The 121,896-nt window shown below is 32.0% G+C and overlaps 15 protein-coding genes across 34 annotated transcripts; 8 read left to right on the top strand and 7 right to left on the bottom strand.

Annotated features, from left to right (window-relative positions):
- The first annotated feature begins 3,127 nt into the window (after positions 1 to 3,127).
- LOC145955186 (uncharacterized) lies at positions 3,128 to 4,375 on the top strand. Its single transcript, XM_083069893.1, has one exon. It carries the CDS (start codon positions 3,128 to 3,130, stop codon positions 4,373 to 4,375), a length of 1,248 nt encoding a protein of 415 aa, XP_082926019.1.
- Positions 4,376 to 16,798: 12,423 nt separating this feature from the next.
- LOC109803168 (21 kDa protein) lies at positions 16,799 to 17,719 on the bottom strand. The gene has a single exon (XM_020364621.3). The coding sequence runs from the start codon at positions 17,691 to 17,693 to the stop codon at positions 17,067 to 17,069; it is 627 nt and encodes a 208-aa protein (XP_020220210.1). The 5' UTR covers positions 17,694 to 17,719; the 3' UTR covers positions 16,799 to 17,066.
- Positions 17,720 to 24,784: 7,065 nt separating this feature from the next.
- Positions 24,785 to 30,769, bottom strand: LOC109804520 (RNA-binding CRS1 / YhbY (CRM) domain protein). Of its 14 annotated transcripts, none has more exons than XR_014431785.1 (8): positions 30,612 to 30,769; positions 29,923 to 30,113; positions 29,747 to 29,822; positions 28,687 to 29,134; positions 27,724 to 28,125; positions 26,607 to 26,751; positions 26,188 to 26,279; positions 24,785 to 25,182 (listed from the first exon to the last, which is right to left on the bottom strand). XR_014431785.1 is itself a non-coding variant. In XM_083068992.1 (8 exons), exons 3-7 carry the CDS (start codon positions 29,803 to 29,805, stop codon positions 26,226 to 26,228), a joined length of 1,098 nt encoding a protein of 365 aa, XP_082925118.1. In that variant the 5' UTR covers positions 29,806 to 29,822; positions 29,923 to 30,113; positions 30,612 to 30,769; the 3' UTR covers positions 24,785 to 25,182; positions 26,188 to 26,225. The 14 variants fall into 14 exon arrangements, 13 of the variants coding, with proteins under 13 accessions (XP_082925118.1, XP_082925125.1, XP_082925128.1 ...); XM_083068992.1 differs by having other exon boundaries at positions 26,617 to 26,751; XM_083068999.1 differs by having other exon boundaries at positions 26,617 to 26,751; positions 29,774 to 29,822.
- Positions 30,770 to 34,575: 3,806 nt separating this feature from the next.
- Positions 34,576 to 39,289, top strand: LOC109804466 (endoglucanase 8). Its single transcript, XM_020366296.3, has 7 exons — positions 34,576 to 34,877; positions 34,962 to 35,375; positions 35,678 to 35,770; positions 35,920 to 36,081; positions 38,009 to 38,120; positions 38,334 to 38,497; positions 38,729 to 39,289. The coding sequence occupies exons 1-7, from the start codon at positions 34,680 to 34,682 to the stop codon at positions 39,053 to 39,055; spliced, it is 1,470 nt and encodes a 489-aa protein (XP_020221885.2). The 5' UTR covers positions 34,576 to 34,679; the 3' UTR covers positions 39,056 to 39,289.
- A 3,156-nt stretch (positions 39,290 to 42,445) lies between these two features.
- Positions 42,446 to 43,530, bottom strand: LOC109804587 (cell number regulator 10). The gene is made up of 4 exons (XM_020366441.3): positions 43,296 to 43,530; positions 43,106 to 43,177; positions 42,788 to 43,000; positions 42,446 to 42,707 (listed from the first exon to the last, which is right to left on the bottom strand). The coding sequence occupies exons 1-4, from the start codon at positions 43,360 to 43,362 to the stop codon at positions 42,631 to 42,633; spliced, it is 429 nt and encodes a 142-aa protein (XP_020222030.1). The 5' UTR covers positions 43,363 to 43,530; the 3' UTR covers positions 42,446 to 42,630.
- A 10,975-nt stretch (positions 43,531 to 54,505) lies between these two features.
- LOC109804268 (protein PLANT CADMIUM RESISTANCE 2) lies at positions 54,506 to 55,696 on the top strand. 3 transcript variants are annotated; one of them, XM_020366067.3, is made up of 4 exons: positions 54,511 to 54,734; positions 54,804 to 54,875; positions 54,963 to 55,175; positions 55,414 to 55,696. In XM_020366067.3, exons 1-4 carry the CDS (start codon positions 54,542 to 54,544, stop codon positions 55,506 to 55,508), a joined length of 573 nt encoding a protein of 190 aa, XP_020221656.1. In that variant the 5' UTR covers positions 54,511 to 54,541; the 3' UTR covers positions 55,509 to 55,696. The 3 variants fall into 3 exon arrangements, with proteins under 3 accessions (XP_082925117.1, XP_029128434.1, XP_020221656.1); XM_083068991.1 differs by having other exon boundaries at positions 54,506 to 54,875; positions 55,394 to 55,696; XM_029272601.2 differs by having other exon boundaries at positions 54,510 to 54,875.
- A 3,737-nt stretch (positions 55,697 to 59,433) lies between these two features.
- On the top strand, positions 59,434 to 63,349 carry LOC109804527 (cell number regulator 2). The gene is made up of 4 exons (XM_020366374.3): positions 59,434 to 59,786; positions 59,865 to 59,936; positions 60,040 to 60,252; positions 60,344 to 63,349. Exons 1-4 carry the CDS (start codon positions 59,705 to 59,707, stop codon positions 60,415 to 60,417), a joined length of 441 nt encoding a protein of 146 aa, XP_020221963.1. The 5' UTR covers positions 59,434 to 59,704; the 3' UTR covers positions 60,418 to 63,349.
- A 2,377-nt stretch (positions 63,350 to 65,726) lies between these two features.
- LOC109804541 (cell number regulator 10) lies at positions 65,727 to 67,461 on the top strand. The gene is made up of 4 exons (XM_020366391.3): positions 65,727 to 66,189; positions 66,264 to 66,335; positions 66,422 to 66,634; positions 67,142 to 67,461. Exons 1-4 carry the CDS (start codon positions 66,036 to 66,038, stop codon positions 67,219 to 67,221), a joined length of 519 nt encoding a protein of 172 aa, XP_020221980.1. The 5' UTR covers positions 65,727 to 66,035; the 3' UTR covers positions 67,222 to 67,461.
- A 1,746-nt stretch (positions 67,462 to 69,207) lies between these two features.
- LOC109804120 (NADH dehydrogenase [ubiquinone] iron-sulfur protein 8, mitochondrial) lies at positions 69,208 to 73,804 on the bottom strand. Its single transcript, XM_020365896.3, has 9 exons — positions 73,648 to 73,804; positions 72,676 to 72,771; positions 72,238 to 72,316; positions 71,651 to 71,704; positions 71,475 to 71,566; positions 71,285 to 71,398; positions 70,185 to 70,252; positions 69,998 to 70,109; positions 69,208 to 69,826 (listed from the first exon to the last, which is right to left on the bottom strand). The coding sequence occupies exons 2-9, from the start codon at positions 72,727 to 72,729 to the stop codon at positions 69,731 to 69,733; spliced, it is 669 nt and encodes a 222-aa protein (XP_020221485.1). The 5' UTR covers positions 72,730 to 72,771; positions 73,648 to 73,804; the 3' UTR covers positions 69,208 to 69,730.
- Positions 73,805 to 75,565: 1,761 nt separating this feature from the next.
- LOC109804257 (putative calcium-transporting ATPase 13, plasma membrane-type) lies at positions 75,566 to 78,868 on the top strand. The gene is made up of 2 exons (XM_020366050.3): positions 75,566 to 75,669; positions 75,855 to 78,868. The coding sequence occupies exons 1-2, from the start codon at positions 75,647 to 75,649 to the stop codon at positions 78,811 to 78,813; spliced, it is 2,982 nt and encodes a 993-aa protein (XP_020221639.2). The 5' UTR covers positions 75,566 to 75,646; the 3' UTR covers positions 78,814 to 78,868.
- A 2,361-nt stretch (positions 78,869 to 81,229) lies between these two features.
- On the top strand, positions 81,230 to 83,348 carry LOC109804426 (Dynein light chain type 1 family protein). The gene is made up of 2 exons (XM_020366250.3): positions 81,230 to 81,761; positions 82,921 to 83,348. Exons 1-2 carry the CDS (start codon positions 81,519 to 81,521, stop codon positions 83,077 to 83,079), a joined length of 402 nt encoding a protein of 133 aa, XP_020221839.1. The 5' UTR covers positions 81,230 to 81,518; the 3' UTR covers positions 83,080 to 83,348.
- An 803-nt stretch (positions 83,349 to 84,151) lies between these two features.
- Positions 84,152 to 85,956, top strand: MEE11 (RNI-like superfamily protein). Its single transcript, XM_020365063.3, has 2 exons — positions 84,152 to 84,791; positions 85,237 to 85,956. Exons 1-2 carry the CDS (start codon positions 84,444 to 84,446, stop codon positions 85,840 to 85,842), a joined length of 954 nt encoding a protein of 317 aa, XP_020220652.1. The 5' UTR covers positions 84,152 to 84,443; the 3' UTR covers positions 85,843 to 85,956.
- A 172-nt stretch (positions 85,957 to 86,128) lies between these two features.
- On the bottom strand, positions 86,129 to 91,759 carry LOC109803469 (O-Glycosyl hydrolases family 17 protein). Of its 5 annotated transcripts, none has more exons than XM_083068986.1 (4): positions 91,448 to 91,758; positions 87,626 to 88,879; positions 86,752 to 86,779; positions 86,129 to 86,641 (listed from the first exon to the last, which is right to left on the bottom strand). In XM_083068986.1, exons 1-4 carry the CDS (start codon positions 91,500 to 91,502, stop codon positions 86,422 to 86,424), a joined length of 1,557 nt encoding a protein of 518 aa, XP_082925112.1. In that variant the 5' UTR covers positions 91,503 to 91,758; the 3' UTR covers positions 86,129 to 86,421. The 5 variants fall into 5 exon arrangements, with proteins under 5 accessions (XP_082925112.1, XP_020220649.2, XP_082925114.1 ...); XM_020365060.3 differs by having other exon boundaries at positions 86,129 to 86,575; positions 91,448 to 91,757; XM_083068988.1 differs by lacking the exon at positions 91,448 to 91,758 and adding an exon at positions 90,236 to 90,442.
- Positions 91,760 to 99,864: 8,105 nt separating this feature from the next.
- LOC109804573 (protein TIFY 6B) lies at positions 99,865 to 103,873 on the bottom strand. Its single transcript, XM_020366427.3, has 7 exons — positions 103,580 to 103,873; positions 102,761 to 102,942; positions 102,039 to 102,322; positions 101,870 to 101,954; positions 101,400 to 101,712; positions 101,189 to 101,246; positions 99,865 to 100,235 (listed from the first exon to the last, which is right to left on the bottom strand). Exons 1-7 carry the CDS (start codon positions 103,668 to 103,670, stop codon positions 100,124 to 100,126), a joined length of 1,125 nt encoding a protein of 374 aa, XP_020222016.1. The 5' UTR covers positions 103,671 to 103,873; the 3' UTR covers positions 99,865 to 100,123.
- Positions 103,874 to 115,605: 11,732 nt separating this feature from the next.
- PUX2 (plant UBX domain-containing protein 2) lies at positions 115,606 to 120,047 on the bottom strand. Its single transcript, XM_020366017.3, has 3 exons — positions 118,937 to 120,047; positions 116,832 to 117,110; positions 115,606 to 116,059 (listed from the first exon to the last, which is right to left on the bottom strand). Exons 1-3 carry the CDS (start codon positions 119,801 to 119,803, stop codon positions 115,820 to 115,822), a joined length of 1,386 nt encoding a protein of 461 aa, XP_020221606.1. The 5' UTR covers positions 119,804 to 120,047; the 3' UTR covers positions 115,606 to 115,819.
- Between the last annotated feature and the right edge of the window lie 1,849 nt (positions 120,048 to 121,896).

Below are 121,896 nucleotides of genomic sequence, written 5' to 3'. Positions count from 1 at the left end.
AAACCTAATTCAATTAAATTATATCTATAAAGAAAAAGGATAATTGCTTTCCCATAAAATAATAATAATAACAATAATCACGTACGGGCACTACAAAATTTTCTGGGGCGAATCGCACTGCATAATTTATATTGTATTGTAAAATTACTTTGAGGTATATAATAATAACATTAAACATAATAATTTTTTTAAGTGGTCACCATCGAATTCGAATTTTGTCCATGCAATTGTATTATAATTATGTAGAGAAAATTTTATCATCCTCGATAGTTCCACCTGATTTGAGTTTTTTTTCTTTCTTTTTTGCACAGTACCTGATTTGAGTCTGAATAAGACACCCCAAATTTTTTATAAAAAAAATCATAAAAGAGAACAGGTTTATCGTGTAGTTGGACCAAGAAATATTGAAAGTAAAAGTGATAACTTGCATATCATTTTAGCAGAAATAGTTGTTTTAATTGTTTTTGAGAATATACTCGTACAGAGATACAGGACTAGCCAATATTTGGAAGATTTATTGAACTTATATCTCCGATTGATGTTTTAATCTTCCATACACACTAATTTTTATTTTTATTTTTGCAATACACACCAATTTGAAGATTGAACTCTTTATACCTAAAAATATAGTTTTTTGTTAACTATATTTCATTATATCGGTCTAGTTTTAATTTTTAAAATATATAATGAGAAAAATTAAAGACTAATCAATATACTAGGAAAAAAATTTTGAGCATTAACGAAAACAGTAAATGCCAATTTTTAAAATATATAAACATTAAATTAAGGCCTATTTAGTTTAAAGGAAAAGAGAGAGAAAGAGATGAAAGAAGGTAAATTAAAATTTTTGTTTAATTAAGAGAAAAAGAGAGTCATCCTCTCCTAAAAATTGAATCAAACAAAAATATATATAAGAACTCCTCTCCTCCTCTTCATTTTCTCAAACCAAGCATTATGTATGTAAGGTGAAAACTCAACAAAAAATCAATGTTAAGTACTCGAGGTGAAATATTAATAACATTATTAATCAAATCGTAATAATTGTTATAATGAGTTATCTTGAGAAAAAAGTAATTTTATTAAATTTTTTAAATAGGTCTTGTACGGGTAGGGGCGTTCGGCCACTTCTGGTCGGCCGCCGAATGGCAGTATTTGGTGGCCGAACAGCAATCGGCCACCAGGACCGAACTATCATTACTCATTTCTCTTAACCCGTGATTAGGGGTTAATCAGATGATTAAGGTGTATTACCTGATACGGTAAATACGTTGCAGGGCCCATGGGGTCCAGGGCCCATAAATGTCAGTATAAATAGCTCAGGTCAAAAGGTAACGTCACTGTTCATTAATTATCCTAGATATCTGTGCTTGTCCTGACTTGAGCGTTGGAGTGCCTTTTGCAGGTACCAACCCCTCTATTCACATCGGATTGGAGCACTCGTTCGGCCTTCAGATTACGAGAAGATCATTGGTGTACCCCCTTTGTAGGTACATTTGGCGCCCACCGTGGGGCCGAACGAAGGCAATTGGAAGTTTAACTAAGTGTAATGGCGATAACTAGGAGAACAAACACTCAGGACCATCAAAATGAGGAACATGTTGAGGTTGTTGATGAAACAGATCTTTCCGAAACGGTTCGATTGTTGAAACAGGAAATGGAGTTGATGAAACAGCAGCGAGAGAGAGATGCAAGAGAGCTTTCGGCCTTAAGAGCCGAAAACGAGGTGTTGAAAAGTCAAGACACTTCGTGGAAACCTACTCATGTCACCAACACACAAACTCAGGGATCGTATCAATCCCATGCAGTCCACACCTCAGCTCCACATGCCTCGGCAGTGGCACCTGGAAAACCCCTCTCGGCCTTACCCACCGTCGGCCGTCCTGCAGACTTGACAACTATTGGATCGCACCGACACCCCTTCACTCCTACCATCATGCAACTTCCGTTGATGGATAACTGGAAATCCTTGTCTATTGATAAATATGATGGTACCACTGATCCTGACGAACATCTTGATGTTTTCTTGACACAGGTGACATTGAGCACAACTGACGATGCTGCCTTATGTTGGATTTTTCCCACGTCACTTAAAGGAAGGGCATTGAGTTGGTTTACTCGGCTCCCTCCCAATTCCATCGATTCCTTCAGCACTTTGTCATCTCAGTTCACCATTCAATTCGCAACGAGTCGCCCTCATAGTCTGACGTCCCTATCTCTAGTCGGCCTTCGCCAAGACAAGAAGGAATCTCTTCGGACCTTTATGGATCGGTTCAACAAAGCAACTTTGGAGATTAGAGACCTTAACCCAGCCGTCGCACTGCATCATCTCACAACAGCCTTAAAACCGGGGCCGTTTGTCAATAATATTTGTAAAAAGCCACCTTCGGACATGAATGATCTAAGAAGACGGGCTGACAAATACAAGTAGATGGAAGAGTTGGCAGAGTATCGTAATCAGGCCCGAGCTGAATCATCGAGCAAGATAGAAAAGCAGGCAGAACAATCATACAGGGGGCGAGGCAAGGAGATATCTCTTCGGGATCGGCCTAATCGGGGTCCGAAGTACACTCAATACACTCCACTCAATACCAGCCGTGTTGCGGTGCTTGAACAAGCTCTCGTTTCAGAAGTGTTGACAATTCCAAAAAGAGCATCCACTCCGCCACGAGCGGATACTAGTAAATCTTGTCGGTATCATCGCAATCGTGGAAAATCCACTGACGAATGTGCTGCCCTTAAAGACAAAATAGAAGATTTGATTAAGCAAGGCAAATTGCATAACTGTGTGGATCGGTCAGGGTCGTCTCAAACTCGCTCATATCAACCTAGATATCAGGATCGGCGCAGGCAGGACCATTCTGATAGAGCCTCACGAGAAAGAAGCAGGTCACGTGAAAGAAGCAGGTCGCGTGAAAGAAAAGATACTTCGGCACCATCACATAGGAGGGTGATTAATACCATTGCAGGAGGGTTTGCTGGTGGAGGCTCAACTTCTTCGGCTCAAAAGAGGCATCTTAGAGCAATTCGGTCGGTCAACACTGTTTATAGATAGTCTTCTCGGAAGTTACCAGCAATAACCTTCACTGATGCTGATTTCAAAGGCATTGATCCCGAGCAAGACGACCCGATGGTTATTAGTGTGGAAATTCATAATTGCCTTGTCAAGAAAACATTGATCGATCAAGGCAGTTCGGCTGATATATTATATTGGAATACATTTAAACAGTTGGGTATTTCTGAAAAAGAATTGCTCTCTTATGATGATCCATTGGTCGGTTTTGCAGGAGAAAGAGTAAGTACCAGGGGTTATATTAAACTCTTCACGCGCTTTGGTTTTGATGAGCAGGAAAGCAGAGAAATTCAAGTGAAGTATATTGTGGTTGATGCTAGCACTTCGTATAATATCCTCCTCGGCAGGCCATCCTTGAATGCATTAGGAGCTATCGTCTCAACACCACACCTAGCGATGAAGTTTCCATCTGATAAAGGGAAAATCATCACAATTCACGCCGATCAGAAGGCTGCTAGGGAGTGTTACTACGCTAGTTTGCGACTCGCGCCATTGGGAGAAAAAAGGTCGAAGTCAAAAAGGGTTAACGCCTCAGCACTAGTGGAGGAGCCGGTTTGGGATCTTGATCCAAGAATGAACAACGAAGAGCGGGTAGAACCGGTTGAATTAAAAGTGCAATTTCAGATCGGTGTGCATCCTGTTCAGGTTAGATACATCGGCGCCGACATGTCTGAAGAAGATCGTTCCGCCCTGTGCGAGGTTATATTGAAAAATAAAGATCTTTTTGCGTGGACACCTTCTGACATGCCTGGTGTGGACCCTAAGGTTATGTGTCATAAGTTGTCAGTTTGCACTGAAGCAAGAGCAATTGCACAACGTAAAAGAAAAATGGGGACGGAAAGGAAGCTTGCAGTTGAAACGGAGATAGCCAAGTTGCTTGATGCTAGGTTCATTCGGGAGGTTCATTATACCACTTGGTTAGCCAATGTAGTGATGGTGAAAAAACCGAATGGAAAGTGGAGAATGTGTACTGATTATACTAACCTCAATAAAGCATGTCCGAAAGATGCATACCCACTCCCGAACATAGATCGGTTAGTCGATGGTGCCTCCAGCCATGGAATTTTAACTTTTCTTGACGCTTATTCGGGATATAACCAAATCCCCATGCATTCTCGAGATGAGGAGAAGACGGCTTTCATAACTGACTCGGCCAATTATTGTTATCAGGTAATGCCTTTTGGGTTGAAAAATGCGGGGGCAACGTATCAAAGATTGATGAACAAAGTTTTTCAACACCAAATAGGTAGGAATATGGAGGTGTATGTGGATGATATGGTCGTTAAATCCAGAGACCTTGATTGACACATAGTGGACTTATCGGAGGTATTCCAACAGTTGCGCAAGTATGACATGAGGCTTAACCCGGAAAAGTGCGTGTTTGGAGTAGCAGGGGGAAAATTCCTCGGCTTCATGCTGTCGGCAAGGGGCATTGAAGCTAATCCTGATAAGTGCGTGGCAATCATCAACATGGTAAACCCTCAGAGCCTCAAACAAGTTCAGCAGTTGGCAGGTCGACTCACAGCGTTGTCACGATTCCTTCCATGTTTGGCCGAGATAACGAAGCCTATTGTGAGATTGCTGAGAAAAACGAAAAAATTTGAATGGTCTATTGAGTGTGAAGAGGCTTTTCGGACTTTAAAGGAGCGTCTCGGCTCACCTCCCATACTCTCCAAACCCGATCATGAGCTACCAATTGTGGTTTACCTATGCATATCAAACGATGCAATCAGTGCCGTTCTAATTCAAGAAAGGGATAGACAACAACCCATCTACTTCATCAGTCGCATATTACAAGAGGCTGAGACAAGATACCAGCTTTTGGAAAAGGTGGCACTGGGACTGATCCACACCGCTCGGCGCCTCAGGCAGTATTTTCAGAGTCATCGTGTCATTGTTCGAACTGACTGCCCGATAGCTAAGGTGTTGCGTAAACCTGAATTAGCTGGAAGGATGATGGCCTGGTCTATTGAGTTATCGGAGTTCGATGTTGGTTTTGAACCACGGGGGCCGATCAAATCCCAGTACTTGGTGGATTTTGTTAATGAGTTGCAGCCAAAAGGTTACTTTGTGAATGATGTGTGGACATTGCATGTGGATGGTTCCTCAAACAACCAGGGTAGTGGAGCTGGTATAATCTTAGAAGGACCATCAGGACTGATTCTTGAGCAATCATTACGGTTCGTGTTCAAAGCTTCAAATAATCAAGCCGAATACGAAGCGTTGTTGGCAGGGTTAAGGCTGGCACGAGAAATCGGGGTTAGCCGAGTGGAGTGCTGGACCGATTCAAAAGTTGTAGCCGAACAGGTGAATGATAATTTCCAAGTAAAAGATGCAAACTTGTTGAAATATTATCATTTGTTTCAGAGAATTCGTGATACATTTGACGAAGTTCAAGTGAAGCATACGCCAAGAGCGCACAATGAAAGGGCGGATCAATTGGCTCGGTTAGCAAGCAGTACCCGAAAATCGGGACAGTTGCGAACCACGCTTCACTTAGACCTTGAAGCTCCAAGTGTGGCAACTGAATGTTTGGCAGTAGAGAAATCCACTCGAACATGGATTACTGATATGGTAGATCATCTTGAACATGGTAAAGTGCCGTCTGACCCAGTGGCTGCTAGAAAGCTCCGAAAGCAGGTTACTAGATATACCATGGTTGGAGGAGAGCTATACAGAAGGGGATTCTCGGTCCCCTTGTTAAAATGTGTTGATACAGAGCAGGCTGAATACATTTTGAGAGAAATGCATGAGGGGATATGCGGTTTTCACTCGGGAGGACGAACCTTGGCCACCAAGGTGCTTCGGGCAGGATACTATTGGCCTACTCTCGGGGATGATTGTGCAAAGTTTGTTAAGCATTGCACATCTTGTCAGCGACATGGTAACCTTATTCATGCTTCAGCGGAAGAACTTCATTGTATTAGTTCACCCTGGCCGTTTGCAATGTGGGGTATGGATATTCTTGGACCTTTCTCGATCGCCAAGGGTCAGTGCAAATTTTTGCTAGTTGCTGTAGATTACTTCACAAAATGGGTCGAGGCCGAACCGCTTGCCAAGATCACAGCTACTAATGTTCAAAAGTTTTTATGGAAGAACATTGTTACTCGTTTCGGTATTCCATATGCACTCATAACCGATAACGGTTTGCAATTCACTAATCAAAAACTCAATCGGTTTATTCAAGATCTTGGCATAAAACACAGATTTACGTCTGTAGAACATCCGCAATCCAACGGGCAAGCCGAAGCGGCTAACAAGGTGATCCTCACTGAATTAAAAAAGCGACTGGGAGCCGCCAAGGGAGCTTGGGCTGAGGAGTTGTTAGAAGTCCTTTGGGCTTATCAGTGCACGCCTCAGTCCACAACTAAAGAGACACCTTTTCGGCTAACATATGGCACCGACGCCATGATTCCTGTCGAAGTTGGGGAACCATCCTTTCGGCGACAACATTTTGATGAGACTACTAATGATGCATCACTCCGACCCGAAGTCGATATGAGTGACGAAGTTCGCAACAAGGCCCAGATAATAGCTGAAGCTTGCAAACAGCGAATGATCAGGCGATTCAATTCTAATCTCACTAAGAGAAGTTTCAAGGAGGGCGACTTGGTATGGAGAGTGCAAGGAACGGCAAGACGCAATTCAAAAGAAGGCAAGTTGGCTGCTAATTGGGATGGCCCATTTCGGGTCCGACACAATTTAGAAAACGGGGCATACAAATTGGAAGAACTTTCGGGCAAGATCATTCCCAGAACATGGAATGCTTCTCATCTGAAAACATATTATAGCTAGTATACATTGTAAAAAGACTTTGTGTAAACAGCAGGTGTACTCTTTTCCTTGATCGGTCTTTTCTCCCCTTGTAAAAAAGTGAAAAGGGGTTTTGGCCGATAAGGTTTTTAACGAGGCACCCAGTAATAAAATTTCATCAGTTCTTCCATTCTATTGTTAGTTTATCAATTCTTAACGGCTGAAAAATCTTGCAGCAGGCTTCCCTCCCGAGTTGTTCAACTCAGCCAAGGACGTGCCTTGAAAAATCTCGCAACAGGCTTCCCTCCCGAGTTGTTCAACTCAGCCAAGGACGTGCCTTGAAAAATCTCGCAACAGGCTTCCCTCCCGAGTTGTTCAACTCGGCGAAGGACGTGCCTTGAAAAATCTCGCAACAGGCTTCCCTCCCGAGTTGTTCAACTCGGCCAAGGACGTGCCTTGAAAAATCTCGCAGCAGGCTTCCCTCCCGAGTTGTTCAACTCGGCCAAGGACGTGCCTTGAAAAATCTCGCAACAGGCTTCTCTCCCGAGTTGTTCAACTCGGCCAAGGACGTGCCTTGAAAAATCTCGCAACAGGCTTCCCTCCCGAGTTGTTGAACTCGGCCAAGGACGTGCCTTGAAAAATCTCGCAGCAGGCTTCCCTCCCGAGTTGTTCAACTCGGCCAAGGACGTGCCTTGAAAAATCTCGCAGCAGGCTTCCCTCCCGAGTTGTTCAACTCGGCCAAGGACGTGCCTTGAAAATATTGCAGCAGGCTTCCCTCCCGAGAATCCATTCGGTATTGTTAAGAAAGCATCACAAATCCGAATGACTCTTTTCGGCTTTGCCAAAAAGCATCACAAATCCGAATGACTCTTTTCGGCTTTGCCAAAAAGCATCACAAATCCGAATGACTCTTTTCGGCTTTGCCAAAAAGCATCACAAATCTGAATGACTCTTTTCGGCTTTGCCAGAAAGCATCACAACTCCGAAAGAATCCATTCGGCATTACTCAAAAAAGCAAGCAATTACGAAAGACCCGTTCGGCATGGCTCAAAAAGCAAGCAATTCCGAAAGACCCTTCGACATTGCTCAAAAAGCAAGCAATCCCGAACGAATCCTTTCGGACTTGCTCAATAAGCAAGCATTTCCGAATGAACCCATTCGGTCTTGCCAAGAAAACAACGCAATTCCGAGTGACTCCACTCGGTCTTGCCAAGAAAACAACGCAATTCCGAGTGACTCCACTCGGTCTTGCCAAGAAAACAACGCAATTCCGAGTGACTTCACTCGGTCTTGCCAAGAAAACAACGCAATTCCGAATGACTTCACTCGGTCTTGCCAAGAAAACAACGCAATTCCGTGTGACTCCACTCGGTCTTGCTCAAAAAACAACGCAATTCCGAGTGACTCCACTCGGTCTTGCCAAGAAAACAATGCAATTCCGAGTGACTCCACTCGGTCTTGCCAAGAAAACAACGCAATTCTGAGTGACTTCACTCGGTCTTGCCAAGAAAACAACGCAATTCCGAGTGACTCCACTCGGTCTTGCTCAAAAAACAACGCAATTCCGAGTGACTCCACACGGTCTTGCCAAAAAATAAATAAAAAAAAATAAAAAATAAATAAAAAAAAATGCAATTCCGAGTGACTCCACTCGGTCTTGCCAAGACAGTAACGCAATGCCGAGCCATTCCACTCGGCCTCGCTCAAAAAGTTACGCAATCCTGAATACCTCCACTCGGTTTTATTTTAGCTTACAAATGGTTTCATTTCTACAAGTCAATGATATTACGAAAGTCTTACATGCAAGTTTGACCAATACTTTGAATGAGGCAATATTATAGGCAAGAGGCAATTTCATTTCATTTGCAAAAAGGAAGAGGCTCTATCGGCCTCCGATCTACACTTCAAATAAAAGTTTATACGCAACCTAGCAAAAACTACGCTACTCTTGGGGGTGGATCAGATTGAACGGCAGTTTCGGGATTTCCCTCGGCATCATTCTCGTTCTCGGGATTCTCCTCGTCGAGGGTGTTCTCAGAAGTTTCAACATCATTTTCCGGCTGGGGGGCAGCAGTCGGTTCAGTAGCATCTGGATCGGCTCCCTGAGGCATATCGGCAAAAGACATCAGTGACCCTTGATAAAAATCTTGGGTCATATCAAACTCGAAGCCCTCTTCAAATTGGCCGAAATGCTTAGCCTGTCGAACCGCGTGCTGAAACCCGGCTTCATGTTGAGCAACAATCTTCTCCTTAGCCTGCTCCTTAAGACGGTTATACGCGGCTTGAGCTTCATCCAGTCGGCGATGCTCCTCATTAGCTTCCTTTTGAAGGTCAAGGCGAAGAGTGTCATTGTCTCGCCGAACAGCATCCAACTCGGCCGACAATTCTCGATTTTTGGCCGTTATTCCTTCATTCACTGCAATCGCCTCGGCCGCAGTCTTCTCGGCTTCCTCTAGACTTTGCTTTAAGAGCGTCACCTCGTCGATAGGCTCCATAGCTAGGTGATGAGCTAGTGCCAAGGAGCGAGTTTGTACCTCGCAGAAAAGTCTACATTTGGCCCTCACATCCAAGGTAGCCAAGAACTCCTGCCCAAGCGGAGACACCATGTCGGGCCGAATCACTGCCTCGGCCGAAGCGTCATCGCTTAGAAAAGCCCGAGACATTAATTGGGGAGGCACCACAATCACGGTCCGATTAGGCGAAGCTTCGGGAACTGATTTCGCCTTCTTGGCTTGCTCTTGCCTTTCGCCAGAATTCTTTCTTTTTGAACGGCCCCGATCAGCATCTTTTCCCTTCTTGGTCTTCTTTTTCTTGCGTTCAGGAGAGGGGGGAGTTCGATCATCATCATTGGGTCGAGGGGTGCGTGCAGCCGCCGACGTGCCTACCCCCCCGGATTGCCGAACTTGCTTCACCCGAGCAGCAAGTAGGTGGCGTATATCCAGCTCATCGGCACCACTGGTAACCATGATTCCTGCAAGAAGGGTTGAGTAAAAATCAATAGGAATTAAGTTTACGAGTGTAGTAGGACAAATAGCATACCTATCAGGTCGTTCCACCAACGGGAAGACTCAACCAAGTTAATTAAAGACCTGGTCGGCAAGCGCCGAGGAAGACGAAGTAACAACTTCAAGTCCTCCCGCTCTTCGGTCGTCAGCATTTTCTTCGGCACTACATCGTACGGCCGAGGGGCTCGAGTCCAGTACAGAGGAAACAAGGGCTTATCGTCCTTGTTAAAGAAAAAGCGTCGTCCATTAGGCCTGATGGTCACTCGGAAAAATCCAGCCTTGAAATTTTTGTACGACGAAGTAAAGCTATCCAACAGTAGTCGATCGCCTATTCGGCTTAAGGAATGCCACTTCGCCAATATAGAAGGCCGGGACGAGTAGAAATATAGAAAGAGGAGCGGAGAAGGCTTAATGTTGACACACTTACACAAATGTTTGAAACCTTCCAATTGCGCCCAGCTGTTCGGGTGCAATTGGGTAGGGGCAACATTCAGCACCCTCAACACCCCCATAGTAAATTCATCAAACGGCAGCTTGACTTTGAGATCCCGAATGAGGCAGTCGTACATATAAAACGATTCCATCTTCGCACCACTTTGATCAAGGCAAACCATATCCGGGTTCGGAAAGGCATTATTCCGGCATGACCGAACCCCAATCGGATAGGGTTCCTCGGCGGCGCCAAAATTCAAGCATTTGGTGTAATCCAACAAATTGGTAATCATGCCCGTGTCTCGGTAATGTGAGTAATAGGAGGTCACCTCCCCGTTTACCCATTCATAACCTGACACTTCGGACGGACCGTACCACTGCCGATTTGACACGCGCTTTGTCTTTTGTTGGACCTCTTCGCTCCCACTAGTAGAAGTCTCTCCTGATGAAGAAAGACTTTCATCCGGCCTTTCAGCATCGGTAGGGGACCGAACCATGCTAGAACGACTTGAGGTGTTAGACGAAGACCCCTCGGACGCAGACGACCGAGAGCTGCTGACCGAAGAGCTCGATGAAGTATTAGACATGACGATAAAAACTTACCAATTTCTTTTCAAAACCACAATCGCTCTTCGGATCGGCTTCTCAAACCTTCGGCTACCACAATTCGGATGAGAGCAATACGTGCGAATGGCCCAACCACTCAACCTATTTATAAGCTCAAAAAGAGGCGGGAAATTTCAAGATTTAAGAGAAGATGTAACCGTTCGATCTCCGAGATCTAACGGTTACGATTATGCAACCGTTCACTTTACCCTGGCAACCGTCCTTGCTCTACCCTTGAAGAAAGCCTCACCTTCCTTCAAGGCTGGGGGGCAGTGTACGGGTAGGGGCGTTCGGCCACTTCTGGTCGGCCGCCGAATGGCAGTATTTGGTGGCCGAACGGCAATCGGCCACCAGGACCGAACTATCATTACTCATTGCTCTTAACCCGTGATTAGGGGTTAATCAGATGATTAAGGTGTATTACCTGATACGGTAAATACGTTGCAGGGCCCATGGGGTCCAGGGCCCATAAATGTCAGTATAAATAGCTCAGGTCAAAAGGTAACGTCACTGTTCATTAATTATCCTAGATATCTGTGCTTGTCCTGACTTGAGCGTTGGAGTGCCTTTTGCAGGTACCAACCCCTCTATTCACATCGGATTGGAGCACTCATTCGGCCTTCAGATTACGAGAAGATCATTGGTGTACCCCTTTGTAGGTACAGGTCTCAATCCGACTACAGTGCAGAAATAAACAACTAGTTAATTCGTATTGGCGTATCTTTCTAAAGTAAATTTTAATTGGATAAAACAACTATAGGTGGGTTACGTGAGTCGTTAATACTATAAAGTGGAGCTCTATTTTCGTAATCTAAATGTCTTCAGTGCCCTTGTTTGAGTTTAAAATGAGATATATGAATATGAAGGTGACGTAGATGTAGATGAACTCTGATTATCTTTTCCCAAGAAATAACTTATTGTTTTGCACGTAATCTCGTTACTTGCTATCTATGATCATATAAAGTTAGAGTCAATACTGGATATTTATTAGTGGATTCTCATCAAACAAAAAGCTAGGTCTAAAGGCGACCAATCTCATTTATATATATTCATGCAATCTGTTTTTATCTTGGAAAACATTTCGGGATAATAGAATTTGTTGAGCATAGGGAGTTACCATACATATACACATGTCTCTATATTAGTGAGATATTATCCGTTTTGGGTCCAAGCCCTCACGGTTTTACTTTTAGACATCACCAAAAAGGTCTATCAATCAATGGAGACAACTGTGTGTATATAAACTCATGTTCATCCTCTTGTTTGAATGGTGTGGGATTTTGCTTGCATCCCAACGATCCTCAGCGGAAACTACGAGTATTATCCGATGGTGGCCCGCACAGAGCTCACTCATGCTCTAAGTGTTTGTATCGTCGTTCCATCATGACCTTCCTCATGATAGCGATACACGCCTCCTAAGGAATCCCCAAACTTGGATCTACCTGTCAGCCATCATACTCGTTCAGCCAGTTACCTGATCATCGACTCTGATACTACTTGTTGAGCACCGAGGTTATCACACATATACACATATCTTCACATTGGTAAGATATTATCCGTTTTTTGGTCAAACCCTCACACACACATATACACATATCTTCACATTGGTAAGATATTATCCGTTTTTTGGTCAAGCCCCTCACAATTTTGCTTTTGGACATCAATAAAAGGACTCTCACAGTTTTACTTTTAGACATCACCCAAAAGGTCTCTCAACCAATGGAGACAATTGTGTGTATATAAACTCATGTCTATCCTCTTGTTTGAATGATGTGAGACTTTGCTTGCATCCCAACAAAATTTTATTTTAAAGTTCATGTTTAATATGAATATAAAAAATAAAAATGTGTACTATGGTATTCATTTTATTATGTTTAATGGAACAGATTTAGTATAAGTGGATTGAAAAGGAGACAAAATTGTAATTTGTATAAAATTAGAAATCATAATCGAAAGGAAAAGAGAAATGTTCGTGCATGGGAACATAATCAAGAATATCAAACATGTTCAATGGAAAACCAATTGATAAAGATCGTTGTGGACCCTCTGGATCAGGGCATTTAAATTTGCGTACTGAATCATGTTATTCCATTATATGATTGAAGAATATTATATCCCTATATTGGATGAAGATGATAATTCGTGTGGTTGCAATTCTTCATCGCCATATTTCAGTACAGTAACTTGCAACTTGTTGGCAAAACTCACCTAGTACTGATAAATATACTAAAGTGCTCGGTTCAAACAAAAGAAGAACAGAAAGAAAAAAAAAGGAAAACAAAATAACATGGAGAGATTTTTTGAGCCTTTGAGGTATTCTTTGTGATTGTTTTTTAAAATTTGTTTGTTTCTTAGGCATATTTAAAGGTTTATGTCCGTAAATGTTCTTATTTTAAAAATTACACCCTTGAATAAATTATTAAAAGAAAATAAAACTAGAAAATCAAAAACATCTCTAAACTATTACTGTTTTTGGATTTTTAAAATACTTGTGTTGATGTTGTAAAAAAAAATTACTTGTGTTAGAAAATATTTTTCAAAACCTAATAAATTTTATATGAGAAATATTGTTTGTTAAATAGTATGAAACTGTTTTAGTAAATAAGTTTTAACACAAAAAAAAAAAGGAGCAGAAATTCAAGCGGGTTCTTCTAACTCTTCACTTTTTCGCATCTCTCTAAATTTTCAAATCGAATAAGGAAAGTAATTAAAATGTCTCCTTTTTTTTTCTTCATTATTTTGAACTGAACAAAATGATTTTAAAAAATAACTTTTTCTTCCTTTCAATATTTTCGAATCAAACAAAAAAAATTGATTAAAACCTTCTTTTTCACTTATCAAACATCATATTAGAATATATCTTGATAGAGGTGACAAATTGGATTGATGAGAAATAAAAACACAAAAATAACTTAATCGAATCAAATTTTTCCATATTGCATATTTGTTGACATAGCTTGGCCCATTAAATGGGCTAATTGAGTTAAAAATAAGCTTAGTTTTTATCAAGCCTAAATTTATATAAATTTTACAAGAAAAATAAAAATAATAAATTTATTAGATCAAATAAGTTTATTATTTTTTAACTAATATTTTATGAGTCTAGTATGGTTCATTAGATTAGTCAATTTTTCTTAATTTTTTTAACCTAACCTTACTTATAAACTATTAGGTCAGATTTAATTTGCTATCTCTATGTTTGAATAATGAAGTTATAATTTATAGCATAGAATTTTAACAATAAATTTTGAAATTAAATTCCATTTCAAATTATAGGCCTTGTTTTTGAGTTGTATAAATACTTTGACATAAAATTATAATTTTAAAATTATTTATATTTTTATTGTGTAAATATATGATTTTAAATTTTTAAATGATTATGATAGTGTAATGGTAAAAATAATGTAAACAACATTAAAAATGATAATAATTATGTCAATGAGGTGGTTGAGGTGATGGTAGTAGTTACAATAATGATAATGAAACGTTTTTATTACAATTTTGGGTTTCCTTTGTTTAGTTCATGAATATTTTTTGTCCCCCTAATTTTAATTATTTGATTTTGGTTCACAAATTTAAAAAATTGGGTAATTTTAATCTTACTATTAGTTCACCATCCAATATGTATTGCATAAACATTTAATGTAGCATTAATTTTTTGTTTTTGAAAAATTAAATTATATTTAATACTTTATATTAAATAATTTATGAATTATGATAATAAATATTAAATATTTTATATTAAATAATTTGAATTACAAAAGAATAAAAAAAAATAATGTCATATAGCACTAATTGTTCAATTTAGGAAAATTCTACTAAATACAATTGCAATTTCGTTCCTCACATATTTTAAAAATTAGATGACAAACTCAATTATAAAACTAAAATTATTTTTCAAATGTATGAATCAAAATCAATTAATTAAAATCAGGGGATCAAAATTGTTCCCTCACTAAACTAAGTGATTAAAGTTTAATTAAACCTAACAAAAACAATAATAGTAAAAAAAATTTGAAAGGAAATAATAGTAAAATAGTTGGTTAGCAACATATATAGTAGGTATATAAGATTTAAACTAAGTTAATTTTGTGAATCCTTAGAGTTATCATACATTTCACGATTCTAATTATTCTATAAAGATCACCTTCAATTAAACTGTAAAAAAATAAAAACTTGAAACTTTAATTCCATACTCTTAGACAGTATGTTTGTAGCATGTGACAAATTCCATATGAATTGATTTCACAGTTAGTATGATTTGAACGTGAACTATACATGTGATGATGTGATCGTCCCCGTGATGCCTGTCTCTTAATATAATAAATTAATAATATTCAATAGGTACCCCACTTCCGTTCACACGCCATTAAAACATTTTTAACATGTAAAGGAAGCCCCACTTCTAACTGTGTTTCATAAAACCCTTTTCAAATTAATAAATGTATAATCACATATTCACGTACCTCTGCCAAGAAAACCACCATAATTTTTAACATAACTAAAATCATTTTAATCTTCATTTTTTGTAAACTATTATATTAATTATTATATAAAAAATTAACATTTTATCAAATCTAAAATTTAAAAATAATTCATAACACCAATTGAATTGATATTTTTTTATTATTTATTTTTTATTTAATTTTTAATGTTAATAGATAAAACCTTATTTTGGTATTTACATTTATTTTTTACTCTTATATTTTTTCACTAATTTATTTATTTTTTTTTTTAATTTTTGAACTAATTTATGTAACCATTTTATTATTTAAAATTAATTACATATTTTTTAATTTCAAGATTTTTATTTTTTTTCTTAATATTTTTTAATAACAAGACACAAAATGCGTCATTTCACTCATTTGAATAATGTAAATTGCATATAAGACACCTTACTTTTCAAGATCGCTTAACCTCTATTAACTCTAGTTAAACTCCAAACCCTTAGTTAATTTATTCGTTAAAGTAAACAATGATTGTCATCAAGGTACAATAGGACATGAATTACTCACATGACTTGTCCTAATTTAAATAAATAAATATATATATATATATATATATATATATATATATATTGAATACTTATTATATTTTTTATTTCTTTCATATATACTTGTTAATTTTAATTTGATTTAAAAATAAGCTCAAAAAAAATTCTTTATCGATCATCTCTAATCACTTTATTTAATCTTTATCTATATATTTTTTAACTACTTATTTCTCTTAATATATTACTTTCATTTCATTTTTAATTTTAAATTTAACACTTACAAAATCCTCAATTGTTATAAATAACATTTTTTTTTAAAATAAATTTTTAGATTTTACTATTTATTGATAACCTGGCCTGCATCAAACATGTCGCATATTATCACTCGTGATATATATTATATAAATATAACATTATCATTAAATGGTGACAGAAATTATATAAAATTAATGAAACAAAATCTAAAATTAATTTATATGTACTCAACAAAATTAATCTTCTTTATTGATAAAAAATTGATTTAATTTTAAAATTAAAATAATTTATATGTATTATCGATAAAATATTTAAATATTTTTATATGTACATTCAACTTTGTCACATTATAAACTATTAAAATCAAGCTCACGATAAGAGTTGAAAAATTAGAAGTCCAGTACTAGTACGTATTTATAAAAAAACATACTATCACATTATGTTGTACTAATAAATAAAATATTAATGAATGTGTGCACAAAAATATTTATACCACACAATACAATAAATTAATAAAATATGTTACTATTATTTGCTGAATTAGTTATGAAGAGATAGAAGGAGGAGGGGCATAGGTAGTCCATACTCTATTGCTACTCCACCAACCATATATTATTGCAAGCAAAAGCAAGTGAAAGAATCTAAGTGAGTTACCAACAAATTAATAATCTAAAAAGAAAAAAGTAGGGAGAAAAAATCCTGAAAAATTTACAAGTATTGTTTTAACAAGAGAGAAAAGAAACATTAATTGATAAAACACAGTTAGAAAGCTAAAAAAGAAAAATATTTGCTGAAAGCATGAATAAGAAGAATTAATAAACACTAGACAGGAAACATTTATCTACAATATAATCTGCTCCATCCCGTCACGTGAAGTGATGCGATGCGTGACAGACAGCAACTTCTTTCTTTACATTGAAGACAACTCACGAGTTAACAGAAGCTAACGAAATCAAGGCATTCCTTTGTTGGCGTAGGAATTGACGAGCGCCAAGGCATTGCTCGTCAACTTCTTAACACTGCTCACGCGATCGCATACATCCGTTTTCACGGGACAGTCCGCAACGTCCTGGAATCCCTCCGTACACGTCTCCTCGTCGGTCAGGGCTGCGCTCATCCACGTCTGCACGTTGCTCATCTGGAAGAGGAACGAGGCGCCGCCGCTGCCGGCGGCTCCAATCTGCCGCATCTGCTTCAGAGACCCGCGGATTTCGTCGGCGGCGTCGCCGAGGTTGGAGAAGCAGTCGCGGAGGGCGAGGGCGGCGCGCGCGGTGGCGGCGTAGTCGGCGTCGCGCGTGAGGTTGGAGAGGTGGGAGGCGGCGCGGTGGACCTTGGCGAGGCTGACGGCGATGGCGACGCGCGCCAGCTGGGCGGGGTTTTGCTGCACCGCATTGGCGTAGCGGGAGAGGGAGGTGTAGCAGACGTCTGGGTAGAGCGTGGTGTTGCAGCTGGTGCGGATGAAGTCGGCGTCGGCGTCGGCGTCGTAGGCGGGGGCCGGGGCCTGGTCTTGGGCGGCGGAGAATGCGGCTGCGAAGAGGAAGAGGGAGAGGAGGAGGTAGTGAAAGCGTTGGGTTGTCATTGTTTGTTCTGTTATGGTTTTGTGTTGATGAGTGAGAAAGTGAAGGGGTTTTGTAGGCAACACCTTCGTGTGAAATTACTTTCTGCATTCAGTACCTGTTCCCCAAATAACAAGAATGCCATTCATTCTATTTTTTATTTTTTCTCAAATGCAACCCACTCCTTTAATTATAACTCATTTTTTAAATATATATACATTTCATGTTATTACTCCCATGCATGTTTTTGAGTTTAATCAATAAGATATGATCTGTCTACTCCTCTCACATTAATTATAGGTGATAATTTTTTAAATATTATCCTCAACTTTCGTTTATGTCCAAAATTTATATATATATATATATATATATATATATATATATATATATATATTACATTAAAATAAAATAAAATTACAACAAGTTATTTAAGTTTGATCATATTTTTTTCACAGATTATTGAGTTTTTTTATACGTCATTTTTAATTATTTTTCTCCAATACAGAATTTGAGGATGATCTTATCAATCTTGCATGTGTTTTCGTTAAAACTATTTTACTATCTTCATTGATTTGGAAAAAAATAAAGGTTCATTACAACACACATATTCATTCATTGTGATAACGTTCAAATAGGTTTATTCTTCCTTAATTTCATATTAAATTCTAGGCTTTTATCTTTGTTACATTTCAATATTTATTTCAATTTTTGTGTATAGTAAGAAGAATCTCCTTTTGACTTCATGTGTAATGATAACAAATATAAAAGAATTCCAAAGTTACATATTCCTCAATTCAAAGGTAACAAACATGGAAGTCAATAATTTAGTATGATAATAATAAGAAGAAAATTTGGGACGAATCAAGATGGGGTTTAAAATCGAGTATAAAGCAATAAGAATGAACTCACCTATTTTTAATATTTTTGCAATTATTAAGACATCATTGAACGCACGTGTTGTAATGAACCTTTGTCCTTCTTAAATAGGTGAAGATAATGAAGGTTATAATCATCTCTCTTGTGTGTATATATATAGTGTGTGTATATATATAATATAATGATACATTTTTTTTATAAGTTATTTACTTAAAAATAATATATATATATATATATATATATATATATATATATAAGAGATCTATTTACTCTAAGAGTAGATCAAGTAAACTTGTCCTACTCAATAATTCATGTTTTACATCATGTTTCAACAATTCAACTGTTGAATTAAAAGTTCTTAATGCATAAATTAAATCTGTAATTTTTTTTAAAAAATTGAAAACTGTTTAATACTTAGTTTCATTAATTTATATTGACGAATAATTATAAAAATATTTTATACATTAATTTGATTCATAAAATGGAGTGTTAAATAATTTTCAAATTTAAAAAAAAATTCAAACATGATTTATATATTAAAAACTTTTAATTCAACAATTAAATCGTTAAAATTTGATGTAAAACATAAATTATTTAAAGAAGTAAGTAAAAGTAAACTTACTTTTAAAATAAGTGGATCCCTGCTTATATATACAATTTGCACATAAATCCTTAATAGTTGAGAATAATAGTTACAAAATTACCTTCTATAATTGATATGACAGATCGGTGGACAGGTGGATACATTCAATTAGTCCAACTCATAAGGGCTATCAAAACATGCATGAAAGTAATAGTCATATTTCATTCTATCACATTTAAATTTTATAGATAAATAAATATTGTGGAAAATAATGTTACTTTTTCGTCTATCCCTCTTTGGATGCACTGAATTGTTAATTGAATGAGAAGAAAGGTACTATTTGAGGTAGGAATGATTTCACCGGCATGTTTAGCATTTAAAGAGGTTCATTCATGGTACTAACTGTAAATTGTGATGCTTGGGAAAGTTTGAGGAAAAAAACAAGTTGTTCAAATGGATTTCTGTTTAGTACGATTGCTCAAATGATTGATTAAGAAAGAAAGTTTGAAAATAATTTGAAATGTTTATCACTATTTTTTGTTTGTTGTGAAAAAAGTTATGGTTGAAAAGTAGTTATGTTGGAGAGTTTTTTCGGCTGTAAGGATATCTGAATTCACGCGACAAATCAAGGCCAAAATTTTCTTTTAGTTCCATAATTACAGTGATAACAAGTGCTCCATATATTGAATCAATTTTAAATTTTTACTAAAATATACATTAAGTAAATATGTTTTAAGCTATTTATTTTTTCTGTTTTCAAATTTAAGTAAATCTGATCTCTTATTATTTTTTATGTACTTTCAAATTTATGAAGTTTTTTTTTCCCTAAAATTCTTATTTCCAAACTTTAAAAATTATTTCATAGTATAATATATCATAAGCTTCCAAAAAATAAAAGGACTGAAAAAAATAATTAAGAAAATATATGAATATTGATATGTGGATGAAAGTAATAATAGGAAAATAACATGGATATGTTTTGAGGTTGAAGAGTTTCCTTGTTTAGGAAAGCGTGCAAAAGGAAACTAGTCTTCCTTAATACACAATGCATAGATGAAACTGGGCAGGTGTTTATTATATACGTATGTGATCTCCTAATATTTCGGGGATATGTTGCCATGTAATACGTTCCTTACGTCAACAAAGTCATACTTGAAGTTTATTTTATTTCCAAAATGATAATTATAACCCTATAATTTATACTATTAAGTCAATAAAGCCAAAGAAAAATTATTACAAACATTACACCTTATATCTCTCGATAAATTTCATCCTCTGCGATGAAGGCCCAATTTAAAAAAATGAAGGATTATGTTCTCTCATTTTGTTTGGGAAGACTGAAGAAACAAAATAATGGCAGGCATGTGTATGTAATAATAATAATAATAAAAAAAAAGAATTAGGGAAAGGAAATGGGCGTTGTTTGGTGTGGGACTACTTACATGATAATAATAGTAATAATAATAATATAATAAAATAAATAGATAAATAGTGTTTTACGGAAGGAAGGACGAAAGCACTACAGTTATGGTTATTTAAAATTAAATAAAGAAATTGTATTAAATGGCAATAGTTTTTGTTTGAAATAAAAAATTATTTAAAAGGAGTTATGGTTATTAAATGACAATAATGAAGAAGACAGCAAGTGTGATTTCTCATGCGTTGCACGAGCATGCCCAGTGGCCACTTCAGTTTTGCGGCTAATGCACAATCTTACAAATCAACCGTCATTTTCAGTCTCTGACAAAATCAACGGCTTTTATCGTAATAAACATTCTTCTTATTAAATCACCAGATACCCCTTCTTCATCATACACTACAACATTAACACGTACCAAATATATAAAGTTTTATTTTTTAAAAACAACAAACACTCGATTTGAGATTGAGACTTGTGAATGTAAAAAAAAAAAATATATAAGTTCCAAAAAGGTTTATCTAGTTGAACTTAAATAAAAGTTAATAGAAGTTGTGGTTGGAATGGTTAAAAAAATGGAGTGGCATTTGTGGTTGTACATTATTATTATTGTGCGATGGCATCCACTACAATAGTGTGAATTGGCTATAACCTAATAAAGCAGGCAAGACTTGGCACTTTTTCTATAGGTCGGTTGAGACTGTAGGGGTGTTAGTTAGGAAATTGGGGGTATGGGTACCAATATTGTTTCTCACACTTGGCCACTATGCCTCAAGCGTGAAACTTTTGCGCCACCTTTTTAGTGGCTACCCTTCCCTTCCACACACGGTCAATCATTATGGGACTTAACCTTCCCCACAATGCAAGGGACTCAGGGACCTAAACCAATTGCATTTTCAACTTCATCTTAAGCATCGCATAAACCATTCAATAATAACTTGAGTATTCAAAATAGAAAAGTAAAAATCACATGGACCCAATTGGTAAAGCTTGAGATAAAATGCTGTATGTATGTTTGCCTTTGGCTTGCTTCTTTTTCAAACCTGTCTAGGGAGAGTGTAAAAAAGGGAACATAGAAAGAAATAAAGTATGATTACTATTCCCACCATTCAAGCAACTATTTGCTCCAACACAAGAAATAATAATGTAACATTAACATTTCGGAAAAGCTACCACACTGGTGGTGGTGTGTGTTCACTAATAACATGTTAATTACCTCTAATTTCAACTTTGACCTTTAAGGGGTCAAGCAAAAAAAAAGAAGGTCGTAATTTTGATTTGAAATTGTGTGGATAGGTAGGTGAATCCGTTTGACAAGGACGTCTTTATTACCAGATCGATAACGGATTCAACGGCGTAACTCACTCTTCTTTTCATCCACAAAGTAAAAGAGGTACCAAATCTTTTACTATACTAGTCTCTACACATTTATTCCAATACTTGGAACACTAATGATGAAGCTAGTGTTTGGATTCGCATCCAACATTCATTACTAACATATGCTTAATTTTGTCTCATAATTAATTAACAATATCATTATTGATCTTATGACATTCGGTTAAGTATGATTCATGACTGACCATTAAAAGTTTCATAAGATTATCAAAATATTATATCTAGACATGTATATAAGTAAAAAGTGGTTAAAGTCTGTCTTTACATCGAAATAGAAACAAATTTTAATTATGTCAGTTTTATTTAATATTTTTAATTAAAAAATATATTTTTAAGACAATAAATGAGAATATTATCTATAATAAATGTGATTGAAAATATTTTAAAAAATGTAATGTGTATTTTATATGAAATCATAAAAATTAAATGTGTTTATCTAACATTTTTAATTTGTATAATTTTTTTATTTATATATAAGTTCAGAGAAAATATAATAGTAATTAATTTTGTATTACAAATTGTTAATTATATAGATAAATAGACAAACATATAGATAAGTGTCATTGAAAATAGAAAATGATTGTAGTTTAAAATTAATCTTAATTGTGTCTTTTTTAACATTAACATAATAACGTCATTGTCATGTTATTTACTGGTATAAGATAATCAAATTTCGATTTAAAGTAATGTAAAGTGCTTTCATAAAATATAATTTTGAAAAAATTAAGAGCCTAATTCTTATAATTTAAAAATATGTTCTAAGTTCTTGCGTGGGATAGAATTTTAATTTTAGGCCTTAAAAAATTATTTTGTTGATTTTGGTTCTTATAATTTTGTTTCTAAAATAATTCATATGATTATTTAGTAATGACATTGTACTTACACAAGGCTATTTCTATAACTTTCCTAATTCAAGTTTCCTTTTTAATCATCTTCATCCTATCCGAATTGTATTCTTCTTGAGGGGAAATAGAGAAGTATATACAAAAACATTTAAATGCTTAAATTAATCTTTAATCTCAAACAATTTTAGACAATTAATACTATAATAAATATTAATCACTTACATTCTCTCTTCTACTTATCATGCTAACTTTATTGGATTTGGACCCACATAACATGCCTATTAAGGAATCTTTATGCCTCTATTATAGTCTTCTTCTTTCATAAATTTACTTAGTCCTTGATAAGGGTCGAGAATTTGTTAATTTTATCTTTTATTCTGCATCTCTGATATAGATATGCTTCTAACACGTAAGTTAATTTGAAAGATAAATGATTTAAAAGAAAATATACAAACTAAACAAAAATTGGTTATATAATATTTTTTTATTTTATCTCTTAATTAAACAAAATAGTTAAACGAGTTAAGCGGGATTATTAAATTTTTTAGAGAAAAACCAACACAATAATAGCAACTCAATAAACAATGAAAATAAAATCCCTCTGCTTACAAGAATGTGTAGTATATGCCAACAAAATAGAGCAAAAACAAAAGTCACACAAAACACAATAGACAAATTCTATACGTAAAAAATCCCTTAATATAAAGTAAAAATTACAAATCATTCAAATTAAAAAGATAACTCTACTATGAGCAAAAAGGATGCAAATGAGTCTTCAACAAATGCACTAAATATCGTTTCCAATCAAATAAAACAATATAAACATCAAAACTTACAAATGAGAAATAAATAGATAAAATCACTCGATCAAAATTGTTTCAAATAATTCCTCTCTCATCCCAAACCTTCATTCACCAATCCAACCATTGAAAATCAAGAATTAAATTGCCTAACTTGTTGTCCAAAAATTAATGGAATTAAATGGTGAACAAATATCTGATCGCGATTAAACAATGTCTTCTTAGTAAATATGCAGGATAACTTTATTCCTCCTATACTCTCTAATTCTTGCTCAAAATAATGAACCTCCCTTGTCCTAATCTTACCCCTTTTTACTTGGACAAGTGAGACTACATAGGCCAATAGACTTACACATTAGGACCTTTTCTCAACATAACAAGGAGTTCAAAACCCAACATAATTATATATATATATATATATATATATATATATATATATAATATTAATGAAACTAAATTTATAAAACTATCGATAATTTTAGATACGGTAGTATAATCTATGTGGAGTATAATACCCTGGCTTATCCACTTTCCCCTTCGCCATATTTTGATGATATAGATCTGCCACCTCCTGTTTAGTTTTCACTTATGTAACTTTCATAATTAATGAAAGATATCTATTAAGAAAAATTAATAATTTAAGTACCAAACTAACTTTTCAGATTTATAGATAATTCTTGTTGTCATTATCTGCAAATTCTACGTAATCAAGAAAAATAGATATACATATAGTGTGTCTGGATCCGCGTTCAAAAATCACGTTAACGCAGAAGTAAGAAATTTTATTTCTTATTTTCACGTTTTTGACGTAAATTAAGTGTGGCGGAGGTGAAACCAAACACGCCAATAATATAATTCTATGAGGATAGAAAGGAATCAATAATAGGCGATTGAGATAAGATGGGAATTGGGAACTGAAATCTTGGTCTGAATACCCGCCGGGCACTGTAAAGGGGAGACAAGGTGAGAGACCTTTTCGTGTGGATCTCTAAAGCTTTGGGATGAATTATCCACATCTACACACCAACGTCATTGTCAAAACAGCAAGACCCCGGACCAATAAGACTCCGTGAATGAAGGATAATTACAAAACTTCGCTGTTAATTATCTTGGGTTGAGTGTGAACCCTAGTAGGTCTAGCTTGGATTAAATTATTTTCAATGGACCAACAAAAGAGCAAGAGACATGGAAGACCCTCTTATGATAAGTCACCCTAACAATGTGCATTGAGAAACTGTTATGATCTGTACTTGCATAAAGACAAATAGCTTGCCATAAACATTTGGTATGGGGAGCCTTATCATTAAAGCTAATGACCATTGGAATATTATATTTATATTGATAGTAACATCCACCGTACTAACCTAAATGAAACCACACTTGCAAAATCTTGTTATGAAATATATTACAGAGCAAGTCGTGTTGAACTTTGTTACGGTGCATCCGGGGAATGGGTTTGAGCAACCCTGCTTCAATCATTGGCATCTCCAATAAAGGCAAAACCTTGGAGTAGAATCTCTGTGATGCTTGACATTCCATCCCAGATGGGGTAACTGGTGATATTGTTACAGTAGTAGAGCAGAAACTCGCACTCATCTGTTCAGAATTCAGAATTCAGACCAGATATGAGGCAGCAAAAGTAAGCAACAGATAAGCACAGCTATATATGTATAATGATGTGAAATCTATAAAAAATCTCAACACAAACAAAAGCAAATGCTGCTGTTGGTTTTACTCTTTTCTTTAGAGAACAAGATATGGTGAAAAAGAAAGGGGGAAAAAAAGACATCAACTATTAGGTTCAGGTGAGAAAAGCAAAAAATCTAACAATGAGACCCCACTATGATAGCCACTAACCAAACACAGAATTCAATAATGTATTAGGGGAAAATGAGCAAATATTACTCGTTGTGGTGGGTCAGAGATGCAGCAAACTAATGAGGAAATAAACCGATGATATAAATGATAACTAACAGACAACAGTCATTAATTTAAAACGAAATCTTATCATGTGACGTGAAATGTAAATACAAAACATAACAAGGACTGTGCAACCTTTTCCTTTTGTGACATTAAGATTTCACTCCTAATATATTGACTTCACATCTCATGCAGAAGTTATGCTGGCCTTAATGCACTTCAAAATAATAAAAGTTATGAAACACCGATACTTCAATTTGTTTAATGAATCCAATAGATAAAGTATCAAAGCCTTTAAAAAAATATATGAAAATGATATTGATATTGTTGGATATTTCATCAATACTCCTCACTAATGCATATCGATGAAGTATCCAAACCTTTAAAATTTTTAAAATCCAATACTTACATGAATAGAAGAAATAATTTCATGAAATGGAATGAGAATGATAGTATTATTCCTATTTGTAAATAATAGGAAGTAAATTATGATAACAATGATTTATAATTTTTTTAGTAATGTACAAGAAGTATATTTTTAATTTGGATTTGCAAAATTACAATTATATACTTACTATGTTTTATGAATATTGATACATATTTAGACATATATCTCACATGTATTGTATTCAATACACATATAGCATCTATGCATCATAGGATAAAGGTGTCATATCTTACATTTCCTCAATAGCAAACAAGATCAGGTTGTCTGAGCCTCATGTATGTGACATTTTGGGTCCAGCAAAGATAGAGTCACGCTTCTCCATTCCCTGACAAAATAACCACAACATTACAATGTGTCTGATCAAAAGGGCCGTTGGAGCAATATGGTGTTTTAAACACGTATTGCTTAGTCATTTTCCATTTATTCTCATCATTTTGCTTTTAAATTATACTTTCCTATTGCAAGCAAACTGTTATATAAGCCCTAGCGGATGTTCTTTTCCGCTCTTTCAAAACATCACTTGAATCACAAGTTATTATAAATGTTATCATATATTCCAAAGGACAGAAAGGCAAGAAAATGAATTTACTTGTGACATTTTTGTTGCTTAATCAAGCATCATATAAACAAAAACACTCGAAGATTAATATACCAAAACTAACATCTTTAGTAGTATCCTCTTTCACTTTTTTAAACTTTGCAAGGTGCTGATGATAATCTTCAAGCTCTTTCTCCAACTTTTCAATGAACTGACTAGTATGCTCAAGGGACTGCTCATACCTATATTTCTCCAAGGCCTGGAAAATTTTCACAATAACATAGAAACCATTAGTCCACATGCTTTATGCTAAAAGAATACAACCCAATGCTTTCTCAATACAATATATTCATCATGGAAAACGTGCAGTTTTTAACTTATCCAGTCCATTCCTTCCATTTCTAAATAAAAGAGGATCAATATCTCAACCGAATACAAAAACTATAGCTTCAATTCACTATGTGCATGAGGCATGTAAGAGAGCAGGGCACCCCGACATTCCTCTTAGCTTCAATATCTCAAGGCATAATTGATAATTCCAAAGTAGTCTGCAAACTTTCACATGTAACTTACCATATTTGTCAAATGCAATGAAAATTAATAAAATGAGCATTATGAGAAACTGCTGATTTATATTAAAAAAAGCTATAAAAGTTACAAATCATTACTATCAACCTAGTTTAAGTTCATCAAGAAAAGATGATAGCAATAATAACTTGAATTTTATCTTTAATTTGAATGGTTTTGATCCTCGAATTATCTCAACATTCTTATATTACAAAATATACATAACACTGTCATGCACTCATGTTCGACAACACAATTCTGTAGATTATTTCTCCCCTTTTAATTGTCCAATAGGAGGGAGAAACAAGGGATAGTTACCTTCAAAATGGCATCTACATAACAGATTAGGATAATTTATTTTATTGTAGGGAATAGGGATGATTGTGTACCTTATTTCTAGGGACCTAACATCTTATCTTGTTAGGAACCTCGTACTATTCTCAGGAATTTTATCTTTTAACTGAAGAGAATTTATTGTTCTCGTATGATTAGGATTAGGACTCTATTATTAGTATAAGGACTATTGGATTAGTGTCTTGTATCACATCATAATACAAATATCATATTATTCTGAGTCTCTAGCCTATAATTTCAATGAAAACACCAATAATATATTTATTACAAAATACATTTGGTCAATGAATAACTAATGCAAAGGAATTACCTTTGCTTTTGATAATGTATTTGGAGGTGACATTACTTCCGGTTGCACATAGTTCTTTCCACGGTAAAAAATGATTATATTGTTGGGCTTGATGTCAATCACAATGCCTTTGCTCAGTCTAGCGAGCTCTTCAGCATATTCATGAACTTGCCCTGGTTTGCAAGGCTTGCAGATAACCTTTACTGTTTCATGATTTTTCCAGTGAAGATGCATATTAAGAACTACCCCACCAAACACTCCTCGTCTCCCAACTGGAACATAATGTTTCTTTTTCTCACCCGTGCGCTTCAGGTAATGCCTCTCCTCCTCGGTTAGAATTTCAGGATCAGATGTTTCTGGAGGGGGTTTTGGTACATCAAATTTTCTTAGTTTCTCAATCAACCAGGTTTCCTTTCGCTTGGCCTGTAGAAATATAAGTTAAAACAGAAGACCCCGGGCTAGAAAAGGAAAAAATGAGCAGCAAAGGAACAATGCCTCTTTCCAGCCTATCTGAGGCACTAAATTATGTGTGTTCGTGAGGTGAAGATACCACAGACAAGTTAAAACAGAAAGATATCTATGATCCAAGCTGATATATACCATGATTTTAAACTAACAAGCTCGGTAACTGACTTTTTTTATTCAAAGTAGTAATGTCTTGATGAAAAATATAACCACTGAAACTTCCCAAATACAAAATACAACTTCACAGAGGCATTTCAAATTTCAAATTCAAATCCATATGTAGTAACATACTAACATTCTGGTTATTTCAATGCCCATACAGCAAAGAAAAGGGGAAGCACATTAATTTAGTAAATACCAGAACAATGCCCAAACCATTATTAGAAAACTGAAGCATGTCCAAAAACATAGATGATAAAAGCATAAAAGTAAGTTATCAACAATAATGAAGAAGCAAGGTACATCAGCTACTGGAAACAAGGCTTTAAACTAAAAATTACGGTTGCAATGAAATCCAACCTTTTCAAGCTTATATCTAATTCTAACTTCTGGATTTGGGGAATTCATCTTTTTCTTGGCCTTCAAACGATAGAACCTGAGCTCATTCAATTTAGCCTTTCTAGACATCTTAATTTTTTTGTTCTTGGGGCTCTTCTTTGCTGAGTTAATATCACCAGGTTCATCCAGAGAGAACCGTATGACACCATTCTCAGCCTTCAGCTGAACTGATTCATTACTTATGTATCTGGAATGGAGCCAGCTTTCAAAGATGTTTGATTTCTGCATTAAAAGAAAACCTGATGGAGAAGATAAGGAGGGAACTTCTGAAAGTTGCGCTGGTGTTCTGTAAGTTCTTTGATGTATGCACTTGTGGGCAGTAAAAGACCGGAAATATGAAGTCGCTGTAGGGGATGATGCAATGGTCGGAACATGTTCAACCAGACAGCATAACCAGAATAAGCCGTCTCTGCACAGTGAGAATGTAACTTTGTATTCAAGAGTCGAGCACTAAAAAGTGCAGGAGCTATGACAAATATTGTTCCCAACAATCTCCAAAAAATGAAAATAAGTTAATCAAAATAAATTGCATGGTAGAAAAGGACTGTTTTGCTATTTTGTTGTTGACGTCTAGGAAGGAGACTTCCTAATCTTCATTGAGAATAATGGAGATGCAAACTTCTTTTACTGTTTGATAAGACGCAAACTCATCTTCTAATACTATTTAGAAAGACTATAGCCCTGCCAAGTGTTATGAACAGCTAAAGGCAATGTGTGAAACTGTGAGGATTAGGATAAGTATGCATTTTGTCTTATGATCTACTTTACATATCTATCTTTAAATTTTGGATTAAGAAGTTGAGAAGATATGTGCTGATTCAGGAGCAGCCCTAAATATTTCAAGCCCAAATAATTGCAAGCTAACATAAGAAGCAAATGTTGTTCTTTTCCCCTTTCCACTCACAATGCAAGATAAAACCAACGAAAAAATGGCAATAATTAGTGAATAAATGAACTGGCACAAACAGCAAAAAAGATAATTAATCACGTTCAAGAAATGCTCTAAGTGAGAAATATGAACCTATTGCTTGTGGAGGAAAATCCACACCTTGTTCCTCTGACTAAAGCTGCAGAAAACATAAAAGACCAAAATCCAGCTGAAAATTCATAAAAGGAAAAAAGGTAAGAACAAGAAAATTCAAAAGATAGAGAATGTGGCGAATTAAAGAGTGCATAAGCCTCCAGATGTCAAATTACCACCGTTACCAAATAGCAGCCCACAGCAAAATATTTTCGCCCAAATTTGAGCAGATTTGCAAGGAAGTGACAAGCTTGTCGTCCTCGTCTGCTCATCACAAGTGACAACACAGTGTAAAACTCGATCCTCAACTATTCACACTTTCAACACTAGCTTCATCTAATGGTAACCTTAGGGCAGTTGTGCCTACCTTCGAAGAGTAAAAAAAGTGAATATTATTCAATATTCATGAACAATGAATGCATATAAAATCCACATATATTCATACCCAGATACACGGCTGGGAATTCAAACCAGATCATAATCAGAAGCATACACCGCATCCCTCAAAGATGGACAAATGCTAAGAAACCAATGACTTCGAAATTGAAACTAGCCACTAGTGGAGTAGCTCTTTCTCCACACAAAAAAAAAAAAAAAAGACTGACATGAACATTAGAGGCAGTTGAACATGTTGAAGTCAGAGAAACAACAAGAAATACAATTAAAGCATGATCACTAGTTTATATCAATGAGTTATTGTAATTGAAATGAATTAAAGACAAAGGGAACAAAATTATTTGGTTCAGGAAATACTTCGAACAGATTGTACTCGCCATGCAATCCTATTTTAAATACCCAAAAACATAAACGCCATTTAAGATGCGGTCACAGAAGCAAGAAAATAATATTCATGAATGTAAATTACCGGTTGATCTTCACTCAAATCAGCAACTATCTGCTTCCAATTGGTCCAAAACGGTAAAACAAACCTCGATTTTATATTTAGTGAGTCATGCGAATTCGCTCACTTCAACATCTGGTGGGAAAAAGGAAAATCACGTTTGAAAAAAGCGTTCTGTGGAAAAATATATCAGTTTGAGAAGTTTTTGTTTTTTTTTAAATAATTATAAAATGTCACTTTATTTACTTTATTTCTTGATTTCAGAAATTTATACACAAAATGTGAAAATAAAAAGTAAAGTAAAATGATACTTTTGTAATAATTTACAATTAAAACAAATAATAAAGATAAATATTTCTCAAATAAAATTTGCCTTACTCATTAATAATTTAATAACAAATTACACTTAATGAGATTTTTTACAACAAACATGTTTCGTTAGCGGTATATTTGATTCACGATAAATCTAATTTAATTCAGGGTTGTGAGAAGGAATAATAAGTAATTTTTGCTAATTTTAACCATTTGAACATGATTTTATCATTTAATTCACGTTTTAGATGTGTTTTCAAACATGTACTTAATTTTAAGTGAATAATATTTTTTTAACATATAATTCTTTAATTTTTATTAAATAAAAATATTTGTGCATAAAAAGCATTATTATAATTCTTTAACACCCTCAGTTTAATCATTTAAAACAGAATAGAGAATACAACACAACTCTCAAGTCTCAACGCACTTAAGAAGCATCACCATCCACACACCAGTAACAAAATGAGGTCCCTAACCCCACACACCAGTAACAATGTTCTTTAAGCATACCGATGGTGATAAGATTCGATTCTTTGATCGTGAATATAGAAAAAAAATTATTAAAAGGAATAAAATTCATTTCAGTGATCTTTATTTTCAAAGAGAATTAAAAAAAATTGTACCAAACTCGTTAATAAAAAAATGGTCTAGTTTTACTATAAATGTTTTTGCTAGTACTTTCACACCATGTAGTGTGTCTATAAACTCTTTAGACTCAAAATAACTTGAATCCATCAATTTATTTACATCTACTTTATGTATTGAAATGTATGTAATTTTTATTTGAAGCGGAAATCCAAAAAAATAGTTTTGTTGGTGATGCCTTTATAGTTTAACTATACACATATCCCAAGTTTATAACAATGGACCCAAACCCCACACATGTCTTTAGGAATTACAAATAATAAAAATATGAGTCAGAACAAAATTTTGTCAATGAAATCGGATTGAAATTGAACGAGTATTTATCGGTTTGATTGGTCTTTTATTTGTTATGATCTGCGAGTTGCAGTGATAGCATAAGAACTTAACTTCAAGATTAAGACATTTAGAGGGCTAATTAGATTGAGATTTAAAATTATTTTAAGAATTTTTTATTATAAAAATTGTGATATTTAATTAAAATAATTAATATTTTGTTAAAATTATATTGAAATATGTTAACATTTAATTAAGATAATCAATATTTTTTTAGGAATACATTAAAATTCGGTGATATTACTTTTTTTACTTTAAAACAATCTATTGAAATTTAATAATATAAAATTTTCAATAAATTATTTTAATTAATAAATTTTATAAGATTTTTTTTTAATAAAATTTATATATAATTCATTCAATTAGCAAATTTATTAAAATCATTGAAATTTTGCATAATTTATTTTGTTTATTTCTCTTCTTTTTATTTCATTATCTTTTTAGTTTTTCTCTTTTTATTTTTTCTTGTTCATTCTCTTTTTGTTTCTCATCTTCTCTCTTTTCATATTTTTTCTATCTTATATTTTTTTTTCATCTCTCATTTGATTTTTTTATCTATGAATAATTTTTGTTTAGATTTTTACTTATCAATATTAATGTATAATTTATTAATATTTATTTTTAAATTATTAAATATTATATATTGTTAAAAAATTTAAATTATTAAAATTTAACAAATATTTATTTTTACTAAAATATAATATTGAAATGTCAATTTTTAAATATATTAAAAAAATATTTTGACAATTCTATCGTTAATAGATATCATAAATTTAATTTAAATAAGAAAATATAAATGCATAAAGAGATGAATGTAAATAAATATTAGAACATAAAATTTAAAATTCGAGTACTCAATATATTTCATTTACTTGATATTTTCATTTCATCCAAGTGACAAACTTACAAGAAGATAGAAAGCAAAATCTATTGATTGAATGGCTCCTCCCCCGAGCTAGTTTGTTATTCCCCGTTCTAAAATCTAATCTCGAATAACCAAAATTAATCACCCAACTATATGTAACTATCTAATTGATCTTCTAACTTTTAATATGTATAATACTCTCCTTGTTAAGAACCAACATTAACTTGTGTCCAAGTGGCAGATTACAAATTCTTTTCGGTAGGATAATATAATCTATAATATTTTTACATAATAAATGCTATAAACTTCTAAAAAAAATACATTCTCTCAAAAAGATAAAAAGAAATCCAAAATACCTATAGGAGCGACATTTTTTTTTATGGAAGCAAATTATTATTTTTTATTTATTAAATATATACAGGTAAAAAAAATGTAGGGGCAATTGTCCTCATTCACATACACGTGGCTTGTGTCAATATTATTGAAATCAATACAGGTTTAATTTAAATTATGTTTTGGGCAAGTTTATGTGAGTGAAAGGAAGAAGGATAGAGTTTAATCGAAATAAATGGGCATAAATTATAATGTCTTTTTTTTTTCCCTTCCATTCTCTCCGGTCTTCATTGTGGTAGGAAGAATTTTTTTGAGTAAAAATTATGTTTAAAATCTTCCTTAAAATTGAACTTTCTTGCTAAATAAAATAGGATTTATTATTTTTTTTTCTTCACTTTCTTCCCCCGTCTTTCATTTTTTCTCTTTGTTCTTAAGAACCAAACAAAGTGTAAATATGTATATCTATTCTCAATATTGTTAATTCTCAAGAATACAAAATTTTGTACTTGACTTAAATTTTTGTTTTAATGGTTAAATACTTAAATGTAGACATCTTACATACTCATAAAAAAATGAAAATTACTTTTTACAATACTTATCTATTTGATGTGTTTTTTAAGGTATAATATTTATATTTAGAAATCAATTCTAAAGAATATTAGAGCTAAAATTATTATTCTCATAAACATGTTTTTGTTGACATGTGTTTAGTAATTAAAAAATATTTAATAAAAAAATTGAAAAATAGAAGTAGAGAATGAATAACCTAATTTGTAATCACATAGTATTAGAAATAAAACTTTTTATTTTAAATTTATACTTATAAAAGCACTAGAAATATTAGGGAGACATGAATAAACTTAGACAACATAATACCTATACTGATATTGTAGTAGGTAATTATTATACTAAACCCTAAAGTAATGAGTAAAAAACTGGTAAATCTAGGAGCAATGACCCTTGGCAGTCGTGACAGATAATATCGATGGCATCAAAACTAGCGTAGTAGTATTTGTTTTTGGTATTTGGTATGAATATATGTTTCATTTTTTATGTTATTAACTTATCCCAACCCGTGCAAACCGCAAACTGCAAACTGCAAACACAGGTAAGGTAATCCAACCACGCGACATAAATTCACATGCCCATCCATCCCAGTGAGTCAAACCATCTGACGCTTCACAATCATTCTCCCACTCCCATCATAAGCTGCGCCTACATCATACACACATGTTCTCTATCACACTGCACCCACTTTCCTCTACTCCACGTGTTCCGCACCAATTGGCGGTGCCCATCACGTGTCCGCATTATTCCCCATTCCCAAAAACCCACCCGACCCGATCCCGGTCAAGGCCCGTTTTTATTCAGTCAAGCCCGCTTCGCATCGGGCTCCGAAAACCAAACCAGCGTCCTCTCTCCACGTGGCGAACGCGTACTGGAGAACCCACTGGAATCCAAAGATGCTTTCTCGTTTATATAACAACCTCGACGGTTTCCACTTCGCTGCTCACACTTCACACTTCACACTTCACACTTCACATTTCAGTTTCACACTTCTCACACCTCGCAGGGCCAGAGTGGGGAATAAAATAATAATAATGGCGCCAAACGCTCTCTACTCTGTCCTTGCCCTGATCCTCCTTCTCCTCCGCCCTACCGCCGCCGGCCACGACTACCGCGACGCCCTCCGCAAAAGCATTCTCTTCTTCGAAGGCCAGCGCTCCGGAAAACTCCCCGCCGACCAGCGCCTCCACTGGCGCCGCGACTCCGCATTGCACGACGGCGCCACTGCCGGAGTAAGTACACTACGAGTTTTTTTTTATTTATTTTATTTCTCAATGTAGATAGAACACTAGAGGTACATTGTGTTGGTTGTTCAGGTGGACTTGAGTGGCGGGTACTACGACGCCGGGGACAACATTAAGTTTGGGTTCCCGATGGCGTTCACAACGACGATGCTTTCGTGGAGTGTGATCGACTTCGAGAGGAGCATGGGGCCGGAGCTGGGGAATGCGCTGAAGGCGGTGCGGTGGGGGACGGATTATTTGATGAAGGCGACGGCGAAGATTGGGTCCGGCGTGGTGTTCGTGCAGGTTGGCGACCCTTTCTCTGACCATAACTGCTGGGAGAGACCCGAGGACATGGACACGCTGCGCACCGTTTTCAAGATCGATGGGTCCCACCCTGGCTCTGACGTGGCAGGTGAAACCGCCGCTGCACTTGCCGCTGCCTCCATCGTCTTCAGATCACGTGACCCCTCATACTCTTCCATGCTCCTCAATCGTGCCGTTGCGGTGCGTCACTATCACATTCACCTCCTCCCTTTCTTTTTTCTTTTTTCTTTTTTTTTTATAATTAAAAATAAAAACAGTTACAAAGGTTGAAAAGTTAAAAGACGGAACTGTGGTAAGTTTGAAAAGCGAAACTCCACTCCACACTCCACACTCCACATTCCACACTCCACACTCCACACTCTACACTCACGAGAGACATGAAATAAAAGCACTTTACCGGGAATTGAATTTCTTCTTTTCTTTTCTTTATGTTCCGTTAAAATATCGCGAGAAAATGACCGTTGGTTTGGGTGAGGGTGCAGGTGTTCCAGTTTGCTGACAAACATCGTGGTGCATACAGTAACAGCCTGCGGCGTGCAGTGTGCCCATTTTACTGTGATAACAATGGTTACCAGGTAGGATAGGTATTATGTATGTGATGTGAGGCTATGGCTATGAGTTAGAAAGCAAAATCTCGAATATTGGCTGTTGGATTCGATTACTTTTTGAGATTAATATTAATCGGTTAAAAAGTAACTTTATGGGATGGTGATGTTATTGTTAGGACGAGCTGCTGTGGGCTGCTGCGTGGTTGCACAAGGCCTCACGTAGGCGACAGTACAGAGAATACATTGTGAGGAACGAGGTGGTGTTGAGAGCTGGGGACACCATTAATGAGTTTGGTTGGGATAACAAGCATGCAGGAATTAATGTCCTCATTTCCAAGGTACTATACTTCTACATAACATTAACACTGCTATACTATACTATAGGACTACCCATTTTATCATGCTTACTTTTTAAATTCATTCCAATTTTGGTTGATTAATTAATTACCTAGCGTGTATTTTTTATTTTTTTTATTTATAAATACTATGATTGTTGAATTGAAGTTTTCCGTTATATTTTATTATTGCCATGTTTGTGTCATTGTGTGTGCGCTCATATCCAAATTGGTTTGTCTTTTTATGGGTTGTTTTTGTTCGTCTTGTCTTGCGTCCCCCGTTGAGCATGTGGGGGCGCAGTGTGACACTGCTCATTCATTCAATCTAGATGCAGAATATAGAGATAAAGTTTTTGCATCACGTGGTCTGTGGAATGTGATTTACTTTTGTCTACTTCGGACACTCGTAACTCATTCCTATTGGCCCATTCCCAATCTCCACTTATCATATTATTAATCATCCATCATCACAAGCCCAACAGGGAATTTCAGATGATCAATACCATTATTTCCCCGCACTAACTTCACAAATGGTCAAGCTATTATATGAGTTAGATTTAACTAATCTAATTTATTTATTTATTTTATTTTACAACACGCATTCCTTTCATTTTAAAATTATATTCTCTTTTAAAGTTATTGTCAGTAACTAATGCACACCTTGATGTAGTTAGTTGATGTGATTTTGCATTAATTATCTGTATAATTTTAAGTGATGAATATGATTTGGGAAAAAATTCCCAGAACTTAAGTTTCTAAAATGAGAATAGTTGTCAAATAAAAGAAAAATATGAATAAAAGTTTGTAGTTTTAGAGAATGGAGAAGTATTTTACGGTTTTAAAATAGAAAGGAACATAATACTGTCTAGGGAAGTACAGAGTAGATGCTATACTATTTTTACATAGACTGATCATCCTGTTTCTTTCTTTCTTACTTAAAATGTTTCTTAAAAATGTAGTATTAAGTATAAAAGTGTGATATAATCCATCTTAAAGTATAAAAACTTGTAACAAACTTATGCGTTTTATAAGAAGCATTAGTGATTTCTAATAAGGTATAATTTTTTTTAAAATGGAATAAAATATTTTAAATTTGACTTTCTCTTATTGTGTCATATTAGGAATCTATGACATTGTGAATAAGGTTGTGTGCATATGTATGGTACAACTAGATAGGGAATGTGAGTACAGACTGGATTTAAAATAAGCTTTATCTCTTTATTTAAGAATATTTAAAAAAAAAAAAAAAAAAGTCAAGATAGGAATGAGAAAGGGGTTGTTGATGATTGCACATGATATGAATTACTTGTTTAAGTTTAATGTGGGCACCAGTTTTTGTTATTTCTTGAGGAGGGGACATTCCCTAATAATTGGAACTTGGATGCAAATCATGGCACTGGATTTTTTATGACATTGATATACAAGGGGGCAAATTTGTCTTTAAAATAAACGGGATTAGATTTTAGAATTAGGGTGGTGTAGGATGTCTTGTCTCTGCAATGAGAACCAAATTGGATGGCCAGAATCATTGCCCACCATATCGTAAACATTTGGAACCAAAAGTCTACCTCTTTAATTATTTTCATCCTTTTAGATCTGGCAAATGGATGGGTCCCAGCACTGCTCCATGCATGTGCACCATACCATTATTTTCTGCACAATTGCTTTACTTTCCCGCATCCATCGACTCTGTGACTTCTTATTTTAGCTCTCATCGCTATCATATTTCTCCCATTCTTTTCTTGTAACTGACCATTCTGGTACATAATTTTTTATTAACCTATCCGCAGGCTGCTATCACTGTTTTGTGACCGTGAACGCACATTGTACACTGGGTTTTGCCATTGTACATCATATATGTATATATATACTCACACTAATGCATAACTTAAAAATAATTATACTAACACTAAAATTTTATTTTTTTCAGGAGGTGTTAATGGGAAGAGCAAACTATTTTGCATCGTTCAAACAAAACGCCGATGGATTTATTTGTTCGACGTTGCCTGGAATTTCACACCCTCAAGTTCAATATTCCCCAGGTAAATATTCCCTTACCTTTTGACTTTTTTGTTTTAATTTTGAGAAAAGTGATGCTGGCGTGATTATACTAACATTGGTTATGATTAATGAGACCCATCCAAAGCCATTAATTATGTAAGGAAAAAGCCTTTGATTGTGTGCATTGGTATTATTACAGTAACTGTTTTATCCTTTTGTAACTCAACCTTCTCTTTTGTTGGTTAATCCAAAAGGTGGGCTTATCTTCAAGGCTGGTGGAAGTAACATGCAGCACGTAACGTCCCTATCTTTCCTGCTCCTAGCTTATTCTAACTACCTAAGCCACGCCAATAAGGTCGTGCCATGTGGCGGCACTACTGCCACCCCTGCTTTGCTCAAACGCCTTGCTAAACGCCAGGTGAGAATAGCATTTTTTTAAAGTAACCATAGTCCATCACCGTCGATTAAGGCCCACTTTCTAGTTTTCTACATCTGACAAAATTAACGGCTAGATTTTGTCCTTTTTGATATTTGAGTAAATTGACGTCATCACGTGATATGCTCAAAACAGCACTGGTACTATGGTTTGCATTTTGCAAGGGTAATGTTACTTATAATAATGTGACTGCACGTGGCTTCCATTTACTAGGTCGACTACATTCTTGGCGATAACCCATTGGGAATGTCGTACATGGTTGGATATGGCGCACGCTACCCGCTGAGGATACACCACCGGGCCAGCTCGCTTCCCTCAGTGGCGGCCCACCCGGCCCGCATTGGCTGTAAAGCTGGTTCTCGCTATTTCTTTAGCCCAAACCCCAACCCGAATGTGTTGGTTGGGGCCGTCGTGGGTGGGCCCTCCAATAACACAGATTCCTTCCCTGATTCCAGGCCTTTCTTTCAGCAATCTGAGCCCACTACATATATAAATGCCCCGCTCGTGGGCCTTCTCGCTTTCTTTTCAGCCCACTATTAACTTTGCAAATGTATCTATGATTTCCATTTCCATGTGGTGCGCAAAATGGTCACCCTACATTGCTCCTAAGGGAAAAAAAATCAAAATTGAGAAAAATGGAGAAGAGTGTCAGTAATAGTATTATGGTTTGTGGTGGTTTTCTTTTCGCAAGTGAAGTGATAGTGCAATTTGTATACAATAGGATTTTATGTAATGGGGCAATTCTATTAAATGGAAAGTTTATGGTCTACAGAAGATGGATTATTTCGATTTTTCACCACCAAAATGCATTAAGAATTCACGTCGTAATTTTACAATTAACAATTAAATCCTTAAACTATATGGGAATTAATAATTATTAAAAAATCAGTATCTTGAGTATATATGATTACGAAGTAAAACATAAAAACGGACTTAGTTGATCTTATAAAAGAAAATTAGCTAAATTCTAGTATTATTATAATTTCTAAATACTGATGGAAAAATGCAAAAACTAAAAATAAAAATTGGGGACTAAAAGGAGAACTATATATTAACATCAACGTTTGAAACCATACAATTTAACTAGTGTCAGTTGGAAAATATTTTAAGCATGTCCGTGGAGGTGCTTATTCTCTCATACACACGTGTGTCTATATATATATATATAAATAAAATTGGTTGAAGTAATTTTTTTTTTATATTCTATATTAGCACTACCACTAGACATGAGATGTACTTTTTATCAAATAATAAAAAGTTAATAGTAATTATTTTTTATAGAATGTAAGAACGTGTGATTATTTTTCTGTTAAATAGAGAGATGAATTCCTTAAATTATAAAAATAAAATTAAGTAATTTGTAATATTTTGGGTGAACCATAGTATCTCCTAATGGAAATTCAACAAATATTTTTCTATATATAAACATCAAAAATCAAATTTCTTATCACATGTTTGAAGGAGAAAATTATTTGTCAATCGTGTTACACATTGTAATACTAAAACCTATTTATTATTTTATCGAAAAGTACTTATTTATTATTATTGTTGTTGTTAAGCAGCGTGACTTTTTGGTTTTAAGATTTGAAGCCCATTTAGTATTTTGGGCCTACGACTTACAGCTGACCGCTGTATCCTGGTTTGCCTTTCCTGCAAGACACAGCCACCTTTTTTAATAATATTTCTTTTTTATTAAAAAGTTCAAAATGAATTGTTAAAAGAATTATTCCAAAATAAAGTAAATGAATGGAAGCACGCATGTTTTTTTTTTTTTTTTTTTTTTTTGTGTTTTTTAGCTGGTTGTTTTATTGCATACTTTACTTTATCTTTTAGGAGAATTATTTAAGCCTAGGCTTTCTAAAGTAGCATTTGTCTGTTTTAAGCTAAATTCAAATTTCTTAAAATAGAACCTTATCATGTATTTTTAGGAAATTTCTTAAAAGAAATAAAAGTGGAAGATTTTGATGCGTAAGTGTTATAAACACATCCCAATGTGATTTCAAACGCACTTCTATGGTAAATTTTAATAAAAAGTTATTTACATACTAATTTATTTACAGATAACTTTAGGACATTTATTGGTAAGATTGACTTGAATAAGCTAAGTTTATTATTTTCTCTCTCTTTAACTTTGCTTGTTTGATCTCTTAAATGGTTGTTTTTTGTTTGTGAACATGAAATTAATTTGTTGTTACATAAATACCATGTTAAAATTTAATTAATTATAGTTAATGAACTTATACTTGTTTATTTTAAAAAAAATTTAACTTTAAGTTTATAAAATGTCATTATGTTAGCGATGTTTAATTTTAAAAGTTAAATTATTCTATTGAGCTCTTATAATATCAAATTCGTATTTTTTTTAATTTAATGATTTTAATTTTAATTTTAAAAAATATGCAATTTTTATTCATTCTTTTAATTTTCATTCTTTGATCATTAAAATTATAATGTTAGTTATGATTTAACACTACATATATGGCAATGATTAATATTTAATAATACTGAAAGTAAATTTTACTTTTAATTCTTATTTTTATTTTATATAAATGGTAAAATAATATAAAAATTGAAAGTGTAATTATGTTAGAATATTATCGAAAATCTCAAACTTGCAATTTTATAATTTAGTGTTGACTTTTTTATTTACATGCTTTCTTGATTTGTAAATATTTTTGTTTCATTATTTCACTTTTTCTTATTTTGACCGTAAATATTTTGATTTCATTTTTAAATTTATTTTATTTTATATATTATACTTTTAATTTTTTATCTTATTTATTAGATTTATTTTTATTTTTTAAAGTGATCATTTTGATCATTTATTTCTTAAAATTTGAGTCAATTTAATCTTTTCGAAATAATAATTATTTCTTATTTTGAGACATAATTTTGATTTTTTTTTATTTCATTCAAGATTTAAATCTTATCTCATTAGATCTATTTATGTGAAAACTGTTAAAAACAATTGAAGTTCAAATAAAAAAGTGTAATAAACATGATAAAAATTATAGAAAAATAAATTCAAAAAAATAATTAAAAAATAAAAAAATCTAATTTCATACAATTTTTTAATTGCTCGTAAGATATATTTTTACAAAAATTTTCACTATATTTAATTATAACCTTTTTGATTTGAACACCAATTAAATTTTATAGTATTTATATAGGTAATATGTTATAATTAATTTTCACATCTTGAATTAGTCATAAATTGATTCAAAATAATGTTGTAAAATTTTTAAAAATATTATTATCTTAAAAAGATCAAATAAATCTAAATATAAAAAATAAAAATTGAAATGAATATTATTTTGACATATAAAGAATTAAAATGAATATGAAATATAAGGTAAAGAAAAAAGAATATAATTTAGCATTTTTTTTTTGAGAAATTTTAGATTCTTACCTTATTTGCCTTAGCTTATTATTTTAATTTTTGAAGGACAAGTTTTGATGTGCTTTGATTTTGAATTTGATGCAACATTACTATATAGTGAAATTTAATTAATTTATTATTTTTATAATTTTGTTTATATAAGTAGTCCTTAAACTTTTTTTTCTGCTTTTATATATATATCATTAGTTGGGCCAATTTTTATATGAATAAAATGATATTTTTAATTGCGACTTTATGTTTAAAATGAAGATTGAATCTTGATTCTTGGTCAAAAAGTACGTATCAAACTTATTAATCTGACGAATTTTAGTTGTTAGAACTTTTATTATCCGTGTTAGTTTTTATAATTTAAAGAAATTAGAATTTTTACTTATGAGCATGCTTTTTTAATAAAAAAAAAATATTTTTAAAAAATTTAAAAATACTCTCTTAATTATAAGCATGAATATTGATATTTATAAGATGGGAGTAGATTTAAAAAATTTGTCAATCAAAGAAAATTCATTAATGAAGTAAAAGGCATAAAGTGAGAAATAAAGGTGTGTTTGGTAATTGCCATAGTTTGTAGAGAAAAGAAGATCGAGCACATTGCACTTTTATTTATTTCATTGTTTGACATAATTGAGCAGCATATACAGATACCCAATACAATATCACCAAAAAAAGAAGATAGGAAGTAGAGTTTATTTAGCATGTTGATGGCTTAAATGCTTAATCAACGGTTCATGATTCCTACCCCTGCCGGAGCCTCCATCACACCGGGGGTACCCAATTCCACATTCTTATGCCAACCTATATATATGTATAATCCAGATCATGATTTGTGGATTCATAAAAGTATATACAGAATATGAATGTGAATCAGTAGTTACCAGAAGAGACATGGAATCCACGAGCTTGAAGCTCACGATACTCTTGGCAAATGGACAAGGAGACGCAGCAACAACTGACGACACAATCACAACATTGGTTCCCTTCAATCCCATACAACCTCCTTATTTTCGTACGATAAAGACACGCGTAGATCGACGCAACATTTGTGAAACCACCAAGGAGGCAGAAAAGGATCCCATGTACACAACAAGCTGCCATATATATATATATATATATGCATTATTCCTTAAATATTCATTCTCAATAATCAATAATCAATAATCAATAATCTAATAACTATATATATATGCACTTACTCGTTGTTCCTTTATCAACGATCTCAGCTATCCTTCCGAACGAAATGCATGGGCACCACAACGTCAGGCAAACTGATATATCATCCATCAACAAAATTCAATTAATTACATGCATGCATGTTCATGTATATGCATGGAAATAAACAATTAACTATATAATTATAATATAATAAGACATAAGTATATATACAAGCGCCATATTCATCAGCACAGCAGTTGCACAACCCACTCGACCATTCATGTCCATCACCACCCATCTTAGGACTTACCACTTACCACTCTCTCATATCATTTCTCTGCCTCAATCCATCTTTATTTATAAACCAACAGTAACGCGCTTACTATCAAACTTATTTTCTTCTTATTCACTAATGCTTATTACTTTCTCTATCCTTCTAATTACTAAATACCCTATACATTCTATATTTTTCTTTCACTAATTAGGATACCATTAAACATTTCTCATCTTCTCATACTCGTTTACTATGCAATTCATTTATGACAATATCCAACATTCTTTTCTATTCCATCTATCTTTTCAAACATAAATATTTAATGTTTTTCTATTTGTAAGTAATTAGCCAAATTATCGTATGAAAATGGTAAAAGTGTTGAAGGTGGGATTTGAATCTAGAGCCCTTTCTTTTGCACTTCACATCAAGTCATTTAATTAACTTGTTTAGTTTATACGTATATTTTGTTAATTGCACGTTTTATCCTCTAGGTGTATGTTTATTAATGTTGCAACTGAAGTCCTCACTTGTGCTTTATTTTAGGGAAAATATTGAAAAAATATATATATGTATAAAATATAAAATCAAGGATAGTTCTAAGAACCAATTACGCGTAGAAAAATATTAGCAGTCTACAATATTTATTAATAACGATACTTTCAATTAGTTATGCAAAACTATATACAACTTGGTAAATACTTATTTTTTTTAATAATTTTTTTGATTTTTTGATTATTATTTTTAGTATTTTTAAAGATAAGAAAATATTTATTATTTTTATTTTACTTTAAAGTAAAGCGACTTTTAAATTGAAATTTTAAAAAATATTTTTTGAAAGGATTTTTATCTTTATCTTTATGGTAAAAAATCCTTGAAAATATATTTTTATTTATGAAAAAGGAAAATGTTTATAAATCAAAGGGTTTCTTTTACTTTTGTTTTTTAATTTAAAAGACCATATCATTATACAAAGTTTAAGTTAACAAATGACTAATAGTAAATTTTATATTATCAATTAATCAGTGAACCTTACAGCATTTATTGATTGTTACATATTTTGATAAGTGTTATTCTTTTTTTTTTTAACTAAAATTTTTAAAAACTTTTTATTTTAATCTACAATTACAAAAACTTCATTTTGATAACAACTCACTATTCCTAAACATTTATAAAATCAAATGACATAGACAAATCAAAATTTAGCCATTCTATAAAAGAAAAAAGGTATAAATAAAATTGAAATCAATTGAAACTTGAAATATTACAATTAAAATACCTATAAAATAAAAATGAAAGCCCAAGGTTTATTTTTGAACATCCATTTTTATTTTTTCAAACAAATAAACCATCACAAAAAAATATAATACTGCTCATATGATAATAAAAAGTAAAATGGAAAAAAAAAACCGGCAAATGAAAAAAAAGTCTAATCTAGAATACTATGAAGAAAAAGAAACAAAAAAGAAAAAAGAAATCCAATATAATAAATACCTTAATAAAATGAAAAGTATGAAAAAATTGAAAATGATTCTAATCTAATAAACTAGGAAAATCTAATCTATTCTAATATTATTTGTTTTAAAAAAAAACTAGGATAAAAGTATTAATAAATAATCAATAAATCTAATATATATACCATATGCCTGACGCATGGTTGTTCTAAGCAAATATAGATGAAGCAAATCGATAAGGTTAAATTAATATATAGGTTCTTACTCTTTTTGTCAAATTTTTTAATTAGGTATATATAATTAAAAATATTTTTATAAAGTTTACAAAAATTTTAATTAAGTCTTACTCACTAATATAATTTTATTGGTGTATGATGATCAGATATCGTGGCACGACAATTACTTCTTAATATGATAATTAATTATATTATTTTTATTTATTTTAAATATTTATATTAAATTCCTAATTTTAACATGTTAATTACACTAAAATTTAGAATTCATTCTATATTTAAATTTAAACTATATATCAGTTTTTAAACTGTTGATATATATTTTTTAAATTACACTTTTAATATTCTATTTTTGTTAATTTTTAATTTTATTCTCTCTATTTTAAAATAAAAATATTTAATTTTTTTTATTTTAAAAATATAAAATTTTAATCTAATATTTTTAAATTTTAACGCTATTTGATAATTTGTTATTATTTAAATAATGTGATATTTAATAATATGATATATGAATATAAATTTTTTAAAAGTGTATCTATTATAAAGAGTAATTATTATTTATTTTATTAATAAATCTTATTTGTATGTGTTATTTTTTTTTATCTCATTAAATGTCACAGCACATCACTTAATTGTAAATAAATATTAAAACTTAATAATTAAATTTTTTTAACTTGATGAGAAAATCAAAATTTTAAAATTTTAAAATTAAAAAATAAATATTTTTATTTTAAAATGGAGGGACAAAAATTAGCTATTTAAAAATAAAAAGATCAAAAATATAATTTAATTTTTTTAAAAATTTATATATATATATATATATATATTAAAACTAAGAAAAAATTAAAGCTATAATTTTTTATCTGTATAATTTAATATTTGAATTTAACGCAATACACACAATAAATATCTATTTTTATAATTAAAATCTTAATAAATAAATTTTTAAACATATTAAGTATCACCTATTTATGCAACATTAAATGCGCAGTTGAGTTTATCAAGTATTTTAGTTCAATTAAAACGTTAAGTTCGAGTATTTAAAAATATAATCGACTTCCATTCAATATATTATTAAACTTAAAATAATTTTTAAAATAATTTTTAAAAATTAATAAAAATATTTTTAATAAAAAATAAAATATCTTAAAAATAGATCATAAAAAAATAATTATATTTATAGAATACTTAGAAATGAGGTTTGAAAGAAGGAAAAAAATATCTTTTAAGTTATGAAAGTTTTAAAAACAATTATATAATTACTAATATATATATTTTAAAAGGAAAGTAAGGTGATGTCTCTGATAGCCCACTTTTACAAGTGGTGCATCAATAATCACCATAGATATAATATAAAAAATATTGAATGGTTGAGATTATCATTTAATGAGTAATAGTGTATTATACATCTTCACACACAAGATCAAAATTTCCGAATTTTTTACTGAAATTATTTTTTTTTAAATTACAAAAAAAAACGTGTTACGATGCACTGACGCAACTGCTTTTCACTTTTGGAACGGGCCGTTCTGAAATCAGAACGGGACGGGCCGTTCCGTATGAAAAAATAACACATGAATATTGGATCAGAACGACCAGTTCTAGATGAAAAACAAACACATGACGAATGGATCAGAACGGCCCGTTCCGAAATCAGAACGGCCCGTTCCAAATTCAAAAATAACACATGACTAATTAAACCAGAACGGGCCGTTCTGAATTCGGAACGGGCCGTTCTAACTACAAATTTGTCATACGAATTTTTTTAAGCAAAATAATTTTTTTTTCATTCTACTAAATTACATCTAAACCCTAAACCCTAAACCCAAAAAGTCTTATACTAAGGCCCATAATATAAGACCAAACAATATAAACTCCTATACTACAAAAAATATGAGAAAGGTGGTCATCCATGTAAGGCCCGAGTAAAGAAAATCCTAGGCCCACCAAACTCATTGTGCTCACTAAGCTCAGAAACAATCAAAAGCCTAAAGGCCCATGAAGTCCAAAACTAGGCCCAATAAACTTAAAACCCAAAAAGTCTTATACTAAGGCCCATAATACAAGACCAAACAATATAAATTTCTATACTACCAAATACTCCCTCTGTTTTTTTTTATAGTCGTTTAAGGTTTTGCACGGGATTTAAGGAAATCATTGATATTTTAGTTTTCAAAAATGTTTATTACTTACTTTCTAATTTTACCCTTTGTAACGACCCGGCTGGTCACTACACACACACCACTGCACACCCTAAAGTGTACTGACCCGGCTGGTCACTACACACACCACTGTACACCGGAAACGCCAGACAGAAGGACAAGTATATAGATATAGGGTCTAGAATATAAATATATACAAAGTCTCTATCCGACTAGAGTTAGAGTGTACAACACAAAGTACAATCAATGCTACTATCCCAAATAGCTACATAACAAAATAGTCACAAAAATGATCAGCTCTACTGGTCCGCCGAAGACTCATCCTTAGATGCCCACCTATCCCTGCTCTGCTCCCATACATAGTATGATCATCGCAGTCCAACATCATGGAGACAACAAAAGGGTAAGCTAGTGTAATTATCAACATACAAATATATATATATATATATATATATATATATATATATATCAATATAAATAAACAGCAGATACAATTATCAGCACAATTATATAGCTTATACCACTCAACAATATCAGCACCGCAATGCGACAATATCAGCACTGCCTTAGCGGTTAGAATCAACACCACATATGTGGCTAACAACAGCACCGACTTAGCGACTATAATATCCCCCAACTCAGCACAACCCAGCACAGCACAGCACAACACTTCAACACATCAATCAACTTAACGAAATTCATTTAAAGTACCACATTATTTAGCCATAACAGCACACATCTTCAGCATACAACTCATCGATCTTACAACATAATCAGCAATCAGCACACAATGCGTCGTCACACATATTAACTCGGAGATCTCCTACAGCAACTCAGCCATTATGGCGTACAACAACTCAGCCATTATGGCCTACAGCAACTCAGCCATTTTGGCCTACAGCAACTCCGCCATTTTGGCCTACAGCAACTCAGCCATTATGGCCTACAGCAACTCAGCCATTATGGCCTACAACAACTCATATCAACATTCAACACAACACAACGTTTGCAACTCAACATATCAACTTTCAACACAACTCAACTGTACAACTCAACATCAACTTTCAACACAACTCAACTGTACAACTCAACATCAACTTTCAACACAACTCAACTGTACAACTCAACATCAATCAACCAACATCATCCATTAGTCATCACATTATATTCGTCTACAACTCAACTAAGCATAAAACAACATTAACCAACATATATAAATTTCTCATCTCTGCGCCCGGCGCACTCATGGTCGCGCCCAGCGCGGTACAACCAGAGAGCACCAGGGGCTAGCGCGCCCAGCGCAGGTATGCCTGCGCCTGGCGGGGCTCAGCCAGAGAGCCCAAGGCTCACACGCGCCCAGCGCATGCCAGGCAGAGACTCCCAGGAGTCTTGCGCGCCCGGCATGCCCATACCCGCACCCAGCACGGGGAAGGCAGAGACCTCCCCTTGGTCTCGCGCCCAGCGCAATTCAAATTGCGCCCAGCGCCCACAGGGCAGAGACTCCCAAGGAGTCTCACGCCCAGCGCGACAAGGTAATCAAATTTCCTACAACTCTCATGAATACACCAAGTCTTAATTCATTCATCTACCTTGTTAAATATTCTAAAATCCAAGGCTACAACTTTTATGAAGACTATAAAGTCAAATTCTGAAACACAAATGCGCGCCCAGCGCATTAAGTGCACGCCCGGCGCAATTCTCAACCAGAGACCTGTAAATTCTATTGCGCCCAGCGCTGTCCTCATCGCGCCCAGCGCGATTCACCCAGAAACTTCCCATTTCAAGTCGCGCCCAGCGCGAAGAACTGCGCCCGACGCGAATTCAAACGGGAACTCTCCCCAGTTCGAAAAATTTCGTCAAACCTGCACAAATCAACTTCCCAGGCACATGCAATCGGTTCAAATTATCACATTTCCATCCAAGAACCCAAAAATACTACCTTTTTCAACATGCAACAACAAATCAAGGATTTCACCAAATTTTCTCAAAAACCCCAAAACCCCCAAAAACAAGTTCTCATTCAACACAACCACGAATCAACCATCAATAAGCATCTAGTGAGTTTCTAGAACTCATCCACAGCCAAAAACAGCGACAAAAGAAAGGAATTTACTAGCTTCCCTTACCTCGGTTCAACGGCTCCGAGCTTCGGGAAGGAAGACGACAATGAAGGAGGAGGAGAAGTAAAGGGGAGAATGAAAGACTTGAGAAGGCTCCGCACAGCTTCAGAAACAATCACCTACTCCGCACCTATGAATCAATTCGGCCACCACCAAGAAAGGATCAACAAGAGATAGTGAGAAAAGAAAGAGTAAGTGAGTTTAGTGAGAGTTGAGAAGGAGAAGAAGAGAAGGAAGGCACGGGTCTCACACCCTTTATTTTTTTTTTTTGCATTTTTTAGACTGTTGAACTACTCCATTAAATAGTTGTCCCTTTTTTTGTTTTTTTATAGTATTTTGTTGGGAACATATTGCTCTTATAAATGCACATTAACTTTATATGAGTAGTTGGAGAAAAATTAGGTAGACATTAAAAATAAATACACACATTGTTCAGGAAACATGTATTAATTATCAAGGGTAAAAATGGAAGAAAAAAATTAATAACTCATTGATTTTAGTAATATGACAATGAAAAAAAAATAACAAACTCTGACAAAACGACTATGAAAAAAAAATAGAGGGAGTATATGAGAAAGATGGTCATCCATGTAAAACCTAAGTAAAGAGAACCCTAGGCCCACCAAACCCATTAGGCTCACTAAGCTTTGAAGCAATCAAAAGCCTAAAGGCTCATGAAGCCCAAAACTAGGCCCAATAAACTTAAAACCAGAAAATTCTTATTCTAAGGCCCATAATACAAGACCAAACAATATAAACTACTATACTATCAAAAATATGAGAAAGGTGGTCATCCATGTAAATCCCAAGTTAAGAGAACCCTAGGCCCACCAAACCCATTGTACTCACTAAGCTCATAAGCAATCAAAAGCCCAAAGGCCCATGAAGTCCAAAACTAGGCCCAATAAGCTTAAAACCCAAAAAGTCTTATATTAAGACCTATAATACAAGACCAAACAATATAAACTCCTATAATACCAAAAATATGAGAAACGTGGTCATCCATGTAAAGCCCAAGTAAAGAGAACCCTAGGCCCACCAAACCCATTGGGCTCACTGAGCTCTGAAGCAATCAAAAGCTCAAAGGCCCATGAAGCCCAAAACTAGGCCCAATAAGCTTAAAACCCAAAAAGTCTTATACTAAGGCCCATAATATAAGACCAAACAATATAAACTCCTATACTACCAAATATATGAGAAAGGTGGTCATCTATGTAAATCCCAAGTAAAGAGAACCTTAGGTCCACCAAACCCATTGGGCTCACTAAGCTTAGAAGCAATCAAAAGTCCAAAGGCCCATGAAGCCCAAAATTAGACTCAATAAGCTTAAAACCCAAAAAGTCTTATACTAAGGTTCATAATACAAGACCAAACAATATAAACTCCTATACTACCAAATATGTGAGAAAGGTGGTAATCCATGTAAAGCCCAAGTAAAAAGAACCCTAGGCCCACCAAACCCACTGGGCTCACTAAGCTTAGAAGCAATCAAAAGTCCAAAGGCCCATGAAGCCCAAAACTAGGCCCAATAAGCTTAAAACCCAAAAAGTCTTATACTAAGACCTATAATACAAGACCAAACAATATAAACTCCTATACTACCAAATATATGAGAAAGGTGGTCATCCATGTAAAGCCCAAGTAAAAAAGAACCCTAGGCCCACCAAACCCATTGGGCTCACTAAGCTCAGAAGTAATCAAAAGCCCAAAGGCCCATGAAGCCTAAAACTAGGCCCAATAAGCTTAAAACCAAAAAGTCTTATACTAAGGCCCATAATACAAGACCAAACAATATAAACTCCTATACTACCAAATATATGAGAAAGGTGGTCATCTATGTAAAGCTCAAGTAAAAAGAACCCTAGGCCCACCAAATCCATTGGGCTCACTAAGCTCATAAGCAATCAAAAGGCCAAAGGCCCATGAAGCCCAAAACTAGGCCCAATAAGCTTAAAACCTAAAAAGTCTTATACTAAGCCCATAATACAAGACTAAACAATATAAACTCCTATACTACCAAATATATGAGAAAGGTGGTCATCCATGTAAAACCCAAGTAAAGAGAACCATAGGCCCACCAAACCCATTGGGTTTACTAAGCTCAGAAGCAATCAAAAGCCCAAAGGCCCATGAAGCCTAAAACTATGCCCAATAAGCTTAAAACCAAAAAAGTCTTATACTAAGGCCCATAATACAAGACCAAACAATATAAACTCCTATACTACCAAATATATGAGAAAGATAGACATCCATGTAAAGCCCAAGTAAAGAAAACCCTAGGCCCACCAAACCCATTAGGCTTACTAAGCTTTGAAGCAATAAAAAACCTAAAGGCCCGTGAAGCCCAAAACTAGGTCCAATAAACTTAAAACCCAAAAAGTCTTATACTAAGGTCCATAATACAAGACCAAATAATATAAACTCCTATACTACCAAAATATGAAAAAGGTGGTCATCCATGTTAAGCCTAAGTAAAGAGAACCCTAGGCCAACCAAACCCATTGGGCTCACTAAGCTCAGAAGCAGTCAAAAGTCCGAAGGCCCATGAAGTCCAAAACTAGGCCCAATAAGCTTAAAACCCAAAAAGTCTTATACTAAGGCCCATAATACAAGACCAAACAATATAAACTCCTATACTACCAAATATATGAGAAAGATGGTCATCCATATAAAGCCCAAGTAAAGAGAACCCTAGGCCCACCAAACCCATGGGGCTCACTAAGCTTAGAAGCAGTCAAAAGCCCAAAGGCCCATGAAGTCCAAAACTAGGCTGAATAAGCTTAAAACCCAAAAATTCTTATACTAAGGCCCATAATACAAGACCAAACAATATAAACTCCCATACTACCAAATATATGATAAAGGTGGTCATGCATGTCAAGCCTAAGTAAAGAGAACCCTAGGCCCACCAAACCCATTGGGCTCACTGAGCTCAGAAGCAATCAAAAGCCCAAAGGCCCATGAAGCCCAAAACTAGGCCCAATAAGCTTATAACCCAAAAAGTTTGATACTAAAGCCCACAATACAAGACCAAACAATATAAACTTCTATACTATCAAAAATATGAGAAAGGTGGTCATCCATGTAAAGCCCAAGTAAAGAGAACCCTAGACCCACTAAACCCATTGGGCTCACTAAGCTCAGAAGCTATCAAAAGTCCAAAGGCCCATGAAGCCCAAAGGCCCATGAAGCCCAAAGGCCCAATAATATTTGTTAACATAATTTTTTAAGAGGAAAATGTCGAGATGTAAAACTAAAACTAACAAATTTTTGCAATGATTTAAATGAGAGAATATTATATTTATAGTAGAAAATTTTGTTTGGTGTTATTTTATAATTAAAATTAGAAATTTACGCATATAATTAATATAAACCTCTAATTCTAATAAAAAACATTATAAATTGAAATACTACTTAAATTTTAAATGTAATTTAGTAGAATGAAAAAAAAATATTATTTTGCTTAAAAAAATGTTTGTATGACAGATATGTAGTTAGAACGGGCCGTTCCGAATTCAGAACGACCTGTTCTGGTTTAACTTGTTATTTGGTATTTTTGAAACTGGAACGGGCCGTTCTGGTTTATTCTTTCTGTGTTATTTTTTCATCTGGAACGGCCCGTGCCAAATATAGAACGGCCCGTTCTGATTCAACTTCTCATGTCTTTTTTTGAATATGGAACGGGCCGTTCTGGTCCATTTGTATGTGTTATTTTTTTCATCGAGAACGACCTGTTCTGATTTTAGAACGGCCCGTTCTAAAGGTGAACATTGACGTGCGACAGTTCGAATTTTTGGTTAATTTTTTTAAAAAAAATTAATTCAATAAAAAATTCAAAAATTTAGAACTTGTGTGATAGGGTGTATTGTAACCATTAGGCTTAGATACATCCAATAATAATTTTTCATGGTGCATTTATACACCACTTGTCAAAGTGGTCCTTTAGAGAATTTACCGGAAAGTAAAGGAAGGAGTTTATTGGGTTTGAAGTTGGGCCTCGAGAGTGATTTTATTGTTTGAATGAGTCAAACGTTGACTGGCGTATGAAAGATATTTTTGGTTTGGGCGTAACGAAGGGACTGTGTCACTATCTGCGTCACTCAAAATTTATCATCAAACCCTAACTTTTCATTCTTCCTCAATTTCCTTCTTCTTTCCCTATTTCCATTTCTTTACAATCTTTTTTCTCAATTTAATTCCGCATACTTTATTTTAATCCTCCTCCATATCTTCCACAATTTACTCTCCTCATAAGATACAATTCACACAAAACTTCACCAATCACACTTTACATCATTATATTAATTACACAAAGTCATAAACGAACCCTTTTCATGTTTCAAAAAAAATAATTTATATTTTACATGCTAACTAACTTTCTCTTTAATTCCTTATTTTCAAATTGCCAATAACATCTAATGTAATTTACCCTCTGTCAAAATTATTACATCAAATGGCCATGTTTCTAGCTATTATTCATGCGCTATTTTTTTTTTAAAAATAAGTGACACGTGCCATTAACTAAATAATTTGGATACAGGAATTTCATGACATTTACGTTAAATTAACAGAGAGTAAAAATAAAATAAAAGATTGTTGAAATGAATAAATTTTGAGAAATAATTGTTGTTATTATTTTATTTTTTTTACACAAACCAAAATGTTAATATGTGACTAGATTTGAGCGGTTATTTTTTGACTTGAATTTTTGAAACCAATGAATTCCAAGCTGCATCTTTTTTGGATCCGTTGTTGACTAATCATAACATTGATATAGTCAAGTGAGGGTTCTCAGATTGATGAGAGATTTAGTGGAGGGGTTGATATTTGGATTTGCATAAAAGATTTTATCAGTTGAAGTGAGACTGAGCGAGATAGTGAAGACATGGGACGAAGTAGAGCAATAATAGAGAAGAAGAAGCAGTGAAGAGAAGAAGCAAGGTTTGTTTGGTGGTTTGTGATGTACCAAGTCAAGCACACTAAACATAGCCTTCATAACTTAAATTTGGTTTTTTCTTTCTTTGAATTGGGTCATGTGGTACCTTTCCACCCTCCTTTTCACTGCTTACTTTTAATTAAACATTGTGCAAGAGGCGTACAAAAATAATTTAATTTAATTTATTATTTAATATGGGTGGCCCCATCCTGGTTGTACGCGCTTATCCAAAAGATCCATTGACTTGCATCTGATATATGGTTGACGCTCCCCACAAATTATTCATTCATCCAACATCAACATGTATCAACAAGCTCCTTCAGATCCACCCAAGTCACTCGCCACCGGTTTTCCGGTCACCTACAACAGCACTACCACAACCTACTCCTCCTCCACCACCGACACTTCCTATGCTCCACCGCCACCTCCCCAACCTAAACCTATTGTTCAATGGTCCACCGGTCTCTGTGACTGCTGTTCCGATCGTGCAAACTGTAAGACGTACTATTGTTCAATCATGCTCATGCTCATGCTCATGCTCATGCCCATGCCCATCTTTTCAGGTTGCATTACTTGCTGGTGCCCATGTGTTACCTTTGGCCGAGTTACGGAAATTGTTGACAAGGGATCCACATGTAACAATTTCATTTTCCCACTTTTCATTATTACTTATATACTTAACTCATATATGAATATGATGAGAAGCTGAATTGCATTTGCAGCATGTGGTGCTAGTGGGGCTCTGTATACGCTCATTTGCTGTGTCATTGGCTGTGCTTGCCTATACTCTTGCTTCTACCGCTCCAAGATGAGACGACAGTATGGTTTGAAAGGAAATGCTTGTACAGATTGCTTGCTTCATTGCTGCTGCGAGTACTGTGTTCTCTGTCAAGAATATCGTGAGCTTCAGAACCGTGGATTTGACATGATTATTGGTATCATATCAACCTTCTTTTCTTCAACCTACACATCACAACATCCTTTCTCTTTTTATTACCCTCTCTTCCTTTCTTCCTTAATTAATACTACCTACTAACATACCATAAGTAGTTCATATGATTATTTTTAATTATTTTTTATCATCTTTAATGTCTTCATAGGATTTTAATTAATTAACAATTACTACTTCCTTTCCTTGTTTAATTTAATTTAGTTTGAACTTGGTATCGTTAGGGTGGCATGGAAATGTTGAGCAACGAAGTCGGGGAGTAGCCATGACTGCTGCAGCCACAGCAGCTCCTTCAGTCGAACAGGGCATGACCCGTTGAAGTCATCCAGGATTCATATATGTTTAATGTATCAAACTCTTACATACAATTCTGCAACTACCACAATCTACTATGCTTGTATTAGACCTTAAGGATAATAATGTCTCAACAATCAGACATTAATTCCTCTTCTTTTTTTTTCCTTTTCATTTTAAATTTGTTATAAAGATATCATCAACATTTTATAATTCTGCTTAATCCTTTCTAAGTACCGCCATCTAAAATGAAACAAATTTATAATTAAACTAATCAAACTAGCTTATAGAATTGCTTGCTAACACACAGTACAAGTTGTTTCTTTATTTTGTGGGAAAATTCCCACAAGATATAATAGAAGACAATTACAATGTTTTTGACTATTCAGATTTTTATTCTAATTATCACTCATTTTATTCACATGTACTGTAACAAAATTTCTATATATAACATTTTAAAATCAATTACGATTACTATTTTTAGTGAGAAAATATAATTTGTTTCTAAAGTAAGCATCAATCCTCACTATGAAACTGAAAGTTCAATCATGTTCTAAACATGTGTAGCGGAAATAAAAAGATCTACTTTATGCTAAAATCACACATGATAATTAATAGGATATTTATGAAAGCAAATAAAGTTTACCCAGTTGAAGTCTGAAATTTAAAAAATTTCTTTCAAAACTATGAAGGTCTCACGTGTATCCACACCGAGATTAATCTTTGTTTGTCAACCTCTTGACTGAGCAACTTTTCAGCATAGGATATAAGAGAGAAAAAGAACTAATTTTCTTATGGTTTTTCTGTGTTTGTTTCTCCACAATGGAGTTGTATATTTATAAGTATGTAAACATATCTATTCACTTAGCAACAACTTCCATATCCCATCTTCTAAAAAATAGGAATTATCAAATATCTAAAAGAAATTAGTTTTTATCTTTTCTTATCAAAACCACTTTTGACTAGGTCAAAATTCAAATTGAATCTTTCAATTTAAAATTGAAAAACTGACGTGCTTTTCTATCTTAATAGAAACAAATACTATTTATATTTTGATGCTAGTAAAAAAAATAATATTTTATTTATAAGAAAAATAATTATTTGATAAAATCAAATTCTTTAATTTAATTATCAAATAATAAATTTTCTTGAGCAAAGATTAGAACACTCGTTTAGTGTGTGACCCTGTAGGTTCAAAACTAAACCGGTAGTAAATTAACTACATTAATTTACTAATCAAGGTTGGCGTCTAGCAACACTCCTTAACGTCCGGATAGTATGAAATAATATTTTCAAGAACCTTTAGAAGATTAACATAAAATTTCCTTCCATCATTTTACAGCTCTAAATTAACTTTAGAATATGGTTTAATTATCAAATTCTAATCAGTTAACATATAATGAAAAATACAAGAAAAACCCCTTTTTCTTTATTATTTCAATTGCCTTGGCCAAGGTCTTTATTTTCATTATAAAGTTCAAACTCATTACCAAGAGTCGATGAATCCCTTCTTGATTAATCATTTAATTCTACAAGAATTTAATTACACCCAATAATCATTCAACTAACACCTTTAGGTATTAGGTGTCCGAAATCAAAGTATAATAAATATTTGTTAATTATTATGATAATCTCAAGTCTAAGGAAATTATATATTTCTTCTTAAAAATTTCCTATTGACAAAATTTTAAGGTAATACATAACCATTAGGAATTCTCCTTTATAGAGTCTGTTCAATAGTCATATCCCTATATGCACTATTTATATGAGTAATTTAATAAATGAGATCTATTAGTCTCTATCCAATAAAGACTATTACACATATATTGATCTATGTGGATTAATGATGTCCTATCCTCAATAATCCTACGATCAAGAACAATTTAGATTAAAATTAAAAAGGACTTATTTTTCTCATTATTATAATCTCTATTATAAAAAAAGAAGTCTTTAATTTTAATCAAGGACTTTGTCATATTAATTATTTCTCATAATCAATAAACATAAAAATAAAGTACAATCTTATTAATGCATATAAGATAAATTGGATCTTGGGCATACATCTTATTCCCAACAGAAACACCGTAAGTTTTTAGGGTATCCAATAATCTTATGAAACTTAATTATCGTGGAACAACAACCGATGATGTATGACTAAAATCAACAATAAAATTCTAAACAAAAATATACTAGTTATAAACAAGGAAAATGTTTTGTTGGAAATAAGAACACTTGTGTCATAATTGTTATTGTTGTATAAGGAGTCCTTTAAGAAAAATCACCATTGATTTAAATTTAAAGCAACATCAATTTCTTGTCTTGTACATCCTCTGGATCTATTCTAATGAATTGGTTTGACATGTGCTTTTTTGTCAATTACACATTTTGGAGCGTACGAGAGTTGTGATAGTTTACAAATCTTAAAATTTAATAAACTTGAAATAGTATTAAAAAGGAACATACAAATATTTTTTTTATCAAAATAATTACTGAACTATGATTGTTCATTGCATTCCTAGATACACAAGAATAAAAGACAACTCCTTTTTAGTTTGAAAGATAAAAAATAATATTAACCCTCATTTTTCATAATGATAGGAAAATTTAGTCTTCATCAAAATTTTCATTTTAAATAAACAAAATAAATCTTTATTATTATTATTATTATTATTTTAAATAGTTCAATTCCAATCACTTTAAAGATTTTTAATAGAATTATAAATAAAAAGTCAAATTCCAAGTCAAGTACTAACTAATATAAATGAAGAGAGATAATAACTATATCATCTTTATATAGCAATTTTTTTTTAAAGATGAGATAAATATTTTAAAAAAATTATTAATTATTTATTCAATTAATTAGAGAGAGTCATCATCGTGAAGTGTTAATATATTTCCTATTCATAAATAAATTTTAAATCCAAAATATAATTTTATAGACATTTTTATTGTAAGAGTTTTTTTTCTTTCTAAATAAATGTTGATATCAACTCTATTTTTTAATATATGTTTTTCATCTCGTAGTGACCGAATTGGGACAAGGAAAAAGCAGAGCATATAATACGTTTGCATTCTTTTGCCGTATTAAAAAGTAAATAAAACAGAACACAAAAATTAAAATAAACATTTTATTTCCATCAATGTCTCGGTGGAATAAGCTGTTGCACGTTAAACATTCGTATCAACAAGGTTGAACATAATAATAGATAACTGATAACTAGTAATGTAATGCACATGATGGAATTTTATTTATTTAATAAAATTTATAAAATCAAATATTATATATAGTTATATTATAATTAAAGCTTATAATGAATGAATATTTTTAATTATATATATTATATTTTTATTTCATGATAAATAATTTATATTATGATACAAAATTATTTTTAACTATTAATATTTTTTAAAAAGTGTTAAAATTTAATTTAGAAATAAAACAGAGAATAATAATTTAAAATGAGATAAAAAAATATTATAAAATGTTATTTTTAAAGAAAAATGATTAAAAATTTTCTAGTTCAAAACACTATAAATTAAAATGAATTTAAAATTGAAATATATTGTTTTCACCAGTAAATCAAAAAGATATATTGTTAAAGGTGAGAAATTAAAAAAAAAAAAGTTTAAAATGTTATTGTTGAAAAATGGCACCCAAAAATAGTCTCCAACGAAATAACTATTCATATATTGGGGGAATTAGGTGACTTAACAATAGTTTAAAGTACATATAAAAAAATGTATTATTCTCAAAATATTTGCATAATGGTTTTTATTATAACCTTTTGTTTTATTTTATTTTTTTCATTTCTTACACCGCTTATTGCTTTACATTATTCTTTCTTTTCTATTTTTTTTTCAGGACAAATGAGAGCATATATTATAATGCGTTGGCATTCTGTTGAGGTGTTGCCGTATTAAAAAGAAAATAAAACAGAGCACAAAGTTTTAATTCCAGCTTGTGTCGGTCTAATATGCTATCGTTAAACCAATCATACCAATATGCATGGTTGAACATACATTGAAGGCAATTTCTCATACCAGAGTTTTATTATGAAAGATAACCTCATTTAGGTTATATCTACGGGTGAAAAGGATTGATGACACACAAAAAACCATTTGTTGCTCAAATTCTACGCTTATAAATTGTTGGACCATCCTATCCTATCCAATTAATCCATAACCCCTTACTAAGTTGTGTGCTTCTTTTGTGATATAGTTATGTCTGCACCAAAGCCCAAAGCCCAGGCCCAGGTTGATTGGTCCACTGGCCTCTGTGATTGCTTCTCCAACTTCGGAAACTGTAAGCTAGGCAGCCCCCCATTTTCACACAATAATGTTGATTATTGTTTACATAGATATATCATGCATTTTGTTTCAGGTTGCTTGACATTGTGGTGTCCATGTGTGACGTTTGGGCGAATTGCAAACGTTGTTGACAAGGGATCAACGAGTAAGAAACTAACCAAGTTTAATATATATATATATATGATTTGATGAAAATGAAAGTAGTAATTAAGTAATCGATGCAAATTGGGGTTTGTTTTGTTTTGCAGCTTGTGGTGGTAGTGGGACACTTTATACGGTGGTTTGTTGTTTACTAGGTTGTGGTTGGATATACTCATGTTTGTATCGGTCCAAGATGAGACGAGAGTACATGTTGAAGGACAGTCCTTGCTGCGATTGCTTGGTTCATTGCTGTTGTGAACCATGCGCCTTGTGCCAAGAATTTCGTGAGCTTGAAAACCGTGGTTTTGACATGGCCATTGGTAAGTTTACGAGATATTTAATTCAATACTTATGGAGATGATCCACTTCCTTCCTTCCTTCTGTTGAATATATCTATGACTGTTTAATTAGGGTGGCATGGAAATGTTGAAAAAGGGAATGGAGGAGTGCCCAAGGCTCCCGCAGTTCAACCCATGACTCGTTGAGGACCACGCCTACGATGCTTGCATCAGATCTCATCAACATATATCATATACTAATATATACTATGATTCAAGAATGTCTTATTACCACCGTTTTGTTCATTTATAGTTGTGGTTGTGGTTCTTGTTACTTGTATTTCTATAATGTTTGTGTAATTTCCATATGTGTGCATTTCCCTATATCTTTGTATTAAAGATATGCTAATGACATGTAACAATCTTATTGCTAATATAATTGATGTTGGTGTTCAATTAAAATTGAGATGATAATTTAAAAATATAAGTAATATTATAACTTTATAGTCTAAGTTTTATCAATTAATTTATTAAGTTACTTAATTATTTGTCGATCTTATTATTCTAAATCCTTTTAGGCTTATAATTGATCTATCTTTTGAGTTTGTAATTGATCAATTAAGTTCTTGAACTTGGACCCTCATACTATAAGATAATATGCATAATATATTCTTATTGATCTCGATTCAATTGATCATGTCTTGTTATTAAAAGTTATTTGAATTTGTCATAAAGAAATGATCGACCAACTTATTAAGTTAATTGTCATGATTTAATTGAAACATCAAATAACGAACATAAATCGCTACTTGATAAGATGAGTGTATCCGAAATACATAGGACCTAGGAATCATGAATATAATAAAAAAAACATTCAACTCATGATAAAAATATAGGCCAAAAACTTATGCTCACAAAAAATAAACTACTAGGTTAAAAAGAAAGAGACACATCCAAAAAAAATAAGAATTCATTTTAAAACAAAATATATTTAGATATAATTAAAAATATGATATTTACATTTCTTAAGAAAAAAATATAATTAATTCAAATAAAAATAATAATAGTCGCATACAAAATCATTATTTTTTTAAAATAAAACTTGTTATTGATAATTGATCACACACTTCTTCAAATTTTATAGTTAACATTTTTTAAAATAAATTATTTATTTGATTCCTCAAATATTAAATTATAATTAACATTAAGTATATCATTGAATATCCACAAGTTTATATTATGAATCGATATACTTATTAACGTTTTAAAAATAATCTAAAAAGTTTAAGCACTACTTATATAAATAAAATTATAAAAATAATAAATTAATTAAATTTCACTATATCGTAATGTTACATCAACTTCAAAATTAAAGCACATAAAAATTTGTCCTTCAAAAATTAAAATAATAAGCTAAGACAAATAAGGTAAGTGTTCTTACCTGAGATTGGTCTAGCGACAACCTCTCTGATGAGATTGGTGAGTCTCCTCTGCTTCGCAAGTTGGTCACTACAAGGTGGGACTCGTACCTACAAAAGAGATGCAAAAGAGATTCTGATACTTAAATTAGTCTTTGATAGCGTAGATGTCTTATATATATATATAACATGCGTACCTTGGTGATTTAAGGGTTATCTTTATTTACCAACACATTGGTGATTCTAGAGTTTCATGGTAATTGCGGTGTGGTGGTAATAATGGTAGTTGGTAAATGATGTGGCCTTTACGGGCCAATGTAATATTCTAATGTTCTTGTTCCTTGATCGAGCTTAGCAACTCGACAATGATGAGTTCATGCTTGACTAGGTTGGTAAACTCTTGACCGAGCTTGGTAACTTAGCTAGGGCGAGTTCACTACTTGGTTAGGCTGGTACACTGATAAGTGTCTAATTATGCTTGATTTAACAACCATTTGAGACACTTATCTAGCACATTTTGTGTACATATCAACATTATTTTGATCTATATATGCTTAGAATCAAAGAGGTATTTTGATTGTGCAAGTACATGGAATGATGAAGCTTTTGATCCATTTTGGTGTGCATTTTGTAGGTTTTGGAACCTGGAGAAGACTGGCTCAGCCATTCTAAAGCGCCCAGCGGATTAGCTTGTGCTGGAGAAGGAGTGCTCTCTGCCTCAAATCCGCTCAGCCACTCAAATCCGCTCAGCGGATTTCATCCAGGAACAAGGGGTGCTCTCTGCCTCTAAAGCGCTCAGCGGATCTAAGGCGCTCAGCCATTGAGATTTCTTCAGGGTGAAGAATTCCCAATCCGCTCAGCCGTTCCAAGGCGCTGAGCGGATTTATCTTTTTAGCGTTACCCTGTTTTCATATATATTAAAAGGAGGAGAGAGAAAAGGGGGAATGAGGCTGCACGAAAGAAAAGAAACAGAGGGGGGAGAGAAACAGAGTGCTCTGGAGCTCGTGGGAACGCGAATCTTCAAGGGATCTTCTTCTTCTTCTACCTCTCAACCTGGGTTTTGGTGATTTCTTGTAATATGGAGAGCTAATCTCCAGGGTTGGGATAGATGTAATCATCAAACTCCTATGTATTCTCTTTGATTCATATATATATATATCATCCATTACTTGATGTTAGTGATTTCTTCCTGTTCTTAATGCTTTGATAAACTGATCACTTATCCATGCTTTTGGGGTTTGGGATTCGGTCGGAAGACGTTTTGCAAGCCTAGACTTGGAACGAATCACCTATTAGTTTTGAGATCCAGGAATGGTCTTGAGATTAATAGTTATTTCAAGTTCTAGTTCTTAACGCGGGATGTTTAACTAAATGAAGTGAGGGATCATTCATTAAGTTAGATATCTTAGAATTTCTTATGCCAAGGGATTGGGTTGGAATGAATTTAGTGAACTTAATGACAATGGGTAATGGAACTTTTGAAAAGAATCAATAGGAATGCATAGGAGGGAGATTGATGAAGTCAAATCCCAACTGTTTCTTATATCTGTTTTTCTTCAAATCAACTTACCTTGTGGTTTCCTTTTAAATTTGGAAAATCATCCATAAAAACCTGAACATGTGCAATTATTCCAGTTTTCACATTATAAGTATCCATTAATATCATAGAAATCTGAGTTATCTCACAAGTCCCTGAGGTTCGACAACCTTTTATTTATACTACAGAGACTTGGGTGCGCTTGCCTATTAAAAATCCGAACAAGTTTCTTGTTTTTTTTTTTTAATTTAATTAATTTTTTTTTTCAAGTAATGGATGATATATATATATGAATCAAAGAGAATACATAGGAGTTTGATGATTACATCTATCCCAATCCTGGAGATTAGCTCTCCATATTACAAGAAATCACCAAAACCCAGGTTGAGAGGTAGAAGAAGAAGAAGATCCCTTGAAGATTCGCGTTCCCACGAGCTCCAGAGCACTCTGTTTCTCTCCCCCCTCTGTTTCTTTTCTTTCGTGCAGCCTCATTCCCCCTTTTCTCTCTCCTCCTTTTAATATATATGAAAACAGGGTAACGCTAAAAAGATAAATCCGCTCAGCGCCTTGGAACGGCTGAGCGGATTGGGAATTCTTCACCCTGAAGAAATCTCAATGGCTGAGCGCCTTAGATCCGCTGAGCGCTTTAGAGGCAGAGAGCACCCCTTGTTCCTGGATGAAATCCGCTGAGCGGATTTGAGTGGCTGAGCGGATTTGAGGCAGAGAGCACTCCTTCTCCAGCACAAGCTAATCCGCTGGGCGCTTTAGAATGGCTGAGCCAGTCTTCTCCAGGTTCCAAAACCTACAAAATGCACACCAAAATGGATCAAAAGCTTCATCATTCCATGTACTTGCACAATCAAAATACCTCTTTGATTCTAAGCATATATAGATCAAAATAATGTTGATATGTACACAAAATGTGCTAGATAAGTGTCTCAAATGGTTGTTAAATCAAGCATAATTAGACACTTATCAAGCTACCCCCAACTTGGTTCAAATCCCACTTGTTTCATGAGAATGTCTCTTACCAAAAAGGCTAGGGACAATCATGGTTTTTCTTCTTAAGCTTAGGGGTTCTGTTTAGGCTCACATTTGCTGATTAAAGATCAAATATAATTCAAGGGTTGGCTATTTGGTTCCTGGCTAAGTAAAACAATTGCCTTAATGCATTCCAGGCTAGCTTAACTACAACTCATGGGAGACTCAAACAAAACTGACCGCATGAACCAGTGATGACTCTCAGAGATTAGATTTCAACTGTTTGGCTCACTCACTCACACGGCTTGGTTAAGTGCCCTAGACATCAACAACTTAAGACTCGTTTCAACTTCACTTGAACAAACTTGAGGCACACAATTAAAATCAACCATGTACAACCACTTGTGCAACAATGTAAATTTCCAGATCAGAAAACACTGCTCATTGAAAGCTTGAATCATGAAATTGCTTCATCCAGAAAAATTTTTCAGTTAAGTTCCCAAAAAGAATTTTGTGTGTGTGTGTGTTTTTTTTTTTTTTTTATATATATATATATATATATATTAATAGACAAGTATGAGCTTAAGTAATTGAAACGTGCAATTAAGGTAAAACAAAGCAACCATACTTATACTGTTGTCCCAAAAAGTACTTATCAACCAACTGAAGAACCACAAAAGAGTAATTAAACCAAAGACAAGAAATTAAAGTCTAAGCAACTACTGTACCCAAAATAACTGCAACTTAAAGTACTGAAAGTAAATGAACAACTACTAAAGCTATTGCAAAATAACAAATTAAAGTGCTAAAGAACCCTCAAGTGTCCTCCTCATCATGATCGAGCTTGGTAGCTTGGCTAGGACAAGTTCACTACTCGGTCTAGCCGATACACTTGCCTGAGCTTGATAACTTGGTTAGGACAAATTCACTACTCGGTCAGGTCGGTACACTTGATTGAGCTTGGTAACTTGGCTAGGACAAGTTCACTACTTGGTCTGACCGGTACAGTAAGAATCTAAAATTTCTCCCAAAAAAAATGCTAAATTATATTCTTTTTCCTTTACCTTATATTTTATATTCATTTTAATTCTTTATATGTTAAAATAATATTCACTGCCTCACTTTGTTGCACGTGCTGCCGGTGTCCGTGCACCCATTGTTAACTTGTAAGATCACTCGTTTTGTTTTGTGAACATGATCAATTATCATTAATCATACTCTTTTTATTTTATTTTTGGGATCAGAATAACTTAGAGCATATGATGCGTTGACATTTTCTAGCCGTATTGAAAAGAAAATAAAACATAGCACAAAAATTTATAATAATAAAAAAAAAGTTTAATTCCATCAATGTCTGGGTGGAATATGCTATCCCCTATCGCTAAACCATTCATATGGACAAGGCTGACATAGACTTAAATAGAGTTTAATTTAGCATATATATATAAACAGGGACGGAGCCAGGATTTCAATACTGGGGGGCCGAGAATAAATAATATATAATTTATAATAAATGAAAATTAAAGTATCAAAAGCATATTATCTGACAAAACTAGATAATAGGGGGTGCCATATAGTAATATATATGTATATAAAAAAAAATTAAAATTGTTGGGGGGGCCGTGGCACCCGTAGGTCCCCCCTTGGCTCCGTCCTTGTTAATATAAATATTATTAATTCACACAACCTCGGAGGTTATTGCACTCCTATAACCAATTTAGAAAGACAAAAGCTCACCTAGGTTATATCTACGGGTGACAAATATTACCAAAAAAACCATTTGTTGATCAAATTGTAGGCTTATAAATTGTTGGGTCACAGAACTGATGATAATATCCAATCCCATAACCCCTCATCACTAAGTTGTGTGCTTCTTATGTGAAATAGCTATGTCTCTGCCAACCTCACAAGGGTCTTATAGTGAGCCTGCTGTCACTGGTTTTCCTGTGGCTTACCCACAAGCACCACCTGCCCAGCCCAAAGCTCAGGCCCAGGTTGATTGGTCCACGGGCCTCTGTGATTGCTTCTCCAACTTCCAAAACTGTATGCTCGGCCCTTTTCACACAAAGTTGATTATTGTTGATATAGAGAGTCATATAGTATTATATTTGTTTCAGGTTGCTTAACGTGCTGGTGCCCATGTGTGACGTTTGGCAGAGTTGCAGAGATTGTAGACAAGGGATCAACGTGTAAGAAGCTATTCATTCCAACAAGTTAGTTCAATATGATATATAGGTATATGATGAAAGAGTCTAATAAATGATTTTGTGTGCAGCATGTGGTGCTAGTGGGGCCCTGTATACGATAATTTGTTGTTTTATAGGTTGTGGTTGGATATACTCATGTATGTATCGCACCAAGATGAGACGACAATTCATGTTGAAGGACAGCCCTTGCTGCGATTGCTTGCTTCATTGCTGTTGTGAACCATGTGCCTTGTGCCAAGAATATCGTGAACTTGAAAACCGTGGATTTGACATGGTCATTGGTAAGAACTATATATATAAAAATTATAGGACAAAGTCAGATACAGTAACTGTGGTGGCATGGCATCGAAACTTGGTACAGTTTTTTAATTAGTATTCAAGTTATAAATGTGTATTACCGAAATCAATATTATATGTAAATATTATTATTGAAGTCAAAGAATAACTTCGATTTATAGTATTGTATCTGAGTTTTGTTTTAAATTGTAAGCTTTCTTAGGTTAGGTTTTGAATTTTTTGTGAGAAGCTACTAATATTCACTTATTTTATAAAATTGTTAATTTATTTTATCTAATTTTATATAAAAAATTATGATGACATTTATGAAAAGATAGAAAGAGTATTTTGTTATTATATTAATATTCAACTTTAATATATATGTTATTTTCAAGGAAGGAAACAATCGAATTGGCCGTCAGGAAAAAATTTAGAAGATATTTTATTTTATTTAAAAAATTATAGATGAGTTATTTCTTTCTCTTGAAACTATTTTACTTGAAATTGGTTAGGGTGGCAAGGAAATGTTGATCAAAACCGGGGTGTGGCCATGATTCCAACAGCTCCAGCAGTTGAACCCATGAGTCGTTGATGACCCATACACACATTATCAATGCATATTGCGTCAGTTTGATCAAACTCAGTTATGATTGAAGAATGGGTTATTACTGCTTTGTTGATTTATAGTTGTTGTTAATGCTACATGCTTTTCTATGTGTGGAATTTCCGAGTTGCGTGGTCAGTTGCCTTCATTTTCCTATTAAAAAATGTATTAAACTTTGTATTAAAATCTTAAACCCTAAACCATAAATAATTATAAAACATTTTCTCATCTTTTCTCTTGTTCATCTTCTCTCTTTATTTTGTATCTTATACCATTCTCTACCAATTGTCTATGAAATCTTTTTTAGTTACATTTTTGAAATGAAAACTAAAATCAATTTTTGAATCATGCATCAAAATCAACTCTAAACTCTCTTTCTGTCTATCATTGTGTGTTTGTGAAATTAAAATTTTTTAATGCATAGATAAAGTTTATAAATTTTTAACATTTAAAAATTATTTAATACTTCATTTTATTAATTCAAATTTATGGATAATTATAAAAGTATTTTATATATTGATTTAAATCAGTATAATGAAGTATTATATGATTTATAATTTTTTTTTAAATTTGTAAACTTGATTCATGATTATCTATCAATTTAAATTAATGAAACGAAATATCAAATAATTTTTAAATTTTTTTAAAAATTATGAACTTGATTTATGTATTAAAAATATTTAATTCAATAGTTAGATTGTTAAAATTTAATTTAAAACATAAGTTATTGAGTAGAGTTAATTTAAGTAAACTTATTCTTGGATATATATATATATCAAAGAGTAAATTTTGGTAAACTTACTAAATTCAATAATTTATGTTTTATATTAAATATCATTGATTTAACCGTAAAATAAAAAGTTCTAGGTCAAATTTACAAATTTTTTTTAAAATTTAAAAATATTTAATATTTTATTTCATCAATTCAATTTAATAGTTAATTAATACAAAATATTTTATGTTAACTTAAATTTATATATAAAAAAATATAAAAATATTATAAATGATACTAAAACTATTTGATACCAAAATTTTGTATCTCGCTGTATAAAAATGATAAAATAAGAAAAGTGAACAAGTAATTTTAGAATGATGAAATAATTAAATAAAATAATTTTAAAATTTTAAAATTAATAAATCTTAATTGTTAGTTATTATATCAATTAACAAATAAATTAATTAAAAAATAAAAAGATTTAAAATAAAATTTAGATACCAAATCAGGATATCTTTCTATTAATGTTATTAATTATATTATAAATTATAGATAATGGCTAGCGGTAAAATTATTTTTGAAATAAATTATTTTTAAATTTTGGTTAATATTTATTTAAAAATAACGTAGATTTTTGTCTATATATTTTCAATTTTGTCTATACTACATGTAACTAATAAATCTATTTTAAGCAGTAAAACTTTCTCCCTTAGTATTTAACATTTTTGCGTACCACATTTTCATTTTAAAAACAAGTTAATAATAATAAAAAAATGCACGTGGATCTAAATTGATGGGATGCAGTTCCAAATTCAGGCGATGGTAGACAGCAGAAATCTAAAAAAAAAATATGTAGGGAGCAATGCAGATGAAGCACGGAAAAAACAAAATCAAGCGCCAAAAATTTAATATAACTCACCTGATAATATGAGCTATATTCAGGTACAACAGAATCTATATATTATGATTTAATGAAAAGATGCAAAGATTGCAAGGTAACAACAGCATAAGCTCTTTTTTTAATAAAAAAAAATGCATAAGCTTTCTCACACCACTTTAAAATTGGGAGATAAAATAATCTTGAAAATAACCCAAGATGAACTTCTCACACGGAGGTTCCTCTCTCAACCAAAGGATCACTTTGATGATCCATAACAAATTTTGATATATGAAGTCTATGATGATACAAATGACAGCTCGACGGAATTTTGGAATAAAGTTTTTTCATAATTTCTGTTTAAGCAAAAGAGCTTTAGTAATTTGCAGAATGCACCATTAACCATTCTTTTTTTGAGACTTTAATTTTGTAATATTACAAGGGGTTTACAAATCTCCTCGCACGACTTTTTTAAAAATAAAATAAAATAAAATCCCTTACCTTCTCACAGGTATGAAAATAGGATGAACTAATCTGCCCCCGAGCATACTTGTCTGAAAACTTCTTAACACAAAAAAAAATGGTACTACACAAGAATGGATACATGCCGGTAATCATCGAATCCTCGATGTCTTTAATGAAGTAAAGGGACGATCAGGCACGTTTAGTCTGTAAGCTGCACTGCACCACCACTACCTCCATCTTCACATTTGTTCAAGATTTCAAGGGAAAAACATCGTCACTGTTGTATTCTTATCAATAAAGCAAAAAATTAAAAAACAAAAAATAACTGATGTAACAAACCATAAACCCATATGGTTCTTTAAAACCATTTACTGATCATTTTATTCTTCCTTGCTCAACGAGACCAAAACAGGCAACGGCCAAGGAGCATAAGTAAATTATCAGCGATAAAGGCTTTCAGATCTCAGGTTCTCTGCAATTTCAGTTTCCCATCGGTCTCCATTTTCAAGCAGCTTCTCTTTGTCATATAGAAGCTCCTGCAATAGCAAACATATAACTAGAAATAAATAAGCAAAGAAACCATTGCCGCATACATTAATAATTTAACAGACAGAACTAACATAGAATTAATAACAAAGAAAGAAAGAAACAATTACTAGCATGTAATAACAGATAGTTTATATAATTCAATATGAAGCAAATATGACCTCATGAGTCTCTGTAGCAAATTCAAAGTTTGGCCCTTCAACGATGGCATCTACAGGGCATGCCTCTTGACAAAATCCACAATAAATGCACTTGGTCATGTCAATATCATACCTGAAAGATTTAACAAATAAGAGAGCAAGAATCGGATGGGGGCAGGAGAAGAGACAGACAAGGAAGATAACATACCGAGTTGTCCTGCGACTGCCATCTTCTCTCTCCTCGGCCTCAATTGTGATTGCTTGTGCAGGACATATCTGATAAAAAAAATATATTTATCATTTCGAGAAAATAATAATGATACAGCTGCTAACCCAACTGACAGGAGAGTGAGAAACATGGAAAGAATGAAAACGGGGAAATTAAACATGAAAAGGAAATTAGGACATCGGAAATATATAAAGGATTGATCATTTGCTGTAATTATTACTCAGGATATTCATTAATGGATTATAGCTCAGTTATCTGGGGTGCTGGTACTTCAGGATTTATGGGCTTCTGGAAAATGAGTTTCAATTTAAAATTATAATCACTTGCCTATCATGTAATACTTTTTTGTAGTAACTAGGTTTCACTGTTTAGGGACTTCTACATAGTTTGGGCTCAAAACCTATGTTTTGAGACTGAATTGTTAAGCAGACATTCTCCCTATAGTCCCCCTATAAATAATTATTACTACCTGTGCTTAGAGGATTGCTATATCCTCCGAACCAAATTCTGAATGAGCCTCCAAATGATTAAAATATTAATATTTTTTAATAATGTTGCTATATTAGAGGGATAATGTTGCAGCTACTACAGTACCAGTTATAAAGAAAAGAATTTAAAATAAATAAAACTGCTATTATTGGTGTATAGGAAAATATACCTATTACAGCCTAAAAGGATGAGAGGGTTTGACAGATCTAATTGAGACAGCTCATACAGACATATTTCTACCTCTTAGTGATTTCAAGCACATACCTACACCTAATAAAACTAATGATGTGGCACAGATTCATAAACCTACTAAGGCTTTATGCCTTGAACTTTTTGCCATGTCTTGTTTAAATTCAAAAGCAGCTGCACGTTTGTTTCCGCATTAACCAACAACAAGCCACACACTGTAACATCTACATACAATTGATATATACAAAATAAAGCCCCGAAGTTGGCAAGCTTAGTAGCAGTCCAGTAAAAAAAAAACAACAGGAAAATGCTGTCATACAGTCATATGCCATTTGGTAAAATGCATGCCCTCAAGGATTACTGTTAAACATAAACTATTGGATAAACAATCAAAGCCTTACAGCTTCACAAAGTTTGCAAGCAATACAACGTTCCTCCCCTGTTGGATATCGTCGAAGTGCATGTTCACCACGGAAACGAGGGCTCAAAGGGCCTTTCTCAAAAGGATAGTTAATCTGCATTAAAGAAGTCATGAATTTATCTAAAAGCTGCAACAATCTTGGCCAGCAACAAGTTTTAGAAGAAACTTACTGTAACTTTAGTTTCAAAGAAGTATTTAAGTGTCAGCATTAAACCTCGAACCATTTCAGTGAGAAAAAGTGTGTTGATGCTACGCTCAAAAACTGTCATCCAAAGCATCAACTATGATTTAGTTACATTATAGAAACATAAATCAAACTGAACATGAAAGGTTCTCAAATAAATACCAGAACTCCAATCCTTTGAAATTTCCTTTGCAAGTTGCTCCCTTTCTTCATCCTCTGCAGTTTGTGCATCACAGAATTATGAAACAAATCAAGGGCGCATATACACAGGTAACACATGCATGTGAAAAAAAAATGGTGATCCAGTAGATATCTTAATTGATAGTCATGAATGATAATGCTATTGAAGGTATTTTGAAAAGATAAAGAGACATCATATTTGTTCACTATAACCATTTTCACCCATTTAATTATCTTCCTTTTCTTTTTCTTTTGGGGGAGGGAGTTGGAGACTGGGGTGGGCCCTCACAGGGAAAATCACACAGTTAAAGAGGGGTGGGGACAGGGAGGAAGTGCATTGCATGTTTCAAACCACATACTCTCCTTGCATGCTTCATAGCTCTACCAACTGAGATGTGGACCTGGTTCATTACCACCTTCTAGGCAGTTCATTTATTGTACAGTCTGGTGTAGAAAACAATCAATATTCGTATAGTATAATCATTCTCAATAATTTTGCTTGGCAACCATTCTATAAGAATGCAGAAATTAAAAACGTTTATATAAAGCTGGAAAGAGAAATGACAGACCTTTTTTAGTAGAGTAGGAATGTGCACTTAATCGCAGTTCATGGTTCTGGAATTTGTGCAATCCTTGACCACTTACAGCCTAAACAAGCAGAACAAATGAGGGATAGTTTTAAGTTAAACATTTGGCATCCTACAACAAAAAAATATCCTGTATTCACAACAAGCTTTTATATCTGGAAATTATAACGAGAATCACATAACCAATCAGAAATAAAAATACTCAAGAGGCTATCTAACCAAAAAGAGAAACAAAAACCTAGTTCACATTTTGGACTCAAACGAAATTGGGAAAGTGAGGGGAAGAAATATAGGGTATTCAGATAATACTGCGTCTTGTCAATTCCATCAACATGTTACATGCAATTATAAGCTTGTTCTTCTTACTTTTATTTCCAACACTCCACAGATAACAGAAAAATGAAATGAGATTAATCTTACCAATTGGCGGGTTCGAAGAGCACTAAGTGATTTCCGAGCTAAGATTGCAGCCATTATTGCAAAGACGGTTGAAACGAGAAACTATTGTTGCAGAAACTGAAAATGAAAAACATTAGAGAATCAAAAGCAGTATACTGATTATTTCAAAATGATTAACCAGGTCTCGTTGTGTTTCGAGTCAATCAATATTTACAAAACCATTCTGTCAGGAAAATGATGAATTTCCATTGTTTGAAATTTCCATGTCACACACTGTTCACACCATGCGTCAAAAGGTTAATAAATTAGAAATTCAACCATTCTAGTTACCAGAACTATAACTCAACTCTAATATTTAATAATTCTACTCGTAAGATTTAAGACAATAAATAGAAAAAATAAACATAATCAGGTTGTTTTTTCATCAATTGTTCTCTAGACGAGTTTTAACTTTCAATCTTTGAAGCTCACTTACAATTGACAAGAGGAAACCATGGCTAAATAGAATATGAATTATAGCTCTAGTGCTATAAATTATGTAACAGAAACCAATATTGTACATAATGTAGGAGAATCTAATAGAACAGAAATCAACCTTCGTCAATAAATAAATAAATAAATTAAAATAATCTAATCTCTCTCTCAATTTTCAATCCCTGAAACTCTGCAGAAAAAACTCTCAGATTCTAATAAATCCCTAAGAATTCACCCAATTTGCCCTGTTACAGAATTACTTGGCGACATGTCCACCCGGGACAAGAATCTTCCTAATGAAAATGAAATTAAGATCTGCGAAGTAGCTCAATGGTGGTTCATGTAAGTTTCGAGAAGGAAAAAGAGTGAAAAAAATAGCTACAAAAGTATGAAACCCTATCTATCTATATGAGGAAAAGAAAAGTAAAAAAATCAGGGGGAACAAAAGAAAGGTGTGAATGAGTGAGAAATCTTGAGACAACAAAACATGGAGAATAGTGAGAGAGAGAGAATGGATACCTGAAATGTGAATGGAAGACGAGTTTCTTCCCTTCACTCGAGTGGAACAACTCGCTACGCTGCTGGAATTTGCATTCGCAGATGTTCGGTGAAGCACCAACCCACGTGCTAAATCTATAATAATTCTGTCATATCTTTTTAATTGACACTTTTTTTTAAAAATAATTCTATGGAGATTTTTATTAATTTATACTTCTTTATAATAATCATATCATCACTTTTATAAAGAGATATTATTATTTTTATTTTAAGAAAATATTTTTTATTTAAATAAGGAACATGAAGTATTTCAACCTCAACAACAATAATAATAATAATAAACACTAAAATAAACTCATAATATGAATTTTGTATAAGATTGTTTTTTTTTGTTGTGAATTTAGTATAAGATCTTAACACATTTACCATGGTGTTGTTTTCTTAATATCGCTAATTAAAATAACTATATGATAAAAAAAATTTGACAGCAACCATATGATAATTAAAACCCTTTATAACTAATTAAAAAAATTAAAATCTATTTTTATCTTTATTATCCCAATTTTTATGCACGTCAATAAAAATACAAAAATTGAGATAATAAAAATAAAATAAAATATTTACATTTTTCAATTAGTTATAAAAGATTTTAATTAACTAATGCCTTATATTTGTTTAATTAATTATGGTCCTACATAATAATCGTATGATTTTCCTAATTAATGATATCAAAAATAGTGTTGGATCCTCTCGGAGAAACTAGAAATTATGAATAGAGATTTCATCTACTTTTGTAAGAAATTATTATTATTTAAAAGAATCAAATCAAATCAAATATAAAAAAATAAAATATAAAAATAAATATTTTAATAAATAAATGATTAAAATAATCTAAAATACAAGATAAAGAATAAAATATATAATTTAGTCCATAAATTATATAACAACGATTTTATAAGTTTTATCTACAATAAATAATTATAAGTACAAATATTTAAGTTTTAATTTTTTCTACACTAAATATTTATATATAGAAGTAGTTTTCAATTTTATCTACAATTATTATGTTTAACATAACAAAACATATGTAGGTATAGGTTACTTTCCTTTTAGCTATTCAACTTCAAAATAATTATATATTTTGATTTTTATTTATTATTTCATTTTAAAAATAAAAATAATTGTATACCCCACTAACTATATACAGAGGACACGTTAATTAAAAGAAAGGGAGAGAATATTACAAGTTTAAAAATAATTTTCTCATTTATTAGAATTGATATGTTCACCAAAAAAAATTAATTAGAATTGATATTTAACACCAAAACGTACATATTTGTTGGAATAAAAATCGTTTCTTAAGCATCATCTTCGTAGAAGTGACGAGGAAGAAGGAAGGAAGGTGAGTGAGAGTAATCAAGATATAAAAGTTTCAAACAAAAAAATCGTTATATCTTCTTATTTATTATTATTTTAAACTATTTCCTTGTTTATTAATAAATTGTCTTAATACTAATTTAAAAAGCATTAAAATAAAAATTAAATGTATATAATACGTTCAGAATATAAAAATATTTAATATTTACTTTATTTAATAATTAATAGGAATTAAAAAAACAAGAAGATAATTGTGCATATCTATATTGTAAGGAAAAAAAAACTAGATTATACTGATATTCTATAAAGTTTTATACAATGACACTATTTTTTTAATGTTTATAATAATCTCTTTAAAAAGTTGTAATGTAATATTTTTTTAAATAATTAAGAGAATTATTATAATGTCACAAAAAGCGTTAGTGTAATGTTTTAAAAAAAATTTAAAAAAACTCTCAGTAGAAAAAAAGGTAAATGGCATTTATACTACTATTTGAATAGAAAGGTGTGAGGAGAATTTATTAAAAAGGAAATAGTATAACTACCATTACCATAATAAGGCATGCATTGAACCAGATTGATCCTATTTAATGTTTACTAAATCATTGAAAGTTGAAACTAATTTTTCACGCTACGCGCATTCATGGGAAACCTCCACGAAGCTAGGTGAAATTTCCCCTCACGATGAATTCACGCTTATTTAAATTCTCTTTTGTTATTCTTTTCCGTCACTTCTCTGTGTTTTCTTCTCATTCTGTCACACTATCTGGTTTATTATTCTTTGACTACATACATACTTACACTCTTATTATTATCATCATGGTTACGTACCCCATGACATGCAAGAAAAGGTGGCGAATGGCTTTCAATGCCCTTTCTTTCGCCAAGACTCTTCTCCGTTTCTCCAAGAAAACCCTTCTTGAGGAACTCAAACATGTTGATGCCAGAAACACGTTTTCTAGTAGCAATATCAATATCAAAACTCCCAGGCTCTTGCGCTCCTTCTCCTATCTGGCCGTTGATGTTGACCCAGACCACGTTGATCCCAAGCTTCTCAGTGACATGGTAAGGGACAAAGACACAGACTCCCTCACCCAATTCGGCGGCATCAAAGAACTCGCCACACTTCTTGGAACCGACGTGAAGCGTGGCATCAGAGACACCCACGTTGATATTGATACCCGAAAACGTGTTTTTGGCGTCAATGAGTTCCAAAAACCTCAATCCAAGGGTTTTCTTTCTTTTGTTCTTGAATCTTTTAAGGACACCACTATTATCGTACTTTTGGTTTGTGCCGTGCTTTCACTTGGCTTTGGCATCAAGCAACATGGTTGGAAGGAGGGATGGTACGATGGAGGTAGCATCATAGTGGCAGTTATTCTGGTTATTGTTGTCTCTTCCGTGAGCAACTTTAACCAATCTAGACAATTCAAGAAGCTTTCTGCAAAGAGTAGCGACATAGGGGTTGAAGTAGTACGAGGTGGTAGACGCCAAAGCGTGTCAATCTTTGAGGTGGTGGTTGGTGACATTGCGTGTTTGAAGATTGGTGATCAGGTTCCTGCTGATGGGTTGTTTTTGGAGGGGCATTCGTTGAAGGTGGACGAGTCTAGCATGACGGGGGAGAGTGATCACGTGCATGTGAATGGTGACACGAACCCCTTCTTGCTCTCTGGCACAAAGGTATCTGATGGTTTTGCACACATGATGGTTACTTCTGTGGGAATGAACACTGCTTATGGTGCCATGATGGGTTCTTTGACTAGAGAGCTTGATGAGGAGACACCTTTGCAAGCGCGTCTCAACAAGTTGACTTCCGCTATTGGCAAGGTTGGTTTGTTGGTGGCTGCGCTTGTTTTGTTTGTATCTATGATACAATACTTCACTGGAAACACAAGAGATGACATGGGGAACCGGGAATTCGTTGGAGGGAGGACCAAGTTTGATGATGTTATGAATGCGGTTGTGGGGATTGTTGCTGCGGCAGTCACAATTGTGGTTGTGGCCATTCCTGAAGGGTTGCCTCTTGCTGTTACTCTCACTTTGGCTTATTCCATGAAGAAAATGATGAGAGATAATGCCATGGTTCGGAGAATCTCTGCTTGTGAGACAATGGGGTCAGCAACGATAATTTGCACCGATAAAACAGGTACACTTACAATGAATGAGATGAAGGTGACTGAGGTTTGGGTGGGGAAGAAGAAAATAGATGAAGATGGCTATTTGGCACCGAGTTTAGTCCAATTGTTGAGAGAAGGAATTGGATTAAACACCACTGGAAGTGTTTACCAACCCCAAGAAACATCTCAGCCTGAAATTTCAGGGAGTCCTACTGAGAAAGCGTTGCTTTCTTGGGCGGTGGTGGATTTGGGCATGGAGATTGATGAAGTGAAGCAGCATTGCGAGATAATTCATGTGGAGACTTTCAACTCCGAGAAAAAGAGAAGTGGGATTCTGATGAAGGAGAAGAGAGGAAGCAACAGGTTTCATACACATTGGAAGGGTGCTGCTGAGATGATATTGGCCATGTGTTCAAATTATTATGACCATGCAGGGGAAATCAGGATCATGGATGATGAAGAAAGGGTTCAGATTGAGAACATTGTCAAGGGCATGGCAACCAAAAGTTTGCGATGCATTGCCTTTGCCCAAAAGAGCTCCAATGTGTATGGAAAGCTTGAAGAGTCAGAACTAACATTGTTGGGGATACTTGGACTGAAAGACCCTTGTAGGCCAGGAGTGGAAGAAGCAGTTGAATCATGCAAGAATGCTGGAGTGAAGATCAAGATGATTACAGGAGATAATGTGCACACAGCAAGAGCCATAGCCTCTGAATGTGGAATTCTTGACCCTGATGAAGAATTGGAGGAAGAAGCAGTGGTTGAAGGGTTTCAATTCAGAAATTTCTCACAGGAGGAGAGAATGGAGAAGATTGACAGAATAAGAGTCATGGCCAGATCATCTCCATTGGACAAGCTTCTGATGGTTCAATGTTTAAAGCAGAAGGGTCATGTGGTGGCAGTCACTGGTGATGGCACCAATGATGCACCTGCTCTGAAAGAAGCTGATATTGGTCTTTCCATGGGAATACAAGGCACTGAAGTGGCAAAGGAGAGCTCAGACATTGTTATCCTTGATGACAATTTCTCTTCAGTGGTCACAGTACTACGGTGGGGAAGATGTGTGTACACAAACATTCAGAAGTTCATTCAGTTTCAGCTAACAGTTAATGTGAGTGCACTTGTCATCAACTTTGTGGCTGCAGTTTCTTCTGGTAAAGTGCCTCTTACAGCAGTTCAGCTTTTGTGGGTAAACCTGATAATGGATACTCTTGGAGCGTTGGCCTTGGCCACTGAGCAACCCTCTAATGATCTCATGAAGATGCCACCTGTTGGAAGAGTTGAGCCACTTATAACTAGAGTTATGTGGAGGAACCTCATTTCACAGGCATTGTACCAAGTGCTAGTCTTGCTGGTTTTACAATTCAAGGGAAGATCAATCTTTGACGTCAGTGAGAAGGTGAAGAACACACTTATTTTCAATGCTTTTGTACTTTGCCAAGTCTTCAATGAGTTGAATGCAAGGAAGTTAGAGAAGAAGAACATCTTTGAGGGACTATTTAAGAATAAGTTGTTTATAGCAATTGTGGGTGTAACTGTAGCTCTTCAGCTAGTGATGGTTGAGTTTCTGAAGAAGTTTGCGAATACTGAGAGATTGAGTTGGGAGCAATGGGGTGTTTGTGTTGGCATTGCAGCTTTGACTTGGCCAATTGGTCTGCTGGTGAAGTGTATCCCAGTTGTTACCAACGAGTAGTATAGACAAGACTGTTATGTTTATTAATTCAGAGAAATCACATTTGAAGTCACAATACATTATATCTCTTTTTATTATTATTTTATAAAAGTCGTAAAACTGATGATCACGATTCACGACTCCCACTTAATTTGTTTTTTTAAATATTCTTTAACATAATATACAGCTTTTTTTTCGATCTTTATACTTTAAAATCTAAACTAATGTGTTATTTTTCTGCAACAAAAATCATTTTTATTTTAAAACTATTGATTCAAGATATAAAACTTATTCAATTAAGTTCACTTACACAACATTATGAATATCAATTAATGTCTAAACCAAAAAAATACAATAAACATTATGAAAATAGTGTAAAATGTAAGCCCACAAGCAATAAAAATTGATATTAGATTATATAATTTTGGTTGTTTCACGAGAATCATTTTTCATGAATTTTTTACTGCATTTATGAATATTTTTTTTGGATATTAATTGTGTTCCATTATTTTGTATATTTAAATGTAATGAGATAAATTTTGCATCTTAAAGAATTAAAAAAAAGTTTCAAAATTATATTCCAGAATAAAAAATAATCATCTTCTTAAAAGAATAACATTAATTCAATTTTTAAATTTGAAATATCTTAAAAAATGAAAGTCAAGAAACAACTTTTAAAAATACAATAAAAGAGAAAAAGGAATATTACAGCCTAAAAGAAAGTTTTATGAATTATAAAAAAAAATAGACAATAAAAGTCGTCACAACTTCAGAAGTTGTATTTCCTATTTATGAAATTCTAATTTAGATATCTTTTTCAAAATCTGCCTCATTTCGGTAATTATTAAAAAAAATAACTATGATATGTAAAAATTAAAAAAAGTTTAAAAAAAAAACTTGTATGTGTCTCCCATATTTATTTTAAAGGAAAAAAAATATATAAATTAACTAATTAATATGAAAATGTGTAAAATTATTCCTAAGTTAATTCAAGTATTTTAATAGTAGTTTTAACTTCATCTACTGATAATGAATTAAATAAAACAACACTTATTTAGTTTCAATTCCCATTATATGACATCTCATGTTTTTCGGATACTAGTTGTAGCTAAACATGTTTTAGTTAATTCATAAAACTTTATTTCTATGTCTTTACCACACAAAAGTTTTCTTTAATGAGCCCTACATTTTCTATTATCTTCGATCACAAAATTCTGTGTCTTGGTAAATTGTCTAGCTTTAATTTTTGGGTCCTCGAATATGTTGAAATTTTCTTAAAAATTTAAATTATATATATCTTATTATTCGACTCTGTATGCTGACACATGCATTTATGCAATCATTTCACACTTGGACGATTTTTATCATTTGAATATATGTAATTGTGTTTTCTCTGCATTGATAATGTGAGCTTGTCACATAAAAATGAGTATGACCTCCAAGATAGGTTTAGCTTAGCCATTTCATAACTTCGTCGAGCTTGCAGAACCACACATTAGTTGCGAGAACCGAAGCTTTATGTGGCTTTTTTTAGGGAAAAAAAAAATATAACAGATACTGTTTGTAGCTAGTGACAGTGGGAAACTTCTACTTTGACCAAATCCACGACAAGAGTGGTAGACATGTTCCCTCTTAGCAGGTTTTGTCAAAATTAAGCAAAGGAAAAGTGAAATTATTTATTGTTAGTAAAAGGAAAAAAAGAGAAAAAAGCAAAAGTGAAAATGATTGATTTTGCATGACTGTATAAAGTAGCGGCAACGAGTATCATTCCTGATTCCACAACGTCCTTTACTTCAAAATTTGCAGCAAGAAAATAAGTAAAGCAAGTGTATATACTAAATGTAGTAGAACAAATTAAGTTAACACCTTCCAAGAAAGAAAAAAAGAGCAAACATAGCTATCTGGCCTAAATACATGTAAATATCAGGGTTAAATATAATATAACACTTTCTTTTCAAATTTGAATAACTTACGATTAAGTAAATTTCATAAGATATATTCTATTTTATTCTTGTGTGTGATAAGTGGGATTACATTTTAAAAAAAATTGGCCGGAGTGATAAGGTAATTTAATATATTTATTTTGATCTTTTTTTTTTGTTAAGGTGAAATTTTCATCACATTCTCACGATCAAATATTAAAATTTGTAAGATTAAATGTGAAAAATTTGTAGAACTAGATATCTAATATGCTCTGATAAAAATATGCTAAAAGACAACTTAATACGACTAACAATAATAATTAAGATAAATTTTAATATTATCTTAAAATATTTGTTTAACCTTAATTGAATCCTACGTAAAGGGAAGGTGGGCATATGCTCAATTTTGTTCTGAAGTTGGGATCTCTGTATTAATTTTCAGCGTATCAAAGTATTGATAAACTGGAAATTTGCAAAGTGTTTCTAGGCCTTAACAAATGCAACGACCTGGTCTACACGCAACAAAGGCAACAACAAGAAATGCATGCATTAAAAGAAACACCGCAACTCAAAAACCAATACCATACCCAACAAAGACAATTACTAAATTTTTGTTTGTATCTTGATCTCCCCATACTTATTCCCTTCTACTTCTACTTTCTCTCAGTTCCTTTACTTTCTCTGGGACCCCTCCCGAAGCCAATAGAGTGCAAAGGGTATTTGCCACTGCTTTATCTATGAAAGCAAGAGTGGAAGAGAAGGAAAAGGTTTGATGTGTGAGTGATGAGAGGGTGAGTTGGTAACATGGAAGGTGCGGAGGAGGAGCTAGAAAGAAGAAGCAGGTTTCTTAAAAGCTTGATACAGAAGAAGAAAACCATAGAGCAACAAGAGCAGCATGATCACCTGCAACACAATAACCTTCGTGTCAGAGCTTGTGACATGCCTCTCCCTCTTCAGAATCGTGCCTTTCGTTGTGCACGTGATCTCCTCGATTCTATGCCACCAAAGAAGCTTGATAGTAAACGCCTGGCCCTCACACTTAAGAAGGTTACCATTTTTTAATTGTTGTTGTTTTCAGTTTGTTTCTGTTTTTGTCAATTATGTTGCTTTCTTTACGAGATCTGTTTTTGGGCTGTGATCTTCTACCACTTACGTAGTATGAAATCTCATTGGATAATTTGGATGTTTTTGAAATTGTGAAAAATGGTCGGATATGGCAAACGGTTATTCTTATTCTTCTACTATTTTTTTTCTATGTTGATTGTTTGATCTTGATCGCTAATCCATTTTTGTTATTTTTTAAACAATCTACTTGATATAATCACCGGTTTAAGGATCACAAGTTTTAAGTGAAGGTTTTGATTTGGGGTGTTGATATTTTGTCAATTGAGTGATCATTTTTGGAATGTGTGTAATGGCTTGCTAGTTTCACTCTGTGAAATGGAACTAAGCTTGTTTGAAATTGATCTGTTATTTTATCTTGTGGAAATTGATTTAGTGAAGAACGATTTGATTTTGCATGCTACATGGACTCTGTAGCTATCCTATAGTATATAAACATAGCTTGGATTATAAGAGATTGAAAATGGCAGGTTTTGTTGGTTTTACTTTGAGTATACAGATGCCCAAAAGATGATGTTAAGTAGACTCAGGAGTTCTCTTATGAGTCTTCACCAGTTTTTTATATATTCTATTTTATTGGTATAACCAAAAAAGAATATTCTATTTTATTGGAAAAGACTTGAAGTTTCAATAAAATGATAAAAATGAGCACCCTGATGTGTATGGTGCCTCTGAGGTCCATTTAAGATTGAATTATCTTTTTGTTGTGAACTGTGAAGAATGTCAAGTATATTTTCTAGATTGCATGTGTTTCTGCATACTGAAAAAACCAGATAAGTATAGCTATAGGCTTGTTGGTTATGACTATTTATGAATTTAGGTGACTTGCTATGCTACATAGGTTATTTGGGATGTCAAAAATATTAGATGGTCCCTCATTTCAGTGATTGGGGGGGCTAAGGGATGATAAATAATAATTCTAGAATTTCCAAATAATGTGATAACCCAAGTAAGAAGTAACACAATGGATGAGTGGAAGATTGGATGAATCTATATATAACACCAAAAGTTGGCTATTTACTCATTTTTGAATGTTTTTGCCCTTACTTAAATGGTTCATGACAGAAACATTATGGTTTTATAGGAATTTGATTCTTCGTATGGTCCAGCTTGGCACTGCATTGTGGGTACTAGTTTTGGCTCCTATGTTACTCATTCCCTTGGTGGTTTCGTGTATTTTTCCATTGACAAGGTCTATGTTCTTCTCTTCAAGACAGCTGTTGAACCATTAGACCATTCATAGCTTCCACAACTGAGTTATATGCACATCTCCTTGGAAACTTTAATTAATTTAATATTTCAAACCAATAGGTGTATGGAATTACAAATTGTAAAATTTAAAGACATTGTATTCTGTGAAGTATTTGATGGACTTGTGTTTGGAGTAGGAGAGCATTTGAGTGTGTAATTTGTTGTGACAAGCAAAAAGATACAAATTGTTTTTCTTAAGAACACATAAAAGATTCATTTCTCACACCACATCGGTTATAACAAATGATTTTGCTGATATTATTTTTGAGCCCACCTAGACCTACAAAATTAGATAGATATAATTAATCCCTTGGGAGAAAAAGTAATTACAGAAAGAGAAAATAAGAAATTTCTTTGGAGATAAGCAGCCAATGCTATACCATTGTCAGAAATAAATTGGGGGTAACATTAAGGAAGCAATAGTCTATTCTTTTCCTTCATAGGATCAGTGAAATATTGATGACTTGTTCTTAAACATTTAGTGAAACAGCTTCGCACTGCTTACGGTGCTCATCTTCGCGAGATTATTGTGTTCAACTTTTCGTACCCCTAAACTCATCATGGTTTAAGTTAAGCCTTTAAGGCTTTTCAAACACTATATGAGGCATGCACTAAGATATCATCAGTAGAGGATCCCATTTAGGTGCCTATTATAATTACCTCACTTTATTTTATCATTAGTGAAAAAAAGACACGGATCCGTATCTCGCTGCAATAAAATTAAATAATAATAATAATAATAAATATGCATTTAATTTCATAATAGTAAGATAATTGAATAAATTAATTAAGAAGTAAAAAAAATTCAAAGGAATGTGGACCTCAAAATAGAATATTTCCTTTATTAATATTATAGATAATAATGAAAATGTTCACCAACTTCATTATAAGTATAAATTTGTTTACCTTAATAAGTTTAATTGTGATATTGTGTAACAAAAAATTACTCAACCATTTTGATTGTATTTATTAAAGAGCACCATGGTAAATGTAAAAAAATAAAATAAAAAATAAAAATTAAGCTATCAATGTATTTTAATTAAATTTGCATTTTCTTTATTAGTTATACCTCCATAATTTGTTGTCTCTGAAAAATAACCCACACTTTTTTGTCCAACGCAAAAACACTACACACGACACGAGGGGTAAGAGTGGGATTAAAGGGGAAAATGAACAATTCTGACGCGTGTGGCATACCTTCAACCACATTTAGCTAACGTGTCACTCTATGATTTCATTTTTCTCCTTTGTCCACTGTGTGTCCCTCGCTAACTCATATTCCACCTTCAACAGTGATACTAAAATCACCTGGCATACACGGAAGTATCAAGTTTTGATTTCTTAAGTGAACCAAACATGGAAGAGTCCTCCAAGGCGGTTAGTTTAACAGTTGAGTCACCACAAGCTGAAGCAAAGCCTCCTCACGAGGCTGTGTTCCTCGTTTTGGCATATCTTCCAGTGTACGAGATTGTGGTCATGTCTCAAGTTTGCATATCATTAAGGGATGCAGTGAACAACGACATATTACCATGGTTGAATGTTATTGTCGAAAGGCCTCTGAGTTGGCGACTCAATGATGAGATTCTGATGAAAATCACCTCCAAGGCCAATGGTAGGCTCAAAACTCTGGCTCTCATCAACTGCATGCACGTTACCGACGAGGGACTCCAAAGGGTCGTGAAACAAAACCCTCTCATAAGCAAGGTACATAAAACCAACCTCATATTTTAGATTTTTAGTTTGCTCTATTGATTCATCGCTTTTCTTTAGTCAAGCAAAGTTTGTAGCCCTCCTTTCCTGCTTTACCGGAATGAAATTATGAGGTTAGTTTTAGCTGTTTACCAATTAGGGCAGTGTTAAGGGATGTGGAATTCAATGGATAATAAGTGTGCGGCTATCCTCGCTTGTTTGTTCAAACTGGTTGGTGAGGATTTCCGTAAAATTATTGAAAATTGAATAACTACTTGACAAAAGGGTGGCGTGTACATCTTGAAAACCATGTTTAGATCTTCAAAATAAGCACCAAACTTGATGCCTACTAGAGAAGAAAGAAAAACTAGGCTATGATAAAATGCTATTATGTACCTTGGAACATGTTGCGTACATGGATTTAAGTGTTATCTCATTTCTGGTTTCATTTGGGGTGTAGCTCCATATACCAGCATGCACAGGCATAACCCCTGAAGGGGTTATAAGAGCCATGAAAACACTATGCCAAAGAAGCAATTGCTTAAAAACCTTGAGTATAAACGGTATCTGCAACATAGAGAAGGAAGATCTAGACTTGCTTACCATGTACCTCAGAAAGAACATACCATTACAGGAACAGCAAAAGCAGCAGCCTGTCTACTATCACCAACGTGGTAGCTTTTCTTTATTGAAACATGAAGAAAGCCAGAGGCTTATTGATTTAGAGATTTGTCCCAGGTGCTTTGAGGTGAGGATGGTTTATGATTGCCCAAAAGGGCACTGCATGAGGAAGGAATGGCCCCTAGCTCAATGTAGGGGTTGCAACTTTTGCATTTCAAGGTGTGAAAACTGTGGTGGATGCATTGAATCCGGAGAGGTAGAAGAGGGAGCTTGTGAAGATATCTTGTGCCTTGAATGTTGGTTACAGCTTCCCAAGTGCAGTTTCTGTAACAAACCATACTGTAAGCAACACACAAATTGGTGGCGCACTTCTTCAGAGTCTTCATTGATCTGTAAAGTTTGTGATGAAAATTCTCATGGATATACGTATACTGATGTTCTATAATGAAGTGCAACTCGGGATAAGTTTCAACTATCATGCATCACACAATCGAGTTCCTGTAACTTGTACAAAGTTTATAGCAGTGAATAAATTATTGCTGATGATTATTTGCATTCATCAATGTACTTAAAGTTTGACCGTGCTGAGTTACAAAATGAACGCTTTTCTTTAAATTTATTCAAGTCATCATGAAAGACAGAAAGAGTCGGATTCATCATCAATTTGTGTACCATATCAAGATCATCATGCCAAAGTATTCCAATACATGCCAGGGGCGAAATAGTTCCAATTCAAAGAATAAAAATTGTGGTTTAAATTATTAAAAAAATAAAAAAAAAAACTAATATTGTTACAGACTTATAGCAATGATGTCAAATAATTACTATGGTCTGTTTGTACAAAATTCAATGGACAACTCATGTTACAATTGAGGATATACATTTTGATCAACCTCGCTACCCTTTAAATTCTTTCTAGAAGAAACACTAAATAATGTATGTTGCAATGCAATCTTCCAGAAGGAAGTTGAAGAGAATGCCTCCATAAATTATATTCCAAAAATGAACAGGAGATTGCCTAGTTTTACACAACTGCACACAGAAGTAAAATAGCTAGAATCAACGAGCTTGTGAAAGATCCACCACCATTGTAGTGGTATCGTGACAAGCAGCCTGAACTTGTGGAATTAGATGGGGCCAATGATGTGCCATTTATTCTGGTGCCGTTTCTACCATGACTGTATTTCACCATAAATATGCAACACCAAAGAAAAAAAGTTGAAGTTATTTCACAGCTTTGAGAGCTGAAAGAGAAGAAGATTGGAAAAATACATTAAAATGAGAGCAAGACTAGCACATATAACCGGGAAAGGAATGGCAACGAGCACACAAACATAGGCTCGAGAAATCATACCTTCCTGGAAATATACAAGAACCATGGCCTGTAAAAATTACAACAAATATCAGTTATATTAAAAAGGTAAGCAATTTTAAATAGAAATTTGATTATGCAAGACCTTTTTGTTTTATGTATAACAAATCTGAGCCAACAGAAAATGGACAAAATTTTAAGGGATTTTTTCATGCAACTAATTAGAAGATATGCTTTCTGTCAAAAGGATGCCAAGAAAACGAAATCCAAAAACTGTTCAAGTAATAATTTCTTCGAAATATAAGTGCATAACTAATTAGAATCAAACATTCATAAAGAAATGAAGAACAAAAATAAGCATATGATCATCCCGTAATTTGAACAAATATACTTCTGAAACAAACTGTTAAGCAAGATTGAATATCACTATTCTCATAATTAGTCAAAGGATCATTTTCCCCAATTATTTCAATTTTAAAATTGTGGGCCCCTTGTTTGTAGTTGAACAATTTTGGTCCAATCAATCTTAAATTCTTTCAAATGTGATCCTATCTATCATACATAAATTTGGAGATGTGAGGTGCTACAAGCTAATTATGTTCCATGTGAGCACTTTTCATCACCAAATAAAATGTCTATAAGATTGAACCAATATGAAAGGAGTTTAAAATTGAACAGACCAAAGTCGTGTAATTTAAGATGGAGAGACTAAAGGTGCTTACGCGGTTACGCCTGGAAAACGTTTCATCATAACTCATCCTATTTGTAATTCTATAAACCTGGTTATAGTGTTAGGGTGCAAACATGCATGTTTCCTTATGTGACCATACTTATGGTATTCTTCTGGCTTTACAAATAAATGTATACATATTCACAGCCAACTCATATATTTATGCAGGAGTATATATTGACATACTTGGGTCGGTGGTAGTGATAGAGGCAACCCCTTTGAAATCACAACTCCCAGGAGATTTATCCATCTTCTGATAATATGCATTGAAAGCATATGTAGAATGTGCAACTACATTATTAGGTTCATAACATGGTTGACCCTGCAGCAAAGGGGAACAATCCACCTTCCCAGGTCCACAAGCCCAATCAAGTGCTGCCTGTAACATCTTAGGGTCAGCATTACTCTTTGAGACACAAAAGGTTTGGTTTGTTGTATCATTTGCAAATATAATACCAGCACCAGTCAAGTGTAACGTATACACTGGTTCTCCATTAGCGTAAAATAGGCCCCAGTTCTTTTCAGAGACGGGACCTGATCTTAAGTCTTCATTATAAAGCTCATAAATATATGTACTAACTGCAACTCCAGGATGTTTAGGAGTCCCCGTATTGTTAAGGACGTGTCTTATCAAGTTACTGTTGTAAGTGTTAGCATTATCAACAGTTGCATCAGGCTCAGACGAGTCACCTTTGGATGGCCATCCCGACTCAGTCACCAGAACAGGGATATTGCTGAAGTTCAAATCGGACATCGCAAAATAAGCAGCATCAACAACTGCATCAAAAACATTAGTATAATGCAGCAGGGTGTTGGAATCAACAGCTTCCTTATTTGGAGGTAGGGGGCGGAATAAAGCATAATCCAGAGGGACTGTACCATTGGTTTGGCGATAATCATAATATGGGTACACATTGAGCATAAGATATGAACCTGTTGATTGCAAAAATTTAAGCAAGGGAACGAAGACTGGATTCCAAGTACGGTTGAAAAATGCTTGGGAAGGTGGGAAAGAGTCAAGGATGATAGAGGAAGAGTGTGGACTAGAGACTTTAATTTGTCGATCCAGATTAGCAGCAACAAGAGCAGAGTGAATGAAATTTATGGCAGAGACTAGAATAGGGGCAGCATTTGGGAGGGTAGTTAGGACCTCAGATCCAACACATATGGCAGTAATGTTGGTAGCAGGAACATGAGCTATGACATTTCGAGAAACCCAGTTTGCTGCAGTGACATTGGACTGACCAATGCCAAGTAGCTGGTCATTGGGAACAGAGACTGTGACACGGATTCCTGTGTTGGCAAGTGCAACAAGTAATGCTCGGTCAGCGTCATAGAGTCTGACATGTTGGATACTTTGAGCCTTCAGAAGAGCAACAATATCTGTTGGACCTGGCACGTCAGATATATCTGAACCAATGTTGACACCAATAAAAGCGTCTGTGAAAAAAGAAAAAAAAACCAATGAATGAAGGGCTTTCATTTTAACATGAGAGACTCAGAGTCACCCTGAGATATTGATAATAAACTTAAAATAAATAAATAAAATCAGTAACCATCACCAACAGATAGGAAAGTAAAAACATCATGTATTTGGTTATATGGAGTTATTTACAAGAGCAATGAGGTATAAATCCTCAATATCAAATTATCAATGTCAGGCACATCAAATAGATCAAACAAATGAACTAATTTTTAGAAAAAGGATATTAACATTCTAAAACAAATCTTCAGAAACAAAATAAAAGGACTATTGTATTGGGACATAAGCAGAGATGCAGAATTAAAATTATGTTTTAACATTCTTTACTACCACGTGCATAGCCTTTTTTGGATCCTAGATTTATCTTAAAAAAAACTCTTAGAACACATTGAGGCTGGTGTTTCATATCGTAATCAGTGACACCACCAGCTGGTCAGTAGGGTTACCATGTCTCCCACAAATTAAATACGAAACATGACACCCAAAGAAATGTACGTACTTCTTGAGAAAGATATGGTTCAAGCAAAAGAGAATGGAGACTGATTCACTTATCAGACAAGCTGGCTCTATAATTTTGTTATTTTTAGTCTATACACCACCTGACGTGTGAAAAGACATAGCCTGCTACAGTAATTGGCAGCAGTGCTCAGCTTCAGAAGTGAAACAGCAAGAAAACAACATTCAAGAATTTAATCTTGTTACAGTTTTACAGAAATAAACTGGTACATCATAACCTAAAAGGTATGAGAAGAGAAATTATATCCATGAATAAGAGTGTGATAAGTTTATAACCCCTATTTTGGTAAACCCCAAGTCAAATTCTGGAACATAGCCTAGTTGGAATCAGGATTATGCATAGGTTAATTGCGTGTGGTTCTTACACAAACAATTAGGTTACCTGTCAGAGACACTACAATAATAATAAGTATGACAAGGGTCTATACTCATAGATGGCCAAACTATTCATCTAGCTAACGAATAGTATCCTTAGATGCAAACAACTTATTAATGGCCCATGACTCACCACCTGAATTATTCACACTTGATCATGAACCATGGCAAGCAAAAGTCGAGGTCAGCTTTTTTTACCTGTCACCCCATGTGTGTTTCTTGTTCTTATCATTATCAGTAAGGGTAGGACCTAAGAAGACATGGATTTAGCTAAAAGGAGTGAAACATACTCAAATGATGACTGGTTGGTAGGTTACACTTTCACATCAGTAGCACTAGCTCTTCTACAAGCCAAGATACACATGAAAAGATTCATTTTAATTAGCAAGCAACAAATTATAAAATGCGGTATATTTAGTTACCAACATAGTCCATGGGAACTGCAGTTAGCAGAGGTCAGAAATCAGAATGAAGTGCCGCATCACCTACGTCATTTTCTAACTCCTATGATTATTATATTCCAGAGGTAAAAATATTAGTAGTACGTTAGCTACACACAGAAAACCTCACAAGGACAGGCGTTTGTATTTGTCCTCAAATGTCAAAATCACCCCAGTACCCCACCGCCCACTGTCCCTGAAGCTTTTTCAGGTGACATATGTGAAGATTCTGCTATTCTTCTTATAGCCATAATTGCCCCCATTCTATAATGCAGATTTTTCATGATAATACTGATAACGCATTTATTTATAAATGGTAGATGGCAGGTTGGCTCATTTAATATTGTGGACCACTATGTTTAATTCTCTGGCCAGTTTGACAACAAATTATATAATCGCTAATTAGTTTCTATATGATATGTAACAAAGTGTTACTAATTTTTTTCCGTAAATTAAAAAACTTAAATCCATGTCATATAATAAATGGATAGGACTAAAGACAAATATTGATATTGGACTATCTAATAATTCTCCGTTTTCACATCTACGAATTACTGAATTAGTAAAGTCTGACAATACTTTTTCAATATTCATCCCTAGCAATTCTCAAATAAGGGTATTTTAGTACATGAATTTTTTCTTCTACAAAAATGCAGTTAAGTGCAAAATGCAAAGTAAACTGTGTGATGAGCTGGGACGCAACAACATTGTTCCCACACTTCCACCAAAGACGGGAAAGGACAGATCGTAGACTCTGTACAAAGTAAAAGAATCTCTCACAGAAAACCCTTTATTTTGATCCTAAAAAATTCAAAAATAAAATTAACGAAATAGCCACTTGCCAGTTGCCACTTACATACCCCTTCCCCCGTCCTTTAATTTTCTCTTCTTTTCAAATAAGAAAATAGTAAGGCAAATGCAATCGAATTAAGAAAGCAAGCAAATGGTGATTAAATCATAAGCAAAAAAAGTATTAACCAATGCCAGTTTCAACAGAAGCTATCAAAAGCAAGTGATTAGGGAAGAATGATGTTACAATGAGGAAAAAAACAAAAACCAAAGGACAAAAAGAAGAAGAGAATGAAACACATTAGGCATTAATATATCCAAAAGGGGGGGAAACATGAACATCATAGATAAATTAATCACAATTGAGAAACAAATCAGCGGCAGGGAAGAGAGGCAGAAACTTACCCCCAGATGCAGAAATAGAAAGTGGGAGCAGGAAGAAAAGCAGAAGCACAGCCATGGAAATTGAATGAGTACAGCAGTCATGTAAAGGAGCACAGCATACACTGGAAAATTCAAAGCAAACAGGAAAGAAGGGAAGTTAAATTTTTTAACATAAAATGGAATGAGAGAGGTAGAAAATTAGGAATTTTCCGAGCAAGTGCGAGGGAAAAGCAAATGAAATGAAAGTTTGCTCCTTTTGAGAGAGTGGAAGTGTAGTGTGTGAGGTGGAGGAGAGAGAGAGAGAGAAGCGTTTTTGTTGTGTAGATCAAAGGACAAAGACTTAGGATTAAAGACGGCTAAACAAACGAACACTGTAGCGCATTTTTTAAAATTTATTACCAAAATAATGCTGTTTTGAAACAATTTACACCTTTGGGGCTCTTTTATTGGACACCCATGACACGTGGGTTTTTTTTTTTTTAGGCTTGATTGGGCTGGACCAGTGTCGCTATAGGCTTGCCCAGTACACCTAAGTGGCGCTGTGGCTCACAGCACCCCTTTTTTTTTTTTTTTTTTCGTTTTTCAATTATTTTTTACATTATTTTCTTAACAGGCGCTGTGGCCCAGTACGCCTGAGTGGCGCTGTGGCTCACAGCGCCCCATTTTTTATTTTTATTTTTTAATTATTTTTTACATTAAATAAAATTAAAACAGAATTAAATTAAATTAAATAAATTAAAAATTTAAATAAACTTATTTTCAAATTAAATAAAATTAAAACAGAATTAAATTAAATAAATTAAAAAATTTAAATAAACTTTTTTTCTAATTAAATAAAATTAAAACAGAATTAAATTAAATAAATTCAAAATTTAAATAAACTTATTTTTTTTAATTAAATAAAATTAAAACAGAATTAAAATAAATAAATTCAATATTTAAGCAGAAATAAATTAAACGTATTTCAAATATAAATCAATTTTTTTTAATTAACATAAGTGTAAAAAAAAAAAAAAATTAACCGTAGTGCCACGTGTCAGCGTCTCATTGGCTAAGCACGCGGTGAATTTATTATGCGCCAAGTGAGGCGCTATGAGTTGCAACGCCTCAAATTAGCTGTGGACACGTGTCAGCCTTTGTGTGGTCACGCAGGCGGTCAATTAATGAGGCGCTATGAGTTGCAACGCCTCAAATTAGCTGTGGACACGTGTCAGCCTCTGTGTGGTCACGCAGGCGGTCAATTAATGAGGCGCTATGAGTTGCAACGCCTCAAATTAGCTGTGGACATGTGTCAGCCTCTGTGTGGTGACGCTCTGGGTCATAGCGCCTCAAATTTATATATATATTTTTTCGTTTTTAATTATTTCTCACATTATATTAGTTAAGTTTTAAAAATTTTTTTTTTTAAATTTCAATTATTAGTTTGCCTTTTATCAGAAATTTTTTTATAATTTATTTTTAAAATTTTATATTTAAAAAGAACTTTTACATATAATTTCAAACTTCTCTCAGTCACGAAAACGGCCCAGTGTTTAATTTTTTCTTACTTAAGTTTTAACATTTTTTTTTTAAATTTCATTTCTTATTTTTCCTTTTATCACAAATTTTTTTATAATTTATTTTAAAATTTTTATATTTTTAATACAGGCGCTGTGGCCCATAGCGCCTGAGTGGAGCTATGGGCCATAGCGCCCCAAATAATTTATTTATTTATTTTTAAATTATTTTTTACATTTTATTACTTATTTTTTAAAATTAACATTTTTTTCTTATTTCAATCTTTTTTTCCCTTTTACCTGTTATTTTTTTATAAATTTGTAAAAAAAATTTAAATTTTAAAAATATAAGATATATTTTAAAAATATTATATATATTTTTAACACAGGCGCTGTGGCCCATAGCGCCTGAGTGGAGCTATGGACCATAGCGCCCCAAATAAATTTTTTTTTTCTTCGTTTTTTAATTATTTTTTACATTTTATTACTTATTTTTTAAAATTAACATTTTTTTCTTATTTCAATCTTTTTTTCCCTTTTACCCGTTATTTTTTTATAAATTTGTAAAAAAAAATTAAATTTTAAAAATATAAGATATATTTTAAAAATATCAGATATATTTTTAATACAGGCTCTGTGGCCCATAGCGCCTGAGTGGAGCTATGGGCTATAGCGCCCCAAATAATTTTTTTTTTTTCGTTTTTAGCCGATTTGAGTCGCTATAAGCTATAGCGACTCTTTGAAGGTCTCCACCAGCTACAGCGACTCTACCAATATGGCGTTCATGACTCATATTCAGACCAAAAAATGCCACGTGTCATGGGTGTCGCTATGGGCCATAGCGACACCCAATAAAAGAGCCCCAAAGGTGTAAAATGTTTCAAAACAGCCCCATTTTGATAATAAGTTTCTAATAGTACCCCACAATGGTCGTTTAGCCATTAAAGACACATCATCATGGGTTTCTATGTGTTGAATCCAACGGCTAACATACACGTGCACCAAAGTATATAAAACTAAATTAGTGTATATATCATTTATCACAATTTAATTTTTTTATCCCTATTTTTAATTTATAATAAAGTAGCTTAAATATAAATTTAGTCATTATAAAATAAAAAAAAATAATTTTTTTATTTTTATAAAAAAAATTCTCTATTTTTCATCTCTTTTAAACTTAGAAATGTTTTTCAGTCTACCATTTTTTAAAAATTTAGCCTCTCAAATTATTTATTCTAAACTGAATCTCAAATTTTTAAAATCAAGCAACATTAATCCATCTTTAACATTTAATTCAAAACTAGCATGTTAACGACATTATATGTTTGAATATTGATAAAAGTTTGTGAATAATACTGGTTAGTTAATCACATAAAAAAAGAGTAATATTAAAAATTATTTTTTAATTGAAGTAAAAAATAAACATAATATATTTATAATGATTCTAATGGAAAAACAATGTTAATATCACTTATGGATATATCATTTTTTATTTAATTTTAAATAACATATTGCTGGTGAACCAATATTATTTAATTTTAAAAATTAAGAAGACCAAACATACAGTTACATTTTTATTGGAGTACCAAAATTACAAATTCCCAAACTTATATGAACCACAAATGAATTTAACCCAAAATTATACATTTAATATTAGTTTGGGACCCATTTTGTTCTATGATCCATGCCTAGTCCCAAAATAAATGTTTAACTATAGCCATACAATGCATTTTCATGATACAGGTAATAAACCAATTATGCTTATTCATATGCACTTTTTATAATTATTATTATCATATATGTTTAAAAGAATAACCTATTAAAGTAGGCCTAGTAATACATAATGTAAACGGTTTATAAGAATTTTTAAATAATTATTTATTTTGGTCTTCCATGACCCTTTTCTAGATTTTTCCTTTAGTGGAGAAATTATAATGTGTATAGAGTAAAATTGTTCAAATTTAGTTAAAATGTAAAAATATAAATTAAAAGCTTTTATAACTATATTGAAAAACTATAAACTTCATACTTTTATAAATAAATAAATAAAATAACAAATGAGACATTAAATAATTCTTAAAAAATATATAACAAATTACTACAAGAAACTGAATAATAATTATATATGCTTAATATTTACACTTTTTTTTATCTACGCTTAAGTTCAGTCCAAGTTATATAAAATAAAAATATTCATTTAGTTTTAAAAAATTAGTATATTTAATTAATTTGTAATTTTATAAATCCATTTAATTAAATTCAGATCAATTAATATATAAATTTTATTGCTAAATTTGTACTTTTATTCTAAATTACTGTCTCGTGTGTGTACGGAATAAATTATATGTATATTATTATTTTTTTATAAGATAAAAAATAAACTTTAATTTTGAAAAGAATAATATGTAAGAAATTAAAAAATATATAAAAACATTAATATAATATAACTTTAATTTTTGTTTTATTATTATCAAACAAACTATGATATGATTAAAATAAGAGTTCATATGGCTCATTAATTTAGTTTAAAATTAAAATAATAGGAAGGTAAAATGCAATATAACTCTTTTCAATTTCATTTCTTCGTGTGTTTTTTTTCTTGTTTATTATCTTTCTTTTGTTTAAACATTTTTTTTTATTCAAATGTGATAAGATGATTTTTTTCCAATTTGATTTTTATCTTCTTTCAAATGCATTTATCTTTTTTCACACACTCCATTGTTTATTTTCAAATACGGAAAAAAGATAACAGCATTATATACTCTTTCACAAATTACATGTAAGTTTTTTTTCCCCTCTCTTTCTCTTTCATTCTTGTATATATGTGTTATGTGAATAATTGTTCCGTAAACCTAATTATAAAAATTAAATAATTATATAATTTTCACAACATATAGTGTTTTTATAATTATTTAAAACTTACAAATTATTAAGTTGTGTTGCTAAGTTCTTATTATTATGATATTTACCTTTTAAATTTAACAAATTATTTAAGAAAAATATCTTTATTATTTTTTAATTTATTTATATTTTAATTTTAATAGTTATTTTGATTGTTAATTTAACTTTTTTTTTTCTTATTATGACAAATCATTAAAATTATATTTTACATTTTGATTTATTATATATTTTGCATATAGTTTAATCATATAAAATTGCTAAATTTTGTTATTTTAAGTTTTATATATATATATAAATATATATATATATATATATATATATATATATATATATATATTATGTTAGGCTATAACATAATTATATCTTATAAAGAAGAAGAAATTCTATTTTTGTAAAAAAATAAAATATTTGTACATCCAAAAAATTTACATTGTAAATGAATATAAAAATTTTCATTTTCTATATAAATATTTTAAAAAAATCTTTATGAACAGTCAAACGGATTTTAGTTATTTCTATGAATCATTATTCTTAAAATTTGTAATTTTCAAAAATTATGATTTCTTGATATAAAAAAATTCTTCTATCAAACGCTTTCTTAAAATTTGATTTTTTTTTTATTATAAAAAAGGCTTTCTATCGTGAATTTAAATATTTAATATTACTTATATGAGTAACAACAATCTCACAATAATTTATATATATATATATATATATATATATATATATATATATATATATATCATTTATGAAATTTTTCTTTTCTAATTTGCCAATGAAAATTGAATTTTGGTTCTCCATCTTGAAACAATAATTTATCTTAAAATTGTGCTACCAAATATTAAAAAGAAGATAGAAAAAAAGTTTTTAAAATCAGCTCATTGAAAATAAAAGAGATTCACAATACATAAGAGATTAACCGCAAGAGCTAAGAATCTAAAAAGGTGACAATATGATATCGAAAGAGTTTGTTTATAATATAAAATGTGCATGACCATGAAGATGGAAATTGTATAGTCATGTATTTTGGTATGTTTCAAACGATAATTAAATGTCAGTGAATGAGGGTATTTAGTAGAGAATGGGTAAATGAAAAGGTGCATAATAAACGATATCTGCATTATTCAAATATGTTATTAAAAAAATTATATATATATATATATATAACATATAATTACACACAATTTTAATATTTATTTTAAATAAAATTTTACAACATATTTTATATTATTATAATATATACTTATACTTTTAAATAATATATCAACATATATTATATTTATTATATGGATAAAATAATTTTGTGATAAGTATTGTGTTATTATAAAATATGTGCTATTATATAACAATTTTTTGTAATAAAAATTGAAGTAGAGAATATGTGATATTATTTAATACATGGTTAAAAATTTTACATGATATAAATATATATAGAGAGATAGATAAATATAATTTTTATTTCTCCCTCGCATATTCTTTTAAACCGATGCGCCAACTCTTTCCGATCAGAGTTAATAGGTTACTTTCATATTGTAATTTCCTTTTCACATGTACTTTTTCATCAAGTGGGCCGAGTTACTTTTGGCCCATAAAGTTATTTATTTGAAAAAAATCAAACATTGCACCCAAGATTGATATAAAACGAATCTATTAATATATTTAATGCAATTTACTAGAAAACATTTTGTTTCATTGTAATATTCTTGCGAGTGATCCAGGTTGGAGTTTGTAAAAGTTATAAACTTTAGAGTTATTGGCTTTTGTTTAATTAGGAGAAAAATATAAAATTAAATGTTTTCTTAAACACAAAATATCGACATAGTAACTCAGTCGCTATTTGCGAGTGAATTATGGACGTGATTTTAATGACAATTTAAGGTAAAATTTATGGTGACTGAAGTTGCCACTAATATGGAAATGATGATATTTGATAGAAACCCCATTAATATGCTTGCCCACGACCATAGATAGAGATAAAGAATAATAAGAATGTTTTTGGTGCATATATGCATCTTTTCATGCATGATGGATAACGATATTTTGAATTTTACAATACAAAAATAAAATTGATGACATAAGGAAGTGGTCGGCAAGTGGGTCCAAGAATCTTTAGTCAGAAAAAATAATTGAAGGTGTGATGCAATAATCAACTTTTAAAAAAATGTGATGCGACACAAAATTAATTAATTATTTTTGTTTTCTCTCATACTATCAATTGTTCAAGGGGTGTGACTCGTCTAGCTTTTAACACCATCTTTGTAAATTTGAGATTCTTACTCGCATGGCGATCGCAAAGAGTTAAATTTTTCTTTTTTAATCTTTGTAGGACATTTACGTTTAAGGATGTGTTTTTATAAAGTTGTAAAAATTAAATTCTTTTAATAATTGATTATATAAATAATCAATTTTTGATATAATTAATTATAATCAGAATTAAATTTTATTTGAATGTTTTTTTTTATATAAAAAGATGTTAAGATATTTAATTTTGTTTAGATTTATAAATAAATAAAAATTATACTATAAATCAACTTAAAAAATGTTAAAAATTAATCATAAACTTCAAATTTCAACTGCTTAAAAACTATTTATTTATATAACAAGAAAATTAATTTTTATAAATTTAAGTTGTTATTTCAAACATCCGGTAAATCACATAAATTATTATAAATCAGATTATTTACATGGCAGTTGTGTATACAAAGTTTGAATTCGATTAATTAATCACGCGCTCAATGGTAAAATAATTATTTCCTCTGAAAGTACCATAAATGGTATTAGGAAAAAGTATGTCTTAACGGTGTTTTTAATTTGGAAAACAATCAAAATATGGTTTTGTTTTCTAATTTTAAAAATCAATAGTTTCGTTTCTATACAAGTTGCCCTCAATTCATTCATCTGCATGAAAAATGGTTGCAGAAGCAATATTTACATCAAATATGCAACACGAGGGTTCTGAAGTTACTAGTGCAATAAATATATCTTTCCCTCTCACTTATTATTATTTTTCTTTAAAGACAATATTATGTATGAAATGTTTACATGTATAGAATTTTATTTGAGATACGGTTATATTTATATACCAAATAATAAATATATATGCACCTCCCTTAACAAAAATATGAACCTTAAATGTATCCCTTTTTGATACTTGTGCAGTAATATTTTTGATGAATCATAATGGAGAAGAGGACGTCTAATCCAGTAATTAACCTTTCCGTTTTTGCTTGTAACGAAAGGGACCCCTTTTCTACACAATACAACTCCATGTGCAACCATCAATATCGTACGATTTGTTCAACAATTAAATTACTCACTTCTTCAGCATAAGGCGGTTTTCCTGTTATAGAAAAAAGTATTCATACATTTAACAAAAATATTTTGGTGATTTTTTTTGCTGAACAAAATATTGTGGTAATTGGTAAGTACACGATTTTCATAATGACCATTAAAGTGTGACAAACGATAAATCAATTCAACGCAAAAATGTTATATAGTTGTTCTACAGTACGAGGGATTTGGCTGACATGCGCGTTATGACCATTCAATTCGCTATTTGTTGAAAATGTATCTTAGGTTGGACAATTGAATTAAGTAAACTTTTTTAATGGTCGAAAAATAGCAAACTTGGTGAAAATAATTAGTCACACAATACACACGTTTTGTATAGAACAACGGACAACCACACTTGTAAGTTGTAACCTTCACGTAATCACGTTTGTGTTTCCGCGTGAATCTTGTATATGATACCTATGATTTCAGACACCCATGCCAGCTATTCTCTTTTTTCCTGGTAAAGCTTTCTACTTGATTTTTTGTCTGCCCACTTTTTCTTTTAATAACAAGAGATATACACAAAATGATGTTCTACACATTATTGTATAGATTGTTAAATGTATATCATTACTTATACTTAAAGTGCAATTCTATAGAGTGGTAATGAATGTACCATATCTTACCTTCATGTACTGGTCATTAAAAAAATGTTTTTTTTTCTTTTCTCACAAAAGCAAACCAGAAATAAGAAGTACTAAAGAAATATAAATATCTAAACTGGGCTTTTACTCCACAAATGTAAACAAATCATGAGTTATATTGAGGTCCAATGCTACAGTGTAGGAAGCTAAAATTCAACCAACCTTTCAAATAACAAGGTAATTATGGTAATGACCTATCTATAATCTGCCGAACATAGTCTGTTACTTGAGAATGTCAGCTCAAGTTGTGATCAACGAAATAAAAGCATCAGCTTACAACATTTTTAGGTTACATCAATATTTTTCTCTAAAGGTACGGGCTACTATCCTTGCTTGGCTGAGACAGTACCTGCAGAAAAGTTGGCACCAGCATATTCTGCAGTGGCACACTCTTCAGACTTGTTGTTGAGGTTATATGGTGCTGCATTCATCACCCTGTAAGCACACAGAATACCTCATAAATAATTTCATCCAATCTTGGTTATACTAATAACTGCCAGATTACCTAACTAATACTTCAAGTTTGTGGACCCTAAATCGGTTAGGACCACATTATATAGACAGATAGATAAATAACCGTCAGATTATCTAAATCAGTTAGGTCACTGCCCAATTATACGAGTCTCTGTGTGTGTGTATATATATATATATATATATATATATATATATATAATAGGAAGGTGAAGATATACACGACTAAATATCTTCTATTATCATACCTGAGTCCTTCCCACCAACATCTTAAATTATACTAGTCTATAAACACAAAGAAAGTTTCAGCTAGTAAGGGATGGAATGGAAAGGGATGAATTGAGATGAGATGAATTGAATTGATTAAAAGGGGGAAATAAATGTTACGGTCAAAGGTTGCAAGTGTAAAATTTCTATACAAGCCATAATCTTATTAAAGGGATGAATTGAGATGAGATGAATTGGATAAATGAATTTTAGGAAATAACTCCTATCTACTTCTTAAATAATTGCTTCTTTCGAAAGTACTTGTTTAAAAACATTTATTTTTAAGTTTAAACAAATAGATCCATAATCTTTTTCTAAGAAACAAAATTAATAATGTAAAATAGAGGCTTTAAATAAAAGCAAAGTTATTACACTCATTACCCCTCGATTAGTTTTACTTTCCAATCCAATTTATAAATTTTTATGTAGCATACTTTGGTAAATTATTTGACTCCCATTTCCCACTTCCAGCCCCTCTTTACCACTCACCCGTACAAATTCTGAGGGGAGAGTGCCACCACACATCAGTGTAGTCATTGAACCAATTTTAACAGTTCAAGGATGATAAATATGCTTTCGTTCTTTTGTGGAGAAATATAAATTGTGTATCAGATTGCACATACCCAACAAAATAATGTATCCAAACTAACCTTTCCTTGCGTTTTTCTAAAAATCGAGCCAAGGATGCTTTCCGAGCCTGAGGTACAGCTGCATGACACATGGATTGTTAAAATCATTAAACTGAAACATTTGTAATGATCAAACACAAATAAACATTTGTAATGCAGATGTATTCGTCATTAGTTAAGTGAGATATCAATATAAAAAAAGGGTGTAGAACTAAAGAGCCAGCAAACATACCTGATGTCAACATAGTGGTTGCACTGACAACCTTTGGAGGCTCCACATTGCTAACAGGAGTGGTAGGAACTCCAGTTGTTTTTGCAGCCAGAAATTCATCAGTGCTAGTTGAGCCACTCCCTGACGGTGCACCAGTATGTGAAGAAACAGATAAAGGACTTGAAAGACGAGAGCCAGGTGGTGTATTTGCAGGTTGACTCACAGGCACACCATCACCAGCAGCCAACTTCGAGATAGGCACATGAACTTTTGGTTTTGCCATGTTAGAAGCTGTAGATATGCTAGTGCCAGCCAACAACATGATAGCTTGTGCCTGTAAAAAGATGACCACATTTAAAAGCTTAACCATGATCAAGGCACAATCATCAGGGAGTACAAAATTATGCTCCCCTTTTTACTCTCTAGTCTCTATTAATTGAATTTATTATGGAATGGAGGGTGGAAAGAATGTGATTGACAAAGAATGATACCTTCTCGGCAGAGATATCTTCAAAGACATTGACAGTACCCCCATAGAAGATGGTAAGTTGGGCAGAAGGCACAGATGGTTTCACACTGTTACTTAAAAATAACAAATTAAAAACACAAACAAGTTTGTACACTGCACTCAATCCAGTTAAAGCATAAAATTAAAATTACCACAATTCAGTCATTCCAGTAACAGCACCAACAGACGGAAGAACTGAATGAGGTGCTGTAGGTATTCTCCTGAGTAATGGCTGCTTCACATTAGTGCCATTCATATTCTGACCAGCAGTTGCAAAATGATTCTTCAGGAATGGATTCCCAGAGGAAACTGAAATATCTTGATTGAAAACTGAAAACATCTTCACATCATGAGGATGATTCACAGAATTGACATCATGTTGTACAGGATATGGAGTCAGCGAAAAATGAAGGCCACCTTGCCTATCGTGATGTTTCTAAATAGTAGTAATAACAAACAGTCAATGAAAGGAAGGGCAAAAAAGACATCAGCTGATGGTTATTGAAGATAAGATCTTGTGAATTAAGTCAATTTATCAAACGGATGCTGGAGTTTAGAACTTGAAACTTGAAACAACAAGCATGACATGTTGCACAACAGCCACATGTTCGGTTCTGATCCAAAAGGGAAGTTCATACACCAAAACGACTTAGGACAACCATAAGCAGATTTTTAGTTTTTTATAGGAAAGGGGAATTAAAAAAAATCCTCTTAATTTTCAGAGTAGACTTAATTAAAGTAACAATTAGAATGCCCAAAAACAAATTATACTCTTTTTACTTTAATTTAGGGCATAAACGACACTGCATGCTGACCTAACTTGACAATTTAAAAAAATATATAGAGGAACTGAGAGAAAGGTAGTAAAACTAACCTTGGGTTCACCAGAAGAGAATGCATCTTGACTCAAGATAGGCATAAACCCAGCAGAAGTTAAGGGATCAGACACTATTTTCTTAGCCTTATCATCTTGAGAAACCTTGAAAGGCATCAAATAAGGAAGGGCAGAGACTTTGTTCGAGAAAGGCCATTGTTCAGTCGAACCCTTTGTGAAACCTACACATTCCAACAAAATTACCATCAACATAAGCTACCAAGACTTCATAACCGAGTTAATTGCCTTCTAGACCTTAAAGGGGATAAAAGAGATATTAAAAAAAGTTCCACTATTAGAATCTAATAACCTATGTGAAAACCTATCTACGTGTCTGTGTTTAGAAGCACACCGAACCCAAATCAACAAAACTGGTAAGAACAGACAAAGATTTCTTTCCCCAAATTGAGAATTTCTTTAAATATCTAAAAGAGTCACTCACAGCTCAATTATTCCCACTAGGAAAATCTAACGCATGAATCCCTAATAATCAGGTGGTAAAAAATTTACACAAAAGCAAAGTTGTAGTACTGTGCCACCCATAGTTAAAAGAAAGTGCAAAGAAAAACAAAAACTACGTTAAAAAAACAAACCACGTTAACCAAGCAAATCTAAGAACATGTTAAAATTTAATTCAGCATAACTCAACCCACATGCAATCTAAAGAGGCATAACATAAGTGAACCCATAAATTAAAAAAAAAAAAAAAAAAAAAAAAAAAAAAAAAGGAATGAAAGAAACCCAGACGAAATTAATTCACAAGGAGTAAAATTTTGCAAGAGAGCATTCAAATATGGAAAGAGGAAAATTGGAACATGCCAGAGTCTTTGAAGGCATAATCGTTAATCTCCTCCTTGACCACAGCCAGTGGTTCTTTTGAGTTGAGTCCCATGAAATCTCTCTCCATCATCTCAGAGACACAAATTCAATGAAAATTTCTTTTTCTGGAGAGACTAAAGTGAAGAAGCAAGAATCCCTTGTTCCTTACTCACGACAACAATAAGAATAAGCAGAGAAACAGAAAAACAAAGGAGGCAAAGGAAAAGGTTCCAACTGCATCAGAAAAAGGCGAGTCCAATGGGGTCGTGTTTCACACAAGTTTCGTGAGATCTTGGCCGTTAAACCTTGTTTTATAAGAAAAGAAAAGTTGAGTAATCGAAGGTGTTTGGTTCACCGGTAAACCGGTGGCATCACGGGATGGTCCGGTAAAGGAGCACGTGCGTGATCCTTTGATTGATTCACAAGAACCTACGAGCCAATGTCGGTGACAATGCCCTTTTGTACTGACACCTGGTGAAATAGCGCACGTGTGTACGACACGCGACCACTTCAGAGAGAGAGAGAGAGTAAAGTATGCCACATTTGGATGGATTGCTTCTTGCGATTTACTCAAATGTTTAATTTTAGTTTCAAGTTACAGAGACAATCATATAAATTTGGTAGCTAAGGAAAAACGATGTGAAGCTCATTTTAGTAATATCCAAATTTACAACATCAAGTGTAATGCTGTTACATGACATCAAATCCACAACCTAATTAATGTTATCAAAGTCAACATTTTGGGGGGAGTGAAGCTCATTTACTCAATGTCATATATTGTTATTTGTTACTGTTAATCAATGTTTAATTTAATGTACTTATTTTTTTTTATTATCCTTTCACTCTGTAGTGAAAGACTAATCTCGTTTGACTTATTAAAAAAAAAAAATGCTAAGTAGAACAAAATAATTGTTGCATACTTGCATATTTTATTTTTAAAATAGATATAAATATTAACGATATTTATTTATATATTTATAATATTAAAAATTTATATATAAATTTTAAAAATATAAATATATATTATAATTATTTTTTACAAAGTTCTATATATACGATTATGATTACAGGTAAAAATAAATTAGGTTATATTATAATTTAGTAGATCTAAATCTAATTTTTGTTAAAAATATATGTCTTAAGTATAATTTATTTATCTGTCATGGACATATTTTAAATGTTTAGTTAAAATTACAACCATAAATATTTACTTTATAATAATTTAACATTAATAAAAACATAAAAATAAATATGTTAAATTTTATAAAAATCAAGTTTAATTTATTTATGATATAAACATGTTTTTAATATCTAATATAAAATTTTAGATGATAATTTATTTTAAAATATATTTTATAATAAAAATTCTGCATAAAAAATAAATCATAAATTTTTCAATATTTCCTATTTTAATTTTTTTAATCAATGTATACAATCTTTACTAATTTATTTTTTTAATCAACCTATACAATAAATAAAAAGTACAAAAGGTAACATGCATACTGCAATTTTTATTTTATCAAAATTTATTTTTTTAATATATTACATTATATATGTGAGCATCAATATATGTATATATATATATATTATAATTAAACTTTTTTAATAAATTGATTCAATATCAATAAGTATTCTTTATCTTATACGAGAATTAATCTCCTTAAAAAATTTGATAAATATCAAATAAATGCTTTATACTCAAACTATTTGTATCACATTTTGACAATAAGACGAAACAATAAAGTAATTTCTCAGTTTTAACTTTTTGTTATTGCTTTAAGTTTTAAAATACTTGATTGTAACATAAATAAAGTGTAGACGAAACAATGAAGTGATTTCACGTCTTGAAGAGGTGTGTTCAAATAATACCTAGGTAATTACTTGAAGAAACAGGTCAAAAAACACCTAGGTTAAGTCAGAAGTGATTTATGAAAGAATACATATATTTTTGTAAAAGATAGTGAAACTTAATTAAAATTTGGACATAGTTTCAATAGTTGAGATGAATTAGTTTAAGAATATTGTGTGTTCTTTTCTCTTAATTTTTCGCTTGCACTTATAAGATTTTAAATATTATTTTATTATTTAAAAAAAGTGTTAAGTTTTTTATTAATATTATTCAATCTCCCTTTTAATATTTTTTTTTTCACGCATATTATCCTAAGCCTTCCCTCTTCAATAACAAGGAGAGTATTAAGATGAAAGTGTTTATGAGTGTCTCTAGCAGATTTTTTTAAACACATGCCTAGTAGCAAAAGTGTTAGGTGAACCAATATTAGAGTTGGAAAAATGTCAGAAACATATTCTTTTAAACACATTTTTTAATTGTATGTTATTTTATATTATTTATCATATTTATATTTATTTTCTGCTCTAAATATCTACTAGCATGTAAGTATATATGAATGATCTTTCTTTCTGTAAAAGTAATGACGTCTATTAATTTTAATAATGAAATTAAAAGGCTGGATTGGTATAACCTCCCGTGTTTGTTAGAAAGAAGAAATTGAACAGACGCCTTTGTTATAAGGCTTGGCCCATGCAATATGCATTGCTTCGGAGCAAAGAAACACGGAATCATGACTAAGTTTAACCTCTTTTTGGGTGCAATCACTAAGTTTAACTATTACTAGTTAAATTTATTTTGCAATATTGATAACGAATTAATGACTCAAAGATTCAAATCAACATTAAGATCCATCTTATGAGCACATGTGAAATGACAAGCTAACCAAGCTAATATATAAAATCATTTTCAATTAAAAATAAAATATTAAGAAAACTTTTTCCTTTGCCGTTTGCAGCCAAGTGGCACTAATGTAGGATGTGTACATTCATATGTGTTTCGTTAATGTCAAAGTCTATTATATCTTATATGCTGGAGGGGTCTGATCTACTACTATGTTTTTTATTTTTTAAAAATAAAAATAACTCTGGCACGGCAGATTTTATTTATTTATTTATAATGAAGATGATATTATTTTTCATAACTGTTTTATAAATCATAAATTTTTTATTTTTATTTTTTATAACTATCATTACTTATAATAACAATCTAATATGATATAATTTTTATTATTTATAAATAATTTATAAAGATACAAAGTATGTTTTATATGCTAATTATTAATAAAGAATTACTTTTAAAATATGTGTTAATTTTCATTAGAAAATTGTACGCATGGTTATAAATAAGTTTTATGTATAGAAATTTAATATTTTATAAATTATTAGAAAAGAATATATCGATGGGGTATGACATTTTTCATGTAATAGTATAGTATAAGCAAAGGTGACAATGACTATGACATTCACATGGGAAGAAGAGCATGTGCACGAGGCCTTCTGCCTCCCACATTGTCTTTCATAATTCATACATTTATAGTCACCCGTGCTTTATTCTAATAAAATTATTATAATAATATTAATAATAACAATAACAACAATATTTTTTATATAATAATTTTAATAATAATAATAATAAGAATATCAATAAAAAATTTAATAATAACAGTTAGAATAAAAAACACAAATAATTTTAATAATAATAACTTTTACAATAAAAATAAGTGCGGTCTAAAAATAATTTGTATCATGTATTAATTTGTATAAGTGCATATTTGATTATCAATAATGATTTTCATTTTTTCTGTTGTGTAAGTTAAAACTTAAAATCTCGTGCAAATTATTTCTATGACTAAAATTTAAAATATGACATTTTTAATTAAAAAGACTCTAAAAAAAACTTTAAAAAGACTTTTTAAAAAATTTGTTAAATAAAATAAGCTGCGGGTTCTTCATATTCTAACCAGAATTTAGTTAATATTTATTTGGTGATAATAGTTGGTGTGACTTTCTACTATCATTGTTGATTAATTTGTAATTACCTATACACATGCCAACTATATAGTGGTGCATGCACAACCACTTCGACCTCCGGCCACCATTGTTTTGGTAATCACAAGATTCATAAAATATAAATTATAGAAAGAAACTAAACTAAACTTACTATGTAGTCACAGTAATTGGTAATCGATCACTTTCTGTCCTTAATCCTATTTAGATACCCATTGACTTTGACTGTTGCATATATATTATATATATATATATATATATATATATATATATATATATATATATATATATATATATATATATATATATATATATAATATTATGTCTGTCATTGTCATTGATAAAAGATAGTAGTATTCATGATTTACTATATTTAATATTCGATAAGTCAATCAAATGTGACAATCATTACATTTATTAATACAATTTTGGTCACGTTGCTAAGAATATTTTTTCTACACTTTAAACAAATGCTATCTATCTAAGAAAAGATATATGGTTGGAGTAGTTGTCAGAAGAAAATTGTCAAGATACATGCATCTTCAATTGATAATGTGCAACTTCAATTGATAATGTAAACTTGTCGTGATTTGGACAAGGAGCAAAAGAAGAAGAAGAAAAAAATTATATATATATATATATATATATATATATATATATATATATAACTTTAGTTAGTTGTTTTCTTCAATGTATCCCAAAAAAAAATGTTTTCTTCTCAAGTTTACAAAACTGCAAGTCTCTTAATGGAATTTGTTGTCCTTTTCCGTTTAGGTTAATTACTAATTCTATTTTTTATCCTAATTATTTGAGTCTCCCTCTTTTCTTTCTTTTTATTTATATTGAATTTGTTTTAAGTTAAGTTTTTAAAAAAATTATATGAAATTTTACATCAACTAATATAATATATGAACATATTAATATTTATAAAAAAAATTATCTTATAAATTAATTTTATAAAATTGATTTAAGTCATTAATCCACTTTATAAGATTGTATTAGAATCTATCTTAGTTATTTATTAGACTTATCAAACCATCTAGTATTATATGATTATTGAATCACTTACAAATATTTAATATACAAATTATCGTTTAAGATATTTAATTCTTGATATAAAAAAATGTGTTAAAAGTTCTATATTGATTGATGAAATGACCTTACTAATATTTATAAATGAAAAATAATTCTCATTTTAAATTAATTTTATAAAATTAAGTTATACTTTAAATTATTTTTTTCAAAAATTTTATATTAAGAAAGTCTTTGAAATCTCGATTATAAATAATCTTAAGTTTTGTCATAATTCCATCACAACTTTGATCTCACTCTTGTAAATATATTTCAAATTATTTTTTAGAGAGTCTATGTTAAGAATATCCTTGAAATTTTGTTTATAAATGACCTTAAACTTGATATAATCCCATCACAACTTTGTTATATACACAGGTATATATATATATCAATTTATACATTAAATTAATTAATTAATAATATTTATAGAAAAAAATAATTATAAGCAGTAAAGAGATAATGATTTTTAGAAACATATCTGAACCTCTTACTTGTCACGTTAATTACTTTATAGCTTGTTGCATGGATCATACATCAGGCATCATGATATATCAACTATGATTGTTGATCCTATAATCCTAGTATGACTACTGACATCTAAGACCTCCGCATATAAAATATTCATAATATCACAATATATATACATAAGTCAGGACCAGCCTAAAATAAGTAATACCTGAAAACAAATTTTGGGAGATTTTTATTAACCAAGAAGTATAACTTTTACTCACATATATTTGCATTTTTGTAATATATGTAACTATTTTATTTTTATAAAATTAATATGAATATTTTTTTTTATTGATAAGTTTAAAGTTTAAGTTTCAGTAATCTTATTATTAGTTAATTAGGCCGGTCCTATAGATAATCAACTAGATGTGATAATATTGTTAGAATTTTTATTTATTTAAATTATCATTAATTTGTATAATTTTTATTTTATGAAAATAAAATGAATGTTAGCTGACATATATATTTTTCTATAAGCCCATTTTATTATATAATTTATTTTGGATTTGAGATTTATCATCTAAGTATATCTGATTATTGAATTAAGTTTAATAAATAAGTGTGTTAAATTTTTTTTTATGCAAATCTTATTAAGTTAATATCTGTGATGAATGGATATTAAATTAGGGTTTCAAAAAGAATCTCACTAAACTTCTATAAGTTTGGTGGAAGAATTATTAAACAATGATTTATAACAAATTCACTATAAAAATGTTTATAAGAGGTAAGTGATTTATAATAATTGTTAAATATTGATTTAATATTCTGAATTTTATCATGTGGTATCAAAATAAATTATACTAGATCTAGAACTCTAATTTTTTTATTTATCAAATTTTTAATTTAAAATTTAGAGCATTGGAATTTTGATTACAATGAATAGTGTTTTTTTTAATCTTTTGAGAATGCAATAATTATCAAATGGTTTTGTTTGTTTTTCAATTCAAATGAAGAAATTTTGTTTGTGTGTAAATCCCAAAATAAATAGTTATGTATATTTTATTTATTCACGTGTTTTGAAAAGTCTAAGTGAAAATATTTTTCATGAATAATTATACATCTTGTTAGAGCTTTATAGATTCAGTAAGTGTATTTCATCACAGTGAGTCATTCGCAAAAATTGATAGAGTTATCTATTAATTTTATCTATTAATTTTAAGATGAACATGATAGTAAATCCTTTTATCTACATTAATTTTTTGTAACCATTGTTATAATGTAATATATTCTTTACCCACAGTGGAGTTTATATTATGTGTTTAATTCTTTTTTTGTTGTTGTAATTATGTTACCTGTTATTGTCCATATTAAAATCAACTCTTCTTACATTTTTCATGAATAACACAATGAATCACATTAAGCATGTGATAAAAAATAATTAAAAGAGATGATGATAAATCTACTTCTAGATATGTTTACATGTTGGCTAGAGAAGTTGTATTTTGAATGTGTTAAACAAGCTTTAACATCTTTTTCTGCTAGGAAAATTGAATTTGTTGTCTTTTATGGGACTATGTCACATGCTTTAAAGCAAAGAAATTTTGTCTTTACTCTTAAAATTGCATAATCCATTTTGAATTTATTGAAAATTTATTGAAAATCTATTAACTAAAAGACTTATACCCATTGTATTTATGAAATATGTTGAGAATGTAGGTATTGTAAGGTCCTTTATTGTATTTAGTCAGTGAGAGTTGTAATAATTATTAAATATTTTATCTCGAAATGATTTAGTTCCTTTTGAAAATGTTGTTTCATGGAAAAACATGATGTATATATAGTCTTTTCGAGGAGATTGGTTGAGTTTTCTTGAAAAAATACAATATCACATTTGTACATAATAGCGTGAAAAAGTCACATAAATTATGCTATGATATGTACCTAAATTTCACACTTATTTTATGATCATGATGGTGAGATTGTTAGTTATGTGATTATTGGTAAATCAAACTTTGAATAGTTAGTCTTTATCATTATTCTTGACTTATTATTTTATTGGAGATATTGATCATTTTTTTATGACGATTATATTCAAGTTGTTTTGTAGTCACAATAGTTCAACCCAAGAGTTGTTTTCAAAATAAATAAAATCTAATTAATATTGTCTAAGTAGGAGAATGTTAGATTTTTTTTTTATTTTAGCTATTATTAATTGTTGTAATTTTATTTTATGAAAAAGGGATTATGTTACCTGACATATATATTTTCCTATAAGTTTATTTTATTATGTGATTTTTTTTATTTGAGAATTATTATGTAAGTATATTTAATTGTTGAGTCAAGCCTAATAGACAAGTGTGTTGAGTTTTTTTAATGCGTAGTTGATCAAATATTTATGATGGATAAATATTAAGTTGGAGTTTTAGAAACTGAACAAATAGAATCCCACTAAACTCTCACAAATTTTATGAATGTCTTTTTTGCTCTATCTAAGAGACAATGGTGATGGAGAGGAATCCTAGTAAAATACTTTTTGTTATTAACGTACACACCTGAGTACATGACCAACATTGTGATAATAAATTTATTAAAAAAAATATTATAAGAGGTAAATGATTTATAGTAATTGATAAACATTAATTTGATGTTCTAAATTTTAGTATTGATTTGATATATAATTCTACCAAATATAATTAGTAAATAACCTTATTTTTTAAATATGTAAATATAAATTTGATCACTGATTTGTGTATATAAAAAATCAATTATTGAAAATGTAATTTTTTTTATATAAATTTCAATACTTCAAGTTTTTTTTTTTAAAGTTCGGCCAAGGGATACTCCAGTTAACAATAAATTGATTATACATAAAACATAAACTCAAACTTAACTTTATAGCGACGGAAAAAAGTATTGTTGTTGAGAAACTCGTTTGGGCTCTTGTATAATTAGGTACAATTAAAAGTAAAACTATAGTATGTTGCACACTTGACCGCTAGGACGTAAAATAAGATGAAATAAGTAAATATTGTGGTTTATTTAATTTGGCTGAAAATGATATATCTGCATTTTGCAAGGCGCACTTATATCTTTGAGATGTATATATATATATATATATATATATATATATAGTGTAACAATTAATTACTATCGTATCACAGTCACATTCTTGTATTTTAAAATTACAACATTTTCAATGGGTCACATGGGAAGCAATTAAGGCTCACAGCTCACTTTTTAGGTATATGTTTTTCGATGGCATAATTAACCAATAGGGATTTCCCATGCCTAACATAGTCAAAATGGCAGTTGGGGCTCATCAATTCAATCCTCACCTAATGACCCATTTGACAAAGTTTAGTTAAACTTACTTTTTAAGATATAAAAATAAAATATATATCTGAAAATGTGATTTTAGTACTTTTTAAGTTTTACATTTACTAAAAGTGTAATTTTAGTTTTCATCATGAACTAAAAGCATCTATTTTTTCAATATATAAGGATTACAAACATATTAAATTTTTATAAGAATTAAAACTAAATTTCAAAATATTTTGAGACTAAAACATGTTCTGTCCTGTATATAATACTATATGTGATAATTTTAAAACTCGTAATAAATCATATAATTATATGAATTTCAAGAAAATATAAAATTATGTATCCAACTCATGATCATTTCTATAAAACCATTTAACCCAAAAAAGTGACAATAATATATTGGCACGTATGAAGAGGTAGCTGGCAAGGGAAGGTTTATTAAGATAGAAGAGGACATGCAGATCACATGCAGTCATTTTGGTGATTAATTCTTTAGTGTGGTCACTTGCTCCAATCATTTGCCTTGCTCTTCATAACTTTTCCATAAAGAATATGTCACTAAACATAAAAGGATTGTTTATTACGCATTGCTCTGCTTCATGAAAATATATAATTTGGGAAAGTGTGTCCCCATCCACGTGAACGTTTCCAAAGACCACAGGATGCATGTATGCTATGGGCTTTGATTTGTTTGTCTGCGGATGCTAATAAAAAGAAGAAATAAGGGATCAAATATAAAGCAAAAGCTAAGGTTTTAGGACTGTCTCACTTGAAAGTTAGTGGCAGATGATGAGAACAAAAAAGTGAAGAGTGTGGGTCAGAATTCCACGGAACTATGACTTTGAATATATATGTACTTCCATTTAGCCACCACTTGCTTCACTAATAGGTGTCAATGGAGGTTTTTGGAAGTAAAAGAAGAAAGGAAGAACGATCATTTTTCCCTTTCTTTTTTATTTATTTATTTATTTTTTATTTTATCTCAGACTCAACTTCGTTCATTTCATCTTTCTCTGGATATTATCATGAGTCAAATTAATCTCAGTTCAAGATACTTACCAGCTCCAACACTATATTGCATATCTAGCTATAATAATTTTTATATAATCATTATTATCTAATTGCTATCCTCCCAATGTCTCCTCACTTATATTATATATTTAGAGTTTAATACATTATTTCAACTTTTAAAAAAAAAAAATTGTAATTAGATCTTTTATCTTTTTATACTGATGTAATTTATTGACTAAGTTACACTTCATTAACAACCATCAACGGTAGGATGAATATGTAAATAATTAAAATGAGACATTCAAAGATTAATACAACATCTTTAGGGACCAAAGTTAAACGAGGTGTTACTTTTACTTTTACGAATAAAAAATGTTATATATATTATAATAAATTTAATGTTGATATATAATGTTATAATAGTACTCTCATTCACTTATTCCATACTTAATTATTTCAACTGGCCGAGTGTAATTAGTTTACCTAAATTTATAAACATGTTGCGCCCTAGATTGTGAACGGGGTGAAAATGATTTAGATATTAGAGTTGGTTTTACAAGGCTGAATCTCACTTATTTCTTAAGAGAAATTAAGCTACATATACCAAGTAATTTTATATTGTTATCCAAATATAAACTATCACAGACATATATAACAATAATAATAATAATAATAATAATAATAAAATTTGTTTATTTTTATAATAAATAATTAAAATATCATATTAACAATTATCTTGATTGATTGACAATATACAGTCATTAAATTCATTTCTTAAATTTAAGGTTTGAGCATAACATATTTATTTGGTATAGGTTTTTTTTAAGACCTCACCTGATTTTTTTTTAACGTTTGATATGATGTAAAAAAATTATTAAAAATAACTTGATTTGTAGTTAAACTTTTAATTAAGTCAAACAACTTATTTCAAAATAGATTAACAAGTCTTGACTTATATGTAGATTAGTATTTAAGCCCTTGAGTAAATCGACAAATATTTAATAAAAAAATATTATAACAAAAATTTATATTATTATTATTTACTTAAATAAGTCAACCTATTATATTTAAGAAACATTTTAATTCGCCCACAACTTTTTTTAATTAAATGCTTTTCAAAAGATCTCTCTCTCTCTATATATATATATATTCACATATTTAGTAAATAAAATTAACGTAAGTTAGGTCACTGGTCCTCACAAATGACCTGGTCCATTTCCACTTGTAATTTATGTTGCCAGGACTGGATATGGTAATGGCCAGAACAGAAGAGAATGATGCGAATTATCTTATTCTACATGATCGCCATGCATATAACTTTGAAGTAGTGATGTCATATATAGCTGTGTTTTACTTTTCTAACATATGTGCCACAACAGATATTAAAAAAAGACCCAACAATACATTTTTTCTATTTGATTAAAAAAAAATACTGCAGGCTTTACCTTTTCAATATGTGAATGAAAGGAGAAATATGATTTTCCTCAATCGGATCTTCTTCTTCTTCTTCTTCTTCTGCATTGCAAAGAGTCCAAAACACATTATTACATGATTTTCTTTTTTGACAGTTAGAATATCACACTTTGTAATTATAACATAATAACAAAAGTAATGGTTTTAATTTTAAAACTTCAAAAGTTACACGTTAAAAATAATTATATTTTATCGTTTAAACAATCAATTCTTTTAAACTCACATTTAAAACATTTTTCTCAACAATAAATCATTTTTTTTAACATTCATTCTTTCAAAATCCTTTCAACATCAATTCTACTAATTACTAAAAGTCAAACAAATAAACTCTTAAATGTTTTGAAAACATTGAGAGCAATAATACCTCAGTTGTACTAACTTATTCTGTATTTGAAACCATTTTTAATCAATGTATAACTGAGAGAAGTTGACAAGAAAAAGAAAATTTCTACCGAATCTAATCACAATGAATCAAACATCCCTAAAAACGTTTGAAAGGGATTCTCAAAAATTCATTGATGAAAAAGTTGAACTTTAAGCCAGGTTTGCTCAGTCCACAGTAGTTTTAGCACTGCAGAGGCAGCCCTTATGTCTGTCTAACGCTGACTTGCCTGAGCTCAGGTCTCCAAGGAACAATGTTAGTTGACAAACGATTCAGAACAATTGGGAATATAGACTTTGGCAGTTATTGCCCCCATGAATGTAGGTTATAATTGTTTCACCAAAGGTTGTTAACATAAATAGTTCAATACTCATGTTCCTTAATAAAAACTGAGATTCAATATTTAATTTAAACATTAAATTGTAATTGAAAATACTATTTTAATCTTACAAGAATAGACTCGATAAGAAAGAGTTATACTTCTTTATTAAAAAAAAGGTCAAAATTGCATCAATACAGTGATTTATTTGTATTGAGATGTATCAGATATAGTTTCAGAGTTTCACATAAAATTATCAATTAAAAATGAGTACAAAAAATTTATATCTATATCCACACCAACTAAAAAAATTGTGAAAAGTACGAACCAATATAGTTCATACAGAACCAATTGCTTAAGCATTTACAAGTGGTTCACTGATTTCAAGCAATTCATTTTTGAGACCGGTGAAAACAACAGAATCTGTTTCCAGGGGCTTGAACTTGATTAGAGCAGAAGGTACGAGGTCCTCTTCCTCTATTGTTTTAGCATTTTCCCCTGCTTTTGGAAAACGGGGGATCACACGCCGTTGGACAAGTACTGGATGCATTAGGTCAAATTCTAAACCTGGTTCTTTTAATGATGAGCTGACAAACTGTTACATCAACATGTAAAACAAGATCAGTGTTCAGTTGCTGACTTAGAAGAATAATGTTGAAAGTCCATTCCATTTTGGGGTGGAAGAAGAGAGATAAAGAGAAAAAATAATAGATGCAATATGTAATGTGATGGAAAAGGTAGAATGATATATGAAGAAAAATAAAATGAAAGCAAGTTGTAGGAGAATAGAGTGTATGTTTATAATTATCCAACTTAGAATAAACACAAACATAAAATTTGCGGAATGAAGAACAGACAAATTGTCAAACCATTCAAAATGTGTTACAAGTGTTCACAAGACTACAAAAAATAGTTCAGGTTATCCAATTAGGGACTTGTGTGTAAATTGCAATTGTAATCATCTAATTAGGAACTTTTATGCTGCAATGAATAATTTCCAAGGCTGAATAAAGCTCTGTTCATTTTAATGATCAAAAAAAGCTCTGCTCATTTTCAAAAAACAGCTCCAAATTAGATTATTTGTATTTTGCTATAATGTGCATCAATGAGAGTTATCATTGCCTGTATGCTCATAATCCCTTGGCATTTGCAAAGTCCGCATCTTCGTTTGTATGAAAAGGTTCATGGCGAGCAGCTAAATGACATGATCTATCTAAGATAACTGTATGAAGCATTTAGAACCAGTTGTAAAGCTAACTTGCTCCAGTAAACTCCAAAATAACAGCACATCATCAGATGGACAAACAAAATCTCGGTCCAAAAAAATGAGAAAAATCAAACTTAAAATCAAGTAGCAAAGGACAAACCTCGTAGAGAGCAGTAGTTGGTTCCCAAGGAGCAAATACACCTTGAAGTACAACTCCATCTGGAAATTGAATCCTTATAATAGTTTTTGAATATCTCTTCCTGGAAGCTTTTGCTTGCTTTTCTCTGAGGGACTTGGGAATTAAAAGCTGAGAATCTGCAAGCTTTTTTCTCCGTAATTCAGCTTCTCTTCTCACCTCTTCAGCTGAAAGGTTGTAGAAGGAATCTGGTAGCTCAATTTTAGCAGCAACGCTTTCAGGGACAGCAAAGAAGACCTTCACCTACAAGAGCCATTTTAAATAGGAAAAAAGAAAGAGATATTCAATCTAACGATTAGTTGGTTATTTTTGAAAAGTACTGAAGTGCTAAACTAATAAGAAAGCAATTTAACACATAATTTGAGCTCTGCAGAACAATAACCGAAAGCATCAAACAGAATTACCCAAACAAAAAGGAGATTTAACCAAAGGGGAGTAGACTTGTATCTCTCATACAGTCACAGTCTAGGTTGTCAAACTCTAAGTTAACTAGTAAACTCTTGCATAAGAGTTTAGGATTCTAAGTAGAGCAACAAGTTAACTCTATATCAAACACTTTTAAATCAACAGTTTAAACTCGTGTAAACTATAATAAACTCGCAAGTTAATAAGTGAATTAGCAAGTTTGAGATCAAATGTGATTCTTCCTCCATTGATTCCATAGCGTTAATGTTTTATTGTGACTCAAATGATTTGAAAAAATCAACTCTTTTTGAAACATTTTCACTTTAGGAACTTAAGTTTTTATGAAATTATATATAATTTGATCATTATATGGTTTAATCTTATTTAGTACTAATGTACTACTAAAACACTTTATTAATGTAGTTTACTACTTTACCTCTTTATGAGGTTGAAATGTTGAATTATTGTTTATTAAGAGTGTTATGCTATGCATATATGTCATTAGTAGTTTTATTTTTATTTTTATAACAAGTAAACTCTTATGAGTTTACAGAAGGTCCAGAAAAATTTACGTAGAGTATTGAGTTTGACAACCTTGGTCACAATTACTAACAGTTTCCACAGCTGATTTAGATATGCCAGCAATTAACAAAGTATATCCTGGTTTAAGTTTAGGTTTCTATCTCTCAGCATTTTCCTCTTAGGCAAATGAATAAAAGAATTAGAACGAAGACCAAAAATTATTGATATTCTAGCCAGCAGCAGGTTGTGGCCATGCACTCTAAAAGTTACATTAGTTTGGAATTATAGGGCAAACATGGATAGAAAGAAAGAATTAAAGAAGTTCTGAGGCTTCATTAATGATATTTTGGATCTTATTTTTCTATTCCTGTAACATTTAGCAACATCCCTAGCACAACTTAAAAGCAAATTACAAATATAGCATGCAGGATCTGCACACAGATAATTCCAACCTTCCATAAATTAAAACAAATAATTATTTTTGAAGAACAATGGAGACATAAACTCAAAAGTAAAATATTTAAATTTTATGCATGATATTTTATCTTTTGAATTATCTATTGCTCATCTAAGTAGTTTTCCTTAAACCTATTCTGTTTTAGAAACGAAAACTCTAAAAAGGATTATGGATTATTGTTCTCTGTCTTCTGCTTCTTCCATTAACTATATGACCCCCAATTTAAACCAGTATAAGCCATCCCAAGTTATGATTTATGAACCCTTGGCCCTAGCAAATATGTTATGACCAAGCCTATCACCAATTTTCACAACGTCCATACAGGCCACAAGCCAAATGAACCAGCAAATTACTATTCCCATTTTACATCCAGAAACAAAAGCAAAGATGTAAGGATAACAAAGATATCTCAGGCTTCAACTTCATGTATTAATGTTACAGTTCGGAACCAAAACTGGATGGCAATGATTAGTTAACGACATTATATGCTTCATATCCTATCTTAACTCTGCTATTACACTGTTAGATATCCTTTTATGTTCAAAACAGACTGAAACTTCCTATAAGAGCAAAATGCATAGAGTAGAGGCTATACTTAAATGCATCCAGGACGAACTCTTGAAAGCAAATGAGAATCAAATCATGGATTTGTTTTCTCCGGAAGCATAATCAATACAATCTCTACCTGTCTGTCAACCGGCTTTGGTTCAGCCTTTGCACCCGTCTCAGCAGAAGTTGCAGACACCGAATCCTCCTTCTTCGGAGGTTCTTGTACAAGTTGCGATTCCAGCAACACTATTGCTTTCTTAATGAATTTGATTTGGTCCTCTGTGGGAACCTCCATAAAGGCACATGTCTCTCCATTCTCCTCCCTGAGTTCAAAACCAACAAAACTCAGCAACTCAACCCCCCCTGCAACATCACCAACAGCCTCTTTTATCTTGGGATTGTTCATCCTGATCTTCCTAAACTTGACATTTTCAGGTTCCCGAGCAATATTCCTCAACAATTTGAGAACAACATCAAACGATCCCTCAGATGGCTTCCCTGAAATGTAAGTACCAACACAAACCTCCAATTCAGTATTACACACAACCTCACTCTCAGTCTCTGAGACCCCGTTTCCATCATCACCTCCACGCTCACCAGGGCTACTCAAACAGTCCTCCACGTGTGCAGACACCTCCTCTTCGGATCTAAAGGGTTGTTTACAAACGGGGCATTCATAGACGTTCAGTGAATACCCATTTTGTGATCTGTTGGAATTAGTGACCAACGAATCGAAAGGGTCAAAGGCACCATCTTTGGGAGGCTCCTCTGTGATTCTATTTTGCTCCGTTTTGCGGGGCGAGGGTTTGGGACTCGTGTTGGGTTTGGAAATAGGGTTGGGCGTGGGAATGGGGCGAGGGGTAGGATTGGAATTAAGGGGGATAGAACTGGAAGAAGAACCCAAGACTCTACCCTGGCCCTTGAATTTGCCGGAGGATGAAGAGGAGAAAGAGTTGTTGACTTTCTTCATGAACCCCTTCATCTTGTCTTTCATGTCACCCATTGCTGAAAAACGAAATTCTGTGGAAAATAATAACAGATCGGAATTCGGAACAGAATGGAAAGGGGTCGCTTAAATTGATGGTGAATTTTGGGGGATTGAATAGAATAGGCACAAGAAAGAGAAAAAGAAAAAGAATAAAAGTTTGTGAGAAGAAGAAGAAGAAGAAGAAGAATGAAAAGAGGGAGCACAGAAGAGAAGAATGGCCAGAAGCTGGTGGTTGGGTTGACTTCACACCGTTTAACTTTATGAGGAAAAATGTCCAATAAGGTTATCACACCTCATCAAACCTCAATTTCTCAGAAATCCGATTGTGTTTTTTCATTTGGCGTGTTTCACTTTTACTTATTAATGTGAGAAAATAATCACGATTACTTTACGTTTAAACGCCTTTTCTAAACTTTTTAATTTTTTTTATCCAGACTTTAATTAAATTTTTTTTATAAAGTTTTACCAATTTAATAGAACTTGCACAAGATTATTTTTAATTAATTAGTGATATCACGTTCAACAATTATGAATATAATTATGTTAAATACTCTTAAAAAATTTATTATGTTTCTATAAGATTTGACCATAATTACTTTTATAACTCACATTTAACCTCATATACTATATATATATATATATATATATATATATATATATATAATTTTCAGATTTAATATTGTTTGAAATAGTATTTAAAGATCATAACATATATAAAGAAAATAAAAACACGACTTATGATTTAGTATTTTTTAATTTAAATTAATAGAAGTGACATTTAGTTTATATCTTCTAAATGGAGTCATATTCTCGGATGATGTAGGATGATGAAATCCATACATACTTGATCCTTTTTGATTAGGGTAACTACTTGAAATTTTAATTCTTTAACAACATATTTGGGATATGAAATTCTTAAGTGAGTTTAATGGTAACTCAATATATGTTGCTTGGAGCCATAATCCTTATCTTGTTGACATTAAACTTTGGCAGGAATATCAACATATTCAAAATGCATGAAGAGTTACAATGATTTCAAAAATGTAGATGCATATGATTATTTTTTGGTGATCATAATTCTATAGTTTTTCATGAGATAATAATTGTGTGAAGGAAGATAAAAAAAATAGAGACCCTGTAGGATTTCTAAGGCATTTGGATTACTTGCAAAAACTAACTTGATTTTTTTTTATAGTTTTTTAAACGTGACCCCGTTTTGTCCGATAGGTTTTTCTTAAACCCCTTTGAAATCTTAGATGCAATAACTATCTCATTCAATTACAAATGATAAAATTAAGAATGATGTGTTTATGGCATGTAATTCAATAACTCCAATAAGCAACGAGTTTTGATATATATATATATATATATATATATATATTAATAATTTATTTTAAAATATTAATATTTGGTTCATAAATAATTATGATAAATAAAAATTGAATTAGATAAAAAATTATTTTTTTAAAACCTTTTGTATAAGATAAATATTATTGTTTAATATAATAGAATTTATAGTTTTTAATAATTTCATAATGTTGGTGTCAATAAACAAATAAAAATTCATAATGTAGATATCTGTATGTACAGATAACTTACCATCTGCACCACCCCAATATTGTGTAGATATTCATTTAATTATTCAAATTCAATCTATAGCAAAATTCATCTATAGATATCTATTGGTACAGATTTTTACTTTTATTTTTTCATTCCTAATTGGCAGGGTCCGTTTATTTATATTTAGCTTACTTTAGTTGCCAATGAATTCTAAAGGCGCACCTTGTCGATTGCAACTGCACCATAAGTCGATTACTTTTTAGGTGAAAGAGTATTGAGGGTGAAATTCATGTTCTGGGTTACCGTGCTAGTTGAAAGTATTAGCGATGTCACAATAAAATATATAGCAATAAATAATTGTCCACAAAGAACTGCAAAACTAGTTCGAAGAGGCACAATTTGTGATATTAAAGATGGGGGCTTCTTTGATTAGTTCCTCTGTCTTAAATGGAAATGTAAGACTTAAGAAATAAATTTATATGTGTTTTGTACATTGCGACTTCAATGTAATTGAAACAATCCTTCAAATCCAGGTATAGCAAATGGAA

The sequence above is a fragment of the Cajanus cajan genome, chromosome 2 (genome assembly GCF_000230855.2).
Source record: "Cajanus cajan strain Asha chromosome 2, NIPB_CcT2T_4, whole genome shotgun sequence".
In the NCBI taxonomy this organism is placed as follows: Eukaryota; Viridiplantae; Streptophyta; class Magnoliopsida; order Fabales; family Fabaceae; genus Cajanus; species Cajanus cajan.
The sequence above is the reverse complement of the archived record's forward strand: the minus strand, read 5'-3'. Positions and strand labels throughout refer to the sequence as shown.

Bases quoted from the DNA above. Each gene is read 5' to 3' on its own strand.
- LOC145955186 (XM_083069893.1), top strand. From the start codon at position 3,128: ATGGTTATTAGTGTGGAAATTCATAATTGCCTTGTCAAGAAAACATTG.
- LOC109803168 (XM_020364621.3), bottom strand. From the start codon at position 17,693: ATGACAACCCAACGCTTTCACTACCTCCTCCTCTCCCTCTTCCTCTTC.
- LOC109804520 (XM_083068992.1), bottom strand. From the start codon at position 29,805: ATGTTTTCTGCAGCTTTAGTCAGAGGAACAAGGTGTGGATTTTCCTCC. The intron at 28,126-28,686 runs GTTGGATTTCAT...ATATTTCTACAG, and splicing joins TTAGATATAAGCTTGAAAAG to GCCAAGCGAAAGGAAACCTG. The intron at 26,752-27,723 runs GTAATTCCTTTG...AAAATTTTCCAG, and splicing joins ATACATTATCAAAAGCAAAG to GCCTTGGAGAAATATAGGTA.
- LOC109804466 (XM_020366296.3), top strand. From the start codon at position 34,680: ATGGCGCCAAACGCTCTCTACTCTGTCCTTGCCCTGATCCTCCTTCTC. The intron at 34,878-34,961 runs GTAAGTACACTA...TTGGTTGTTCAG, and splicing joins ACGACGGCGCCACTGCCGGA to GTGGACTTGAGTGGCGGGTA. The intron at 38,498-38,728 runs GTGAGAATAGCA...TCCATTTACTAG, and splicing joins AACGCCTTGCTAAACGCCAG to GTCGACTACATTCTTGGCGA.
- LOC109804587 (XM_020366441.3), bottom strand. From the start codon at position 43,362: ATGGGTGGTGATGGACATGAATGGTCGAGTGGGTTGTGCAACTGCTGT. The intron at 43,178-43,295 runs GTATATATACTT...ATGATATATCAG, and splicing joins TGCTGATGAATATGGCGCTT to TTTGCCTGACGTTGTGGTGC. The intron at 42,708-42,787 runs GTAACTACTGAT...ACATATATATAG, and splicing joins TGGATTCCATGTCTCTTCTG to GTTGGCATAAGAATGTGGAA.
- LOC109804268 (XM_029272601.2), top strand. From the start codon at position 54,542: ATGTATCAACAAGCTCCTTCAGATCCACCCAAGTCACTCGCCACCGGT. The intron at 54,876-54,962 runs GTAACAATTTCA...TTGCATTTGCAG, and splicing joins TGTTGACAAGGGATCCACAT to CATGTGGTGCTAGTGGGGCT. The intron at 55,176-55,413 runs GTATCATATCAA...TGGTATCGTTAG, and splicing joins TGGATTTGACATGATTATTG to GGTGGCATGGAAATGTTGAG.
- LOC109804527 (XM_020366374.3), top strand. From the start codon at position 59,705: ATGTCTGCACCAAAGCCCAAAGCCCAGGCCCAGGTTGATTGGTCCACT. The intron at 59,937-60,039 runs GTAAGAAACTAA...TTTGTTTTGCAG, and splicing joins TGTTGACAAGGGATCAACGA to CTTGTGGTGGTAGTGGGACA. The intron at 60,253-60,343 runs GTAAGTTTACGA...CTGTTTAATTAG, and splicing joins TGGTTTTGACATGGCCATTG to GGTGGCATGGAAATGTTGAA.
- LOC109804541 (XM_020366391.3), top strand. From the start codon at position 66,036: ATGTCTCTGCCAACCTCACAAGGGTCTTATAGTGAGCCTGCTGTCACT. The intron at 66,190-66,263 runs GTATGCTCGGCC...TATTTGTTTCAG, and splicing joins CTTCTCCAACTTCCAAAACT to GTTGCTTAACGTGCTGGTGC. The intron at 66,336-66,421 runs GTAAGAAGCTAT...TTTTGTGTGCAG, and splicing joins TGTAGACAAGGGATCAACGT to CATGTGGTGCTAGTGGGGCC.
- LOC109804120 (XM_020365896.3), bottom strand. From the start codon at position 72,729: ATGGCTGCAATCTTAGCTCGGAAATCACTTAGTGCTCTTCGAACCCGC. The intron at 72,317-72,675 runs GTAAGATTAATC...CTGCTTGTTTAG, and splicing joins CTCTTCGAACCCGCCAATTG to GCTGTAAGTGGTCAAGGATT. The intron at 71,399-71,474 runs GTAAGTTTCTTC...TCTTTAATGCAG, and splicing joins TCTTTGAAACTAAAGTTACA to ATTAACTATCCTTTTGAGAA.
- LOC109804257 (XM_020366050.3), top strand. From the start codon at position 75,647: ATGGGAAACCTCCACGAAGCTAG. The intron at 75,670-75,854 runs GTGAAATTTCCC...ATGCAAGAAAAG, and splicing joins GGAAACCTCCACGAAGCTAG to GTGGCGAATGGCTTTCAATG.
- LOC109804426 (XM_020366250.3), top strand. From the start codon at position 81,519: ATGGAAGGTGCGGAGGAGGAGCTAGAAAGAAGAAGCAGGTTTCTTAAA. The intron at 81,762-82,920 runs GTTACCATTTTT...ATGGTTTTATAG, and splicing joins TGGCCCTCACACTTAAGAAG to GAATTTGATTCTTCGTATGG.
- MEE11 (XM_020365063.3), top strand. From the start codon at position 84,444: ATGGAAGAGTCCTCCAAGGCGGTTAGTTTAACAGTTGAGTCACCACAA. The intron at 84,792-85,236 runs GTACATAAAACC...TTTGGGGTGTAG, and splicing joins AAAACCCTCTCATAAGCAAG to CTCCATATACCAGCATGCAC.
- LOC109803469 (XM_083068986.1), bottom strand. From the start codon at position 91,502: ATGGCTGTGCTTCTGCTTTTCTTCCTGCTCCCACTTTCTATTTCTGCA. The intron at 88,880-91,447 runs GTAAGTTTCTGC...CTTTTTTCACAG, and splicing joins TTCTATTTCTGCATCTGGGG to ACGCTTTTATTGGTGTCAAC. The intron at 86,642-86,751 runs GTATGATTTCTC...CTTCTCTTTCAG, and splicing joins TCTTGTATATTTCCAGGAAG to CTCTCAAAGCTGTGAAATAA.
- LOC109804573 (XM_020366427.3), bottom strand. From the start codon at position 103,670: ATGATGGAGAGAGATTTCATGGGACTCAACTCAAAAGAACCACTGGCT. The intron at 102,943-103,579 runs GCATGTTCCAAT...TGGAATGTGTAG, and splicing joins TTATGCCTTCAAAGACTCTG to GTTTCACAAAGGGTTCGACT. The intron at 100,236-101,188 runs GTTAGTTTGGAT...GTGTGCTTACAG, and splicing joins TTAGAAAAACGCAAGGAAAG to GGTGATGAATGCAGCACCAT.
- PUX2 (XM_020366017.3), bottom strand. From the start codon at position 119,803: ATGGGTGACATGAAAGACAAGATGAAGGGGTTCATGAAGAAAGTCAAC. The intron at 117,111-118,936 runs GTAGAGATTGTA...TGGCTCTTGTAG, and splicing joins CAAAGCCGGTTGACAGACAG to GTGAAGGTCTTCTTTGCTGT. The intron at 116,060-116,831 runs GTTTGTCCTTTG...TTGATGTAACAG, and splicing joins CAACTACTGCTCTCTACGAG to TTTGTCAGCTCATCATTAAA.